The following is a 144,179-nucleotide window of genomic DNA, read 5'->3' on the forward strand; positions in this document are numbered from 1 at the left end:
CGACAGGGAGAAGGAAGAGAGAGCGGAGGTGGTACTGTGAATGAGAACAGAAGTAAGAGAGTACTCTAATTGCTCCGAGGGGAATTTATCTTAACACAAGTGGGTTCAACAACACACATGGCAAAACCAACAAGACGAGAAAATGGCAGCAGGGAGAGAGTAGAAAGGAGCCAGGAAGTGGATGGAGGCGGCGCAGGGCGGGACGAGATAAAGAGAGACAAAGTAAGAGAGACGGATAGTAAGAGGACTAGTGTGTCTCCATTTCCACGGAACCACAAACCCAGCTAGTTTCCACCAGTTACATTCATGTCAGTGTGTGTCCTGGATTCAGAATGCAACAACAGCCTTGAGGGGCCTTCATTCTCCTGGTACACACTCTACATCTCTGCCTGCCTGCCACTCCAGCAATCTCCACACACACACACACACACACACGCATGCACGCACACACAAACACACACATCCACCCACATGCGCAGACGCTGTGCATGCACATATCACACTCACGCATAATAATCTCATCACTCCCTCTAGCTTAGTCTCTTTTTGTCACCCACACACACTCACTCACACACTCACCTACCAGCCAGCCAGCCATACACATAACTACCCAGCATCCTCTCTTACACACACACACACACACACACACACACACACACACACACACACACACACACACACACACACACACAAACACACACAGACACTCACACACACTCACTCACACACCCACCTACCAGCCAGCCAGCCAAACACATAACTACCCACCATCAACACAGACACACACACACACACACACACACACACACACACACACACACACACACACACACACACACACACACACACACACACACACACACACACACACACACACACACACACACACACACATAGACACACACAAACACACATACACACACACAAATTTTCACTGTCACTCCCCTCCACTGTCTTCCAAAACCATTTCTCTCATTCTCTGCTCCTCAGGCTCCTCATCCATCCATCCATCCATCCATCCATCCATCCATCCATCCACCCCCTACTTGTCTCATTCTGTCCGAACGCAAACTCACACACACACACACACACACACACACACACACACACACACACACACACACACACACACACACACCCTTGTCCATTAGATTGTGCGCCGCAGTGCGTGTGTGCCCCCCCATCCCCTCAGATGGTAATAATAAAGCCAGTGATTGCCAGAGATGGAGATGAGGAATGGTGCCTATTGATGATCGTGCCTGTGACAGCCTGGCAGCAAGCTAGACGGAGGGCTCTCATTATTAGTGGTAACAATAACAGCAACACTCAGGCCCTAATTGAATGAAAAAGGCCGCTGGCAGCCAGTCTCCCACTCAGGAGCAGTGTGGGAGAGTTGGAAATAAAGAAAAAGGACGGACGGGGTGGCAGTGATGGCAAGGGAGCGAGGAATAAAGTGAAGAAAGAGAAACTGGAAAAAAGGAAAATAGAGCAGAGGGTGGGTGCATACAGTGAAGGATGGAGTGTAAATGCACAGGGTAAGAGGAGGAGAAAAAAACTGGGAGACATGAGGTGGAAAGTGTGAAAGGCAGTGGGCCAGAGAGTGCTCTGAGACGAGCGTGACGGGGCGCGAGAGAGGAGCATGGACAATTAGGACATTTTTATTGAGTGGAGAGATGAATAAATAATTGACAACGTTCTGTTTGAGTGGGGGAGAGAAGGGAAGAAATGAGGAGTGTAAAGCAGAGAATGGACTGGCAGGGAGGAGAGGGAAGCACAGAGCAGGGAACACAGGCCCAGGGAGGAGATAATGGAGAGGGTTTTAGTGTTTCTGGTTTATTCAGATCACACAATAACTCAAAATGATCACTTTGTTACGAAGATAGTGGGTTTTTATTTATTTAGGATTGAGATATTTGAGATTGTGTGATTCTTTTTCTTTTTGGTTAAGTCATATTTGGGATATTGATACTTAGACCAGGATGGGGATTCTACGAGGACGAGTTATGAATAAATATGTCCGCTTAAGTTTTGTCTCACAGTACTTTAGCTAAGAGGCTTATTTCAGATGGAGAAAATAAGACAGTTTACGGCAAAACATTTTTAGTTGGTTTTGTTCTTTATGTTTTGAACCTAAAAAAAAACTATAAACAACACATACAGTAAAATATCTCTCTGATATAAGTGATTAAGTTGAGCTCCCTTCATTCTAGAAAGAAGCATGTCACGATTTATCCTCTCTTGATGAGGTGCTACGCTCGATGTAGTGGTGACGACTCACATGGATATTTGGTTTACCACTGCAGAACCAGTAGTAATGTGGCACCATTGAAAGACAATCAGATTTGAGAGCTTTTGTCGATTCAAGCTCAAATACAACCTCAACTTGTCCTGAGGTCTGATTCCTTGAAACACATTATGAGGTCAGGTTCTTTTTAAAGCTAAATGATCCTGGTCCACATGAAAGACAACTTACTCAGCTGACGTCACAATGAATAAAGTGGTTTTACTCCTCTCTGGGGCCATACGCTAATGGATTTGTGGCGACCACTATAATATTTACTGTGACTGCCACATAATGGTCTCTTTCCCCCCCCTCAGGGTAAAAATCATATCAAATAGCAGAGCTGCCCACAGCACATTGATTCATTGGGCCCTCCAGACTCTGCTCTCTCACTCTATCTCTCCCTTGCACTGACACACACAAATACATAGACCAAGGATAGTTGAACTCTGGGAACAGAGATGACTTATGTGTGTATTTGAGTGGGGAAGTGAGCTTCAATCACAATTAGTCACAGGAGATAAATTCAAAATGCATATTAATAACAGATGTGAAGAGACAGTCCACTTATGATCAGATCTCCCAGGATGGATGTTAGATCCAGGTCTGAACAGGGCATGACAGGATTTTAAGTCAACACCATTTATGGAAAAAAAAATAAATATTTGCAGCGATGACTCTTTTTTTCGTAACTCTTTGCAAAACTTTCCTGATAAGTTGAGCAATAAATGTGAATGGTTCTTTCATTTTGGACTTTCTGCCTCTCCATTCCCAAGGTCAGCAGCCCGAAATCAGTTTGCTGTCGGTCAGTGGTGCAAAGTCACGTATCAAAGGCAAACTTCACAAACATTTACAGAGATTTACTTTGCACCTAAAAGCAAATCTATTGATCGCAGCAAATCCCTGGGCGTGAATTGATTTTGTTGCAAAATAACCCATTTTGAGCGCTGGTGTGTGACGGGGCCTTGGACTCTGTATCGCTCATCGAGCGTGTAACAGTTTTTGATAACAGCTGTTTCCTCTGCTGAGAGCAGTCCAAATAAAAACAGTTCACAGTGAGGTCTGAGGATTATCCAGACAAACAAGGACATAGTTCTCGGAAAGACTCATAGATGGTGATATTTTTTTCAAAGCTCCACGAACACAACTCCATTTACTTCCACTGTGTAGTGGGTGGAGGCTAAGATCTCAAAACCTTGGCACATGCAACCAAAGCTTTCGTGTTGACTAGATACAGCTTTTTAAGAGAAGGGGATATTGTTGAGGTTATTTTTAAAATAGAACATTTGTTGAGACAATGTTGATGCATCTTCCCACTAATTCCAAAGCGTTATGTCTATTGTAAATTGCCAGTAGAAGTGCAGTGCAGAGTTTAGTATGATTTTGACACACAATATGTTCAGTATCAGTAAGAACTAAATATACACGCGACCAGCACTCGGTAGTGGTTGGTGTGTGCTCATGGATTAACTACAGCAGCAGATTCTTTTTTTAAATGTTCTATATCGGACTGATGCAGACTTTTACGGTTTTGAAAGTACTAATCTCCATCCAACAACAACATTCATCGAGTCACTTCCTATTCAGCAATTTGTCTTTTAATTAAAAGCACAACATTGATTTTGTTGCTGCACTGCCTCATCTCCAGCTGAATTACAGAGATCTTTTGTTTAAAGTTGTGAACTTGGGTCTGAAGATTGTAGCGATTGCTAAACAGACCTCTGAAATAGCCGACATGCAATACATGACAAAATATCACCAGTAAATCATTCAAACATATTTATAAACCACACGTGTTTCACTTTATGAAAAACATTAGCTATAATTGGTTCAGTGTAGATAAACCAGGTAGGTTGAAAGTTTTTCTAGCTTCCCTCTGCACCACAGACTGTTTATAAAACGCTCTGCACTCAACATCCAGCACACAACTCTGAAATGTGAGAGTATATTGTTGAACCATTTGAGGAGGACTCACTAAGACAAAGAATAATTCTAAAGTAGCTCCGGAGCATCAATGCAGGACAAGAAAGCCGACTGCTTCACACACAGCACACAGTGTATCGGGAGAAGTGCAGCTTCATGTCATTTTAGTGGAGTCATAAATCTGTGTCACAGTGTGCTCATAGCTCTTTTTAGGAATTTGCGAGTCAACATTAGAGGGCAGCCAATCTGTGCCATGCCCCTCTTGACAGACTTAATTTAGCAGTGCGATGGCTCCACGTCCGAAGCTGCTAATCAAATTGTCATGGTGCACGGCAAACATGCTAACAAGGCGTCGAGACAGGTCCAGGGATCACGCTAACGACGTCATCCCTCATGTTAATATAGCGCCGTGCTTTTCGGCTGCTCTTTCTCTCTTTGCTGGTATTGAAAAGAGAGGAAAAAAAACGTAACTGAGAAAAAAATCAATTTTTGCATCTGCACCTTGTTTCTGCCTCGTTGTGGGAAAAGGAATACATTAATCAGGGTCAAATCCTGCTCCGGTTGACGTGTAATAAATAAATTAATACATAAACAAGAAAAGAGGGGAGTTAGGAAGGAAATTGAAATGTGGTTGTAAGAAAGAAAGAGGGGGGTGAGGAGCATAGGGCTCTGACAAAGCAATCTGGGGAGAGTTAGGAGAGAGCAGGCCAGAGGTAGGGGGTTGAATATTGATAAGGTAATGATAATGTCTGGAGCGGAAGAGTGGAATGAGAGAAAAAAAAAAACAAGGAGAGAGAGAGTCGGAAAAAGACAGGTGCATGGCGCTGCACCTGAGGTGGCTGGGTGACACAGGGAAGCTCTCCGGTGGCAACAGCAACAGCTGGCCTGAATTTTTTATGGCCAGCTGAGAGACACTATGATACGTCTCACCCATGTTCCTGTGAGAGCCTTTCATGAGCTCTCCCCCCGACCCCATTTGGGGGGGTGAGGGAGGGGAGAGGTGGGGATAAAAACTCCAAATTGTTTTGAGAAAGGGGGCCAAAGGAAAGTTAATGCTGAGGAACTCGCGAGTGTATTTATGGGCCTCTGAAAAATAGAAGCCTTGGTGTTGGGAGCCGTTCTGATGGATCTTGGGTAATGGAGTTTTGATGGATGACGGGTGTCTTGGCCCGGTCTGAGGTCTGAGTAGAGGGCGGACACAACTGACTCCACTGTATTGATATCTGACCACCAGATATTACAGCATCCTGGCTTCATGGTTCTCTATACGCACCGTGTTTAATCTGCTAAGTAAATTGTTTAGGTTTGTAATATCGAATATCCCATAACCCTTTATAAGTGCTGTGAAACGACTGCAAACCCCTGAGACAAGAAACCCACAGAGGAGATCCGCTGAAATCCACACTTCTTATGATCTCAGACATCCAGAAATTCCCTTCTGGCCCCCCACCCCCCTCCTTTAAAGGCTGCAATTACGCAAGGTAAAAATTATAATGTTTTTCGTCTTTAGCCTCCCTTTGGTAAACATTGCCATGAGGATCAATTAACCAGCGGCTAATGAGCAAAGTGGGGGTCTGCCTCTATATTGCACCATTGTTCATTGGCGATTTTTAATTAATGGGTTTTTGAAGTAAAAATCGCAAAAGTTTTTAATTGTTTTTCTTTTCGATTTGGGGATGGGGTGGATGGGGGGGGGGGGCAAGATCAGAGTGTTAATTATAAAGTAGGGGCTTTAAAGTGAGGAGGATTTAGACTTTTAATTAAAAAGAAATTTGATGCGACCAACAGACTGGAGTTCAATTGCCACACAATCCCCTGTTATTCTCCCCTCAACGCTCTTCCTCCTCTTCCTCCTCTTCCTGCATGTCTTCCCCTCTGTTCTGCAGCTTTCCATCTTCTGCCACTCATCTTGCTACCCCCCCCCCCCCACCCCCTGCATGGTGTTGATGTCTCCCTCCTTGCAGGGTGTTGCTATCAGAAGCCGGATTAGGGACTTTGAGAGCTCGGCTCTGTAATGGTGAAGATGAGGCCTTGGAGGGGAGGGGGGAAGGAGGGAGGAGGAGGAGGATGACGAGTGGGGAGGGCAAGGGGGAGACAGCTCAGTCACTCCATCGGAATTCCAAGATTGAATTAGTGAGCTTGGGACAAATCAGGGCCCTTTTGGACATGTTGGCAAAGTTTCTTCCTCCTACGTCCCCCATCTTCTCCCTCTGTTTGCTTCCTCCTCTTCCCTTTTTCTCTCCATCTCCCCTCCTCCTCTTCCTCCTCCTCCTCCTCGTTCGCTTTCCCTAAATAGCGCAAAAGATTGTTTTCATAGCAGTGATAAATTAGGCTGAAGTGATTAGCGTGGTGTGAAACGTGATTACATACTGTAGCTTTGCTGATTTGTTGAACAGATGCCCTCTACCAGCTAGACTTTGGGAGGTTACAGTGTTAAACTCAGTCTCGCCCACAGCTGGAGATCCCAGCAGACGTATGCAGGTTAATTGCTTTGATTGTGGATATGGCTCCGCCGCCCCGCTGGGAACGCATCCTGCAGTCTAGTTTTTTTTATTGCGGTAGCTGTTCTTGAACCATGCATGCTACTTAAACACACGTGAGCATTACATAAATAAAGGAGGACTAAAAAATCGTAGCGGCTGGTGAGCAGGAAGGACGTGGGATGTTGCGGTGTTGAATCATGTCAGTTTCAAATCCGACGATTGATGACAGAGTTGTTAAAATTAGACTATAAGGACGCGGTATTCTGCAATCATCAGGATTAATAGGCCGACGCCGCCTACTTCCGTCACCGGCGTGAGGATGTGAGACAAAGTGTGGTTATTTATTGAGGAGCCACATCAGCGGGGATGAAATAACATGAAGGAATAATAGCTGGAGGAAGGCTGACCTCCTGTTGTCTCGCCCTTTCCGCCCGTGTTGCTTTGATTACGCCAATCACTGTCGTTAGCATTCTCCGCAATTAATGTGATTTCTTATGCTTTGTCGCATGCATGCTAATGACTCGCACCCGGCTCCCGTCTTTACTTTCAGCAGCTCACACTCTCCGCGGCGCCCTCTCAATACTCATCTGGCACTGAATTAACCCGACTGCTCAAGCCGCTCCGCGTTAGTACACAGTGTGCAGACGGAAAATCCACTCCTGATTAAAGCAACAACCTGATCCAGCATCCATCTCCACCTCAATCAGCCGTTATCAACTTTTGGGTCTCTGTGCGATTCTCACCTATCGACAATCCTTCTTTTGCCTTAACTCTGCCTCCTCTATTTTTTTCAAAAAACGGAAAGGGCAGAAAAGAAGAGGAGGAGGAGGAGGAAGAGGTGGGATTATCAAACGTCAGTGTCTCCCCTCATCCCTCTATCTTTTTAACTTTGCTGCGTCTCATCATGTGTGCACCCTCCTTATCTGTTTATCCCACTCTCGCTAATCTTCATTCTTTTTTTTCTATTTTTTACCCGCTACCCTGCCATGCTCTCTGCATTAATGCCTTTTGTTGCTTTTATCTGACTCTTAACGTGTTCCACTCTCGTGCGTGCCACGGCTTTGCTCAAGGTTTCTCTTCATTTCTACATGGTGCATGTTCTTAACGGAACAAACAGAGTGCACAGGAACTGAGAGACACGTTTTGCTCGCAGCAAGGTTTTGGCATCAAGTATAACGTCCATGGGGACAAATTATCAGACAAACAGGATTTGGAATATTTATCTGAAGTAGAGAAACCTCTGTTGTGATTGTGAAGAGATTACTACTGTACATATTAATTCCACAAACAGCAAAAGTTGAATGTTTTACTGTAGCTTCAGCCTTCATGTGAATATGCTTTGTTTTTAGTACCATAGTTCTACAGGCTTAAGAACAATTTTTTGTTCTTAATTTTTTAGCTTTAAGTATTTCAACAGCTACTTGGATGGTTTGTAAGATGGAGAATTAGGGTTACTCAAAAAGGGAAAAAGATTCTTACAAATTAAATTACAACCTTATTCTCTTAATATAGTGAATTTTTTCTTACTAAATTGCGACTTCATTATTGCAAAACCTTGACTTTTTTCTAATTCATTTACAACTTTATTCTCAGAATAGTAAAGTTTTTTAATTAAATATCAGCTTTACAATCATGATATCTTGAGTTTTTATGTCATTAAATAACAACTTTATCTTGTAATATTATGACTCAATAAATGATGTGATATGACTTTTAGCAGTATTTCTTTCCTCTAAGCTACAATGTTATTCTCGTAATATTATGACTTTCTTCTAGAAATCTCAGAATGTTTTTTCTTTATAATATCCCTAATACACCATCATAGGTTTATCATGAAACAGATATTTTTGTCCCTCTTTTGGTTGAATTGCAACCACTCTGGTGACGTCCTCACCTTTCACCAGCAGCATCTACAGATCAACATTTCAATTTTGCCCAGAACTTGAATTCATGACCAAAGCTGGTGACATCTCCTCAAGCTTCAGTGTTTAGCGTTAATTTGCTCATATTTACTGCTAATTATCATGCTAGGGAGCTTAAAGCAGACATTGACTACACGTTGTTAGCATGCTGATGTTAGTGTTTGGTCCATAGCACCGTTGTGTCAATGTGAATTCCCACAGAGCTGCCAGTGTGGCGGGTGGGTCGGGTTTGTTCTACACACAGCAGCTCATAGCTCAGAGATGAATGAGGTTTCAGTGACTCTTTCAGTGCTCAGGTCCTGACTGAAAAGTAATTTTTCTTTGGTTCCTTTTTTGTCCACTTGTAAACTTGAAGTATTTCTAGCCGTAACTACTTTTTGTTTTTCAATCCTGAAGGCTCACTCCACACAGGATCACATTAATCATGATTAAGCCGCCCTGATAATGAGAAATAGTGGAATTAATATTAATTTGTCTCACTCTCTCTCTCTCCCCCCCGGGACTAAAAAATCTAAATACCATTCGAGTGTAGCATAGCGGCTTATGTATATGACCCATCATGTAGCTCAGTGAATATGGACTTTATAATTGTTGTCTTTATTATTAAGACCTGAAAGTTAACACTTGTAGCCAAGGTGTTTTTCTTAATTAAGAAAAAGATTTTTTTAGGGCAAGAAATTACTTTTATTGGCTCAACTTTGAGCAAATAAGAAAAGATATAAGGATTTGGAAAACTGCACCTAATTTTCCTGGTGGTTGCTCATGCATTGCATTTGTGGCTGCGCTTCTCCTGAGCTCATTCTGTGCTTTTAAGTACAATGTTCCACTGAGGGTTGGAAGTTGGAAACAACATTGTGTGTGTTCGACAAAATTTGTGTTTCCCCCCCAGACAGCTCTGAAATGGAGCAGGGCGGAAAATTACAACACGGAATCGCACATTATTTACTTCTAATCATATCGTGATTCGGATGTTCTACACGGAACCGTAGATGTGGTGGTGGAAAGATTTATTTTGGGATTTGTGAGGTGATGGGCTGAAGGGGACAGTTTTCACTCCCGGCCTTTAACTTTGCAGTTTATTAATTCCTCTCTGTGGTGCTGTAGCCTGCCAACACTGAACACTGCTGGGTGTGATAAGTGTTTTCTCTGCTCTGACGGGTAGAGAGGGAGTCGGAGTGCAGTCCAGTACAACTGGCAAAACTCATCAACACACAAAAGATGAAAAGGTTAAAAATGAAAAGCTGCCTTTTGATATATAGGACACAATTGCTCATGTCATAAACGTGAGCTTTTCAAGAGCATAGCTCTTGTGTTTTTATGGTGGATTGAAAGGAGTCTTGCATAGATGTGACCTTAAATTCAAGCGTTGTTGTGCTTCTTGATTCCTTCGAGTGATTCTCTGATCTCCTGATTGTCCTGAAATATCACACCACTGTCAGGGACATTTTGCAAGTCACATCTGCGCATATTAAAGATTTTTGCACATCATTTAATACCTTCTCGGCCAGGGTTATTGTTGGGGGATGTTAGGGTAAGTCATCAGATAAATAACTTGGTGTGAAATGACATGCAAAGCAAAACATTCCTATTAACAACAAGGAAAATGGCTCAAGGAAATTGACGTGTTATTCATAATCCATTTGGTGAGAGCAGCCTGTGCATAGCGGGTGTTAAAACATCTGTTTTCTCTCTGAGTCTCTACCCACTAAGGACAGTAAGCAGGTAAGGAAGAAGCTCAGGGTTAACAGGCTGGGTTGAATACAAAAGTCCCGAGAGCTTTATGAGAAGATGGCGTGAAAAAAGAAAATCCAACAGCGAGATGTGAAAATGGAAAGAGAAGGCGAGAGAGAGCGAGAGAGAGAGACGGGAGGGCAAGGCAGAAATGACCTCTGCAGTTTTGTTGATGACATGAAGCTGAATGAGGGGAGAGACCAGAGAGAAGAGGGAAGACAAACTGATGTAGACGAAGGATTAAGAAAGCATCTGGCGAGGATGATTCAGAGGAGAGAGAGAGAGAGAGAAGTGGGAGTTATAGGGTGGGCATGTCTGAGGGGGTGTACAGGGGGAAGTAGAAGAAGGGGAGGTGCGAGAGATTGATGAGAGAGAGTGAGAAACTAATTCTCACTTCACTCTGGGCTGGAAGATTAAGGAAGATTATAGAGATAGAGTGAGGGCGGGAGTGAGATGGGGTGATAACTTCTACCACATGCCACGGAAAGATCATTGAATGCCTAATACCCAAATAGAGAGACGGCGAGAGCAAGAGAGAGAGAGAGAGAGAGATACAGACAAAGGGAGATTATGAAACAGAACGAGATGTTAAAAAAAAATCTGCACAGAGTGACTGCGCAGGAAGAGGAAAGAGACAGAGAGCTGGAGTGACAAGAGGATGGATAGATAAGGACAGGAGCAAATCAGGCTCAGAGGGGTACTAATAGTAGTGATTTGTAAGCATATAAATGTCTTTTTTATTAGAGGCCATTTGTTCCAATGCACAGTAATCCATGCCAAGGGAGTACGGATACAAAATCCAGGTCATCTATACACCTCTCCACTGGGATTCATTCTGTTTTCCTGTGCAACTCTGACGGTATCACTTACATTCTGTTCACTCTCAAAAAGTGGAAACTTATTTTCCATTCCCTGACACTGACATCTATTTATTCTCCCTCTTTGACTGTTGATATCAAATTGAAACATACACCTATAGGCTACCCTACATTTCTTTTTTTGAGGGAGGAAGAGCTGATGGAAGGAATGCACAAGATGCACTTAGGCAAACCCGCGCACGTCCTGCCGACGTATGGGTGCCGGCACGCACACATCCCCCTGTCTTTGACGAATGCGTGCGCCCACACACTCGAACACACGCCCGCTGCCATAGAAGTTTCTTTTTTGAAACGAGGAGGGAGAGAAAGAGAGGGAGAGCGCTGCAGTGGCAGACTCAATCCGTCATGCAGGATTACAGTGGGAGCTTCTCCACGGCCAGAGATGTGGTTTTTATGGGCGAAACACAGAGCTTTTCTAAACGCAGCGGCCCCTGCTATCCCTGCTCCACATTAGAGACAAAGGCAGAGAGTGGAGGAAGGTGGAGGAGATTCTCCCCCTACGGTCTCTGCCGTCTGATGGCAACTATCTCCCACCTTGAAGCTGGGTAAATGCTTTTCCAGGGGATAGGTTTGATGCACCCAGCTATCAGCTTTCATAAGCTGGAGGTGGGATCATTACCGCACCTACGCCCAGAAACAAATGACCTTGGAAGGCCAGACAAGAAACTCACAGTTCCGTTTCTTTCTGATGCAAGGTTCGGTGGGAGGCGCTCGTGTGTTTGAAAAGATATTTCGGTTCATGTGTGTCTTTAACAGAATTTATAGTCCCAGTGCTGTAGCGATGCCAGAACATCCCAAACACTACAGGAATGCACCCTGCAGAGAAAAATGATCGCCCTTAAAAGAAATACTTTGATTCCCTGCATCGTCCTGCAACACACCACCGACAAACACGGCTTGGAAATCTTCCCTCAACATACACCCACTGCCTTGTCCTATATCTTTGAACTAGCACAGAAGAAGTTCCCAATATAAACAACGCTGCCAAAAATACTATTGGAAAGTAATAAAAAAGAAGGAACGATGATGCTGCTTGCTCCTGTAGCACCGGCCGAGTTTCAGCCAATCGCTGCTCAGCTGAGAAGGAGACAACAGCTGAACGACTGGATGTTGCGCAACATGTTGCTGCATAAAGCAATTTCAAAACCTCCTTTACCCAATCCTCACCCAAGGTGACCCCGCGCTCTAACCTGCCAGAGATAGTGACTTAAACACATCTGCTCTGTCTCCCTGAGCCGCCGTAAAAAAAACAAAGCAACAAACTGACCCAAATAGAGGGAGACAAAAGCGAAATTAATTTGAGATTGTGGCAAAATTACACTGTCAGTTATGATACAGAAGCAGGAGAGAACCTACGGAGCATTAAAGTCATACAAAGAGAGGAGAGGGGGGTGTGTATATACGCTAATGAAGCTGAGTCGAGGGGGATTAACAACTGTGACAGTACAGGCTTGCAGGCCCGCGTGGTCACACAACGTTCCACTCGCACACAGCGGCATGAACATGGCAGGATGATAAGGGAACAGGACACAACAACATCCTTGGGATAGATGGTTCTGACAATACTGTGATAAGGAGTCAGTAGATGATTGCAAGGAGAATATTGTGTGATATTTTGGATTTGCCGGAGCAGTGGGTCTGCTCAGAGCGGGTCAGGGGCCGGCTGGGGTCCTCAAGTGGGACCTAGGGGACTTAAGTGAAAATTAGTATTCATTGCATGAGTCATAATGATGAATGTTCAGTAAGTGTATCCAAACCTTTCTGGATGGTAAGTCCTCCGTACAATTCAATGTGTGTCTGGCACTTCTCGTCCTCAGAGACGCAGGTTTTCTCCTTTTTCTACATTCTGAATACTTTTGTGGTCCCAACTCCCAGGCTGGGGACCACTGCTGTGCGGTATATTCTGAATTGATGGGGTGGTTGGTGTAATGTCTTTTAGAAAGTTTGGTTGAAAAAGTTTCTCCAAACAGAAGCTATCTGACCCTATTGGGCCTCATTCACCAATCTTAGGAAGAAATATCTTCTTAAAACCCACTTACGCAGGTTACGAGGATTCTGATATCCACCAAAGTTTTTTAACTGGGATTTGTTCTTATTGAAGAACAGAGTCTAAGCCAATTGAAGAGCACTCTTCCGCACACACTTCAGTTAGTCAGTGTTCGTTTTACTTTTAATTCTATAATGCGAGAATAAAGTGCATGGAAATGTAGAAGAGGAGAACCCACACAGAATATTTTGTCTACACTGCAAACGAGAACACTTTATAAACAGATGAACCTGTTGAAGAGGAGAATACCCATCTTTAGGTTTCACACACTGGTGTTTACATATTAATGTGTCATCTGTTCCATAGTTTTACATCCACAACTTTTAGTTTAAATGTTCATTCCAAGTGTAGCCGGTTTATTCTTAGATCCGAGGTTTTTTCTGTTTTAAGACGAGAGATGGATCAGAAGATGCATCCATACCGCACCGGGAGCACCACATCCAGGGCTCAACTCAGTTTGATAGACACAGTAACCCAGTCTTTTCTGTGGGTGCTATATCTGTAAACATCAGCCTACTGGCATTGCCACTGCGGCAACAAGCTGCCAAGGCCTGGGCATGTGTGAAAGGAACGGGCTCATATAAAGTGCTTTCAGACTCCGTCCAGAGTGTATCTACCTGCTGTTAATGGCCACTGGGGTGTGATGAATTCAAGCAAGGGGGATAACAATGGCTGCTCTCTGTCAGTCTCTCCTTGAAAGCAGTCATGCAGCACAGATGCGGTCTTAGTGATCAGATCTATAGTGTCCTCTGTGCATCTTTGGTGCATTCCACAAGACTACAGTAGTGTAGGATAATGTGTCAAGTTTGTAGCCAATATACCAAAAAATACCCCAAATCTAATGACCTATAACCACATTTAGGTCATATATTGAAATCTCAAGCAATCACTGTCTTTTATCCCTTTTTTTGGGGGGGTGCAGTCTAGACGGAGATGCTGCATCTTCACCCGTACCTTGTCAATGCGAATATAGAACATCATGGCATTGGTTTGTTTGCTATTGCGCAAAATGAAACACTGTCAAATTCCTCAACTTGCATTGGTAAAGGGGTTATAAACTTTTTAAGTGGGTTTACTCATGTTTGAAAAAAACCTCTTATCTTTTTGTGAGAGAAGTAGTGAAAACAAACACCCTGAACACCTGCGGACAACATCAAGAGAAAGTTTTCAGTGCACAGCAGTGGGTTATTGATTCTGTCAGGCAGCCAATGAAGGTAAACCAGCTCCATCGTGCTGGTTTGCACTCATTGTCTGCCTCGATGGAAGCTAAACATTAAAAAGACCCTTAAATGTAAATTGAAAAAGAGAATCTGGTCAATTCAGGTGGAATATTGAATGTCATCATTCACCCTCCTCCTTGGCCAACAGCCTTGGTGCTGTTCTACGATGTGCCGTCTCTCTCTAAAGCGATGCATCACATATTATCGCAGACAACCTTGGGTGTGTAGTGTTTATTCATCTCTGAAATGATCCTGCGCCACCTTGCCGGGTCCTCGCCACCAGCCTCTTGTCCAGCCACAGTGCTTCTCGAAATGAAACAACCTTGAAAGTTAAACAACGGAGGTGGAGAGGAAAGGGTGTCTAAGCATAGACAAAAACTTTTTCAAGTGATGTGCAGTAAAGGACCTCTCTTTCCAATAAAGGAATACTTTTTTAACCCATGCTTTGTGGCTCTCTGAAACGGGGTGAGTGTACATGGAGTTTGTACCAATACGCTCCTTCAACGGGCAATTTTCTTGGAAACTTCCTCTAACTGCTCGAAAGAAAAATTCTGTCTTTTCTCATTATCTAACACACATCTGAACGGACACTTACACATGCTCCTCACGCACACGCACGCAGCATCGAGCAGACAAAGTCCATCGCAACTCCCGAGGACTCTTGCTGAAATGTCAGCCAGTGTGTTGAAAGGATCAGATAGTTTTTTGATGTTGCACATGCAGTCAGGCGGAAGGGGAAGAGAGACAGGAGGCTTGATGGGCATCAGGTGTAATTTCGGTAACCGCTTTGGCAGCTGATGACTCACTGTTTGGAAAAGGCAAACCGAGCCCCTCCAGACATCGGCTCGAACCGGATGAGGTGCTCGACGCACAAACATGACCTTTCTGCTTGAAGATCATTGAGGCTGATCAGCTCCTAAAACTTGTTCGAAGCAGCACAGGGCCCTAGAGGTAGAGAGACGTCAGATGCTGTTATCGTTCAGTGACAGTAATAATTGGTGGTGTCTAGGGCTGGGCGATTTTTCGATCCCGATTCGGGATCGCGATAAAATTTTGATCGATTTCGATTATCTCCTCGTGACATGTATTCGATCTCACGTGGCAAAAGTAAGCGCAACAACAGTGTCGGAGTCTGCCGGCTCCCGTCTGCAGTTAGGACACGACACGCCCCCTTCCCATCGTGAGAGCTGCTGCAGTTGCGAGAGAGAGAACAAGAGAGAACGAAGTTGGGAAAAGGAGAAAAAATGAGTGAAACTGAAGTCGGGGACAGCGAAAATAATGCCGAATGTGAGAGCGACATCACTACATCACCCGGAACCGAAGACATTTTCGAAAAAAAGCGTAACGCGACGTCAGTTGTGTGGACGTGGTTTGGATACGGCTAAAAGGACGAGGAGCAGACGAAGCCGGTCTGCAAAATATGCCGGCGGTCGGTACCAGCCAGGACGGGAAACACCACAAACCTTTTCAATCACCTGAGACGGCACCATCCCAGTGATCACACAGAGAGTTTGACTCTGCGGGCTCAAGTTTGCACGACACCAAACAAAGAGACAGGCAAGACCACTACGTCTCCCGTTAGCATTGCTAACGTTAGCGATGCTATGTTAGCAAAACAACAGTCCATCCAGTCGTGTTTTGCAGCCATTGCCCCATATGAAAACAATCGAAGCGGGGAAAAAATATAACGAGCGCTATTACTTATTGCTTAGCTACAGATATGATGCCCCTGAGCACAGTGGAGAGGGACGGCTTCAGGAAACTGATCAAAAACTACATATCGTGATAAGAATCGAGATCGATCAATATGGAAAAACATATCGTGATAACATTTTTTCCCATATCGCCCAGCCCTAGTGGTGTCCGTATGACGTAGCCAGACACCGGATCATCGGCCATGAATAGATTATTATCTCACATTTTGGTATTGAAGGACTATGCCAAAGTCACACAAATAATGGCAGACTCCATTTGAGATCAACCTTAGTATCTTCTCTGAAATAGAAATGACCCTGACTAGATTGATTTAATAATAGCATAATGAGGGGAAACTTCTTTCGCTTACACACATGTTTTTCCACGGCTGATGCAAATTGTTTCCCCCCCTCATTACTTTTTAATGACTTGTTATATTGACTTTAGTTATGGTCCAGTGATTTTTATGTATCAGCATCTGACATGGAGCTGGAGCAGGTTGGACCAATCCTGTTTTAGTCTGGGCTTGCCTGTGCTGTGACAGGGAGATACAACTATTTAATAATCCAGTTGGGTTTTTCAGCTCTAGCAGATGATCACCTCACTTCTGTGAAGTTGACGGCTGACAAAACTCCCTGAAGAATTTACAGTTCCCGTCTCCCACACATCATCCCAATTTAATGTTTTTCTTTTTATACTTTGCTGTTTTCACTTAAATTCCAACATTAACTTGGATTTATTATTTCTGTTGCAGGAAAACATGAGAAAAAGGATTTGACGTTGACGTTTAACATGACATGTCTTATACATTTACATTTACTCACTCATTAAAATGTTGCTCTCTCAGCACTAGAAATAAAGATTCTTACCCACCAAGAAATTATGTTATTTAGGTTTAATGTACGTAAGAGGGATATTCAAATAAATCACCAATGATTAATGTTACTGTTGTCCCTGTTATAATCTGGGAGTCAATTTGTCAGCCTCCTAAATGTATCTACGTGTCTAAATGTGTTTTCCTTTGCTTTTTTTCAAATTTTATTTTCGCATTTGTTTTGGATTAGAAGGGTCGTCAACACGCCCACTCGCTTGCGGTGAAACCTGCAGAGGATCTCTTGCTGTGTTCTCACATCGGCTCATTCGGACATTTTTTATTGGAACACTGGCAGGAGAAACTCAACAGAAAGTCTGGATTGTCTCACTTTGATATTTTCATTCTCAGATACTGCCCCTCCGGTGAATGTCCTGAGATTATCTGGAGTTCAGTGCATGAGGACACGAAAGCAGCTTTAGTGAGGACACTTATGGGCATAATGCATTTGTTGGCCCCTTACCCTAACCTTAACCATCACAACTTAATGCCTTACGGTCCCCTGCCCTTCACCCTAACCCTAACCGTCACTAACCTTCACTATTCCTTACCCTAACCATCCTTAACCTTTCCTAACCCCAACCTTGTGCTGCAATATACATTTTATTTTTACAGGATATGTAGATCCTACCATTAGGACAGTATGGAAGGGTGATTAAAGTAACCTTGTTTCCTGTGCTCCTCTTGACACACTAAGTGTCCCCTAATCCTAACCAAACCCAAACCTTATAACAACCATAACCCTAAAGCCAAGTTTTAACCATCAAACAACCTATTGAAAATGGGTCAGAAATGTCTTCACTTCCTCACAATGTCCTCGTTAAGATCTTGGCTCAAAATGTGCGCACAAGTACAAAGACACACACACATGACACAGATTTTGTCAAGTTTTGTAAGAACAATCCAATACCACTGTAAATATTTCAGTATTACCCTCACAGTAGTCCTGTGAGGCTTTACAGAAGATAACCTGCAGCTCCTCGTTGGATGTATCATAAAACACCAAACACACAGAGAGGGAAAGCCTTAAGGAAACTGCACACACAACTTGAGTTAGTTGAGATTTTGCCAACAAAATAACCAGGATAGATGACAGATGTGTGGTGGGCAATTTTCATTTCTAATATATTGGGAATTTTGAATAAAAGTCACAACATTGTTTGCTTTTATATTACTGTTTGGAGCAGATGCATGGAACAATAATGTAAATCCCGGCCTTCATACCAATAATGCATGAACTAATATCCATAATTTAAAGCTTTTGAATGATGAAAATAATTCAGCAGTAAATCACAGGCGTTCAGTGGGTCGACGCTGTCACAGTTGGTATATTCACACGCTCTCAACCAGCACGTCACTGTACGACCAGTTACATCAGAGCGGAGCTACTTGAACCTCTGCCAGGGCAGTAAGAAATGGACCACAAGTGTTGTCCCTGTCGTGACCTACTGGCACGTCTCCTGGAACTGTGATTCTCTGGACCATCTCCTGTCAAGATTTATTTGATCTTTATGGCAGCCCTCACAGTTTATATTCTGTAGCTTAAGATAAAGCAGCAGCTGAGCAGATTGCGTTCGCACTACGTACAGAAGTAGAGCTGCAAGTGGTTGCATCAGAATATATCCATGAATGAATTTACACATTTGTAAAATAAAATAGGTTACACCATATGCAAATTAGATTTATATCCAGTCTCTGCAAACTGAGCAAACACACTTATATTAACTTGGTTATATGATAGCAGTTTGAGTGAGGAGTAGAAGAGCTGAGGTCTGACCCAGGATTTATGTCATTGTTACATTGTATTCATCTGACCCGGTTAGTTTAGGTTTCACGTTGAAATGTAGCGTAGTAAAGAAATGTGTATGACATGCATGTCTTTAGGCTGGGTCTTTCTACGTTTCCCAATGATTGGTTTGTAGAGTTCGGAATGTTGTCATGTTAGTGGGTGGTCTTTTCATTTAAGTGGAGGAAATCAATGAACTGGTTCTTATCCTTAATTCCGTTTTCACTGATATCATTCAGGTTATTAATACCAGGAACATTAACTTCAGTTGCAATACTCTGCACTAGGGAAAATGCGTCAAATGATCATCCCTGTCGTAAAAAAATGATACAGTTGGAGGTGAAAAGTGCAAGTAAATCCTTAGAGCGGCCCCTGCTACTTTTTCTTCTTCTGTTGTATAATGCAGTCTCAACTTCCTGCAATTGGTTCAAAAGTCTGAACCATGGTTCAGTTTGATTCAGACTGAGACCGCGTCTTTTGGGTGATCTAAATTTTGGTCCTTTGGGCTGAGGCCCCTTTTACCCCTAACAATACACAACAACTAAAGCTAAATAAATCACAACAAACAATAACAATTCCCCAATGGCCCGAATAGCATTAGCTGGGTTACCAAAGCTGAATATTTCCCACTCATGCTGTACAGCACAAATACAGCTAACTCTGAAAAGTTTAAACTAGGAAGAGTATGACTTCAGCCTCAAGTCACATAGACTTCTCAGTGCAAACCCTAAGGGAGAAATACAAACTTTTTTTACCTTTTATCCAGGAGGGTTGTACTACTTCTGCAGTGATCTCATAGGTATAGAGTATTTCCAGTAGATTGCAGCAGCAGCAGCAGCAGTACGTACATGGCCCCTGCTGTTCTGTCCACGGCTGAGTGTGGACGGGCTTATGAAATGATTTATGAATATGTCGCCCTGTCCTGCATCTTATTGTAAAAAATGACGTTTAACAAGACTGTAGTTTAAATATCTGTCATATTTTTCTCTTTTCAGTATACTCTGTGTTTTTGAAATGCAGTGTTCTGACTCTTGCCACGAATGTAACCCCATTGATCTAGCTGAAAGCCAAGCAAATCCAAAGCCCCCTGTCGCCGCTCTGTTACACTGAATCTTTTAAGTCTTAATCTCACCAATAGGCTAAGAGCCACCCATAAGTGGACTAAATTTCACAGCCATGCAAAACTGTGAATTCATAACCCTGTGTTTGTGCTGTAAAGCTGACGCGGTTATGTTGTTTACCTGCCTCCACTCATCCTCTACACACCTCCAGCCTCCAGGGGGAATTATCTCATGTCCATAGGCTGGTGCGGTACACCCTCCCGAGGGAGGTTAGCACCTGCTGTCAGTATATCAGCAGGGCCGAGACAGAGACAAGGCTGGGGACACGGGCGAAGGAGCTATTCATACATTAGCAGACCAGGGCTCCTGCTGTTTTTCACCTCCTCACATACTGACAGGTCCGCTTTTATCTGCCACGGTTCAAGGCGAGTGCGGAGCTGCTTTTACGGCGCTTTGCACTTAAAAACTACCCAGTCGGTCCTGTGAGAAGTGGCCTGCTCCCCCTCCCCCCTCCACCTGCTGCCCCTCTACACCCCTGATCCCCTCCTCACACACAACCATTCCTGCAAACTTCTCCTGCCTCTCCTCCTTCATCGCTCTCTGTTCTTCAGCTTGCCTTTGTTACTCCATGCATAATTCTTTTGGTGTGGCTGCTTTTTCACTTGCCTCCTGGTGTTAGGGAGTGCTCCCTTTTTTTCACTTTGACTTTCTTAGTCCTCAGAGCTTTCTTTATTTTTCTCTGCAGCACAGATATAAGTGCTAGGAGGCTTGTGTGTGTGTGCACAAGGATGTTTGAATGTGTCTTCATGAATGTGCATTTGAGAGGATGGCTGAATGTGGCATTGTGTGTCCAGGAATGCGGTTTATTTTTTCTTGTTTTCTTTTTTTTTAACTGCATAAGTAAATAAATAATACTTCTTTTCTGGAGAGTGTTTTGTCAACAGGGCTTGAAGTCACACAGCATACATGAGTTTGTTCATTGCTTGCGATGAGGGTGTGTGTGGGCGCACTGCTGCTGCTGCTGTGGTGGCGCATTTCTCTGTGTGCGACAGGAGGGTTACTGGGAGAAAAAAGGCAAGATAGACAGCAAGCGAGGAGGTGAATCGTAATTAAAATGTTCTGTCTCGTTAAGTAGGGACAGCTCGCAATCGATGGTGAGGATTTGCCTCCAATCCTAACGATCCAGAAGATCATTTGGGTTTTAGGTGGGATGGGACCAGTAAGGGGAAATTCATTAAGATATTTATGGCCCCAATTAATCAGTGCACAGAGAAACTTGCTGTAAGTGCCCAGAACTTACAAAGGAATACAGTACAGTCGCAATCTCTTGGTTTTAACTGTGTGAGAATACACCTCAACTGTACATTTCATCAAACTAATTAGGAGGCAAGGGCTTCCTGGAGTCACTGTGTGCAGCACCCTGTCGTCTTTATTTACTCTACTCGAAATTGAGTCGCTGTTTATAAAGGCCATGGGTGAAATCCCCGTCCTGATCTGAGGTGGTTTCACATAGATGAAAACAACATTTTTGCCGTATAACATTTCACAAAACTCTAATGAGGAAATATGAGCTCCCTTGTGCTTCAAATCGGAGCACCCAATTATGTTCGCTTACTGCCGCACAGGCCCATGCACCCAGGGTAATGGCATTACAATCGCTCTCCACAGAGGTGCACAGCATAGTGTGAAAGGCTGCGACACAGATCAGCGTGTTACATAAATCCTTAACTCCGCACCGAGTGAAACTTCTGCCGTGGAAAACGGTGCAGAAGATAAAAGCATGAAGAGGGAAAAAGCAATTTTTTCACTCCTGCTTTGCGCTTAACAAAAACACCTCACATTGACAGAACCTCCCACACAAAAATGTAATAAATTTGTGCTCGGCTGACAGTGCGGTGTTGATATTCTGCCCTGCATCCCTGCTCCTGCCCCAGGCTTGTTAACAAGGTGCCCGTGGCAATGATTGCCTGGCCATCAAACTCCCAGCTGATAAGTTCCTGTGGGAGAGAGTAGGGGCTCTGTCATTGAATTCACCCCAATCGCTTCCTCATGCTGTACGTTGGAGATAAGACGCGGCCAAATCCAGCCTTACATCCTCCATAACGGCCTCTGTGGCGTTTAGTCACAACTTATTCTGTAAAAATCTGTCCGGCATTTTGCAGCTTGTCCCAGGTAACCACTGGGTTTGTAGCATTTTATCATTTGATGACTGGATTTATATGCACAATTATGGTGTGGTAGGTAGCCTGTCGTCAAGATGGTAGCCGGCAAGACACCTGTCACTTCCAATGTTGCAAGGCCGAGGACGGAGATTGGCTGATTGATTGAAGCATTGAAAGTGCACAGAGGGTGAGGGACACGGTGACAGGCTTGTGATTGACACAGATGAGCAAGCGAGAGAGGAAAAGAGGACAGGAGTCAGCAGAGTAAAAAAGGGCGGAATGTTAAAACAATAGCAAGTTGAAGAGAGGGGGATAGAGGGAGATTTAGGGGATAGATAGGTAGAAGAAGAGACAGGTGGTGAGTGGGAGAGGTGGGATAACAGTGAAGAGGGAGGGGAGGATAATCTTGTTTTTCTCCATTTTCAGTTCATCAGAAGGATTTGCGCAGAGAAAGTGAGACAGTGAGAGAGAGAGAGAGCAAGAGCGAGAGAGGAGGACAGAGAGAAAGACAAAGAGACAGAGAGAGAGAGAGAGAGAGAGAGCGAGAGTGCTCGAGAGAGACAGCTGAAGATGTTGGGGAGAAATTGGGTAAAGAAAAAAGGGTAAAAAACAGTATTCCAGGAGGAGCATCCCAAACTCCAGTCATGCCCCAGTGAGTGTGCTGACAGGGAGGGTCTGTCTGCACCACAGCGGAGCAAGTGTCACACACCCAAACAGCCCACAATGCACTGCACAGGACACAATGGAACTGCCACCGCTTAACCCACAAGACACACAAATACTGTAAAATACTGTAAAAGGGAGTTTTCTCTCTCCACAGATGCCAAGCACTCACTTGTTGTGGAAACTGTTGAGTGTATTCGTTTTCATAATTATTTATATTATTGTAATGTCTCTTAAAAATTACTATGTAAAGTGCCTTGAGATGCGTGTGGTGATTTGTCGCCATAAGATTAATACTGAATTGAAGTGAGGTATCTTGAAAGCCACTCCACCAGGAAAGCTCATAAAGTTCAGTTTATTTAATACCACTATACCTGTAGGAACAATCTTATGATGTCTTCTGTATCTCCTAAGGGAGATCTGTAAAGTACAATAAGTGGTTATGATGTCTTCACTATGCTCAATGCTTCAAATTTATACCAAAAAGCTTATTTTAAACACTTGAAATGTGGAGTTTTGAAGATGTGGGAATTAGTAGCCACAGGCGGTGTACTGTGTTATATTCACTGTGTCTGGAGCTTGAGCCATGCTCGGAACTCAAAGTCACAACACATTAGTCTTTCTGCTTCCGTTTTGGCTCCAGTCCTACAGTGTTTTTGGAACTGGATTTTTTCGGGAATCAAACCCAAATGCAGAGTTTGATAGTTTTGTTCACAGGAAAGTGTCACTTTAAAAGATACTCCACCAATTGTACTCATAAAGTTCAGCTCACTTAATATAAAAATACTATTCTCAGTTGTAAAATGTCTTCTGAATTTTTTTGCTAAAAGTAACAATACATTATTCTTGCTGCTTCTGCCTTGTCTCCAGTCCTACAGTGTTTAAAGGGTACTCCACCAATTATACTCTTAAAGTTCAGCTCACCTACCATTAGAATATGTTTTACCTGTAGACATTAATAGTGTCCTCCATATCTATTTAGGGAGCTCTATAAAATAAAATAATGACTTTATGCTTAAAATTTATACCAGCAAGCTTATTTTACCTGCAACACAGAGTTTTAAATATGTGGGAATTCACCGGTCAGAGGGGGATTTCTAATGAAAAAATTCACAATTTGCATTGTGGTAAATGCAGGATCCACTGTTTCTGGAGCGTCAGCCATGCTAGGGACGAAATGTTACCATACATTAGTCTTTTCTGCTTCTATTTTTTTTTTTTAAAAACATATATTTATTGGTTTTATACAGTTTTAAACATTTACATAAATTTACATAAATAAATTAACCTTCCCCAACCTGAACATATGGCAGTATAAAATGTCAGTAAATAATACAAATATCACAAAAATGGCTAAGTTATGATTAAAACATAAATCAAGGACAAAAAATTACAATGAAAATACTAATTATGTTTAAACTAAATTAAAACAGTATTAAATATATATATATATATATATAAGTTTCTGCTTCTATTTTAGCTCTAGTCCTCCAGTGTTTAAACAATGAATCAAACACTGACATTTTGTATATATTGAGGCAATCTGGCAAATAGTAAATTTATTAAAGACTCAGTTATAGTAGTTTATGTGTCCAGGAACATTGTATATCTTAACGATCTAGTTGTAATCAGAAAACACTATCAGCTGGATCTGTATCAATAAAGAGCAAGGACTCCAGGGAATAAGTCTAGTCAGTAAATGTGTTGAAGAGACATTAATGTGATGAAGAGGGAGAGGAGGAAAGAGAAGCTCTGTATGTTTCACCCAACAAAAAAGAAAAGTCTTAAGCCAACCCTTAAACAGAGGTCATATTATTGACTTGTCAGATGCAGGAGCTGCTGTTACTGGGATGCCACTTGAAGTGATAGTTCACTGAAAAATGAAAATTCCCTCATTATCTACTCACCACTATGCCAACGCAGGGGTGGGTGAAGTGTTTGAGTCCAGAAAACACTTCAGGAGTAAACAGTGTTGCAGCCAAAGTGACCTCTTCTTTCGAAGTAATAAAACAACAGTAAAAAACACAACATCCCACCATCATTTACACCATGTTTTAAGCCCAAAATTCCACTTCTGAAAGTGGGGATGCTAGTAGAAATAGCCACACGAATGTGCACCCCGCGCATGCCTTTGGGCGAGAGTGTGTGTGATGCCCCAGTGTGCCCGAGGGTACGTGTACATTGAGTACCTCCATTGAGAATATCAGAGGACTTTTCGACTAAAAACATGGTGTAAAAGACACTGTTTCGAGTTGAATATGAATCTCGGGGCTTACGGACACTGGGACACTGTCAACACTGTTTACCCCTGAGACTCCAGAAGTGTTTTCTGGACTCAAACACTTCACCCATTAAGAGTAAATGAGTGAATTTTTATTTTTCGGTGAACTATCCCTTTAAGTGCTCCTGATCTTGTCTCAAAACTAGCGCACTAATTGATTGCTGACATGTTGTTTGTAGGATTTCCTTTCGAGGCTTCAATGTTGAAAGGACGGAAATCAGACGTGTGCAATGTGAAGATCCTCTGAGATAGCTCAAGGTGTGCACAACAAAGTGCTTCTGCATCTCTCTTGGTGATCAAAGAACAATATGAATCCAGCTAATTAATCACACATCAAAGTGATGGGAAGCTAGTTTCACATTGTAGCTGATCCTTTTTCTCCACTGCAGTCAGAAATCCAGTTTACAGTTGTTCCAGTTAATAAATGCTCAGAGCTAGTTCTAATAATGTTATGCTATCTTTTTCCCTGTAGAATAGTGCGATGATAACTTTGTCCCCGTCTATCTAATAAATGTAAGAGAAAGCACTTGGGTCATTATGAAGGTATTAAAGGATGTGTGTCACACACCCAAACAGACCACAATGCACTGCACAGGACACGATGGAACTGCGGCTGCTTAACCCACAAGACACACAAATACTGTAAAATACTGTAAAAGGGAGTTTTTTTCTCTCCACAGATGCCAAGCACTCACTTGTTGTGGAAACTGTTGGTTGTATTCGTTTTCATAATTATTTATAATATTGTAATGTCTCGTAAACATAACTATGTAAAGTGCCTTGAGATAATGTATGTGGTGATTTGTCGCCATAAGATTAATACTGAATTGAACTGAGGTATCTTGAAAGCCACTCCACCAGGACATCTAATAAAGTTCAATTTATTTAATACCACTATACCTGTTGGAACAATCTTATGATGTCTTCTGTATCTCCTTAGGGAGATCTGTAAAGTACAATAAGTGGTTATGATCTCATCACGATGCTCAATGCTTCAAATTTATACCAAAAAGCTTATTTTAAACACTTGAAATGTGGAGTTTTGAAGATGTGGGAATTAAGTAGCCAGAGGCGGTGTAGAACGTAAAAACTCCTAAGTTGTACTGTGTTAAATTCACTGTGTCTGGAGCTTGAGCCATGCTCGGAACTAAAAGTCATAACACATTAGTCTTTCTGCTTCCGTTTTGGCTCCAGTCCTTCAGTGTTTTAGGAACTGGATTTTTTCGGAATCAAACCCAAATGTCGAGTTTGATGGTTTTGTTCACAGGAAAGTGTCACTTTAAAAGATACAATATGAATCCAGCTAATTAATCACACATCAAAGTGATGGGAAGCTAGTTTCACATTGTAGCTGATCCTTTTTCTCCACTGCAGTCAGAAATCCAGTCGACAGTTGTTCGAGCTAATAAATGCTCAGAGCGAGTTCTAATATTGTTATCCTATCTTTTTCCCTGTAGAATAGTACGATGATAACTTTGTCCCCGTCTATCTAATAAATGTAAGAGAAAGCACTTGGGTCATTATGAAGGTATTAAAGGATGTGTGTTCTGGGCCTAAAAAGCCCTCTGTGCTTGTGAAAATGTGATTGCCGCTCTGTTAAAGGTCCGTCCTGCCTGCTTGTCGGAGAGTTCTCCTACCTGTCTACGCTGCTCCACTTTTAATTAACGCAGTGCAATGATTAGAGTTTTAACTTAATTATCTTTATCTTTTCTCTCAGGGAGTTTAACCCTCTGTGGGGAACTAAATGAGACGCTTCGCAAGAGGAGTGGAGAAAAAAACGGCAGACAGAGGCTCAGCGAGATAGAGGAAGATATCAGGCGGTGTGGAAAAAACCCCCGGAAGGAGTGACTGACACCTGCCCTCCAGCTCCGTGTGAAGGGCACGGGATGGGCGAGTAGAGAGGAGCTGCATGAGACGAGGGAGAAAACAAGGGAGAGAATGAAGATACCTGGAAAACAAGGCCTGCCTCACAGCAAACCTCGCTTAAATTAGGACATCTCACCACCAAGACAAGATGGTTACAAGAAATCTGCTCCTGTTGGTTTGCCTGTGCCTGTGGGAGGGGCTTGCTGGGATTTCCTCTGCCAGTAAGATTGTACGGAGAAGAGGAGTTGGCGGATTGCACGCAGTGAAGCTGGGGGAGAGCAGAGCCGCCGACCAACGGGATGCAAGTGTGGATGCAAATGCGATGCCCGTGGTGACTCTTAGAAACCTGATCAATCACGAGCAGACGGGTGACGCTGGATCTTTTTCTCATTCCAAATTGTTGCAGAATCACGCTGCTCCATCTGTTGCCAACAAGGAGAAGCAGGCCCCCAAGCCCAAGCGTGAGGTTGACTCCGTCTATAATAAAGAAGTGACTCCGCACACATTAGCAACTGACAAGGAGTTAAACCAGGATGTGAAGAAAGTTAGGAATAACACCAAGAATGATGAGAAAACAGGGAGGTCAGAGAAAGCATTCACAATCCACCACAAACCAGATCTACACGCCAATAAAACAAGGTTTAAATCAGGCTCCAGATCCAGGGTCAGGCCTGATATGAGTGTCTATACCACCGGTGTGCCACGAAAAGGATTCAGCATAGATTCAAACCGAAAGCTGAATCTCACTGGTAGTTATGGCCTTCTGAAGCTGCTGTCTAAAGAAAACCTAGTCAGGATCGTCAATTCCCAAATGCAGAGCGTTCCCAGCTTGAGCTTTCCGAGCAAGGGCAGCCGGAGCAGGAAGAGAGATTTGATTGACGTTAATCACAGACAGTTAGAGGCTCAGAAAGTGGCGAGACAAGATGTGGTTGTCACTCAGTCTCACGCTGGATTTGATAATCAAACAGCATTTCCTTATGTAAGCCCAGTCACCACTCCAGATCTCAATCGAGACCCTGGTGCTGACATTCGTATTAATCCGCTAAGTGAAGTCAAGCCAGCTTTAAGTAAAGAGCAGGACAACTTGCGATTGCAGGATTCAGATAATGGCGATAGCAAGAGCAAACACCTTCTGCACATGCTGTCAACACCTCGCAGCGAGGTCAGCCTTAGCCCGGAGAAAGAACTAATGATCAGCCAAACGGAACCGCCTTTCACATCGACGAAATATCACCCAGTGTACGTTCCCTCTGAAACAAATGATTCCCCTCCTTCTGTGCTGACAATGCAGCACTCGGGATTAAGGCTGGGGAACAGAGCGGCAGATTCCCATAGAGACCCATTAACAGAGTCAGTTCACCCTGCTCAAACAGAACTCAGCACAGCCCAGTACCCGGCCGATGAAGACAACACGCTTGTCAACAGCAGTCATGTCCTGAGGCTCCACCCGGCTCCCGAATGGAGCTACAAGGCAAAAAACACTGGGACACAAGCTGCTGATCCCAAAAATGGCCAAGGCCTTGTTTTCGAAGAAGCAGAGTCCGAGGTGAAAGAGGAAGTGCACGAGCGCATGGAGGGAAAGGGGTCTCGCTCTCGCAGCAGGAGGAGCTGGATCTGGAACCAGTTCTTTGTGATCGAAGAATACGCCGGGCCTGAACCTGTGCTCATCGGACGGGTAAGGAAAAAAGGAACTTCATTCATCATTTACACGGTCTCTGACCTATTTTATGAATGTTTTATGCTTATTTAAGACACTGTTTCAAGTTTTGTACATGGCTTATTTAACCTCAGGTCTTCCACTCAGATCCACATCCTCTACGAGATGTGGTTAGCATAATTTAACCCCCCATTCACGCTCGTGAGTTATAAACGCGCAATTGGAATTGATTTACTTTTTCTCCAGTATGATGTGATGGTTTCCAGTTAGCCGTAAAATCATCAATTAATCAATGGTGTACTGAGGCGAAAAAAAGAGCCCAAGCTCGCGTCTGCCCAAGGGACTAGTCGTGATCACTACCAATCTGGCCTCACCAATGGGAATTGACATATCCAGGAGAATTAATAGCTTTACTTTTTCCTTCTCCCATTGATCCTCCCCCAAGGCAGAAAGCAAAAGCCGTCCGAGTGTTCCCTCATTTCACTGTAGGTCAGACCTGTCAGCTCTCTTCCCTCATGGTCAGAGGTCCCGCTAATGCTATTTCATTTGGACTGATTTACACTTGGTTTGACAGGATTTATCACCGCATTCTCCCCCAGCACAACGCGCTGGCTTGTCGTCCTATTGCTCAGCTCGGTCATTTATTAGAATCATTGACTGGGCACGTCTAACCCCCCGAGCTCAACTCCTCCCTCCTTTGAAAGAACGAGCAGCCGAGCGTGGAGGAGGTCACGTTGACTGGACAGAAGGTGTCTCCGGGCCGCGCACTGTAATGGCCGTGCTCTCACTCCTCAGCATGCGCCAACTGTCTCCGTAGCCAGCTGCGGTAGATGAGCTAATTCATAAGTCTGTGCGGCCAGTTTGCTGAGCAAATGAATGGTAATGATCCCAGTGTGACTGCTGCAGGCTGCTGGAAGCCAGTCGGTGTGTGCGAGTGCTCAGAGTTGGATTGGTGGTTATAGCCTCAGCTCAGTGGGAGGTGTCTCACACTCGACCGACAAAACGAGCAGAATTGCTCTGTTTTTTTAAAGATTATAATATCCAGGTGCAGACAGATGGGCCGAGCTCTGCCTCCTCCACGTACGGCCTCCTAGAGAGTCTGGATGATTAGACAATTTTCAATTTGGATGTTTTTTTTGCCTTTGCACCATAACCGATGATGATCTGAGGCAAATGCTACGGAACTCTGTTAGTGGCCACGGGGAAGATGCACAAGCTAATGGTCCAGCTTACAGATGGCACTGCGTGTAAAGCCATTAGTGCCAATCTGCTGTGTCAAGCAGGTGTTTATGCCAGCACATTGTATGGCACTCAAGGAGGGAACAATGCCAGGACACACACACATGCCCATATGATAGTGCTGACACCTGGAGTGTGCCAAGTAAGCTATCGTGACTCTGTGTGTGTGTGTGTGTGTGTGTGTGTGTGAGTGTGTGTTTGTGTGTGCTGGAATAGAGATGCAAATGATTAGTACCCTTCTGTATTAGATGGTGACGGCAACATGAATAATGCTCTTATAGATCTAAATACGCTTATGAATTTTTAATCTCCTGCTCTGCTCCAGTGTAGGCCAGCACTATAGGTAGAGGGAGATCAATGCGGACACGCTTCCCTGTTTTTTTCCACGTCCAGGGCTTGATTGCGCTTTAATAAAGAGAGCTGTGATGGAGAGCATAAAGAAAGTAACTGTACGGGCCAGAACAGCTTCACCTGCCAGATCCAACACAGTGGCTCTCCTTCAGTTGATTATACTGCGTTGACGCACACATTCAGACACACAAACCACATCCATCTGAAGGTGAGATTCTGAGTTTGACTGTGGGTGCTTTCAAAATACAACCAGAGCATTGATTCATGTAGTTTTTTTACGTACGCTCTCGGACAGTTTGGTCTGGATAAATCTCTGGTGAAGCTGCAAACAAGAGCCAAGACTCTAATCTGTGATGTCAAAGGGAGACAAAGGCCCTGCTGCTAAACTGCTACTGAATTATGGGCCAGCTTTGTGGATGCACAGTGGCAGCACCCAGTGTAATTTTCTAGGGATATTCTAAAGCACTCACTGGGATTTCAATCTGTCAGAGAAATTATCAAAATCAGCTAATTTCACAGGAAAATAGTGCAGTTCCTGATCCCAACCTTTTTGGAATGGACAGTTTGGCCTGTGTTGATGCTCCGGAGCCACTGCAGAATAATTTCTTGTTATTATTGAGTCCTCCTCAAACAGTTCTACAATGAGCTGTCACTTTTTATTGTTTGTGTGCTGGATGTTGTGTGCAGAGCTTTTTTTTAATACAGTGTATGCTGCAAAGTAAATAGTATTTGTATTGTATCTGCAGTGACGACTTTATGGTCAATGTTTTACATAGTTTTGCTTTATTGCTGCTCATGCGTGTGGCTTTTATATAAGTTGTAATGATAACGATGATAAATAACAACTTACTAGACGCTGTTATTTTTTATTGCATGTTGGCTTTGTCAGAGGTCTGTTAAACAATTAATCTACAGACAGGAGACACGCTGCTCCCCCCACTGACTGCTACAGAGTGCTGGTCGCCTCTTTATTCAATTTTTATTAATAGTGCTGGCATTGCATGTCCAAATGGCACCAAAATCAGCACTGCATATTCCCGGGCAATTTGCAATAGGCATGGGAAGTGTGAAGTCGAAGCGTTCCATGTGCAGACACACGCAGACACACGCTTGTGGCATTAGTAGGTGATATAGCATCAGCATCTGCTGGGTTATCAGTTTTTCTTCTGTGATCGGTGATTGAATCGCTTTATACTCTCAACGACTTTATTTACTGTGTTATCATGTTTTTGTAGAGTTGAAATGTAAAAAAGTGCAAGAGACGTTTTGAGTAGTGAAATTGTCTGACTCAGTTTTCTGTTTTCGATCAGCACTCTCTCTCCATGTCCCTGTTACAGTCACACACACACACACACACACACACACACACACACACACACACACACACACACACACACACACACACACACACACACACACACACACACACAGAGACAAGACACGCATACACACAAACTTGCAGATGATGCTGTGTTACTATATTTTATCACGCTGGAGTGTGTCTGCCCCATGATAATTGTGAATTTAATTGATGCTGTCACATGGTCTGTAACGGGGTTTCAAGTGATTGCAGAGGCAGTGTGAAAGAAACAGATTTTTCTTGAGGAGAAAAGGCGCCTCAGCAGAGCTGGGATTAAGAAAAAAAACCACCCCTTTCTGATTAGCTTTTCATTCCCCCTCTCTCTTCTCTTGAAATGCAAACTCGCTGAGAGGGAGACAATGTGACATGTATCGTAGTTTCCTCTCTGTGAGGAAACTCCAGCATCTCCAACCTGCACTGTGTCACCTTTATATCAATTTACATGTATCAGTTACTCAGCCAGTGAACGTGCATATGTTATTCACATGCAACAGGAAATGGACTTAGGCTATCATCATCATTAGCATATCATTATCATCAGCAGGAACATACATAATTCATAGCAAGTTAAAAAATGCCTGTTATACACAATAAACATTAGTGTCACGTTACACTCACACCACAGCACAATATGAATAATACAAGTCTAGATATTAATGTGAAACAGTAATTAGATACTAAATAATACTAATCAGTTCCCAGAGTAACATACACTTTCTTATTGCGATGCATCAACAGTCACTGCTGAAAACCACATTGCAAAATGATGTTAAAAGATTTCTCCAGCCTGAGGGCATTTAAAGATGTATAAATAACATGGTTATTGACCGTTCTGTTATTGATAAATCCCGTGTCTACGTGCGGCGCCTCTGGGTGCAGCGTGCGTGCGCATGTTATTACGAAAGTCGGCTGTGTGATGCAAGGACGAGAGAGAGGCTGTCACAGGAAGTTAAGAGCTGGTGTTTGAGAACGTGTACGTGTGCGTCTCACATTATGTTCTTCAAAGGCATTTCCTCATTAGCTACAGGCCAGTGTTAGAAAGTTGCTAAATTAATTTACACAAGTGCAGTTTTTTGAGGTACAGTGCTAGTATTTCTGTTTTCATGTTTCTGTTTACTTTTACTCCTCTGCATTTATTTCAAAGTCATATTTACTATAAGCTTTAGTATTATGTCAAAAATAATATACGATTTATTTAGTAGATTAAACTACAACATAAATCCACTAATATATGCATTTTACATCAAAAAGCAGCTTACAAATTAATTTTACACAAATGTTATTTCTACGATAGCCTAATACTCCTAAATGGGCCGATGAGGATGCTGAGTATGGTACTAATTTTTCACAGGCTACTTTACAGAGGCACTCCACAGGAATTTTACACATTAAGATCAAACAGTTGCAAAAACTTGACCTTTGCTATGGAGAATGAGTCAGAGAAAATAACTCAGCTGATGCTTGAGACCTAAAATTTCACCAGAACGTAATAAACTTGGTTTGTGTGTTTAACCAGACTCTGGAAAGTTGCATTATGGGACGTGTACTATCCTGTATCCAGTGTTTTTGACCATACTAGCGTTACTGAAAGGAAGGTAATTCAATTATCTGTGACATGGATCCTGATGAATCAAAAATAAATAATGTTTTTTAAATCTTGCTGTGGCTCAGGAGGTAGATTCGGCTGTCCACTAATCAGAGAGCTGTGCTGCCAGTGTAAGAATAGTTTGTGTGAGTGATTAACAAATGCACTATGTATAGCAAGAGCTGTACGAATCTGTGTGTGGATTAATGTGATCTGTAATGTAAAGCAATTTGATCGATGAGAGAAGCGCAATATAAATGCAGTCCATTTACCATTAGCATAACTATATGACTTTATAGAATGAAGTTGTTTGATTACCCCTTTAAAGTTATAGCGTAAACGTTTCAATAATATTATAGACTAATGTTTGATTATATTTATGGGAGACTTTTCTTCAGCAATGGGCAATTAAAGTATTTACTCAACATCATATGAAATTCATAAGCAACCTCCTAGAAAACCTCTGTGTCATGAGAAGTAAGGAGAGCTGCTTGACATCTTGACAATGTAGCTGTTCAAAGGGTTTTCCACCCCAGTGATATTATTAAATATGATTCATATTATATAATATGTCGTATTGAATATAATTATCAATAAAAAAATGTTTTCACCAGAGGTCCCATTTAATAAACCAGAGTTTTTATTCTACAATTGATGTACATGTTCAAAGGAATAGTTCTATTATAAAAAAAATTCTGAATGCAAAACTTGTAGTCCCACCTAATTATAATCATTATATAATATTTAAATTGATAATACACTATTTTACACTACTATTGCTCCTTCGGGTGTAATCATAGACAATGGTTCTCATAGATGGTTTCTGTCATTTCAGGTAGTTCTTATCACACCAATGTATATTCAAGTATTCATGATTCTGCCTAGTTTGGTTTGATAAGATTTGTCTCTATTCTTTGTACATGTGGGAGGAAGAGGAGATGCATCGTCCATCTTTATATACAGTCAATGGGTTTAATACATCAGCATATGCTTATTCTTATCCCCTGGAATGCGTGGAGACCGGCCTTTACCCAGGTTCTAGGAAAAACACAGACATGCAGATTCTATAGACATATTTGTGTAAAAAAACTGGTAAAATCCACATAATGTACGTACACAAAAACATCACAAAAGGAAAAATCTGGAAAGTCCTGCTAGCACTGGGATTACAGTGTCTTTTGTGAAACTGGAGGCAGGAGAGGGTAGAGAGGCGTAGAGCATAAAACATAAAAATAAGAAGAATGTGTGACTGTGCCAATGAGAGGGCACCACCAACTGTAAACACACACGCCTGAAAAGGAACGCATCAATAATAATGAATAAAAAGTTTTGTGTGTGCTTCCACTCGCAAGCTCCCTGTAGAAATCATTTAGCCTGTGGGTCCGAGCGCAGCGGGGGTGAGACAGCAATTAGAGAGTGACTGCAGTGATGTAGGGAGGGAGGAGAAGGGGGAGATAACAAGACGGGGCAGAATAAGCAGGACAAAGAAGGGATGATGTCGAAGAAGAAACTGGAGAGGGGTTAAAACAGAAAAGGGGACGTTCAGTACAGTGAGGGCAGCATTAATGGCAAGTGGATATGCAGAGTGGATGGGTTGTGAGAGTGGTTGAAAGGTTAATGGCTTACAACTGGCACAGAGGAAGAACGTGTAAGGCAGTTAAACTCAAAAAAAGACGAGGAGAAGGAGTGAGAGATCACACACATTTCTAACCCTGACCTCACTGCCCTTAGAGGCCTGGAGCGAAGTGGAGGACGGGCCGGAGAGAGAAGGAGAGGGTTATGGAAAGAGGCAGCAGGGAATCTAGAGTTTACATGGAGGGAGGTACAATAGAGAAGGGGAAAGAGAGAGGGAAAAGAAAGAGAATGGAGAGAAGCATTAAATACCACGTTACTTCAAGCCCCGGTGGAGGCCTGATTCAAATGTGTCTCTTTGCTGAGTGGGTGCAGGATCACAGAGAGCAAATAATAGACGGGATGACTGAGGGAACAAGGCTGGAGGGGGAAAAGACGAGCATGACAGGAGGAGAATCTGTGGAGTCTATAGAATTCAAAGGAAATGCAGGCATCCAGTCTCTCCTTCACTTCCAATCTCACTGCTCTCTTCATATCCCACGTTTCATCCTGGGATATGTCGAACAAATCAGCAAAGTGAGCGTCTGAATTTAAAGCACCATTCTCCTGTATGTGAGAGTGGCACTATTTTATCTCTAGGAGTATATGAACCTCTCACTGTACGTCTACATTATTTTAATCTTAATAGGAAACACATTCTGGAGGTAACCCTGAAACTGTGGGTTGGTCAGTGTGCAACCTTAACATCGAGGGTAATGCACTCAACACAGAATAAAGCACAAACTGGAGCTGGTTTAGTACCTGAGGTTAATAAGGGAGAGATACAGGGTGTTTTAGCCAGAGAGCATTGATATGACATGGGGAATATGGGAAGTGAGGAGGCTTTGCAGGAGTTGGGATTCATGATTATGCATAGCCCAGTGTGAGCTCTGTGACCGTGACCTTGAGCTTAAATTTATGCGTTGGCCCGGACCATGCGCTCCACTTCTCCCTTTGGCCCTGGAGGAGCACGTGAGTCAGGGAGTGGAGGGCAGGGGCGAGAGGAGAGGAGAGGAGAGGGCGGAGGAGGCCAAAGAAGAGACTGAGGCACATTACAGAGACAGGTGGAGAGAGCGAGGGGGGGAAAGGAAAGGAGGCGAGGGCTGTGAGGTTAACTCACCCTTGGGCAGTGGAACAGATAGAAGCAGCATCACTGTTGCCAAATGTGTCTGATTTCAACTTAAAGCTAGTTGTTGACTGTGGATGAGCTCTGTGCTATATCAATATCATGAAGCTGACTGCGGCAGCTGACTTAAATGTTACAGTGAATGCTTCATTTCACCAAAATCCCAAGAGTTAGATCCCAGATCAAGACATGATCAATATCAAAGCACAAAATAAAACATGTTAATATCTGCTTTAGTCAGTGTGCTGTACTCCCTTGTTAACATGCTGATGTCATCTGGGTTGTTGGGTAAGCTTCAGAGCTGTGAGCTTTCGTTTTCTTGGACCAGATTCCAGCACTAAAGGCAGCAACGTTGGTTAACCTAAATATAGTTTCTACTTAATGAGAACACAAAGTTTTACTCAAAAAAACAAACATATAAGGACACGTTGGCCCTCTTTGGCAGAGCTGTACCTCCGGGCAAATAGTAATAATAATACTAATGATAATAATAATGCAAAGTGATGCCCTGATCCCTCTGTCACGTGACATTCCAGCATCAACATATCTGTGTGACAGGGATGTGTTTAAACATGGGAACAATTAACAACAAATAGTGTAACCAGTGAGATGCCATGTGAATAAAACATCCCTGCTTTCAAACAACACTAAGCATGTCATGTCTGCATTTTATCATAACCATATTTGTTAAATGGAGCTGGCTGGCTGCATATAAGAGTCTAAACTTAGCTTCTTTCTGAAAATGAAGTCTTTAACAGAGAGAGAAGGAGCAGAAGGGAGGCAGCCTGACATACTGCTGGATTCAGACAACCAGCATGTGAAGACCTCTGATATAATTAATGTATTTTAATTGTTAGGCATGATAGCACATGCTTTGTTCAGCATGTTTAACCACACACATTGAGCAACGTATGTTCTAACATTTGCGAATCAGGCATTAAGTCCAATGAAACAACAAAATATTTAAATTAACCGTGCTCTCTAAAATGACACAGGCCCTGTTCAGATCTCATATTTACATCTGTCCCGATGAGACCTGATCACAAGTGATCAATGCTAAGTACATCTGTTCACACCTGAATGTGTCTCCTGTGACCCTTTTGTGATCAGCTCTGACTTCACCACTCTATATGCAAATAAGCACCAACATCATTTATGTTCACGAAAAGCAAATGATGTTGTTTCTCCCAGTCTGAGTATACAGATGTGTCCATTGTAAGTGGGTTCGTGTGGTGTGTGTGTGTGTGTGTATGTGTGCGTGTGTGTGTGTGTGTGTGTGTGTGTGTGTGTGTGTTTTGGCAAATGCAAGAGAGAGAGACTGGAGTTAGGAGGGGCTGAGTAAATCAATGTGTCGTTTGCAGCTCTACTATGGAAAGATATTTTATCCATTTAAAAAAAAAAAGAAGAATCCTTATGTGGTGATGTTTTGGCATGGCCACAAATCAACATATGTTCACCGAGAAGCGCAAAAATAAATTTGATTAATTGTTGTTTCCTGACCTTTGACCACCTTTGACAAAGTCATTTGTCTGTGGCTTCCTAAACTTTAGCAAATTGCTTTTGGAAAATGCATCTGTTTTGTGAAGTGACAAGACTATGGTGAATGTTTGATTCAGTTTAGGCACAAAACTTTTGAACGGTTGACGTTTCTTTCACACGTTCAGAATACAAACGGTGCCTCTCTGGCTCTTATCATTGAACTTGAACACGGAACAAAATGTCTCGGTGCACTTTCTAAAATTAAAACTGCTGTCATTTTATTTGAAGGACAATCTCTAGGTGACACTAAACAGCAGGTATTAGCATAAAAGGCAAAGTTTTAAATTTTGATGGTAAAAGTTAAGAGGTCAACAAAGACTTGACCCGCTGGCCAATGGCCAAAACATGTGGCCATTGGAAGCCAAGCTCTGGTATATTTAGCTCTTGAAACCTTGATTCATGGCAAGAACTGCATCATCAACCTTTGGGTTATTTTGGCTGCTGTTGTTTACTCTGGCTGTGCAGTGAAAATATAGATATACCACGAACACTTGGTGTGGGTAGAAGGAAGAAGAAATGGAAAAGAGCAGTGCTTAGCGAGGGCAGGTCAGAAGAAGTGAGCAGGGTCAGGATGAGACGAGCAAGAGGGCAGGGGAGAGCGGAGTGTGAAGCGTGTGGGGGGGTGGGTGGAGAAGAAGTAAGGGCCAGATGGGAGTGGAAGAGCAGCAGAGAAGGCAACAGAAAGGAAGGAGAGGAGGGAATCTTCTCTTCAGTTTGCTGACACAGGGAAACTCACAGGTTAATTTTTTAATGCATCTTAGGAGGCGTGCCAGTGCAAACACACACATATGGTGAGATGAGAGTACAGTATGTGCTCTACATCCCAAAAGTCTGTGTTACAATTTACACAGGTTTTGCAACACTGCATGGTATATACGTATTTCAGTAACAGAATATAAATACTCTACAGGATTTTTTTCCCTTGAGTAACCATTCTATACTTTTGGGAAAACAAGCCTTTGCCCAAAGCAACAGTAAAAAATAACAATAGTAAACAGTGCTTGAAATTCTATTCTTATTCCAGCACACACTCCTGCCTTTACACACCCAGACCTTTGGCTCCGATGGTAGGAACCATTCCTTTTGGCCGTGGCACGCGCTGGCATATATGTGGGCGATTTGCCCTTTAAATGTACAGCAGTGAGTTAGGCCTCCAGTGGCCTTTTCCAAGCTCGTCTCCTTCGGCTAAAATATGATGTGAAGTGTACACCACCAGAGTGGAGCACCGGAGCAATAAAACACAAACAAGCATGCGACCAGCCACGCACGCAGGCACACACACACAAGCTGGCTCTCATACATCAGCTGATTATGGTAATAAAAAGTGGGATTTGCATACTCTGAAGCTAAAAGCACAGTTTTGTCCTGAATAATGTATCGCGGAGGAAAGGAACAGTGGCAAGATGCACTGAACAGCTAATGGTGCTAAAGAAAAAGTCTAATAATGATGAATAATGAATGTTCTATTAGGACGCGCATGTGTGTGTGTGTGTGTGTGTGTGTGTGTGTGTGACACGGGGAAGGATTCCGCAATCTCTTTTCTGGTGTGTTGAAGTGCAGACCACACAGCGTGGCCTCCAGAGACAGACTGAATTAGATCAAACAGGAACAGGGCAACATGTCCACACCACAACCGAATTAAAGAGGCAATCGAAGCTAACCAAACTCCAATGCAGAATCAATGGCGGATCAATGCTAAACAATTAACCGCGGTTCCTCATGACATATTTAAGCCGTGTCTCGCTGTAAGACAAACAGGCGGGAGACCGTTTTCAATACCGTCTTGACATTTCACTGTGAGTGTGCCGAACAAAAGGGAATTTCCCCACTCACCCGCTGTGAGAATGGGTTTGATGGAAAGTTCATACAGAATTTAAAAACTAGTCACAGCAGAAAGGTCTGTCTTCTGAAGTCTCAAGTGCTCCTCAGAGGCTGGCTGCGTTCTGCCTCTGTTTCTGTTCCAGTGCCTCATTGATTAGAGCCGGCTAGTTGAATGACAGCGTGGAAATTGGCATGCATGTGGAATAATATGTGTGTCACACCTGAGTGGAACTCTCTGCATATTTTTGGTAACTCTGGCTGTTTAATGTGGTTTTAATTACTGCTTTTATCGTGGCAGGAGGTCGTTATTGGAGCTGCAGTGAAAGAATCTTAAGGGAAATGAAGAACTTGTTGCAAATTTGTGTTATGATTAATATTAACACCTTTATATGGACAAAAGTAATCACTGTAAGTCTGACACGGCAAGAAAGAGGATTATAGCTTAATGATCCAACCATACATTATTATGTCGTAAAATCACAAGTGTGTGTCCATCTTTAATGTTGGCAATAATACACGAGAAAACAGTTCACATATCCAATGACCACAGTCAGTTGAAGTACGACAAAACCTGGTGGAAGGCTGTGGTATTGGTCATTGAAAAAACCATTACATTCATTTATAAATGTCTTTGTTTATATTACAGCAGGTGTAATTGAACCTGCAAGAGCTGTTGAAAAATGTTTGTCTCCTGTAAATATATATATATTAGGGTTGGGCCATATTTTAAAATCTTCCATCAGCCAAACCACAGCGGATTGTCGATAAACGTACATACACAGGGGCACACGCCATTATCAGCAGATGCAAATTGTTCCACTGCAGCGATGCCACCGGAGAACGAAGAGCCAGCCTTATCTGTGTGCACGTACTGGTTTGTGTTTACATGAGTGTAGGTGCGTCTCCTGAGCTCCAGATGGGGATCTATTGCTCTCCAGATGGGCGGGAGAGTGAAGACATCAGATGATGACAGAGCTGATCACAGTCGGGGCCGGAGAGTTGTTGACTTTAATTATTAGTCAGTGTGTAGATGTTGGCCTCAGCTTTGTTGCTGTGCTCTATTAAACGCCCCAAACTCCCTGGCTAGCTCTTAACTGTTTTATTCTCTCTCCAGGTCAGGCACCGCCGGCACTGAGAGTTACACACAGACACACACAGACACACACAGACACACACAGACTCACGCATTGTTAGTCACGCCTTGGCTCCCTCTACATTCTGTGCAAAGGACTGTGCCAAGTGGAGGTTTAGCCAGGGCAGAAGGAGACCAAGAGTCATTACACCTCTGATTTTAAAGTTACTGTGGCCAACACACACACACACACACACACACACACACACACACACACACACACACACACACACACACACACCTGGAAGTGGTCATAGAATAAGATGTACAGTACATGCACACAAACACACAGGCGGCCAAGCACTCGTTCCCTCAAACAAAAGGAGATCTCAGTATTAGGTAAACTAGCCACAAGCAACAGTTTAATTTTAAACCTGCTCTCTGAACTCATACGGGAGCGCCCTTCCAAATTAATTTGACCTGTTTTCCCTGACCAGCCTGTTTCTTCCGACATCTCTCTGAGTTGGAGGTGCCTGCTCCAAATCGATTGGCTGACCCTCTGCCCTCCGCCCTGCATGACTCGGCTGATATGAAAGAGCTGGCTCGGTCCCAGCCTCAGGCGTTACCTCCACCCAGGCATGTTGTGGAATTTGACTGGCCTGTGGGGCTCGCGCTCGGTCTGTAGGCCTCCGGTGCTTTCGAAGCTGCCACACCGAAGATGAATAACTGCCCCTGCTCCGGGGGCTTCGGAGGGGGAGGGGGCTTCTCATACCTGCCAGGTGCCCTTGCAAACTCTCCCTGTTATGTTTGGGGAATTCCACCCCAGTGCCAAAAGCAGGGCTCGGTGGTGCCCCAAATTTTACTCTATATGCCTTTTGGCACTTCACGGGAGCTGCCAGTCGATTTTTTTCACAGTTTGTGATTTTTTCCTGGTGCATAACTTCCCTCCCCTTCAGTCTCACACAAGCACAGAGACCACACACACACACTACCACACACACATATACACACACGTGCATTTGTGGGGGAGAACATCCACATTCATTAGACTAATGCAAAGCTGTGGGGAAAAAAACACATTTTCCTGGTGTTTTTATGATTTATTGTGTAGCAGAAATGTGAAATTGTGCATATGGGGTATTAGTTATTTAAGTGATTTAGAGGTTGGCTGAGAGTCTTTTCCTCCTCGTTTGATGAATTATGGTTATTGCAAAAATGTGAAATTGAGTATATGAATATAAGCATATTACCTTATGATATAATAAGTAATTGAACAGATTTAGGAGTCTGGGGAGGATGGGAGTTGCATTCACAAGAGGCGCCAGGGATGGAAATGGCATCTTATCAGGCTGAAATCATTTCCAAGCAGAGGTGACACATCAGTACATTTTTGTGGCCAGTGGCTTCATATTGTTTGGCTCTTGATATATTTGATAGTATATCGGGGATATGAAAAGTAGGAGTTATGAGATGTCATATTATTCATGTTAAGCGGGTGTGATATATGACATATTGTTGCGTAATGATAATGTTTGGGTATTTTTGCACACTGACAGGTAGCTGAGAGGTATTCCAAAGCTGGGCCACCGCAGAAGCCATAAAATATCCATAGCTATTATATGTAGGGAAGTGCATTTTTCTTATTATACTTTCCTATAAATCTGGGAGGGACAGATAAGGGTGAGAGGTCAGCCTTAAATGGATTTGGTTTCCTCAGGCTGGGCTCTCCTGCTCCAGATGACTCTGAGCAGTGCTTTCAATCAGCGCTGCCACCGCTCACTGTGGTAATGATGGCCGGGGCTTCATTAAGAAGCTCGTTAAGTCCCCTCGTTAAGCTGCAGGCCCGTTAAGACTTTGATTGTTAATGGCACTTCATTAAGGAGAGCGAGGAGCCGGGCTCCCGTGGTGGTCCTGACCAGACGTGTTTTTGGCCAATTGGCCCCGGTGGGCCCGACAGATGATCACATGAAGCCCAAACTGAGTGTAGGTCACAATGTAAACACTTTTCAGTGAACTTGCATGAACCGGACTGCAACAATACACAGTTCGTTAGAGTAAGACAACATTGAAACCAAACAAAGGCGCAACGGGGAAAGCAAAGCAAATGGTTTGGACCTCAGAAACACTCTATCAAGAAATGATGCCAAACATATTGGATACGAATGCTGCCATCTTGTTCATTGGTAACAAAATAGGGATCAAGTTGTGGTATCAAGATCGTGCCCATACACTCACTCGACCAATCTTAAGTCAATCTGTTAATTTTGACGTTGAGGTGTTGGTAGCATCAACTAAATTAAAACCAAAGGGGAAAAACAGCACTTGACAAACATCACTGTGATAAGCGATAACTTCTTGACAGAAGCCATCTTTAGAAAAAACTATTTTACTTTCACTTTGACCTTTTAGTTTGGTCTAACATCTGCAAAGGAGGTGGGATCTATGACCTTCACTGAAGCCAACCAACAGGGGGCAATTAAGAAGCTTTAGCTGTGAGACAACAGCAAAGGCTTGACTCCCACCTACACATGTCAAATAATACATATAAACAATCAAATCAGTTTGTTGGAGACCAAACTGGATTGTGGAATCATGATACGAGTGGAGCTTGGCTGCTATTTTGGCAGCATGCATAGTCTGTAATGTCCCAGTGTGTTGTAGTTGTTTCTTAATGATATTGATCTGTTCATTCAATATGTAATTTTATTATAGCTCAATTTAAACAAACAAGACCAAAGTAAACCGATGATGATCGTCTACAAACACTTGGTCAGATTTTCTCGCAGTTCACCATGCTTGGCTGTGGCAAAGACTATGGATCCCTACTGTATCTGACGGCAGTTTGTAACATTAGGTGGCTTTTCCAGGGTTATTCTCCACTTGGCTACATCACCCTATTTTCAATTATGGGAAAGTCAATCCAGGAGTCAAGTAATTATTCATATCTGTCCTTCTTGACTTTGGTCTGAAATGTCTTTCAATGCCCTAAAAGTCTTAAATAACTTGTTGAAACCTTCAGAAACCCTGTGGAGACAGACTGAGTTTACGAGGCATCACAGTGGTTATTCAAAAGCTCTCTGCTGTATATCATGTGTTTCAAACTACACAGCCAGGTCTTAACGGTGCCATACATAAAAGGGCCTTGTCAAGGTTCTGCTTGATGTCTGGTGGGTTGTCTTGGCTCAAAAGCACAAAAGCACAACAAAAGCAGGAAAGATAAAAGTGATGCATGTTTGGCATATTTACTCAGTGTTCAGGAAATATGGAGTCAGTCAGGCAACCAGATCCAAAAGGGAAGTGTTCGGAAGCAGACAGGTAAAATGAGACAGGAACAAAATGTCAATGTCAGAGGACAGTTGACAGATGTTTGTGGTCAGATAATGTAGAGTTTTGCTGATTAGGTGGAATGAGGAGCAGGAGTACAGCTCGGGATAGTTTTCACAAGCCATTTTGACACGACACAGCAGAGCTGTTTTTAGACCCCATCTCAGGAGACCGTCCGCACAATTGGGTCATGTTCTTTCACATAGGAACGATGCAGTGGGAGATTCTCTGCCCAGAAATCTCCGGGCCGTTCAGGTGAGGGGTGATGCAGCAGACAGAGGCAGGACATAGCGTATAAAGTCTGTTGCATGTTAGAAACATCATCAGCCTATCCGCTCATTTGCATTAAATTCTCTGGAGGCTCTTCTGCTGTTTTCTCACATCGACTCATGGGACGTTTTCCTCGGGGATTGGCCACAGAAACTGAAACACAAACAGTTTAGGAATATATGTGTAAATTATACAAGCAGCGAAGAATTTCGCTGCTATAATTTCAGAGTCTTTATATCGAGCGTGCTGGATCATACACACTATCATGTCTTACTGGTGCACTTGGATAGAATGGAACTATATTCAATGTTATTTGCTCCAGTGTTTTTCCTACTACATCCAATCAAAGTGTCTGTGTGAGTAAAAGGCTTGTACACAGAGAGCGTTGGAGAATCACTATAAATGTGCTCAGGCTAGTTGTAGCACTCCTGATTAAAAGACAACAGTAAAGCCTTCAGTTCAGCTGCAGAGTTGTTTCCAGTTTCCTCAGTGCACAATGCTCTCACAGAAATCCCTCTATGTTGGAGAGAGCCCTTTCACATTCTCAAGTTGCATTGTCATTTAAATGAGGAAATCTTTTGAAGGTGAGCTGTTTAACTTTTGACTTTGCGCCGAACCCTTCACATACTTTTAACATTCAACTTCTCTGAACTTATGATTGCTTTCTTAGCCATAAACAACCTTGTCAACAGCCAGTTATCGTTTACCCCCTGGGAAGCTGGCGTATCCGTTCCATTTCCCCCCTTGAAAAATGGCCATCCTCAAAGTAAATGAACATTTCGATTCACAGTATCCATTCTCATTTCATTTAGCAAATGTGCTTAGCTGTTGGCACGCAACAATGCGCTCCTGAGTTAAAGCCGCATCCCCTCCTCAGCGGCTTCTCCACTCTCCTCTTTCTCCATCTAGAGTCACAATGTCACACTTTCTTGCAAGTGGGGGCTAATTTAACACACTCTTATTCTTGGTCACAGTTGCTATTCGATCCACGTAGGTGTGGGGGTAATGAGATTGAATCTTGTTGTGTGCTGGGCGCATCCCGCCGCTGTGCGTGTGTCTCTCATTGGGGACCGAGGGCAGTGTGGAGCCTGCTCTGGTATTACCTCTCCCTGCATGAGAGAACGCTGGCCTCTCTTCTGCCCAGGCGTCCCACCAGGCACTGATCCAATAAAGCACAACACAGGGCTGTGATCGATACGACATGTCCCTCCGCCACGCTCCCCTCCACTCTCCCTTATACGCACTTATTAGTTAGGGAATAATTGATTGGCCCCCTGTTCATTATTTCTTTGATTTGCTGCTTTCATTAAATAGCCAGGGAGCCGCATGTGCACAGACTAGTAAGCTCTCGCCGTCCACAGCTGCTGGGAAGTGAATAGAGGCTTTAAGATTGAGCGGGAGAGCATGTGTTAGGGATATCATCGAGATTAAGGAGATCCTGGTTCATAACATACTCATACTCTAGGCATAGAGAGAGGAGACATGGTACAATAAGATGAAAGTGTGTGTGTGTGTGTGTGTGTGTATGTGTGTGTGTGTGTGTGTGTGTGTGTGTGTGTGTGTGTGTGTGTGTGTGTGTGTGTGAGAAAGAGAGAGAGAAGTATTTTGAACATTTCTTTTGTCTGCCTCTGTTTAAATTCATTATATCCAGGAGGCATGCAGAGGATAATCTGCTTGTTTTGTCTCCACAGAGTCTCTGGAATGCAAACTTAATTTCTAACTGGTGTTTACTCTTGTCTTTCTTCCCTACCCTCTGTGTTCTTCTCTGTCCTCACCTTTCAATTTCCACACCATATTTCCTCCCATCTTGTCTCCCTTCCTCCCTCATGTCACTCCTCCTCCTCCCTCCCCTAGCTCCACACTGACATGGACAGGAATGATGGACGCACAAAGTACGTCCTGCGAGGCGAGGGGGCGGGCTCGGTCTTTGTGATAGATGAGAAGACGGGTAACATCCACGTCACCAAGCCGCTGGACCGTGAGGAGAAGGACGAGTACCGTCTCGTCGCCACGGCCACGGACAGGCAGACCGACCGTGCCCTGGAGCCCTCGTCACAGTTTATAATTCGGGTGCAGGACATCAATGACAACCCGCCTTTGTTTGATGACGGCCCCTACAGCGCCACCGTGCCGGAGATGGCAAATATAGGTACGGGACCCTGGGTGGGCAGTGGGAGGGGGGGTTTGGATCATATACAGTGGAAAGCAGCAGCAGATTATAAAGCTTGACAGTTTTATGTAATAAACAAAACTTAAAATTAACACATTGATCAAAATATTACAATAAACCAAAAAATGTTGAATAATTTAACAACTGATGAAAAATTGATAAATTATTGTAACATTAGATTTTTTTTAAGGTTATTAATTTGTATTTTCCTAATATGACTTTTCATTACATTGGAGTTGAGACCTTTGCCCACCCACCTCACCTGACAGCCAATCACATGTTCCCACACCGAGCTAATCATATAGGTGTGTGACCTTGGATTTATGAATTAGCACTAAAGTGAAGAGTCAGTGTTAGCATCAATCTTCAGTCACTTTAGTGTTAGCTCAGCAGTGCTGTGATTCTAAGGAGGTTCTCAGAGAAAACTGAAAAAAGATTTGAAAAAAACCAGGTGCTGTTTCCAAAATAACACCGTTGTTCATTAATTAATTCCTAATCGTTGTATTTTCAGATATGAAAACACTTACATGATTATAAGCAGTTTCGGTCCTTGCTGGAAATTTGGCAATCTGCAAAGCCATTTTCCAACATGTCCTGTAGAGGATCTCTGCAGTTTTCTTTTCACACATGCACAACACAGCGGGAGATTCTCTGCTTAGACGTGTTCACAATAACAACAAATCCTCCGAAGGATTCAGACGAGGGGTGGTTCAGCAGGCAATCACAGGATTTAACATATAAAGTCCGCTGCAGAGATCACATGACTTTGTTTACAGCACATCAGAGTCAGCTTTTATCATCACAAACTTTATGGACATCTTCGTGTGTGTCTTCTACGTGTGCGGCTCCCATTTTTAATTCGGAGATGCTTGTTTTCATATAGTTTATTTAAGATTTTGCATCCGTCGCATGTTCTCACATCGGCTCGTCTGGACTTTCTGTAGACTTTCTGCTCGGGGGCGAGGCGGAGAAAGTCCAAAGGAAGTCTGGAGGCTCTCATTTGGACATTTGAATTCACACATATACCTCCGTTGAAGAAACTGTGGAGGATCTCCGCAGTTCAGTGCCTTTCTGGAAGCAGCTATAGATTAAAATGCTGTATTTAGCATTGGGAGCAGAAAAAACACTTTACTATTATGTGTTCATTTTAGAAGGCTGTTTATATTGCACAAGTGTCACACTCATAATTCACTCAAATACTAGGAAAGCAAATATAGGACATAGAGTAAACATTATATATTAAGTAGTTGTAGACATGGCCAAAGTGTTTTATTTTTGGAGGCAACAGTTCCCAGCTCTCTGGCAGCTGGACCAGAAACTAGAGGCTGAGGGCAGATGTGATTTACACTAATGACTACCTCACTGTCATTTAAAGGGACATTATAATAATAAGTGTCTCGAGTACCAATGCCATTTTTGGAATTAAAACTACAGCAACAGGAACCACATTCAGATTCACTAGATCCATATTTTTATGTGGAGCCCATGATGTTTAAGAAAGTGCAAACAATTATCCTGGATCCATCCCATAATTCAGAACTGCACCAAAATTTAAGTACCTCTTTCCTGACCCATGCCACATCCCTCCAGCAGGTTTCATGGTAATCTGATCCAGGAGTGTTTGTGTAATCCTGCTAACTACACACAAACAAATACAAACAGAAACACAACCTCCATGAGGGAAATAATAGAAGGTAATTATCTTAAGTTTCAAGGTAAGAATTATGAACCCCCCAAAAAAACCTTTATAATTAAAATAATGTGGCTTTGTAATTTTAAGGTTTTTTATATATATATATATATATATATATATATATATATATATATATATATATATATATATATATATATTTATGATTATTTACTTCATGATGTGATTCAACCAAATCTTTCACCTTAAATGTATAATGCCCTTGTAACCACCAGAAGAGAAGGTAGAACTATTATCGTCTGAGTGTCCTGCTGGGATCTGTGTTGTTGAGTCATCCACAGAAAACTGGATTTATCCCACTGATATAAATGTATAAATTGTTATTGTAATACCAGACAGAAACATTTTTCATTATAGACAGATTATTAAGTTTAATCTTTAGAGCCAAAGACAACATGGATGTCTCCGTTCTTACCATTTGAACATGTGCAAAGCTGAATATGAGTTAACATTTTGTTTATGGGCCAAATTCAGCCTGTAGTCTTTGTCACGTGTCAGCTCTCATTTCTCAGACCTTTCATTCCTGTCCTGTCTATGCTGCGATCAAATAACAAGAGCAGAAATGATGAAGATTAATCTCAATATCCAAGATTAGAACTTGATCTCAGTTCTGAACATGATTTGATTAAGCCGGTTATCGAAGTCACATTCTGCAGACAAGCTCAGGCTCCAGCATTTTTACTGGTTTTTCATTCTAAGTTGCTGCTGTCAGGCGGGAAGAAGACAGATATCTCACATGTCCGCAGCTGCAGAGAGTGTTTTCTGATCTGCCATGTCACAGTACTGATTGTCTGAGTGTATTTCATGAAGCAGCTTTGAAATGGTGGTTTATATAACCTGCACCAAAAAGTCCCTTACACTGAGAAATGTGAAATATAGAAAAACAAAAAAATATCAGATATTGAAAGATAACTCATGGACTCCAATAATGCTGCAAATATAAAAGCTCTATTAGATTAAATGCAGTGTAAAGACTTATTATGAAAAGCACTTGAGATGGGACATGGATACATTCTGGAAATACAATCAGCATGTTATGGCAACAGATGTCAAAGCTGCAGCATTAGAGCCATTAGACAACACACCACCGCTATAACATTAGTGCCTGCTGGGATCACACTGACATTTTGTACAGTATCTAATTAGCCTTCATCATATATAGATGTTTTTTTGTATTAGGGAAAAAACCTGATGCACTTTAGCAGGTTCGGCTTGGAGAGTTTTCAAAGCACAAAATTGAGTGAGGGGCCGTTTATTCCTGCTTCACATGTAGTCTGAATCCTGCATCCAGCATCAAAACAACTTTACTGCGGCTGAAATGTTGAATTTTGATGGCGTGTTGTTGTTATTCGTGCCACGTATTTCTCTGCTGTGGTCACAGCAAATGCACCAATCTCCATGATTTCTCTTTTTTCATGTTCGAATGATTTTTTTATCACAGGATGCTTTCATGTGTCACTAAATATACCTTCTTTTCAGTCCAGTCCAACATGAAGAGACATTGGAAATTTTTATTTTTTTATGTACATTTATTTTATAAATGAACATAAAAATACAATTTTAAATGACCTGAGGCTTCTTTTCTTAATCAGTCTTTCACGATGAGTTAAGGCTCCCGAGATCAGATCAGAATATTTTCTCCCAAAAACAGTTTTAATTATTTCACATGACAGATTTCTGTTTCTCTCTCTGCTTTTTTAATGGTTATAAGCAGATGGCTGCAAGCGATGTCACATACAGAGTCTTTAGATGAGAGGATTATAACAACGAGGGGTCAAAAACAGAGCAGGTCATGTGATTAATTTAGTGACGCTCAAACAGATACATTTTTTTCCATAGATTCACTTTCTGATTACTTGACTTTGACTTGGCTGGCAAACTAATTCTGTGAATTGAAAATCTGCCTCTGTTTAGAATGTCAAACTTTCAATTAATTTATTGAAAACTTCCAAATGCCAGTATCAATAGTGATGCAGAATGTGAATGTATTTTTGGACTAATATGAATATACCCTCATTCATATATTGATTTTTATGCTCATCCATTGTAGCAGTGGATGTATCCTGGGAGAAATATGAATCATTACATACAGTAACTGTGATAGGTGAGGGCCTCCGGTCAAGACTCAATGCTGCTTTCCCCTATATTGTTTGGAGCCGGTCTCCAGTGCTCGTCTCTGATGGAAAAAAAGAAAAACCTTGTCCTCACACACAGAGTCAATGGAGATGTTGTCACTCTCTCTGATATCAATCTATTCTGGTCATGTACTTTAATGCACAGCTCAGGATTTAATAACATCTGAATGAGAACCTGGTGACAGACTGGATGGTTGTCTCATTACTGTCAAATCTGATCTAAACACACACACACACACACACACACACACACACACACACACACAGACACACACACACACACACAGACACACACACACACACACACACACATGATATAAAGCAGATTAACATTTTTTACACTGATATACAGTTTTACATTACATAATGGTATATTACAATAGTTTCTCACTTCTGATGTTGCTTATTTTCTATTACTATTTGTAGTTATTGAGAACTTAAACTTTTGAAGCTAGGTTTTCAGAGCAACTATTTGAGATTGTGCATATATTCCCTCATCGCTAAACTATGACAAGCACGTAAAGACTGCAATCAACTAAAACAAACACGCTTCAATTTGCACAACATGCAGTCTACTTACTAATTTTGTACTTGCTGTCACATTTTGGAACTCGCAGACCAAGGCCTTAAATCAGCCGAATCTGTTTTTGATCAGCAGTCGCCTGTCGCTGTGTCTCTTTACAGATGCGAATCATGAGACAGTATAAAGTTTGGAGTCCAGATTGTACTAGGGAGCTGCATGCAAAGTAGGATTTCCTCTCAACCTAAATGAGCCCAAATTCAGACTGGTTAGCTTGCAGTTAAATCCTGTAGTGTTGTCAACTCCATTCTAATGAGTAAAACCAATATTGTATTCAAATCAAGCAGCATCTTGTTCCCCAAGCAATTGACAAATTATTGCACTTAATACCCTGTAATTAAACACAAACAGAGACTTACCCGCTCTAAGTGGATTGAACAAACATTTTAGTTATGTATGTCCTTATGATATCTTAATAAGTAGTATATTTGGACATTTCTGTGTTTCTCTCCTGGCATTGCAAGTCAAAGCCACTTTGCAAGAGGCAGGTGCAAGTGGGAGGAAAGTGAAATATTCCCTGCTGCACTGTTCCATCAGAGCTTTGTGTCCAGGCTGCATACAGGGACCTGGGGATTGCTGGGTGCCCTTTTCAGATTGCAACACCTAGTAATAGTTTCTGCCGGGCCTTCGGTGCAGTTGGAAGCTAAAAGTGGCCCAAACCGAGGGCATATGTACGGCAATACTTTCTTTAAATGTAGGTCACATGCCTTGCCTCACCTTAACAGAGTCCAATTGAAACCAGAATATTCAAATACCTGAATTAAAGTCAGAAGTACATTATACGTTTTTTATAAAAGTACATGAGTTCTCAAATGCACTTGGTCTCCACTTTCTTGTTGGGAGCGAGCAGGTCGGGCACTGCTGTTCAATTTGAATCCTCCTCTTGGCATGAAATTGCGTCTCTGTTCATGGCGGCTCAAACCGCATTGAGGGAATTTCATGGCTGGAGCTGGTGGATGTGCACGCTCGTGCACTGCCCCGAAAACCCCCAAAATCGAAATGCAAATAAATGCAATTTAAATGCAATGCAGGCCGAATCTGTAATGGTTAGATTAATGGTGATTTTTCAATAGTACTGCTTGTAGGATGTATGAAGGCTTTCACTTTTCCTGATGAAATACCTGTAACAGCAGGAATGATGCACGACATACAATACCTTCCATCTCCAGTCTCTAGTTCAAGAGCAGCTTCTGCTAATGTCATTATAATATTATTATCATTATAGTTGTTATTATTACTATTTTTATTATTATCAGTGTTATTATTATTATTATTTTTTTTTTTTATTATTATTATTACTATTATTATTATTATTATTATTATTATCATCAGTATTATTATTATTAATACAGGGAGCTCTCAGGTTATGTAATCATGTAAATAGCACACACATACTATTGTTTTTATCTCAGTATTTGTTTGCATATAAATAGATTGTGTGCATATAAATATATATTAAAGAGATATTACTAGCTGACTAACTCTATATTTAATCAAGCATGTTCACCTTGTGTCTCTGTGGCTTTTCTCTGGGTACTCTGGTTTCCTCACACAGTCCAAACAGTTAATTGGAGGATCTGAGACTCTGTTCAGACCTGTAATTAGCATCTGTTCTGAGTGACCCGATCACAAGTGCTCAGTGCTCAGTTTAGGTCTGAATTCCAAATGCATCCAGAGATCTGATCCCTCAGACGTCTGATGGCCCTGATCTGCCACAGTATAAATGTATTTTCACACTTCTCAATGTCCATATGCTGATTTGCCACAATATCGACATTGATAACCACATACTGATTGATACTTTTATTAAATTGGTCAAATCTTTCCTCATTGGCAGATATTCAGTCATTCAGCACCTCCTTACTCTGCTCACTCCCTTCCCTCTCTCTATCTCTCTCTCTCCGACACTCACGTCGACACAGCGCAGACACACAAAGCAAATGACAGTCGTCGTTATTCGCATATACAGCGTAAATGAGGCTTCGATCACAAGTGGTCACAGGATGCCCATTCAGGACACATTTTAGTACCAGGGGTGAACAGATGAATATAAAGCTGACCACTTGGTATCAGATCCCTTAGGACAGATGTTGTAAATTACCTCGGGTGAACCAGACCTCCTACTCAATGTCAGCTGGGATTGGCCCCAGCTCACCCATGACCCTTAAAGGATAACCATTATAGATAATAGATGTAAGGATGTTTGGACTTCAACATATACAAATACCTATAAAAGACAGGGGTTGACCAGATATTTACCTCAATGCCCTGAGAGGTTAATGAGCCCCCAATTAAAATCCAGACTGGCCAGTTGTTGCAGTTTATGTGTATCACGAGAAGGAAAAACATTATCTGCCTATTAGCCGTGCTGTCGATTCATATTAGTGCAGTGTAGCCTGCGATGCTGCTTTGGGACTCTGGGCTTTTTGGCGGCCTGGGGGAGCTGATGTGATCGACCATAAGTGAAACCTGCCCTGGTTCTACACGTATACCTGCAAATAATCTCTTCCACCTGCTAATAATTCATTCACACTGCTCCAGGATCTTTTCTGCGTCGCACTACGAAACCTAAATGAGTTGGTCACACACCTACCTGCACTCGCACCCCAGTGTCAGGAAAAATATCGAACGATTTTGCGAGTTTGCGAAGCGATACTCCGTGAAATGCTTTTACTGTATTCGAGAAATTCTTCAAAATGAATAAATTCAGTCACCGTGACATTTATGGTAGAAAAGTAAAGTGGTTTTCTGGGGTAAACACCTTAAAATCCATCAAAGTGGATACATTGGGGGGGGAATTCTAAATCTGAGGGAAGAGTTTTGATCTTCATGTTAAATTACAGTCTTGTTTCCTATTAGTCCTGATGTACGGCGCTGTCCGTATATTAGATATTATGTTCCTGGTAAACAACACAATTTATCGTATGGTGAAATTAGAGGGAGTTTTGGGAGTAATTGCATACATTTATGACAAATTACCGTTTTTCCAACATAATAAGAACTTACAGATGGTTATAAAACACATTCATAAAAAACCATTTCCTTTTCATTTTTACTCGAAATGTGGTGACAAAGTGTGTGTCACAGTCGCACTAAGCTGATAATATTTCTCTGACTGCAGAACGATGGTGTACAGTTTGACAGGAGCACTCAGAGTGGGAGTGAAATAAGAGGTGAGGGCAGAGATCGGAGAAATTCTTTTTCGCGCTCATATTGCGGCGAGATGTTGGAGCGACTGAGATTGTAATTCAGAGCGTGACTGCAGCGTGCCTGTAGGAAACAGTTTGTATGTACAAAAGTGCTCTAATCTCCATTTAAACTCTGCTTCTCCACTCGAAAATGAGCTCGACTTTTAGGGAGCACTCTTGCCTTTTAAAAGTAAGGAGAACTGCTTTCAGTAAAACTTTTGAATTATGCTAGAAAAAGAGGGTATTATTTTTACATAATTCCCCCACTAAACTGGTTAGTTTAGAGAAGTTCAGCAAATTTGTTTGAAGGTCCTTGGGCTCTACCTTTTAAGTAATTTTTTACCCCAAACTTCCAAATTGAATTGTTAAATTTGGATTCAAAAGACGACGGCAGGGCAGGGCAAATGGAGAGAGGGGTGGAGGGTGAAGGAGACAAGCTCTGTTTAGTAATCCTATCAGCTCCCTGATGAGTGTCTTGCTCCTCAAAGCAGCTCAGTCTTCGGATTGAGCTGTTCAGTCAATCACGGATTCAATATTTACCTGACAATTCAATATTTACCAACGCACTTTACAGCATACGTAAGGAGATTGTTCTGCTGTGAGGATTCTATTAAAGGCTCGTAGCATTGGGCATTTTAAGGGAAATGTTGTGTCTCATCTGCGGCGATGAGACACTGATGCAAGGTGCACTGGAACTGAGCCAGTTCTGAAAGTGTTTTGAGTTGGTTTTAGTTCACTGTGTATAAATCTAATAACTTGGCAGATGTGTATCTGTATTTAAGGTTTAAAGTTTAATCTTCTCTCTCTCTCTCTCTCTCTCTCTCTCTCTCTCTCTCTCTCTCTCTCTCTCTCTCTCTCTCTCTCCCCCCTCTCTCTTTCTCTCTCTCTTTCTCTCTCTCTCTCTCTCTCTCTCTCTCTTTATGTATATATAGACAACTCTCTGTCTGTCTGTATTCTGATCTATATTCTTGTTAGCAAAGGGAAGTGCTGTGCCAAAATTGGTGTGATCTGGAAACGCAATATGTTCAATAAAAATAATACAATTTGAATAAACAGGCGACGTCTACGTCCTCTGATAAACTCCAGCAGCGTCTGATAATTTGGATAATTTGATTATTTCTATTGTAAAATATCAAACTGATTTATTGATATATCGGGTGTCCCTGGTGCTGATCTCCAGCAGAAAATTTCATTGAATCACTTCCTCATTAACTATTTATCTTCACAGCAAAAGAACAAGGTGTGGTTTGTTGCTGCAATGCTTTATATGGAGCTGCAAAAGAGAGCTCTTGCAGCTCCATATAAGCTCCATATCCATTTTTTTTTAACCCAGGTAGGACTAACACAAAGTATTTTAACTTCCTGATCGACCTGTTTATAAAAAGCTCTGCACACAACGTCCAGCACACAAACAATAAAAAGGGAAAAGAACCGTTTGAGGAGGACTCACTAATGACGAAAGCTCCAGAGTAGTAACACAAGTCAAGAAAACAATTCATTCCATATTGGCCCTGCACTTGTATGAGTCATATATATTTAAATGGTATGTATTTTATGAATTTGTGTAGCGTCTCCAGAGGACAGATGTCGTATGGTTCCGGATGGCTGCGTGACAGTGTGGGTATTTGATCCTCGTGGAGTGTGACTGCCTGTTTGGCTCAGCTTACAGGCTGAATACCAATAGATTTGCCTTCGCCTTGCACCGAGCCAAACAGTTTGATTCCTGAGACTGATTACGTTTTACCACTGTCAGAGGAAACATTTCAGCCTGTATCTACTTACAATATATACCCTTGAACTTATCCACAGTATCTACAGTGAAAAAAGCCTTAAACAGAAATAGATTTAACAGCAGACACTTTGCAGACTGTGAGTGAAACTGGTACGGTGAGCGAGTAAAAAGAAGTGCTTTAACTGTAATTTTTTTTATCTGGCTAGGAAATGTGGGAAATGCAGAAAGAAATCAAAACTGAAAATGAATTAAAAATAATGGCCAAACATCTGAAGATAGGTTTTAAACAAGCTGCCTACTTTCCACTCTATCGAATTTTAATTGGTCTCACTGTTTCTTACTATGTCTCAGTCCCACATATAACATCAAGTATGTACTGTGCAGTAATAACAGAAGTATACAGGTTTTTTTTCTCCCTGGTGAAAAGAATAAAAATAAAAAAACAGAGTTCTTCAACATGAAATTATGGATCACAAGGGCCAACAGTTGTCAATCACAGCAGATTACATTTCACAGAAAGATTCAAGATTCAATTTAAATTGGATTCTTTTTTGTGTGAAATCTGCCTTGACAATCATCCACAGTGATGGATTTTCTTATTTTATTTTCTGCAGCTGTGAGCAGCTCCTTCATTGTAGGATACTATCAGATGTCACAAATCAGATGTTTGTAATAATGTATAATAAGAAATTATAATATAACTCTGGTTAATCTTGATTTTGATTAGATTTTCAAAAATTTGATAATCATTTTCAGTTGGGTATTGTTACACTGTTCACAATATGTTACTTGTTCTGAACGGATGGTGTTAAAAAAACAAAACAAGATTCAAAACTGCTGCAATCAAACAGGATCTCTGTAGGTAGCACATCTTTGGTGCATTAATAGATATGTCTGTACAGTCTTTATATTCATTGGTTACATATTTATAATTACTAATGTGACTTTTTAAGTCTAATAATCTATAAAATCAATAGTGAATGGCGTCATGTGAAGGGCTGGGGCATTTCTGCTTGTTTATAAGGTTAGTGACAACAGCGTAAGACTGTTCTGATAAATTAATTTTTTACATAGGCACATTCGCTGTACTTAATACTATGATATTCATAACTTTCAGACACCATGCAATTTTTGGTAAATTAATCATAATGACATTTCTTCTCCATTAACATACATTTCATTAGCATTTGTTTTGTAATAGCATCAGTACTTTTATTTCACTCATGTAAGGCTCCCACAGTACAGGTGTGTGAGGTGTTAACATTACCAGAGTGATACATAGAGGGAGTCATGTCTGCACTGGTAACGTTAATGGGATTCTCTGAGTGTTGTCGAGGGAAGTCCCTTTAAACAACACCTCCTGAAGATGTACTTAGTTACTTTCTTTTATAATACTACTGAGAGGTAAAGCAGAAGAAAACTTGGAACCCAAATTGTAATTAACTGGAATTATCCTTCAGACACACATAAACAAACACACACACACACACACACACACACACACACAAACACATATGCACACTTTACTCTTTACTCCTCCCTCTCAAACTCTCTCTGGCACAGTGTAGACTTTAAACCTACCATCTGTCAATCCCCCCTGGATCTTACCCACCTGTAATGAATCTGAAACCACATGATCCCATGCCCCCTCCTCTATCATCACACATACACACAAACACACACAAAAAAACACACACACACACACACACACGCACACTTCCTTTCCCATAGTGGTCCTGTCATGGCTTTGATCAGAAATAAAGTAGCAGCTGCTTCCACAAATCCCCTACCACCGATGCTTTCTAGTCCCCGCTCTTGGAATAATCATTCCTCCCGTGCTCACGCATGAATATAGACACATCTGAATGCGCCACATATGAAATGTGTTTGCTGTGTTTTATGAAAATATATTTAGCAGTTTTTTTGGTCAGCAAATTCCAAAACTAGGCCCGCCAATTGACACTGTGTGAGCCGTGGAGAAAAAAGATTTAAAGCAGTGCAAGGTAAAGGGAGAGAGGAGCACTGACGGGACAGACGGTGGGATTGAGAGAGAGGGGGGGCAAAAGGGAATTGGAGACGGAGATGAAGTGAAATGAAACGAGACAGGGGGAATCGGGGGGTAAGGAGAGGAAGGTGAGCAGCAGGATGGAGGAGGAAGAGTGTGCGCGTCGGGCGGGGGGGCGACGAGGGACGATCGAGAATAAAGTATTTGTCACCGTGCCCTCGGAAAGAGATTGAAAAAGGTGTAAGAGAGGAGAGAGGAGAGAGGAGGTCGGCCTGATATAAAGCTTTCTTATGCTCTTAAAGTGCTGCTGTATTCTGTCTACTTAGCTTCAGCTCTACCTTGTTTTGACTTGTCCTTCCCTTTACCTTTCCCCCCCCTTTTCTCCCTCTTTTATAATTTGTTTTAATTTTCCTCCCTCTCTTTTCCGTTCTTTCCCTGTGTGTCCACACCGCAGGCACGTCCATAATCCAGGTGACAGCGACAGATGCCGATGACCCGACCTATGGGAACAGCGCCAGGCTGGTGTACACACTGGTACAGGGACAACAGTACTTCTCAGTCGATCCCCAGACAGGTGAGTGTGTTCATTAATCTGTGAGCGAGCGTGTGTTAGTGTGTGTGTGTGTGTGTGTGTTTGAGTGTGTGTTTCCTTCATGACACACATGGGCGGAGAAATGTAAAGGATCCGCAGATGTTGGAAGGCAAATACACACAGAAGAGCAAATATACTCAAGATGTTGAAGAGCAAACAAGTGAATTCATTTCTGACACACACATATGCACACACACCAAACTGAACGTGTGTGTGTGTGTGTGTGTGTGTGTGTGTGTGTGTGTGTGTGTGTGTGGACGAGCACAATCAGAGACACGTGCATATAGAAGTGTGATCGTGAAGCTCAGGTAGAGTTAAACATCCCAGAATATGAGCTGCGAGCACAAATAAATCCCTACTCGTTTTCATTATTATTTCATGCACGATCTCACGCAGGCAAACACGCATACACACTCACTTACGCACACACACACACACACAAACACACAAACACACACCAACACACACATTCAAACCAACAGTCCTCGCCTGTGCATCCCCAGTTCTCTTGTCACACTTAGTCATCTGTCTTTCTTACTTCCCTTTTCCCTCTTGTGACCCTCAAACACCCTCCTGTTAACACACACACACACACACACACACACACACACACACACACACACGTACAAATGCATGCACACAGGCTGACACACATCTCCCAGTGCTCCCCCCTCCCCAGTTCTCCTCCAGTATGAGCTGGCAGAAATGTATTCATGCTGCCAGGGCACGTGTGCGCAGAACAAAACCCGTGCAGCAGCCTAATTCTATTATTTCTGCATGAGGCAAAAACAAAAAGACGGGTTCAAAGGGAGATGTCAGCAAAGGTTTGTGAACTATTACACAGGACAGATTACAGAGGCCTCAAAGGACCTGTCTGCTGTGTGTGTTCTCACTGAGCTCCTGTGTCACGCATGTCACCTAAGGGCAGAAGGTTTTTTGTGGCGTGGAGGATGGGGAGGGATGAGGAGCTTTATATATTCAACCTTTTTTATAACGATTACTTTTTTAGCGTCATACCTCGGAGTGAAATAATAACTCAGTTGATTCAGAAACAGAATTCTAACTGTCTGGTGCTTTGAGTGTTGCTTTGACTGACAGTGCGCACTGAAAGAAACTTGTGGCTGCTGAAGTTTTTGCATAATAGAGTCTGTGTGATGGAGTCAATGAGAAAATTGAGAATGAAGTCGTAATATTATACGGATAAAGTCTGTTGTCTGCACTGAAAGAGGGAATGTGGAGTACCTTGTTAAATTATAGTAGTTTTCACACAATATAATATCTTTTGGCAGATCAGGTCCACATTATCATGAGTATCAGGAATATTCTGAAGAAGGAACCACACAGACCTGCAGGTTACCTCTGATGTGCAGGTGGAAATGTTTGATAGTGGTCTATGGTTTATCATTGGTTACATCTATGAAATTCAAAGAGGTCTCATAGTTTCACAATGAGATTGTATCAAGATTTTAGATCCTGAACGAAAGAAACTCCAGCAAGCATGGATTCTCCTCACTGCTTATTTCCTACAAAAAAGCTGTAAAATAATCATTTATATATTATTCTGGACTCAAGCAATAGTGCACTTTATTTCTTGTTATGGTGCTTCTTTATCTTTGTAATATTAGAAAAGTATTATCACAATAATACGCATTTCTTCTCAATTACAACACTATTCTTGTAATATTAGGACCTTTTTCTTGTTATATAACGACTAAATTCTCTTAATACTTTTCTAATGGCATTATGACTGTATTCTTTTAATTATCACATTTTTCTCCTAATATTACAGCTTTATTCCTGTAAAATTACAACTCTTTTCTCAATATATTACGACTATATTCCTTTAATATTACAACATTATTCTCGTAATAGTACGACTTTATCCTCATATTGCTATGAGTTTTTTTCTCAGTTATGACTGTAAATAAAATGTTCTGTAATATTATAACTTTATGCTCTTAATATTATGCCCTTGTTCTGTGCCTGCATGAGTATTTAATTTGCCAACACGGGTCACAGGTCACCAATCCGTGTGTTTTGCTTGTTGAATGTCAGTGTTAAGTAATTTAATTCTTTGACATGTGAGGACCTCTGCAACAAGCCAAGAGAGCTGTGGCTCTGTTTGAATGCTAATTGGGGAATATAAGCCTAATTCCACCCAGTGTGTATTAGCCGTGACACTGTGCTATTAGAGTTTAAGTATTCTGAACGTGTCCGCTCTCTTCTCTTCTCCCCTCCTCTCTCCTCTCTCCTGCTATCTCCCTTCTCCAATCACCTTGTTTTTCGCCGGCTCAATCTTCAAAGGCATAATTCAAAATGTACACTTAGAGGCGAGTAGATTCGCTCATATATTCAGTTATTTTGCTTATGCATTCTGCTCAGACAGCGAGACACATTCCTGCTCCTTTCGTTTGCATTCGAAACGGCCCATGTTGAATGTGATTCACCTTGAGCTGCCACGGCATCCAGGCCTGTGTTTTGGCTGACGCTGGGTGAGAGCAGCCAGCACTGGATGTGTAACATCCAATCATATGTAGCAGAATGAGACCATTTACCCAGAGGAGGTGATCGATGTTGAATGCGTGCTGTGCCGTTTAAAAGGTGCGAGACACAGATTGAGATTTTATGCTCTGTCAGCATGTCGCCGTGGTATGATTTATTCTTTCTGTGCAAGCTTCCTCATGCATCTGTGTTTGTATACGTGTGGTTTTGCGTGTATGTGTGTTTCTGCACAGCATTAATGGAACACTAAGTTATGTGCTGTGGATGTCAAACGGAAACTGAGTGTCTCTAAAGTGTCAGAAAAGCTGTCAGGTTGTTAGCAGAAGCATTCCCGTCTTCAGCATGATGCTGTCTGATATTTTCCAATAGGTTTTGAAAGGAAGACGAGAGATCTAAGAATAACCTGGTCCATCAATTTGAATAAAAACAACATGATTAGTAAATATGAAGCTTGATGACCTCTTACCTGTGATAATGATCAAGCAGCTGCTGACAACTCTGACGTGTTTATGGACCAACATGCAGCCTAATTAGACAAATAAAGTAAATAACTGAAACTGTAGCCCTGTGACTACCTTAAGATGAGTGCTGTACCTAATAGAAGTGGGCAATCCACTCTAATGAGACACATTTTATTAAAGGTTGTAACTAATGGATTTACCAATGGCTGCTAAATGATTTATTATGGCTTCATAAATCCGTAATTATAACCCAGTCGATTTCAGGATTTAGACCAAGACTGAGGCTGATTGCCAGTGCTCTTCGTGACTGAGTTACGTGGATACATTTTTAAATGACTTAAAAAATATATTGAGCATTTCTCCTCTGTAACTTATGTAGCAGCTGACATATTCTGTTGTATCTATAATATTAGCTGATATGTTGCTCCAGATAATGGCCCTAATTCATTAGGAAGAAAAACTACACTGTTTCCAAATTCTGAGATCCGTATGGATCCAGCTTAGCTCATTGTGTCTCTGTGGCTCTTTGATTATTCAATAATTCCTCTCTAATGAACTGTTTTAAATGACCTCCTAGAAAACAGCTGCAGAGCATCTGGACCAAATCATTCCATTGAATAATTTGATCTGTAAGTGCAGTGGTAAAAGCCTAATTGGAAGCAAGAAACCTACAGTCTGTTATTAATGATTTACTTTAGTTTTTAATGAAAGGTCCTCCTCTCATAATCGGTAGTCAAATCTGTAGCTATTAATGTTAAGAAGTCATTAATAAAAAGTCATACTGTCTATTGAAATCAAGTCCACCACTTCATATGATACCATGTTAATCCAGTTGCCACTGATTTACAAAGGTTTCACTTCATAATCAGCCCTCACGTCTACAATAACATGTCAAAGTCATTTTAAAATAATTATTACTTTGCAATAATCAATCAAGTCAAGAGGTTAGAAAGGTGTGAATAAATTAGCTGTTCATTGCATTAATAATATGTTAAAAAGCCGGATTGAGAGAAAAATTTACACAAATTCACAAACCATAGGTTTGAATGGACGTGTTTCTCTGTATGTTTTTCATTTGCAAGGCGACGTGTCCAGGCTGTACTCAGGCTCTCGCCCAATGTCAGCTGGGATTGGCTCCAGGTCCTCTGCAGCTCCCTTACAGGATAAGTGGTATAGATAAACGTCGAATGGATGACCCACTTATCAAAAGATCATTTATTAATCATCATTAAGGCCTTTAGTTGGAGCTTTTATACAGCAGGAGAGTGGTGGCTCAGAAGATCTGGGAAAGAGATATACTATCATGATATGAAAGTTATCGTGACACCAGTCCTGCAGCACTAGAATAGACGTGTTGCTTAAAAATGTTAAAAGTGAGTCGGACGAGATGCCAATGTGCTGGAAGCTTTTGTTCCAGAACAGAGCACAGCCAGAAAGTATGTTTTCTGAGATCCAGGAGCTTCAGTGCCTGGTAATTACTGAGTCATGAATTTTGATTAAAAAAACTTTTAGTCCTGCATAGATATTTTATGGTCATTTGCTGCAATCTCGCTTGGGTAAAAACTCGACTCTCCCTGCTTTAAATACTCCAGGGCCACTCTGATGACTCTTTGTATTCTGTGTTTTCCAGGTATTCTGCGTACAGCCGTGCCCGACATGGACAGGGAGACCCAGGACCAGTTCCTGGTGGTGCTTCAGGCCAAGGACATGGGGGGTCATCTGGGCGGACTATCCGGGACCACCACCGTCACCGTCCACCTCACTGATGTTAACGATAATCCTCCAAGGTTCACCCAGAGTGAGTCACTGCACCAAAAACCATGCAATCCCTGAGAGGCCACAGTGAAGGAATGAGTTGTCGACAGGGTGGCAGGCAGCACGACGTAATAGCAGGAAATGACAGTGGTTGAACACCCTGTACTTAGAGCATGCACACATATGTGCAGTAATTGTATGTGCTACCTCCCACAGAGCTGCCAGACACACGTGTATAAACACACTCACAGAGCAGCAGTCCAATGCTTTTGAAAACACTTCTTTATGGCCAGATTGTTGAGGTTCCATCTCATTACAACAATGCAGCATCAGCTCAGCTGTCAATCACCGAGAAGTAACAGAGATAAAGTTTTAATGACTTTGCTGTGTTTGACTTTATAGCACTCATTACACGGTAAACGCTGGGAGGAAACAAATGGGCATAAACATAGTGTTTGTTTTGCCCCAGAAGGCAGAGGAGTGCTCGGACCTCTTTGACCCACAGGTACTGTCAGGTAACCGTAGCAGCAGCAGCAGCTGCAGCAGTCGGGCGGAGGAGGCTCCTGCAGGGCTGCAAAGTGCCTCATCAAACATTCAGTCCTGGATTTCACTCGCCCGAGCGATGATCAGATGCTGTACAGCAGCTGTACGTTCAGATTACTTTGAGTAATCTACAGCACCTTCTAATCAGGCCGACCTCATCAACTGTTTGATAACACTCAATTGAATGAATCACTGTTTGTGATTATGAAGTGGGATTTTAGTGCGAGGCATGGATGGAAAAGGTCTACAGCCGGCGTATGTTATGCTTGTGATGTTTATAAATTAAATTGGGTCTTACTCCAGTGCCTTAGCCTATTATTCCATATAAAAAAAAATAAGACCAGAAAGTAGAAATTTGAATTAAATCTGCTGAGGAACTCCTTATCAAGTTACATCAGTGGATATTACCCTACAAATCATCTTGTAGTTATCCAGAAGGAGGTCAGTGAGCTGGTTAGTGCCTCTCTGGGCAGAACTGCTCTGGTTCTTCTGTGCAGGATTGCACTGATATCTTAGCAGCCAAGATTAATCCATTCCCTCTACCTGTGCACCTTGAGAATTGGTATGTGGGTCCTTTGTTACATTCAAAAGGACACGGCAGTTAGTTCTTCTGTGAATGATCAAGGGAACGAACTGGCCTCGATGGCCGGTGTTCCTGTCATCCATTATGTAATGTCATCCTTTGTCATTTCTCATCTCAGCATCCATCGACTCCTCTGTGTTAATTGCTGACCGTCTCCCAATTAAAGTGAAAAAAGCTTAAGTTAGGATCTGCAGATTTGTGTACAGTTATACTTTCTTTTAATTTTGAGAGAGGCTCAGAGGATAAAGATGTCTTCAGAAATCAAAGTGAAAAAGTCGCTTGTTGTTGATCCCAGGGTTCAAACCAATCAGTTTTTTCCGAAAAGTAAACTTGTAATTAAACGTGGTCTTTCAGTTCTCTATTAGATGAAATTGGGCAAACATACTGGGTTATTTTCACACCTTGATTTCCGAACCAAGGTTCTTGTCTTTGTTACATTGTTTACATTTGATTAGTCCTGTCATCATCACCTGTGTGGGCTTTGTCTACCTACCCTCGACATCAATTGGTTTGTAGCAAAGCTTGAGTCTGTTGTTTGCAATTCAGCTATTGTATTCGGACAAAGCCTGCACTTTTTGGTCTGACAAGATTTTGATCTGTTGGTCTTGAAGGTTTGTCCAAGGCACCTCTCACATCTGTTATTTAGCTTCAGAATAAACTGGAAAATCCTAAAGCCTCAGATCCTCGAGCAGGGAGTTCCAGAGCTGAGGGGCCTCGACTGCAAAAACCCGGTCAGCTTTGGTCTTGAGTCGGGACTCAGCAGCAGCCAACCTGCTGGAGGATCTGAGGCTCCGCTCCCCATCATAGGGAAGCAGTAATTCAGCAATATGTGAGGAGGCTGCACCATGAAGTGCTTTATGGGTGATCAATAAAATCTTCAGATCAATTCTAAAACTGACAGGTAACATGTGAAGAGAGCCGAAGTGATGCGAGGTTTCCTCATGGTTTTCTGATTTTCAGTTAGATTATTTATTGCAGCTGGTTGTGGAGTTAAGTGCACATCGTTTTATGACAGAAAAAAAACTAAAGTTAGACCAAGTCATGTCTTAAAATGCTGCAATACGTGACTGATGATATTTTTGACAGCTTGGCACTTTAGCCGTTTGAGCTAGAATTGATGTCAGCTTCACAGTCTGACAGAACAGACTGGTTCACAACTCCCACAGGTCCCCAATCAGAGCTTCCAGCAAAGTTAGCTTTAAATGATTGCTGCTAGGGGCTTGAGAACAGGTGAACCCAGACACAAACAGGCACGGAGACAGGAATGAGGGAACATATTTATTGCAAAGCACAGGGGAAGATGTGGAGCAGGCAAGCTGAGAACCAGGAACTCCAGCAGGTGGAGAATGAGGGGTAGCAGGTCGAGAATGAGATCCGAGGGTGGCTGATTGCTCCAGGTTTCAGGGTTGACCAGACGAGGGCCAGGAGACAGGGGTCAGAGTCAGAACAGACAGGAACCGCAAGGGAGACAGAGAACAGGATGAGCGCTGGGAAACCGGGGCAACAGGAGCTGAATGCTGAAGAGCAAAACCGGTAACAAATGTGGCTCATGGCAGGAACACTGAAGGGAAAGTGACTGAGTCCATGATCTGGCAGAGTGGAAGCGGCAGGGACGAGTATTTATAGAGGTCTTCATTATGTAACTGGCTGCAGCTGGTGGGGTTCTGCTCCGACTCCGACACACCTGTCACATACACACACACACACACACACACACACACACACACACACACACACACACACACACACACACACAGAGGGAGACAACAAGTAACAGGTACGAGGGACACCGAATTGGAGGTGGATGCTGACATTTAAAGTTTCTCTAAAGTTGTGAGAATGTGAATTCCACACAGCTCAGTCAGCCTATACACTGTATATAAAGATGGACGACATGTTTACCCACTATCCTGAAACCAAACCAAAATATCCTGGGTACAAATGCTGCCATCTTGTGCATTTGAAGCCAGAGTCTGTGCTGTAGCGATCTGGGGAGGGAGCTGCAATAGCAAAGTCCCGCTGATACATGTGCCTGGCCAATCACGTGTCGGTCTCATCTGTCAATCATAACCTTGTTTCACCTTGTTTCCTTAGCAAACTTGTCAGAAACATGAGCATTTAGACATACATATATGTATTTGGAGCATTTGGACATACATGTACAGTAGTGCATCTTTGAGAACATTTTTATATGATGTGTATTTTGACTCAGTTGATGTGTGACGTCTGTGCTCACAGTTTGGTTTTAATTAGTTATTTGATGCTGTAAAAAAAAACAGGCTGACACGCCTTGATTGACAGGTGAGACATGCTGTTGATTGGTTGAACGTGTGAATCAGCCTGACCTCGATACCACCGCTGCATCCCTAAATCACTCCTGCTCTGTGGGAAGAAGGGATGACACGTCAACCAGGCTTAATTTACAGTATACGCTTTCATCATGTTATAATAGCTTGTTGAAATCAATAACAGGAAACTCAAGCATTCACCCACCACAGCTTATTAAGACAGCGTTAACATAGAGTGTGTTATAAAAATAGACAAACTGTGAAAATCTTCTTTGAAAATCACACTTGGTTTGGACAAAAAAATTCTTAACTGCAGCAGATATTATTGTTCACATCTACATATATTGCAGTAAAAGAAAAGTGTGAAATAAATGTAGCACATTACATTTGCAGTGAAATAAATTAAACTCATCATCTGAGAGTTGCGGTAGCAGATGGACATGACGTACCACAGCAGAGTGGAGGTGGATTCATGACGACTCAGGAGTCCGGGCGGACACAAGATGTGTGTCTGTGGTCCAGTCCACCACCGGCTTTAATTCCAAAATCGAACTAATGATGTCCTGGGGTAGGACGTTCGTTGGTCGACTTGAACTCCCATCAAAGCTGCTGTTTTGGACGGGGGTGCGGTGGAGGACCAGGGGGCTTCTTGGGAGGAAATCCAGGCTCATTCTCAACTGTCTGGGTGATGAAGAGCCTCACGGTACCAGCAGCTGCCCAGAAAAGCTCACAGTCTACCGAAGCTCCCGGGCTGTTGCCTCTCCTGGTCATGATGATGAAGACTGATCGATGTTAGCCTACGCCCGCGGTGTGTGCGCGCGTGTGTGTGAACACCTCACACAATCCCACATTCGTTTGTATATATATCTGTGCGTTTCCCTGATCCTCTGCTTGTCTTTTTTTTTTTTTCCGTGTTCCCTCAAACGCTCACACTCATGCTCCCGTGCACTCACACAATCAAAGCCAGCCACCCTGCCGCTCTACTCAATTACACACCCAGGCTTTTATAAAGACACCCTCAAGTCCGGCCCCAGCGTCTCCCAAGGTCAACACTGCTTATTCCTCGTGGCATTTACCAGAGGGAGAGGATTACGCTGGAGTGTATGAACCAGGTATCAGCCGTACATTAACGAGTAGAAAGGACAGGTCCAGCTTCGGGAGGTTGAACTTTCCACGGCGCTCGAATTTTCTTGCTGTCTGACGCATGATTCTAGGAACTAAGTGGATGTGTTGTGCGTATGGTTTTGAAGATGTCAGGGGATTTCTGAAGCCCAGTGGAGACAGTATAACAGAGGGCGAAGTAGGCTACCGTTCAAATAGGAGTTGTTTTGTGGTTAAATGATGAGTGGAGAATGTGGGATAAACATCACGCTCCAGCCGCACTTTCCTTTGGGCCTCGTTATTGAATGGCGTACACACCTGCTCCAAATGCATTTGGACAGCACCGTGCTTTTTGATGTTTTTTCCTCCGCATTCTTTGGTGCAAGAAAAGCTTTAATTTTATTTTCATCCATATCAAATGGACTTTTTAAAGGTAGCGGCGCGTTTTGAACACTTAAGGTGACAAATATGTAGACACACAGTCGACAAAGTGATCATTTTTAGTATCTTGCTGCATATTTGAAGCCTGTATCCCAGAAATATCATTGGACTCTTGATATTTTATTTCCGCGTTTGCATTAATACTGGACTGCCGATTTCTCAGTGGGCTTATTTTTTTCATGAGAACATGTCAGATAGCGAGCAGATACATATTTCTTGCCAACTGATCCCTAAAATATGCAGAACACAAGGCAGGCAGATGTAAAAGAAAAGTGCTAAAGGGGACTTTCTATTACCATCTCATTCCACATCAACTCCTCGCCTGATTAAGCCGCTAATTATGGCTGTGCAGTGTGGAATACATGGTTGGCTAATTGTCTGAGAGTAAACAAGGGTGATAGGTACCGAATCACATCTCCAACTATCAGTTTCCTGTTACAAAGCTTCAGGGTAGACGCAGTAGATGAACTAATCCATAGGGAAATTAAGATGATGGCGACCGTCACAGCATCATATAGGTTTGTAATCGGGCCATACTGTTGTTGTAAAGACGGATTTGATATTCCATACCCTTCTAGTCATTTATTCAGACATGTTTTCCCATGTTTACTGAAGCTGAATAATTTACGGCTGCGTGCACTCCACAGCTGAATTCTCTCTGGGATAAAGTGAAATAGAGGCAAGAGCAACGGCAGGAAGTGTACCTAAAAATAAGATGACCATTTCATCCAATGCAATTTCTTTTGTATTCTATCTATTCTGAAAACTGGGTTATTTAGGAGGAAAACCTCTGTGGAATACTTTGACACTTGAAAATATTGATTATTCTTTATATAAGAAACTGGTGCAGTGCCACTTTTACAAACGACAGACAGACAGTCAGACATTTCTGGAGTTATTAGACAGATGAAATGCTCATAACATTCTCTGTTTTGTCTCTGTGAATTCTAATGATAAGAACGATGCTTCTTTTTCTCCGGAGCTACTTCAGAATTATTTCTTGTCATTGGTCAGTTCTACAATATACTTTCACTTTTGAAATGTTTGTGTACAGAGCTTTTTATAAACCCATCTATGGTCCAGGGTGAAGTTCACTTGAAAACGTTTCGTTCATCCCACCTGCTTTATCTTCAATGAAGCTGTTCAACATCCATGATCAACCAGATACTTCTTTTTTATAGTCAATGTTTTTCACAACATGAAACTGAATCTGCTTTAGAACTTCTAACATACGTGGTTTATTTAAGTTAAATTATTTACCTAGGAGCTGTTGTTTTTGTACATTGCATGTCTCTTATGTAATCCAAACAATCTTCTTCAGATATAGGTTCAAAATATTAAGCATTACAGCAACAAAACAAACATTGCGCTTTTTACCTTGAATACAACTTGCTGCCATGACGGAGATCAACTATATCGACATCTGTGAATGTTTTTGTCTGGTTGAATAAAAATGTGATTTCAACCTGCAGTCACTGACCATTGCTGTAGTTTGTCTGAGGAGTGATGTATTTTATTAATATTGAACATATCACGTGTCCAAATCGCACCAATCTCAACGAGGTACTTTCCTTTGCGAGATGTGTGTTCCACACACAGACAGACAGATGGTTGTAGAGTAATTTGGTAAATAAAAGGGTATAATATTTACAGGTTTTTTAACCTTTTTTCTTTATTGGTATTGAAATATCATTAAAAGCCACAATCATGGCATCCACTTGTACACAGGACATTCTCTATTCACGTCTTATTTACCCGAGCAAATTAAAACAACGGTATTGCCTTGTATCCAGAGGCTCGTAACTTGTGCTATCTGGAAACTTTTTTGTTTGTCTGCCTTTTGAATTGCTACAACTCAGCTCGGTGACATGTTCGCAGATGGAGACGCAGGTGCCACTTCCTGTTTTTATGTGGATTCCAAACAACCTTGGCTTGCCAATGGTGCCACATAAAAAAGTTGAGGGAGGCATCGCTCCCCCAGTGGTTTGATGGATGTAAAGATAGATGGGCTGACAGAGGACTACATAGGTAGCTCTGATAAGACCAGTGTAATGTTATGCACCAGGGAGATGAGACACAGAGAGAGTGGAGGAGAGATAGAGGGAGTATTTGGGAGAGGGCTTCATCATAAATATTACTAATTCATTTCCCCGGAGATCAACTGTAACGTAGAAAGTGTAAATGGGAGGAGATGGAGACAGAGAAATAGGAGGTGTGCACAGGGGAATGAGAATCTTCATGCGTGTGCTGTTCTGTGCTTAAGTGTAGACTTTTGTGTCCCAGAAAAAGAAAAAGATGGCGTTGCAAGGAAAGTTGTGGTAAAGTTGTCAGGGGAGTAAGACAAAGGGGAATAAGCAAAGAGGGAGTGGGTGAGAAGAGGAAATGAAGAAAGTGCGGGGGAAACCCCAGAGAGACGGAGGGGACAAGGAGACAAATGCACAAGAAATGGGGAGCGGAGGAGCAAATGAAACTGAGGCGGGATAATCGAGGTATTATGTCCTTTGGTGAGGAAAAGAAAAGAGGAGTGCACTCAACAAAGAGGGATGAGTGGGTGAGCTGAAGGAGTACTCACAGATTGGAATAACCTTGTGTGTGTGTGTGTGTGTTTTCATTTGTGGGGTGAGCTTCTTCTTCATCTGTTGGGATTTACCTGCATGTTTTGTGTCTTTTTCTGCACACTTGCACGATCAGTAGACGTGGAGCCGACACACAAACATGGACACACACTCCTGACTCCCACTCGCTCAGTGTGTACTCCTCACACACCCGGTACCCTCGTGTCCCTTATCGCACTCTCTCCCATCTGTTCCTGTTTTAAAACGGCCTCGGCGGACGATCATTTTTAGTCAGTGTGGCAGAAAGTGTCTGCGCTGAGAAATCCCACTTGTGAAAACCATCCACTTTCACAGTCCAACTCCAAAATACTGGAACCATTGTTAATGAACGTTTGTGTTTGCTGCCAAGAAATAATTTCCATTCCTGGGGTTAATCAGTTGCTTCACACTGTTCTTTAATAATGAATAATTTGTTATGCAATGTTAATGCGGAAAATGATGCTAATAGAGGAGTAAGTTGCCTGCTTTGTGTTCTCACAGTTCTTTTTATATAATAATGGCACACTTACACACCACAGAGAGTTTATATGTGGAACAAAATAGCCATCATCGCCGGAACAGCCACCAGCCCTGGGATCAGCCGACATCATTTTTCTGTCACTTCCTCTTTAGCAGCCGCATCGCATCCAATAAAATCCAATGCATATTGAAAATGGCTTGTGTCCTCTTCAATAGGGCATCGATAATGAATTTAGTTAAATGGCATGACTAATGTCCATTTGCAGACTAGTAATGAGCTCATCAGCGTTGAGGGACACGTGCATGGGGCCAACCCGGGCCAGTGCGGCCGCCCACGTCCCGGCGTCCTGTCCAACGCTCGCCACCCACGTGCCGAGGTCTCCCATTGTTTGGACTGGCACGATATCGGGACGTGAAGCCGGCGCTCTTTAGAATGCATGAAAGCGAGTCCCGGGGGCAAGTTCACTAAAGCGTGAAGGAGGGAGGAGGGAGACAACGGGATGGAGGGGACAGAGATGGGGGGGAAACAGAAAGAAAGGAGAGGAGTAAGGCTAATGGCTTTCTGGTGACAGTGATAATCAGGCTCGCTGAAAATCACTTCATCTCACACGGAGCTGGAGGGATGCTGGGAAATGGAACGGAGCAGGTTTTTCAGTGCTGTGTTTCATTGCCCTGATGCAGACAGATGCATGTCTGTTTATGTATGCAGGCGTAATGCACGCAACATGAAAGAGGACGAGTTAAGGGCTGGTATCTGGCTCATTATTGACAGCTCTGGCAGATTCTGTAGGTTTAAAAACATCCCTGGAGAATTTGCTTGCACATCATGTACAATACATACGAAAAATCTGTATCTGCAGCTAGCGCAGGAGCAGGAGATAGCGCTGAGGCATGAAAAGTATTTCCTGAAATGGCTCCCTCGTAACACAACGCACAATTAGGCCTGCTACATCACTGCCTTTGCCCTGGAGTCAAAAGTGGCACAGTGCAGAGCTCGGCTTGGTTCCTATCCTGCGTGGGTATGAATGCTGCTGCAGCCCACTAACTGTATTATTGTGTGTGTGTGTGTGTGTTGGTGTGTATTATGTCCAGCGGGTGCACCAGTGTTGGAGTAGCAGGGTCAGTCAGCCTCGTGGGCAGTGGCGCTTTGTCCTTCTCGCTGGCTCCCCCCTTGTTCCCGTGCACATACACATGCACAAACAAATGAGGCTTTACTCCGAGGTTAGCGCTACATCAAATTGGCTGCTCCTGGAGGAGTCCGCGGCCAGCGCTTCCCCTGATGAGCTTTTCTTCCACAATCCTGTGCAGCCAAAAGATCCTCTGAGGAGAGATTCATTGTGCAGTAATCACCCTATACAACACCGGGGTTTCAATATACCTATACGTGTGGGCAATCCAGCCGTACGGAAGCCCAAGAGGGTCTTAAACTTTCACACTCTGAGAATTTCCACTCTCCAAACTTGGAAATTTAAAACTTCATTAAATCGCCCAAACGGGCCCATTATCTCTCCCTGTTTCTTTTTCCTTTCCTGGTGTAAGCTCGGGCCTCGGTGGAAATTAGGTGAATCCATCACGCTCTCTCGGGCGTTGCCTGGGCCCCTTGCTTTTAGGGAACATACAGGAGAGGCAGGGAGAGCGGCTGCAAGAGTCCGTCTTGACAATTTTTGATTCTCTCACGTTACTTTTTCATCTCACCTGGCAGTCTGCCCCCTCACGCAGAATAATAGGCGCTAAAGCCTTTCTCCTCTTTGCCAAGCCATCAGTGAGCCACGGAGCACCGAGGAAGAAGAAGAAGTGATTTCCATGTTAATGGGAACCTTCCCAGGAGTGTCGAAACCTTTCTCTCCTTTCCTTCCCTCACTCCTTCCTCGCTTCCTCTCTGCTTTGTGCTCACCTACCTTCAGCGGCTGTCGTGCCCGAGCACTCAATCCCTCTCACCGTTGTCTTGCAGCGTTCCCTTTCACCTCTCAGCCTCTGTTTACTTCTCCTTTCTTCTCCCTCTCCTCTCTCTCTCGCTCTCTTACTCTCTGTCGAGCTTGATGAATGGAGTCGCTGGACTGTGAGCTGCACATCCTCGGCGGGGGGGGGGGGGGGGGGGGGGGGGGGTGGTGGGCCACCGCTGGCTGTCTAACATCGCTGTGTGTCTTCTTTCAGTTAGCCTGCCTCTCGTGTTGGTACCCACGAGTGCAAATCTCCAGCCCGTCAAAATGGATGCTTGGAAAGAAGTTAGACAGAAACACAAACACTTTGTGAGAGTCTTTTAAAAATCCCTTATACCCTGCCACTGAGGAGCTACACTGATGTGCACTTGGATGAGCATGAACATCGCCACCTAAACCCCTTTGAGGATCCCTGTGCAGTCGACTGAACAGGCTCCTGAGGTCTTCTCTGTCTCCTCCTGCCTCCGCCGCACTCTTGACCCTCTCCTCCTTTTCCTCTCAGACACAACTGGAAACGGGCCAGCATGTCATCTCACTCCAGATATTCTAAGTAGGTCCATCTACTATACAGTCTCTGTCAGAGAGGCGGCGGTGGGTATACTCCTCTGCTGAAGGGGTGCGAAATGAATTGCCTCAGCCCTGTACTCTCATTCCTTATACATAAAGGCTGGAAAGGCCAAACTGAGTGCTCCTCCGAAAATGTTCATAGCTCTTATAAATCATAAACACACCTTTCTATATTGGATAAACACATGATCATTTTTGCGAGCTGAGCGGGGGTGAGGTACATTTTTAGGGGGATGCAAATGTGCAGAGGGACCTAACAGGAATCTGAGGGTTACAGATAAGCAGGAGCTGCTCGGTGTAAGATGTGGAATATTTTCATGATTTGCACTGAGAACCAGAAAAGGAAAGAAGGGATAGGAGAGTAGAGATTGGATGGAGATATAGGGCCCATGCTCAAATTTTATAAACAAGCTGTTATCACATCTCCCAATGATTCATTATCGTACAGAGAGTAAAATGTCCTCTTGTTTCGAGTAATTATGTCCATCCATAATTCTTCTGTAAGTAGCGATTCTTTTTCCCCCTCCGACAACACTGTCGAAGCTGTGCACCTGCACTGTCATTGTTTTTCCAGCACTGTACAAAGTCTCCCGTGGGGTTTAGTACATTGTAACTGCTGCACTTGCAATTATGGGTTCAACTCTCACCAGGCTCATTTTGTCACAGCGCATGAATGCAAAGTACACTGATTTGCATAAAACACTCTAAAACTAGTTTACAGAAGTCATTTGTTACAGTTAAACTGCTTAAATATATTCACAATGCAAATGATATATTTATCAACATCTGCCACCTTTATGAGATGGTATTTTAAGATTTGTAAAGTCACAAGAGTTGGAATACAGTGTTGTGCAATAACCAGTTAGCTGCAGTCTGAAGACCCATCACAGCTACTGCAATGTACTGTAGTTACTGTTTCGCTTCTCTATTTTCATCTTCTCTTCTCCTCTCTATTCTTCTCTTCTTAAATATCACAAATAATTGTTAAAGACAAAGTTGGTAAAAAGCTTTTTATCTTATTTGTTTAAATCCTCTTCTTCACGTCCTGTTGTACGGTGGCGAGATGTCTCACACAAATGCAAACCCCACAAGACAACTGCAAAAGCCACAACCCTAATGCAAAAGCCACAACACAGATGCAAATGGCGTGTTCCATTTGTTCCATTTCCATTTGCATTTGCTGAAGCAGAGATTAAAGCCAGAAGTTAGCGAGCGAGTCATGGAAAAGTTGCCTGGTATCAGATGTCAATCAGTTCGCGTTCAGTGTTTTGGGGGCTGTTGAAAGGGGGGGGGTGCCTTGGTTGCACTTATTCAAAGAGTAGCCTGCTCATGCTAACTTTTCATGCTAAGATAATGTTTGCAATCACTGTAAATCATCGTGTACAAACAAGCCTGAGAAAAAAAATCTAATTTAGTTCTTGTTGGATTCTTTTTTCGGTTCTTCTCGTTCCAGTTTCTTCTTTCGGAACTCGCGGTGTTGTCTCAAATTGATGGGATTTTTTTTTTCTTTCATTCTCTCTCTCAACAAGAAGCGTTTTCTCATCTCAGTGAATCCATGTCCTGAAGTCTGCCGCCTGCCTTCAGGCTGGAACAACACCTTGTGTTAATTAAACCCAACCTCCGGATTCCCCCCCGCTCCGCACCAGCACATTTCGTGGGTAATATTGAGCATTTGATTCCCTAAAAGACTTTGACTAATTTCCTCTGGCTCTAATGCTCTGTTGTAGTTGCAAAAGAGAAATAATGATTGTGGTGATAACCTAAACAATTAGGTAATAGGCAATAATTTCCAATAATTGTTATTCCCTAATTAAGTTTTACGTCTCCAGAGCGCAAATCAGAGATGGAGGAAATGAAATGAAGGGAGAAAGTAATTAAAATGGAGGTGGCTTATACCAGCGCGCTTTCTATCTTTTTATTTTCCCTTTCCCTCTGTTTCTCTTGCTCTGTATTAATATTTCATCTAAAGTTCAATGCTTTCTGCTTCACTAGACAGTAAAATCACTGCTGGAGACATTGCTCTCATTCACATATCTCTCTCTCTCTCTTCTTCCATCCCCTCTCTTTTCTGTTGTCACACTCTGCCCTTCTTCGTTCTCCCATTTCCTTTCCTTCCCTTGACCTCTCCTAGTGCATTTCTGTCTCGCAATTCTCGCAGGTGCACGAATATCCACATGCGAGTCCAGCTGGTTTTTAGCCAGCCGTAAACTCTCCTTTCCCTTCTCTTAGTCCTACCAGTCGACCATCCAGCCAACCAGCCTGTGTCGTGGTATTTTAAGCTGCTTTCTGACATGCACTGGACTCCAGATAATCTCCAGACACTCTGAAGGGCTGGATGTGAGAACGCAAATGTCACAGTGAGAGCCTTCAGAGCTTTTCTGACAAGCCCTTTAATATAAACTACAGAGAATGTCTGAAGGAGCTGTTGTGTGAACACAGCAGGAGATCCTCCGCAGGATTCACCACTAGCGAGTGGGTGATTCTAACACGCGGCTGATGTAAAAAACTAAAAAGAATACCAATATCTCTGGATGAAAGAGCAGAGTCATACATGTAGAAAACACAAGACATAACTGACGAGATATTTTTTGGTGATAAGAGCTGACGCTGGTGTCAATGTGCTGAAACAAGGACACGTGATCTCCGCCGCTGCAGGATTCATCCGTTACATCCTTCCTCCTCCTGCTGCACCAGCGCTTACTGGAGAGATCCAGACCCAATTGTGCAGACATTCTCTGGAGTTCATGTCAGAAAATGGCATTTATAACCTTACAGCTGAATTTCATTTAAAAGGGATATAATTTGAGACTTTGTCGCTGCAGAAAGCTCCATGACATTTGTTACTCATAGATACATCAGCTTTACCTTATCCTGCCCTGGTTCAGGATTGACACGTGGTCGAGGAGTCAACATTGTTTAGCACTGTTTCCACTTAGGCACCTGGGTGCGCCCACGCCAGTATGCAAGCACAGGCATTCATACACTAATGGACTAATGGATGCACACACACACATGCACTCAATCACACCCCACCTTTTCCTCCTACTTCATATGGCATTAGAGCGGAGCTCAGTAATGGCTAATGGCCGACCTCTCTCTGCACATGGCAAGTTAAGCAGTAACATGCACTGTTTTATGCTGCATGGCCCGGAGCCGGAGAAGGAAAATTTCGACACTGTTTAATTGTTAACCCCATTAGTGCTGAGACACAAGGTGTCACTCTCGCTTCCACTCTAGCCGCCTGGAGTTTAATTGAACCCTGTTGAGTCTTGGGAAGAATAAAGATTTTTTTGCCTACAACAGCAGCTTTGCATTCCTCTCCCGGTCGCTGCCTCAGCTATCACTCCCCCTCTCTGTCTCTGACACTCGTGATCACGCTCTCCACGCCTTGATCCTCCCTTCCCGTCTCTCCGGCCCTCTCCGTTAAGCCCTCTCGAGAGCGAGTGCCTGTGTGATGGACTTCCCTAAACGGATGCAGATTTTATTCAGGCTATTTTCAAAACCAGTGCGTGCGCTTTAGCCAGCTAGACATTTTTTTAATGACTCCCCTAACTCTATGCCTTCCAACACCACCAGCATCACAAGGAACTCACCGCCTCTGCTTCATCAGATAGGATGTGTCACATGCTCCTTTTCCCCCCCACTCAATCCTCTCCTCCTCTCCTCTCTGAGTGATTTTACAACACAGGCCCCCGGTCCACACTTAAAGTGATTCTCTGCTGGTTCTTCACCCTCTGCACTTCTGTCTTTGCACCTTTCAGCTCACATCTGAAAAACTCTTTTCAAACTAAAATGTTGTAGTGAGTTTTAATCCCCATCCACACTCACACATCTCATAACACATATCAAGTAACTGCTCATGAACCTGCCGGTGTAAACAGGAATGCTAGAAGAATAACTTGTTTGTAGGCATGAAAGCCAATGAACTTCAAGTTAAATGCTGAATTTAACAGCCTAACAGCTGTTTGAAAAGATAACAGGGTCAGCAACGCTTGTAATTGATTATCCATTTTGCGTTCTACACTCGTAGCCAAATCTAATGGCATTTGTTTTTTACTTAACGTCTTTGTTTCAGCAAACCTAGACAAAAACACTCAAGCTTTCAGATTAAAACAGGAAGGCATTTCCAAACTTCTCTGTTTTAGCGGCTCTAAAACTCCAGGTTGTGTGGACAAGAGGAGTATCCATAGCAACGTTGAAAGTAGTATTAGTGGTATGGACGTAGTATGTTCACAGTCACCGCCTCCTAGATCTGTCCGAGTCCTCCTCCCTCCCTCCATCCAGCAGTCTGTCATCAAAATGCTTTTTCTACACTTTTAAACCTGCGTTAAAGTACACCCTTCCTAATTAACTCCCAGCAACCGTCCTTTCACTTCATTTCCAACTAATCCCCCCTGCCAACATGGCCCCATTCATCTGATCACAATAGTCCCTGACGAATTGCCACTGAACTTATTTGTCATGGGGAATCAGAACAGGCTGATATGGATGAAGTGAAAAAGACATGAAGAGGGTCTTTCTTGTCTTTGAAGTATCGCCCAAACACAGCTCAGGAGGGCTTTCTATCTTCTCTCCCTGGCACAATTATGGCCAGCCCAGTGGGGAGCACCTATATTAGTGAGACATGAAGCATTGAACCAGTGTGCACATGCTGTTTCCTCGCAGCCTGCTCTAATGGCTTTACCTGTGAGAACAAAGGCAGAGGACAGATCCTAGCTGCTCTATTTTTGTCCGATGTGTGATTTTGATCAGGGACCCGTGCTGCTTTTCAAGCTTCTCTATGTGCTGAACGAGCCGGGAATCTCTGCCTGACACTCTCCTTTTCACCTCTGCCTCTTCCCCCCCCATCACCTCCCCTCCTCCGTGCTGGACCCTCCTCTTTTTGTTTCCCCCACCAGTCCATCACAGGTTGAAACGATGTATGACTTGTGTTGCCAGCTGCTCTCCTGAGTGAGCGGAAAAGCTGATAATGACATAGGTCTTGTCTACTCTGCCACCATCACACCCCCTTTGTCACAGTCCTCGTGAGTGCTTCCTGTGTGTGACAAGAGTGTATTAGAGAGAGAGGCTGGAGCATTTCACTCTACCTCTATGTGTGTGTGTGTGCGTGTGTGTGTGTGTGTGTGTGTGTGAGCCCATGTCAGGGAGCTGTTGCGGCAGTGTAGTTGTGCGTTGTCCTGCGTCACCGCACAATAGCTCGGATCGATAGAAACCACAGTCTCTGACTTGTAAATAACTTTCCTAATTTGCTGTCTAATTAGCAACAGGCCTGTTTATGTTCGAGTTGCCTTCGTCTCAGCCTTCTGCTGCGATGTCAGTCCCAGATGGTCGGCATGGTAGTCACATAAACTGGCATTTAGCATTGATTAATTGGCACACAGTGTCCTTTTCAGTGGGCAGACCCCTGCGGTACCACGTGGGCGTTGGCATACTCTGTCGGCAGCAGAATATATCCACTTCGAGAGTTGTTATATGACACACAACATAGCTTTATCACGTTATATGGGCCCAATAATGTATTCTTAAAGCAGGTGTTACAACACCTTCTTAACCATGGGTGTTATTAGGCTGCTATAACATCCTGCACTTTTCTATGTATGCGTTCTACCTGATCCGCAGGGATTTTCCTCCAGGTAGAAGAGCATCAGTGAGGTCAGACACTGATGTTTTTTTTGATAACACCCGGCTCCCAGTCTGTGCTCTTATTCATCCCCAAGGTGTTGGAAGGGGTTGAGGTCATGACTCTGTGCAGATCCGTCGAGTTCTTCTTCACCAAAGTGGGAAATCCATTACTCTACACTCTCGGGACCTGTTAAAACAGGAAATGGCCCTCACCTAACCAATAACTTGGAAGCACAATATAGTCCACGTTGGTATTACACAAAGACTTTCCTTCATTGGAACAAAGGAGCAAAATCAGCCAAAAGTATGTGGACATTACTAACAAAATGTCTATTTGTTAAAAAAAAATATTCTTAGCTGTTTTTACACAACGTACTTAAAACGGAGTAATTTAAAAATCTTTCAATGATGTGTGGCTTTGCTCAAAGCTATAGAGCTAACTGTATAGGCATGACTTAAATGTGCACATTACTCAATCAGTAGTTGTGTGCGTGTGAATATTGCAAACATAATTGGCCCCTTTATAGCCCCTGATTAATAACATTCCTACATCTGCCAACGACAGATAATAATTTGTTCCCTTCTAATACCTTCAAAGCAACTTTAGAAAGATAATCATGACACAACCCTGTCTCTTAGGAAATATGTACGTATTTGTTCTGCTAGTTATGTTAAAGTTGAGGCATACTGTATGTGTTTGCTCCATTTATATTCCACAAAGTTGTGCAGGACTGTGATGCCAGAGACCAGGGTTCACACTCTTGAGTCTTGAGAGTGGTTTGATTTAGGAAACATCAGCACCGTGGTCAAGGATAGGGAGAGATTATATTCATGGTAAAATGTTAATGTCTGATCATTGTAGACTCTTAAATATTTAACCAAGTCCATGATCTTACTCTAACCTTGACCATGAGATGTGGATGCCTAAAACTCATCATAAATATTTTATCATGGTTATATTTGCCACAAGGAGATATTGTATTGCAGGAGTGGATATTGTAGGACAATTTGTAGGACAGGCATTTCCCAACACAACAAGTCACATCTTGCCCAAGGAGATTTGGAGAAGACAGGGATCAAACCACTGATTCTCTAGAGCCTCAGCCAAACATTTTTGACTACACATGTACGATACATTTATAAACTGTTTAATAACTTAGAGCTACTGATCTATTACATAATATATCCAAGATATACTAATGGCAACATGTATACATGCAGTACGCAACGCACCTTTAAAAAAAATCCTTGTACAAGTTGACAGTACTGTCTTCAATCTGAACCATTGACATTCTGGTTTGTGAATGCCCCCCTTATACCCCCCACCCCCACACAGCCGCCCAATATGTGTCATACGTCACTTGGGCTTAACCAGCCTTAATCCTCAACCACTAAACCCTGTGTTTAAGTTGTAGCAATTTTCTATGCGTAGCATTTTGGGATGGTTTTGGGACAATTATGATAAAATGTAACCTGAGCACCACTGTGTTTCTCTCGTATTTGCCGTTGCATCTATTATGAAAATGTAATTTCTATGAGTCAGACTTGCATGAAGAGTTGCCTTCAAGCTTGAAATCATTTGCTCGTCATTGGGTTCATTAGGATGAAGAATACCGTTCGGTGTTTGTTATAACTCACAGAAACGTATTTACGTTTTTAATGTAAAAATGTGTGCAAATTCAACGTTGTGTGATTAGGAGGGGGTCATGAGTAATGAGCAATAACAACATTCATTCTGGTCGGAAGAGAGTGATGAACAAAGAGAAATGCATTCCTCTTTATGAATAACAGCGCTCTGAGAGTTCATTTGATATCACACTATTCGTAAGCACGTTTTAGAGGTGGCACTGATACTGTTTTACCTTAAGGTGACCTTCAATCACTTTTTTAATTTAGTATATAAGGTGAAACCAGTCATTATATTACACATTATGCAGTAGGAAACCTGCCTTGATGGAGCACCTTGAGTAAACTGCCGGAGGAGGCAGTTGTTCACCAGGAGGTAAATGAAGTAAAGTAAGAAAAAAAGGAAGTGGGTAAAGAGCAGCACGGAGAGCAGCATATGCTACTGGAGCTAATTCATGGCCCTTTAGAGTCATGAGGCCAGCAGTGAGCTGAGTGCTGTGATTGTTACTGCTTGTAATGGTGTGGTGCAAGCTAGCAGCTCACAACTTATTTAACGATGGAAAACTTATTTCATTTTAATATCACTGGTGACATTGTGTCATTTAAACCCTATAATGTAATCTATATTAATGAGGTACTGCACTTTTAAAAGTTTGTACATTTTATGACTATTCTTTCCTGAAATACAGTAATACTGCTTTTAATATCACATTCATACCAAATTCAAATTTACATGTAAGGGTTGAACATGGCTCATAACCCCACCTAGTGTTTCAAACCATCTTGGACCTTTCAGGGGTCAATGCTTTCGTATAGAGTCGACCATAAGGGATGTCTTCATGTCATGATACACACATTTTATCAGTTAACTGCCTTAATCAAAGGTGGGCCGCAAAAACCAAAGGCTAGTGAGTGGGAATCTGAAAAGATGCGTTTGTCTTCATGTCTTCTTGTCATATACGGCCGCTTCGGAGAATGTCCGGAGACTATCAGGAGTTCAGTGCATGTCTGATGCATATCAGAAGAAATCTCAGCCACTACTCCAGCAGCCAGAGAATGAGAGCACTAACACACAAATAATCAGATGGTTAGATTTGTGGAGTATTTTACAGGAGATAATTCCACAGCACAGCAATTGGCAAACACTAAATTGTGTAAATGAAGAGATCATAGCTGGTAAAATCATTGAACTGTAAAAGTCTGTTTGTTGAAAAATATGTAGACGTATCTGATTCACTGGGGTTTCATGTTGATCAAGAAAGAATTTTGTTCTAATCTCTTCAAATCCATCTTGGCTGTTCTGTTTTTAGAGTTGTCCTTGCAATTATTACCACAGCAATAACATGTTGTCTCATCAGTGGATAACTTCTGTTTGCCAGCTTAGAGAGAAATTATAAATGAGTTATTTTTTACTAATGTGGGGAACATTATATTTCCCTCTTTTTTTCATGTTCTCTTTGAAACACCATGAAATAGCTCATCCCCCACATGGATATCTTCATTATGAGGAGGATGCCTTCAATAGTTAGCGCCTGCAGAAAAGTGTTCTCGTCCTATATTGACAATGTCAATAGCTGGAAGAAAACAGAATAGTTGTATAACATGGTTTGTACTATGTTTACCCCTTTATGCATCAAGCATAAAATCCAGTTCTATGGCAGAAGCCAGGTTGAGAAGCTTTGTCAGCATCTGACTTAGATCTGGACAACCCTGTTCGAATCCCTTCTCTAATAATACATAACCCATCATTCCCTGACCTCATATAGAAGTATAATCAGGGGTCTAGCCCCTCTACCACTGAGAAAACCGAAGCATCTGTGTTATTTCTGTCAACTTTCAGGGAGTTCAACAGCCTGTGGGTGTTTACTCTTTAGATTTAAACTCGTATATATAAAGCAGTTCAGTGTTTCTCAAACAGGGTGGAATATTTTGAAGTCTGTTTTTGGTGTCTGGAGGGGTGGAGGGTTATTATTAGGGGACTTGAGCTCATGAAATCAGTATTTCCAAAATCCTAACCACTGGTTTTAAAAGAGACGGATTATGCTTTCTCTATATTTTCTGTTATTTCTGTTATCTTCGAGTGTTATATAGGTTTTTTGTGAAGGTAAAAGGTTACAAAGGTAAAAAGTCTTCTACGCTGTACAACCCAAAATACATCCACACGCCGCTTCTCAGATGCTTTGCTGTCATGATTCCCTGCAGCTTCTCTTGCTCGCATTCTCCCCTTTCGAAGATAAACAACATAAAATATCTAACTTCACTGGTCAGTTGGTGAAGCTGATGAATTTCAAATAAAAGTGCAGGTTCTAATGCCTAGCAGCTAGTCGAGCACCAGGCCAGATAAAGCGGGAGCGGCAGATAAGGTCTCCTTCACAGACTGGAAGCAATTGACCAATGACATTGCAGGGGACCTGCTCAATCAGAACAGACTGGGCTGCAGCAATGGACAGTTTGAGAAAAGGGATGTGTTTTCTGAAAATTAGAAAATGTAAACCTTTTCAAATAGTAACACAAATTAAATAACCCTTGAGCCAAATAGTAACATAAACATGTCTCCTGCTTAAACTTAACTGAAACCTGAGGCCATATGTTGTCTTGCCAATCGTAGCGCCAGAATAAACTGATCAGTTGGAAATGTTTTAAAGCGGTGACAACAAAACCGTTTTGTTGTATTTAGGTTAGAAGACTTGCTGGAAGAGAGGAGCCCCTGTGTCTTTTCATAAAAGTTAGTATTTACTCCTGGGGAAGCCTCTCGCTACAGATATCAGATACAGATATCAGCAGACTAAAAAAGACCACAATCAAACAACATGACTGATAACTTTGGTTGCCTGTGCGACTTTGATGTGTGAACTGTTATAACGGATCCGCAAAGAGAAATAACCTCACATTTAGTCTCGCTGTGATGTTGTCAGATTTACAAAATTCATCGGGCTGTGTGCTCGCTCAGATACTGTCTGGTTGAAGTGCTGGCTATCTTTTATTCTGTCAGCCCCAATGTGCTTGTTCGATGTTGTTCTCCCTCACATTTACCGGTCTATCTGATTCCTGTAGCTTTAGCCTAGCAGATAACAGCTCTGTTTGAATGAGGCTGTCTGTTGTGAGTGCATGTGTGTGTGTGTGTGTGTGTTTGTGTGTGTGTGTGTGTGTGTGTGTGTGTGTGTGTGTGGGTGTGTGTGTGTGTGTGTGTGTGTGTGTGTGAGCAGTGATATCTTACCTTTTCCCTCACTCAATTTCTATCTTTCCTATCATACTTAGTCTTGTCAGTGCTGCCGGTGGCCGCTCTCTGCGGTGTGTGTGTGTTCGGAAAAAATAAATATGTGGAGTTTGCTGTTGCACCATGTTGCGTGTGGTACTTTTCATCATCAGGTGCATCAGGTGAATCCTAGGAGAAATGCTCAATATGTGCCTTAAGTACAAACTGCAAAACGATTTATAATGTGCCTCTTTAATGGCGGTGGGAATAAAAGTAAAAGCAACATGTTCAACCATGATGGCAGCACACATGAAAGGGTGTGTTATCTGGAGTTATACTATAGGGATGGGCGCCTGCAGGGACTTAAAAAAATAAAGTTGATGTTTGTGATGAGTAGTTAGCTCACATCATCAAGTTCAAATATTTGAAGGAAGAAGAAAGAGCTTCTCATACTCTAATCTTTGCTTTCAGTAGAGTTACTTGTAACGACAGGTTTTTCTGGCCCTATCTTACCTGTCTTTTAATAGCTGTGCACTCACACACAGGCTTTCTCCTCTTTTATCTCTCTCTCTGTCCTTCATCCTCTCAGTTCTGTTAAATTAAAGGCTCCTTATCTGAATGAATTATTGTAAATATTGGCTTTGCCCCATGGGGAACAGCTATTTAAAAACTGTTCAAAAGGCAAAATTAAACGTTTAACTTCACAATGAATGAGTCATGGAGGCTTCTTCCCTAACGTGTGCTGTCGTTTGTCTCTCCCAGGTATGTGGTCCTTCTCCGTTTCTGAGCTCGCCATCCCTGGCGCTGAGATAGGCCGTATATCAGCCAGTGATGCCGACCTCGGCGAGAATGCCAAGCTGGAGTATACCATCCTGGAGGGGGAGACCGGGGACACGTTCAACATCACCGGAGTGAACCAAGAGGCTGTCATCATGCTCAACAAGGTAAAGGAAGGGATGACAGAGGCGGAGGGATTGACAGAGTGGAAAGGAGGGGCGGGAAGAGGAGGAGGACGATGAGGACAGGGTCATCTGGATGTCATGAGAGATAATGGCAGAGAAGGAGAGGAAGACAGACAGGGGGAGGGAGGGAGGGGTGATGGAGCATAAACAGAAAGGTGTGGGTGGGTGAAGGGGAGAAGGGCAGGGCAGAGAGGATGGAGAGAACACATGATGAGGGGGGAGGAGATGACAGGTAATGTGGGCAGATGTTTTTGAAAGGGGTTCTGTTCCGATGAGTCGAAGCAGATCTAATGTTGCTTCAGCCCATTAAACTAGAATTACCTGGAAACGTATGAGACTTTACATGACTCATCTCTCCGCAGCCTTTCCTCTGAGATTTTTAATACACATGATCTGTACTAATCTTATCGTTCCTCCTTGTCTGACTCAAATCAGATGAGACTGTTTTTATCGGTTTCTGACAAGTGAATTTCCTGCTTGATTCACCCGCTGTAAACCAGCCTCCTTCTTTCTTTTTTATCATCTTTTTCCATCTGTTTACAGCCAACAGAACGAAACAGCCATTCACAACTCAAGTCAAAGCATGACACACGCACGTGCACATGTTTGCGGCAACTGAGTTGAGTCTAATTTGCAGCAAAAAGCAAGAAATGTGACCACCGTTGAGCTGTTTTGGCTGCTGCCTTTCTGTAAGGATTTCCTATGCAGTGCACTTGCATGCACTGAAAGATCAATGAGGCTCTGCCATTCCATTCAGAGTTCAGCTGGTTAATAGTTCCCTTCAGTGTAATACTACATGAATTCAATTTGAAACGGCAATTCCCTAAGTGGCCTGTCACCCGGAATAACCACGTTCTTGTGTGTTGCAACGTGGGGGCGACGAGCGCTGACACCTGCTCATTACTGCCGTGACTTGTTGAAGTACATACATGTCTGTCTCAGGCCTCACATGCACTCACATGTAATGTAGGCTTAATGAGGAGAAGGGCCATGTATGGGAGGCATGTAAATGGACTGTAAATGTATATGCACAGTGGAGCATTGGCTTTAGTTTAACCCGCAGTCAAAGCTCAAGTATATTACATTTCAAAAGGTATACGAGAAACAGACAACAGCAAAACGCGGAATGTGGACCAGGAAAATCTTTATTATTTGATTTAACGGTGAGTTATAAGTTGTCCAACATCTGACAAAGTGATTCATAATCTCTGCACATATTTTATCCTTACAATTATGAGATGGACTCAGTCATCAATTAGCCTTGATAACATTACAATTGTACAGTAGCATTTATTGCCCAAATTTCTTAAATGAGCCATATTGTGCTTTGCCAGTTCTTCCTTCCTCTGGTGTGTCTCACCCTAATGCAGATATTTTACAAAGGAAACTTAAATCTCCGGGTTTGAGCCTCTCCTCCACATGAAAACCATGTTTTAATTCGTTGAAACAGAGATTTTTACAGTTGCCTTCCAAGAAGAAGTATATGTGAACTCCAGCGTTTGGGAAGTGGTCATGTTACAACTTATTTAATGCTGCCCACTTTCGCTTTGTTTAATTAGTATGCACCAGAAACAACAACAGCAATGGCAGCTATATACTAATTACAAGTTAGCAACTAAATATAGCATCACTGGACCACATTACCATAGTTTACAGGCGTCTTCCTCGTCCAATATGCATTGGACTATAGAGTTCTTCTCTGTTATTTGCTCCTTCATTGATGTAGGTTTTATAAAAGCTACTGGCCAATCAGAATAGACATGGCAATCAGACAGTGGGTGGAAACAGGAGCTGCAGCATTGGAAAGGTTGAGGAAAGTGATTCACTTTCTAAGAAAACCTTTTAAGTAATAACACAAATCAAAATGATGAACCCCGATTAGCAGAAAATGTCTCTTTTGAAATAACTTAAAATTGGAATGAATCATGTCGAAAAAACTTTGTGAAAACTCAGCGAGAGTATTTCAGGAGTTTCTGAAATGTTGCCATTTTCGAGAATCATTTTTTTCATAGAATCGGGACAATTTGCACAAAAATCTGTCAAAACATATTCCTATTTGTATTCATAAGAGTATTATGGGTGTTCTCGTCAGTGTAGTCATACATAGTGGTGGGTGCATGCAGTGTGTGTGTATGTGTGAATACATCACTGTGTCAGTTCTCATCCTCGGGTTGGTAGGATTCGTTAAAAACAATCCGCACCTGGAGGTGGTGTGTCTGTGTGTGTGTGTGTGTGTGTGTTGAGCAGGATTTCCAAGCCTGGTATGAGTTTCTTTGAAGAGCAGCAGAGAGGCAGGGATACAGTAAGAGATGCAAGAGGAAGGAAATTCAAGGTGAGGAAGACGGGAAAGAGTCGGGATGAAGGAGAAGAGAGAAGATGGGAGAGTGTTAAAATGAGGTCCTGAGAGGCAGCGACAGCAGACAGTGCAGCATAACGAGGGAGTTACAGTGTGAAGGAACCAGAGAGAGACATTAAGACGGAGGAGGGGAGTTGCAGAGGCAGCAAGTGCCGCAAAACCAGTGACAGCCAAAAAGAAAAAATTAGCACAGGAGGAGACTGAGCTGCACCGGGAGGTAGAAATATTTACCCAGAGAGACATGCGGGTACAATGAAATGTGATATAATAAAGAAAAAGAAACTTGGAGATGGTGAGGGCGGCAACAAGTGGAGTGAAGAAGAGGGAGCAGTGAAGGCAGTGAGAAAGCGGAGCTGCCGCTGAGTGTAAAGAGAGAATCGATCCGTTCAACACGTGCTGGGCGAATCCGGACGGAAAGCTACATGTAAACAATGTAATGTAAACACCCCCGCTCTGTGGTTTGAGCCACACAATACAAAAATTGCAATTAGTATTTCAGCGTGGCTCACTTCATGCTGTTTAGGTTTGCATTAATCCCTCAACAAAAGCCCCAAGACACACATAGAGATAGATTAAACTATAGTTTGCTGCTATATGTGAAATATCAAATATGACTGGAGACAGGATACATGTGGGTTCATTCTGAATGCTTCTCAGGAAAGTGTAAAATGTATTGAATATTCTCAATCACTGTCAAAGGTAATAGCTGAGATTGTTTACTTTACATTAGGTTTCTTTACTTATTTCCCACTATCCAGTTGAATACAAGTGATGCAAACCTGCTTGTTTGGAATGGGATGTTCTCTTTGCCTGTGGTGCTAAGGAGCCTCTTCAGATTCACACTGGACATTGTGTGCAGAGCTGTTTTCATCCTGGTTTATCAGTTGTGAAGATTTCGTAGTCAATGTTTTTTTATAGAATGATACTGAAACAGCTTTATTATTGTTATTGTGTATGGTTTAAATATACCTGTAGGTTTTAAAGATTTATTAAACTCTCCTTATCTTTTCATACTTAGCATGCCGTGTACTACAGAGGTCTGTTGACTCATCAACACAATCTTCAGACCCAAGTTGACAACCTTTCAACATAAAAGCTCTTTAATTCCACTCAGAATAAAGCATGACAGCCACAAAACAAACTTTGGGATTTTACTTTGAAGAACAGTAAGCGATTCTGTGAATGTAGTTGACATGATGGAGGGCAGCTCCCTTTGCTGGACAGTCCATCTGTGCCTGTGTGTAAATCTGATATGGTGAAATAAAAAATATAATGATCTGGTCATGAGTTTGACCAACCATTTGACCTAATTGCCAACCACTGCTGTAGTTGGTCAGAGGACGTAGAAAAAGACATGTTCAAGGTACACCGCCCCTCCCCTGCTGATTGCTACAGAGTGCTGGACGCCTATGTATTTGAGTTTCATTAATCTTAAATGTATCACATGTCCAAATCTCAAAAAAATTCTTCACTGCACTTTCTCGGGTGTGTGTAGCAGATACGATTTGCGAGAAATGAGATGCACATACAGACAAACACATGTTGTTGGAATTAGTTGGTAGGTGATGCAATTTGTCTTTTTGTCATTGGCTTAAAACGGAACTAATATTCTTTATTGTGCTTACTTTATAAATCTAAGTCAATACAGTTTCCTGAGTTCATACTTAGTAAATAGTTATCCGCTTAAGTCAGACTTACCTGTTTCAGGTATACTTCTAAAGTTCATATCACTTGCAACTTTAAGTTAAAAATCTTGACAAAATTAAGTTATTATTATTAGTAGATATAACGTATGAGTTAAGTTTACTTTTAAGTCAATCTGTTTTCTCTGTTTTTTAAGTAAGTTCAACTGGGATTTTCAAACACAAAAATTCAGTGGTCGAAATGGATGTAGCCTTTCAGGGAAACTATGATTCGTTAGAGAGGTGCAACAACACTCATAGAAAGCATCAAATACACAAAGCTATCTCCTGCTTATAATTCACCAAAAATTCATTAACCCTAACCCGTGCATTTAATTTAATTTTATATTGTTTGGGCTGTTGCCATGTGTGCATATGTTCGGGTTGCGACCTTATTGACTCACATGCCCTGGTGTCCATTTTCCAGAGTCAGACTGCTTTCTATAGCTGTGAAGATTTTTAACAGGGGAGCATGATGATCTGTGCGGCCCCAGAGAGGGAGAAGGATTTCCAAGTGGAACAATTTGTGTTGCCACAGAGCTGGCCTTGACCCTGCTGGTCATCTCGATGCTGTGGGCTGAATCTCTTTAACCGCTGATCTGAGATGCTCTGTCTCTCTCCTCCCTCCCTCTCTCACTCACAGACACACACACACACACACACACACACACACACACACACACACACACACACACACACACACACACACACACACACACACACACAGAATGGAGACACACACCTACGAAGGTAAGCAGCAATAAACCACATAGAGAGATATACAGAGCCAGACATCAATATTACACACTTGACCTTGCAGCTCCCTGTGTTTAAACTGTGTGGAAAGAGGGGAAACAGCTGCGGCGGTGCTCGACGTCTTCACCTCAGACGACGTGTCAGCTGGGAGGCGGGTGGGAGACTTCATGAGCTTGGGGGAAGAGGAGGGGGGAGTTAATAGCAGATTATGGGTATATAGAGCCAAGAGAGGGAGCTGGAGGGAAGGAGTTTGAAGATGAAGTTAAAGGAGACTGAGAGAGAATGCGTGATGACAAAATGGAGCCAGGAGGAGGAGGAAGGCGCACATGAGGGAACGAGACAGATGAAGACGAGGAAGAGTGAGGATGATGATGTGCTGATGGGTGGGAGGGAGGAAGAGCATGAAGCCCCCGAAAGGCGAGAGGTTAGGCGGGGACATGCTGGGAGAAAGCTGGGTCATTAAAAGCCTGCAAGACTGTGTGAAGCTGCCTGCTGCTTATCACTGCTTATTTACAGTCAGTCCCACAGAGACCCCCAGCAATAAAGAGATTTCCCTCCTTCCCACGTTCTCCCATCCACTATCACCCCCCCTCCCTAATTCCCTCCGTCCCTCACCCCTTCACATCATCTGCTGCTGTCTCTCTGCATTTCATTACTCTCTCCCTCTCTCTCTCTGATCTCCCCACCCATGTCCAAATATGCAGGGTGAGACACACAAACACAAGCACGAGTACACAAACACACACGCGCGTGCAAGCTCCCTATCTCACATTGGCTCCCCGGCCTCGTCCTCGCTCTGTTTTGTGTCTTGAGGCCATGTCAGACAGTGTGTGTTGTCTGCGGCTCTGACTCAGCTTAGGTCTGCCTCATTCACATTCACACACGGAAAGACACATGAGAAGACACACACATGTATACACACAAAATCAGCCCCATGTTGACACACAAATGGACTATTCATCCATTCATTTGAAATGAATGTCTTCTTTCTCGTTTGTTCTCTCTTTAATTCTATTCCTTTTGTTCCCTGGCCATTTAGACCTGCACCACTCCACTTATTTTCTTATAACATGTGGCCGTTAATGATTGTACATATTGCTGCTAATAGATTTTTGATACAGCATGTGAACAAGGCCACAGTGTAAGTAGCAGGTAATTGAGTAAATGGCATAACACTCTCCTTCTTGACATTGCTCTGCAGCAGTGCCCCCTAATGGCCACGGGGTAACACCGTAAGCCAGTTGGAGCGTTCACTGGTGGCTGCTAGTTAAGGTTTCATTGATATCAATCAACCAATCAAAACCTAATCAGCCACTACAATGAGGAGCAATTAGAAGACAGAGAAGATGTAGTCCTCAGCTGGTGGACATAGATACTTTACATGTTAATCACACACGTGATGATTGAATATGTGTTTTGATTGTTTGAGCTTTTATAACAAATGGGGCAGCAAAAAGAAAGTTTAAAAGCAAACCAGGACAAAGCTTCGATTTCACACCACCTCATTACACGTGTAAGATGTATTTAATAGCATGTCTATAACAAAGTGGGATCACGAGACGCAGCGTCATGTCACAACACCAGTAATGCGTATCCGGCGATATCCCGATTCAGGACGTTCCCTTTTGAGGTACTTTTTTTGGGGGGGTGCTGTGAGCTGTGTAAGCCTGCTATTTGTACAGCTTTCACTCCTCTTACCTGGGGGACAAGCGAGCTCGCACGTGTGTCAGTTTGCCGTTATTATTTCCATATGCTCTCCCTTAAAAACGGCATGGCTAATCCTCGGTCACACGCCAGCAGCGCGCCCAGGATTATCTGTGTTTGTTTTCACGCGGAGGAGAGATTGTACTAATCTCCTCTGAGAGAAAAAGAGAGAGATGGAGAGAGAAAAAGAGGAAGAGAGAGAGAGAGAGAGACCAATGTCTTGCAAAATACATCGAGGGAAAAGGAAGACACAGGACAGGCAGGAGACAAGAGACAAGTGACAGAGGGAAGGGGAAGCGGCAGAGGAGGAACAAAGTCAAAAGGGAGATTTAGACGAGTCTTTGTTCTCCCATCTCTGTGGTCGTGCTTGTTGGCAGAAATGTCCAAAGCTGAGTTTGTCATCAGACAAATGTGATGTGTGATCTTGATTTAGAAAGCACAAAATCAAGAAAGATCTCAAGCTGCCAAGGACAGCGGGAGGCTGAGCACAGACACGAGCGTGTACGCCACAGACCACAAGGATGTGTGCTTGATTTCAGACACATTTGCAAAATATTTATTTTCCATCAATTACAGAAGACTCAGTGAGAAGCACCGTCTCTGTGCTTTGAAGCCTCACCCGGCAGTAATGTATACACACTGCAAAGCGTGCACATGCCCCCTCTTCCTCGGTCGAGCATGTACGCCTATGGGCTGGCCTCTTTGAACAGATATGTATTATGTATCGCCAGTCTAGCATGCAGGTTAGTTAATTCATCTCTGCTAACTGTGAAGCAAATTTAAAAGGGAAATTCTATAGAGTAATTTGAATTTCAAAACGGACTGTTGGAGCAGGTACAACATGTGGGTGTGTGCCAGTGTATAGGAGGAGGGCAACGTTAAATAGAGATAAAGGGAGTTTGTATGTATGTATGTACGTTCAGGGACTGCAGCCAATGGTTATTCCCAATTCATCTGTTAATCACGATTAGAAGATGAATGGTTTATGTCAGTAAAAGGTCAGAAATGGGTAGAACAGAATAATCAAATCCTCACATTTGAAAAGCGAGAACCATTTAAGTTTTGGCATTTCTGCTAAATAAATTACTTAAATGTTTAATCAATGCTCAAAAGTTGCTGTTGATGAATTTTTTCCTCAGCCAGTCAAGCAAATAATCAACTGTAATTTAGGCACCTGCATACACAGCTTTTCAGAATTTGGCAGAAAGAATGTGCTGAAGAAAAGGTGGATGACATTGTAAGAAGAGAGTACGGATAAAGAGCGGCTTAACACTACATTTACTTCACAAAGGAGGAATGAAGTTCTGCAAAGCTCCAACTGATCTGATCTGGCAGCTGCTCTTTAATCAGGAAGAAGTAGAAAAAAAAAGATTGATACCAAAAGTCTGACCATCATAGAAGAATTATATTAAATCCGATACTTTAGTCAGTCACGTGAGTGCACTGTGTATGCAGTGCATGAATTCCAACAGGGTTGTGGTGTCCTTAAATAATCAGATGACAATAGCAACTATCGACCAATTGTTGCGCAGCATAAATATGCGCCAGCTGCTTTTGCTCCATTGTCTTGAAAATAAACATTCTCCTTCCTCAGCCTCCAGTTTTTACCCATATTTGTTGGCAGTAGATTGATGCCACGTTGGGACATTTTCCCACTGGGTAACAAACTCTTGACAACGACATTGTCAGCGATCACAACAGACATTTAACAAGAAAAGACGTGTGTTGGCTCAGTACTGTGTCTACCGAGTGTGGTCCTCAACGGTAGATTTCACTGTGGCGGCTGTGACTGAGGGGTAGAGTGGTCGTCCTCCAACCTGAAGGTAGTTCGATCCCCAGTCTGACCCATCTGCATCCCCAAGTGTCCTTGGGCAAGACGCTGAGCCCTGAATGGCCCCCCATAGAATAACAAAGTGCTGCAAATAGATGCACTGTATGAATGTGTGTGTGAACGGGTGAACGTAAAACTGCACTGTAAAGCGCTTTGAGTGGTCATCAGGACTGAAAAATCGCTATATAAATACAAAACCATTTACCATTTACTGTGTGCACTTGAGGTTGTGTGCAGGGTTTAATTACCTGGACTCATTATAACAAAATATATTAGAAGGTTTAAGAAATGTTGTCCTGTTGCCTCATTACAAAGTGTACAGCTCTCTCTCTGTCTCCTCATCATTGTCATTGGTCAACTCTCCTCTCATCATCCATTAATCTGTGGTGTGACTCTGTGTTGTGACTCTGCTGTAGAGCCTGACTACCCGACTTGAATCTAACAGTGAGTCGTCTGCCTGGGTCTAGACAGAAAAATGAAAACACCTGTCGGGCTCTGGTCAGCTGTGGTCCGGTCTACTTAGGTCAGACAGAAAAATGCGGTCTGAGATTTGCTGCTGCTGAAAAATTATACCGGTGTGCACGTTATATAATCACGTTCTGCCTGAGCACTGTGGCTGCAGCCAGTGTTACGCGTGTTCAGGGATGTTATAATAATGACAGTGAAGTGTCCATAGTTTGACACTCACTAACGTTTTGACCAATTTGACTGCACCATCCAGGTACTTATACCGCACTGCAGTTTAACGTGTTTTTCCGTGTGAACGCACTCGAAATAACAAGTATGTGTATTGAAGCACCTGATACCGGATACACCTGTCTCCAGGTAATTTAATGTTATTCAGAAAAAAAATTCTATCAAACATATAGGGAGACAAACAGACCAACAGGTAGTGACACCACAGTCTTCTTCAGTGTCTGAAAAGAGAAGCAATATAATCAGTTTAAACGATACCACGACTACGACGTCAGAAACATGTGGTGTTATGTTGCTCTGGGCGAGTGCATGTGCAAGGTCAGCATGAGAAAGCAGAGCACGTGCGAGCAGCGTTCACATCCTCACACCCACAGGAGCGTGTGAGAGAGAAAAAACACCAAAGCAGAAAAACCCACCGGACCGCCGAGTGATAAGTGCTTCCTGTAAGGGCGGATGAGGGAGAAGGATGAGTGTGTGTGCTGTTGTTTGTCAGCACGCAAACTTAAAAAAAAAGGACCAAAAAAAAGATGGGTGGAGTAGGGGGGGACGGGTGATGGAGTGTAGGAGGTAGGGAAGGAAGGCGAGCGGAGTGATGGAGTGCTGGGTGGAGGTTGGGTTGGGGGGGGGGGGTGATGAGTGTGTGCTCATAGTGTAAGTGACACCTCTCCTCCTCAGACAGATTGTCCCTCTCTCTATCTGTAATAGGGACCGCGTCAGAGAACGTTTTTCCCTGTCTACCCGGCAAAGCCCCCCCCCCCGTCTGCGCTTGAACACGTAGTCGCCCAATCTCTGTATCTCCATCCCACTCCACAGTGCCTCCTGTGTATTTACTTTTCCCGCCGAGACATTCCCCCCAAATTGGTCACATTTCCGTGTCCTTCGTTCGCTCCTTTTTCTCTGCATAATTTTCTAATCAATCTTCCCCTCTTTCTAAAACCACAGATTTTCTGTGAAGCAGTTAACTTTGGTTGAGAGCTCAGGGAGAAGGAAGAGAAGAGATGGGAAAAATAGAAAAAAGGAGAGAAACGGAGGGGGGCGGGGGGCATGAGTGAGAGGATATCAATATTCCCACTGCTGCTAGGATCCTCAAAATGAGTTTTTTCTCTCCGTTTGTATCCAACAGCGTGTATTCTGCATAGCCAGGGAGCTTATTTATCCTCTGTCCAACATGGGTTTCTGTGCCAATCACACCGAGATGATTCATACGCACACTTACTTTGAGGACTCACACGGACTGACAGAGGATCTGAGGACCCAGCGGCTCAAAAGAACCACTTACCACACCCACACACACACACACACACACACACACACACACACACACACACACACACACACACACACACACACACACACACACCTCAAACATGTATTCTGAACCAGACCCACACATGTTGCTTTCTCCAGATCTAATCATCAGCAGGTGCATGTCTGGGTGTTTGTGTGTGTGTGTGTGTGTGTGTGTGTGTGTGTGTGTGTGTGTGTCTGTGTGTGTGTGTGTGTGTGTGTGTGTGTGTGTGTGTGTGTGTCTGTGTGTGTGTGTGTGAGACAGTGGATGTAGAGTGTGTGATTACCCGCGTGCGCGCCTCTGCCCTCACTAACAATCATTTCGGCAAACATGATCAGAGGCTTTCTCATTGCTTCAGAGCTGGCTCGCTGGTGTGGCGTAATCACATGGACCCCTTCAGACAAATAGGCTTCATAACTTCTCTGTGACAAACAATCTCTGGGGCCTGAGCCCCTATCCCAAATGAAATCTCTTCTACCTGTGTAGATGCGAGGATACAAAGGGAATTTTCTATTACGCTCCTCATGGCTAGGTGAGAGTCTCCGTGGTGATTGTGGAGTTGCCATGGTGATGGAGGTGGTGTAAAACACGGAGCGTGGTTTTGTTTTATAATTTCAAAAGGTATTGTTTGTTGTGGAAATGATTTGTCAGCAGAGTGCCCAACTCAGGGCAAACTCAGGATCCGTACTGGGGATTCACAATAAAACCTTTGTCCAAGTTTCACTCCCACAAGGTCTGAGATGACCCTCAGCATGTTGGTAGCTTTACACGCTACCTGCCTGGTTCCCACCAACACAGGTCCAAGTGTCTCGTCAACACTGCAGCACCGAACAATGCCGAAGCTTGATAAAATGTTCAGTGCGACGACACCTGAAGCAACACCTGCTCACATCCATCTGTGCTGCGTGCAGAAAAGCAGCGCTAATCTCATCCAACTCCCACGAATGCATCATCATCATCCAGCGTCCTGGCAGCAGAAACTCTACAGCCACACATCCTCCATTCTGAGAATCTCATAAGCATCCCTGAATCAATGTCAAACCAAGGCTTGACACGTAGTTTGTTCAGCGTCGGAGCTCTCGAGAAATCCTTTCAACTCTTTGAGCATCAGGAATCTCATCGTCAATGCTGTAACATCAACACCTCATGAATGTCTTTTCTCTTCTTCACACAAAAGCGCACCATCCACACGTCCGTGCACAACAACTTTCAAAGTATCACTTCAAATATCCCAACTTCACCACATTTATGGTAACCATGGTATTATTTACTCCGATTCCTCTGCTGATTTCAGATGTGACTCCAGCCTCTGAGAGCTCTTATCTTTTGGAATAATTCATTATTTGTCATCCCGCTGCTTTTGATATGTAATTTAGCAGTCATCTGTGGAAATTGCACTGTGAGAATTGGACTTAATGAAAGGATCTGATATTCATAACTGTGACATTTGAATAATCTCTTGCTAATAAAATGTGTCATCATTACTCATTTCACAGTAGGTGTATATTTAAGCCTTGACTGATTATAAACTTCCACATTACTATAATTATTTTTCAAATATCCTCCCCCTCCCCAGGCTGTTGACTACGAGAGCCGGAGCTCCTACTCCTTCTCTGTGGAGGTGCTCAACCCCATAGTGGACCCTCGCTTCCTGCGCCGAGGCCCCTTCAAGGACCGGGCCTCCATCAGGGTCGCAGTCCTGGACGCGGACGAGCCGCCCAAGTTCTCCCGGTCCAGATATCACATGGATGTCTCTGAGAACTGTCCGCCAGCCTGCACTGTGGGCCGGGTCAGCGCTGTAGACCCTGACACTGGACTCACCAATAATATCAGGTGAAGACTCTTTCTTCATATCAAATACTGATTAAACATTCTGTTGCAACCGAGATGCAGAGAAAAAGTGTTAATTTGTTTTATTCTTCAAATTGTAACACAAGTTATACAGTATATATGCATATATATATATATATATATATATATATATATATATATATATATATATATATATATATAGATGTTTCAGGTGCAATAACTACATTTTATACCATGGTTATTTATGTTTACTGTTACTGATAAATATTTAGATACTATTGCTCAGTGTGTGGACAATGACATGGGAAAACACATCATCTAATATTAAATTCCTATGATGCAAAGTTCGCTGGACTCAAAGTCCGTACAGACAGGAGTAACTGGTGCGCAAGTTAGACTAGTTAATATTTAGGAGACTGGTTTATGTTCCTTTTTTTCTGTCCATCAGTTCAATCTTTGTGCAAAGCTTACCAGCTGTTGATTGTAGCTTAATAGTTAGCATACAGATTAAAGACTGTGTATAAAGATGGATGATATGCCAGCTCCCCAAAAGTGAAACCAAAAATTATCTTTAGCTCCCTGGTAGCTGGCTGCACTATAGGTCATACACCCAACCTCCTCCATGTTAGTGAATGGGAGATGGACCAAATACAGTATCTGTCAGTTTAGATAGTTCTCATCACACCGATATATATGTCAATTTTCCTTATTTTATATCATTTAAATTAGGTGAAACATCATGATTTAAAGACTGACTCGCTGTTGGATATTTTGGCTTCATTTCTGCATAGTGGGAGGAAGTGGAGGAGCGTCATCCATCTTTATATAAAGTCTATGGCACAGACCAATGACTGTATATAAAGATGGACAATGCATATACGCCTCCTCCCACTGTACAACAATGAGGCCACAATATTGCCGGTGAAATCCTTCTGAGCCAGGACCTGTGGGATAGTGTTTAGAGGGTGGGGCTACAGGATTGAGGTCGCACCAAGCCAACTGCCCGACCAATCACAACCTGTTGTTCATGTTGTCTTAATAGGCAAATGAGTCCAAATGATTTGCACGATCTCATACATTATCTGAAGTCAAATTTCTTTTTTTCCATTTTGTTGATATAGAAGAGTCAAATGTTTTCACAGAAAGAATTTGGATAGTGTCTTTTCTCACACCATAAATAATAAAATACTTTCTGAGGAGTTAAAAAAATCTATTTTCACCATGTTTTTAGGAATAAAATGTTTTATAAATCAGGCTGTAATTTATATATGAACAGAAGTGCAAGTGAAAAGGAGATTTATGGCTTAGAATATATGAAAGAAAACTTTTTTCTCGAAAATTGCCTTTATTTTTGTGCATTGTAATTGTAATCTACAAACAGACATAATTGTGTAAACTAAAGACATAAATGTGTATTTAGGACATTTTCTTTTCATTAGTCTGCCTGAAGAAAATGCATTCATGGCTGTTTTTGGAGTCTTGCTTTTGTGTTCATTGTTTATTAAGTATGCTGTTTTTATCAATCAATACTTAATAAGAGTTTTTACTGCAAAATGGAAATCAAACATTTAATGATCCTGAGCTATAGTTCTGATTTCATCTCGTTTTAGAACGTAGATTACACATCCTAGGTCCTTACATGTGTCAGCCTGGGATATGTTGCTTTTAGATGGAAATGCAAACCCAGCTCTTCAACTAAAACAAACACGACACAGCAGTGAGGGCCAACCGAATAAATACAAACTAACCAACTGCCCACTCAGAGTTCCCCTGAGTCTGCTCTCAACAACACAAGCTTGTATGTTCCAGGATTTCACTAGTGCCTGTGGAAGCTTTTGTCTCACATAGTTCAACAAAGGTGGCAAAAATCTGTGTGTTACAATCACAGAAACCATGCCCCAATAAGCGCCGGCAAGAGTGTGGAGAGGAATGATAGTTGGTATATTCCTGGAGATATTTAGATAATCAGTGGCACTTCAAAAGAGCTCATATCAGCAGCGATAATCTCCCTATATTAATTCTTTGGCCATTTAAATGCAGAATTCCTTATCTCTCCCTCGCACATTTGCAATGTGAGCTTCTTTCACTCCGCACCCCACTGCTACCTCTGCCGGCTTCTTCCCTTCACTCTTTCTTTTTACACATCTTTCCTCATCTTCCTCAGTTCACTATGTTCCCCTTCCCTCTCTCTACATATTTACCTTTCTCCTTGTTCCACCCTGTTTTCTCTCCTCCAGGTTCTCCATCGATCCACAGTCGGACCCCGAGGCTCTGTTTCGCATCACCCCCGACACCGGCCTCATCACCACGGCTACGGAGCTGGACCGAGAACGCGAGCACTGGCACAACATCACCGTCATCGCCACGCAGAGAGGTCAGAGGTCACACTTTGTGCACCATATTAACACTGAGGCATCTTCACACATGTTCTTTTATTTAGAGCTCAACCTCCTCAATGAGACATTCACCACCTCTGACACCTGAACCCCCTGAGTTTAAACTGTGTATTGTCTGGTGTCTGAAAAGCCCAGGATCCAGTGTGTGATGCGCTTCACTAAGCGGCTTAGCTCTCAAGTCATCAAGCCGGCAGGGGAATGTTGTCTGGCGCCATAAATAGTTTGTTACAGCTCTTCCTGAGAATCAATTGATCTATATTGTGTGATTTATCTGATGCTGCGAAAGATTTGTTCTCATAAGGATTTGAGTGGAAACGAGGAATTAAAGCAGCAAATCAAGGACAGGCTTTTCTCTACTGGCGCACTGTAATTGCAAAGGAGAGTAGTAAAGACCATCAAGCAACGATACACAGTCATGGGTCCATTCAGAAGCTGTTATGGAGCTTTTCATCACAATCAGCGTAGATTGTTTTGTTAAGTTCTGTTCAGACTTTTGTGACCCTCTCACGTAAAACCCTGTAAGTCATGTGAATGATGTGGCTCTATAAGTGGACACCGGCAGTCGGGAGAAGGTGGCGACTCTGGCGAGTATTTTTCACAGTGTCAGGATGAGAAATAAAACATTATTTATAGCATAATAATAACAGGCGTGCTACTTTATGATGTTATTAATGTCTGCAAATCCCGTGAAAAACTAAAACAGTGATAGGACCAATTACAGTGATAAGGACTCACTTGTATTTGTCTAGCCTTGGTTTTTATCTCTGCCATGTAAGGTGACTTTGAGTGCTCTGAAAGATGCCTATAAATAAGATGTATTATTATTTTATTGTACATACTGTATATAACTTAACTGCATGGGGACATATACATTGCTGAGCACTGTTTATTCCACCTGCTGATATTTTAATCTGTTCAGCATTTATTATTTATTTGGCCAATGGTAGCTGTTTACATACCAGTGTGCACACAGCAGCAACTTTTTTTTTCGATCAATAATTTTTACTTGAGAATTGACAGAACATAAATAACGAAGAATACCAACAACAGTGCAGCCCATAAAGCAGGATTTTTTTTTTTAAAGGAAGACATTTTTCAAAGATTGTTGAAAGTAGCAATAATAACTGATGATAAGAGGCAAATATTATAATGCAAACTAGAAATAACAGTGGCCTGGAAAAGGAAAAAAACTAGATTCTGACAGTCCAGCTATCTCCATTAATTTGCTGGCCTCCCACATTAATTAACATTGTTTTTGAACTTGGACCTGCAGTATAAATTCCAAAGCCCATTGGTTCCTCAATATTTAGAAAGGCGAAATAAAATCTTTAAACTGCTGGGTACAGGTTATTTTTATTATGGGCCTGGATTAATATTCCTGTGGTGCTCTTGTGACTTGTTTACAGCAGTGGGACAGTTTATGTGAGACTGACTTTGACAGTGCAGCACTGTGGGTCACTGTTGTAGTGTCGGACAACAATGGAGGTCACTTGAGAAGATATTCTTTGGTCTGTCGATCATGAACTATTAAATATCACCTGATCACCTATTTTTAAACTGCCCTTCAGATCGGATCGGAATTGGTTGACAAGGAAGGTCTTGGATGTCTATTCAGACACCCAAACAATTTGTGTTTAACCTTACCTGACAGACACTTCTTATGGCTCTGCAAATTATGGCTCTCTGAGGTGAGTGTGGAAGTTGTGCGATGTTTTTTTAGCATCTGACTTTGACAAACAAAGGTCACAGCGCTTGCATCTTATTTCCCAGCGTTAAACTGAAATCAGAATCTTAACTTAACTCTTTTATTCACTTGAACTAAGCTCAACTCGTCTCAAAGGTGATATGTATCTCTGACGGTGCTGACCAAGCCTCTTGCTAAGTTTGAATATCTGTTTCGTCAGGTGACCAACTACTAATTGGATGTTCTTCTCAGCCCTTAAAAAAGTGAAAGTATTGTTGAAGCAGGCTGTGCAGTGGAGGAGTTGTCTTCTGTCCCAAGGCTCGCTCTGGACAGACTTAATCTGTACGTGAAATCTACTCGGGGCTCCTCATGGCAGCCGTGTTTGTGGAGGCAGCGCAGTGAGCGCCTGTCTCCAATAATGAGCTCCATCTAATAAACAGACTGTTGGAGGCTGTGTGGACACAAAGCACAGTAGGAGATCTGCCATGGCCACGGGCAGGTCAGCTCAACCAGTGGCATTACAGCGAGAGCTCATTTTCAGCTTTTCGGGGACGGGAATCAGCCGCTGTCATCCATGACAGTGTTACCGTTCTGGTTTCCTGAGCGTGGTGTGTGCACATGTGTGTGTGTGTGTGTGTGTGTGTGTGCTGCAGAAAGTGTCACCCAGGCCGTGTTCCAGGGTTGCCTGCTCAGATAAGTGAGTGAGGATGTGTGCTGGTGAGCCCGGATTGTGTCCTTCGCAGGAGTAACCCGGAAAACGTAATCGTGAATGTTCAGCTCAGACTATGTCTCCATGCGTTTCAAGACTGCCTGTGAGAACTTCATGTTCAAGTGTGTGTATATCACAGTGAATGGGGTGAGGGGTGGGGGTTGGGGGGGTGGACTCTGCCAATCCATTTAAACTGCACCCTTGTGAAATTGCATGCAGACTGACTGCACTCTGTATCCCTCCTCTGCTAACTCTCTTTCTCAGAAACACTCACACACACACACACACACACACTTGACTCTTGGCTAAGAAGGTCCGTGTTTGATGTGGAAAAATGTGCCTGCTATAGAGGTGTCAGTTGTTCTCCAGCTGGGAGCCTTTGAGATGCAACACAGGCCGAATTAATCCAAACGAATGCCTGTATATTCAGCCAGTTGTGTGCTCGCTAATATGATCTGAGTGCCGTTGAAGCTTTCGAACAAAGGCTGAAATGCTTCATCTCACCTAAGAGGACGATTTAATGGAATTAATAGAGGGTAAAAACTTGCACACCGGTGGGTTATGGTGGGTGATTTTTATTCATATAGTTTTTTATGTAATTTTCCATGTAGCTGTGCAGTGTGCATCTTTAATCACTATTGTTTTAACATATTTCTCTCTGATGGGCCTTTTCAGACAATCCCAGCCAGGTGTCCAGGGTTATGGTCGCAGTAGAGACATTAGACTTGAATGACAACGCGCCGGAGCTGGACAGACAATACACCACAGCCATGTGTGACTCCTCCTCCATTGGGCAGGTCAGTATCATAACCTGTAACGTTTATGTTTGATGTTGACATGTTTACATGGACAGTAATCTTCTAACTAATTACCTTATTCTGAATAAGACGTGATTTCTATTATGATCTTGAAATTAGTTGCAGATAGTAATTGTCCATCCATATTCCTGTTCACATGTTACAGAGAACTGTCTGATTATAACTCATGTCAATGTTCCAACCTCATACTGGTTTACAATCAAACCCAGGGCAGAAGTCATCTAGCCTCTCATCCAGCCACTCGTTACTCATATGCACTTAACTCTGGTAGTAGGAAGCGAAACATACAAACATTACAACTTAAACATAGCACTGTGGCCAGGCTTTAAAGCTGTGAACAGTCAGACTCCTGCCTACATGTGGGATCTGCTTACCCCATATGAGCCTGATCGTTGCCTGGGATCTTACTGCAGGACCCTATACTTACTGTTAAAATCAAATAGTATATATATAAAAGTATTATTAAAGGTGACCAGGCTCTTGCTGTGTGGCTGTGCCGTGGATCTCCCTGCCTGGAGATCTAAAGAAGGCAAACTGAGAACCTTAAATCTCTTCTTTAGACACACTTTTATTGTATGGCTTATTCTTGCTATGGTTGTAACAATTTTTGTATTTTATCTTTCCTACATGAATTATCTGGTTAATTATAAAAGCACACTGTACCTTTGTTTTGAAAGTTGCTATTTTAATAGATGTTTTATTATTATTATTAGAAGATCGAAACTGACTTATGTCGACAAAATTATCTGAAAACTAGAATAGGTCATTATAATGCGATTATTATTATAATGCGATTAACATCTATACATGTCAACATAATGACTTAACTTGATTATTCCATATTCTTAGTATGATCTTATTCTGGGTAAGATAATAAGAAAACACTATTTGCACGCCAGTGTCTTTTTCAGACTATTGTCTTTATCGGGTTAATATCAGAACTTTGGTGAATTTGATTTTTAAACCCCCATGTGTAAGAAACAAATTTGGCATGAATCCAGGACACAACATTTCTGTTTTGTCTTGGGGTGATAAGGATTGAGTGTTCAAGGTATTTTCAGTCCATGCAGAGAGTGTTTATTCTCTTGTGATTGGACAAGCAGATGTGCTGTCACATCTCAATAAAGGCGCCTACAAAAAAACTCTGACCCCCATTTTACTGCTGCAGCTGCATCAACCAGTAAAACAAAGACTTAAAAGAGGAACAATGGAGGACAGACAAAGAAATCCAGGCTCTCATTAATATTTGGGCCGACGCAGCACAGGCAGCTGGAGTCAGTCATTAGAAACAAAAAGGTGCACCGAATGATTTTACTGCCTCTGGCAGGAATTGTGGCATCAACATGCCGCCAAAGAGTGGTGAGGAAACTGAAAGAAGCTGAATAAAGATGAGAGGAAATCATATGCAGTGCAGCAAACGGACAAATTATCAGGGGGTTTGATGTTTCGGACACCGTCTTGGGCCAGTGACCGACTTGAGCCGGCCCCAGTAGCTCCAGCGATTCAGTAACGTGAAAGAAAATCAATAATCCACAAGACATCTTTTATTATTGTCAGTCCAGCAAATGTTTTCTCCACACACCAAACAAACAGCACATCCTGTGTTCTGTGACTCAGTCTATGCTGTTACATCCATGTTTATGAAATACAATGGAATGGCAATGAAAACATTAGTACCACAGCCTCACAAGGCTCTTACAACTTTAGTTTATTGGAAGCCTTGAGTTATGGGTTGTTAAATTCCTCAACTGGAAAAGTGCTGAATGTTTTTTTCTCTTTTTTCTTTGACCATTCATCTCCCCATGATGCATACAGGGTGGTGGGGGTGGCACTGGACAGGGGCGACAAGCATGCATTGCCCCTTTTGACCATTGGATAAGGCATAAGTTTGCGTTGAAGTATGTTTTTAACCTGACAAGAAACATCTTTGGACTGTAATGTCAGTACAGACCATAAATGGAGAGATGGATGATGTGTCTCTAGTACTTTCTCCAGCGTATCTAGTAATGAAGCTAAAATGTCCCAGATCCAAATGCTGCTATCTTGAGCAAAAGACCTAAGTCCTTTGTTGATTGGAGTTGTGGTACTGAGGTCCCACCATTATTAATGCTTGACAAATCACAATTCCCCCCATTTTTATTGCATCAAATAACTGATTAAAAACAAACTTACCAGAGAAAATTGGCACTTGAACAGAAACCATCGCTGAGAAAAATGTATTAAACGTGTACGTTGACTTATTCATTTGGCCCATGTTCCTTTCACTGACTTACGTGCTTGTACAAATCATATAATTACACCAAGGCTAATCAGTAAACACATCTTTGTTTAGACCTACAAGGAATTATATGAGAGGTTCTTACTATGAGTCTTGAAAAGTCCAATTCATTTGTTTCAACTGGTGACGTCTCCCATAGAGAAGCCCTGCATGCTTCAGAGTTGCCTCCATTCAAATAAGGAAGCCTGGTATTCAAAGCCGTGCCCATTCAAGTATGTGGAGAATATGGAGTGCAGTGGTACAAAGCTCCATCTCTTCACACACGGCAGCATGCGGCTCCAGCTCGCCCAGTCACAATGGAGGCAGGTGAATCCTCGAGGTCCTGTTATCACCACGCAGCAGCTATTCACATTGTAATTAAACTCGAGCCTCCTCTCAGACGACCTCCCTCCTTCCAGCCGTCCTTCGTGCTTTATTTGTGTTCATCGTGGTGTTCTTACTCGATCTGATCTCCATTATAGAAATCCTTCACTCCATCTCTCCCTGGAAACCATCCTTTGCTTTCTCTCTATCAGTTTTTTCCCCCCTCTCCATCGTCAGTACTTCCACACTGGCTCCAGCGCTATAATTTGGTGTCTTGGCCCATCTGTTGTTTTTTGCGGGTGTTCTCATTGCTCCGCTTGTGTCTTTGTTGTTTCGCCACTAAATCTGTGATTCTATGGCAACGTCGTTGATTTGTTTTTCCTCCTTGTGATGTTTGTGTTTGTGTGTATACTGCGAGTGTACGCAAGAGCGGGAGACAGTGCAAGAAAGAGCGATTATAATATCTCTTCAGCATGTTGGGGCTGGGTACGCGTGTCTCCCTGTGACAAGTCGTTAGGAGAAATATGCATTGAATGCTCGCACGTGGCAACTGATAGCATAATGTGACTGTACATAACAAATCGGCTCAAAGCCCGAGAGACACTGACTAACTGAGGGAGAAGGCAGCACCCTTCATCCTCACTTTCAGTCTGCTAACCGGCACTCGAAAGCGTTTCCAAAAAGGACGGCTTGTGTAATGACGACTGGAGTTTTTTCATTAAAAACAAATTACATATCAGCTTAAGCAGGGGGAGATTTTCTCTCCGATTAATTTAACCAGGATTGCTACGCCAGACTTGTGCAGATGCTATTACTAAATTGAAAGCCACACTGTGTTTGTTAAAGGCGGCTCCCGTCAGACTCTCATTTATGTGCTGCACAGTTCACTTGTGCCCTTCTACTAATAGTTTGGCTCATTTTGAGTCCCGCTAATGGCGTGAAGCTAAAAGCACTCTCCGTGTAAGTGTTCTTATTTTTCTCTTGTCTCCGTGCTTCCCACACCTCCCCCCCGCACATGTATATCCGTCCTCCCCTTGCCTAATCTCCCCTTCTCTCTCTATCTTCTCGTTTCAGGTGGTGCAGGTGTTGCGGGCGATTGATAGAGATGAGGGGGGGAATGACAGCACCGTGTATTTCAGCATCCCTCCGGAGTCCAGCACCGCTCTCAACTTCAGTGTCAGGGACAGTGGTGGTAGGCACTCAATCTCTCCCTCCCCCTGTATTTCTCTTAATTCCCTTTTTTTCCCCTTCTTTCTTTTTTTGTTCCCTTGGCAGGCGCACACTGTTTTTTCCCTACTTTTTTAAGGCTCTTAATCCCGCAATTTCTTTCCGCCTTTCTCTTTCCATCTTCGTCTTTTCTACCATTCTGTCTTTCCTTTACCCTCCTTGGAAACCCTCTCCCTCTCTGTCCACCTCCCACCTCCCTCTTTTCTGTCTCTGCCTCTCTCTTCCACCATCCATCTCCCAACTCTGGTGGCTCCATTGTTTTGCTTTGTTATTCTCCTCTCTTTTGTTCGTCCCTCTTGTTTGCCTTCCCATATCCTTTACATCCATCTTCTCCTCCCAGCTACCACATATACTTACTGTTTGCACTGAAAAGCTTTTGAAGGAATCACCGCTGCCTCTTTAAATCTCTTCAACCAAATTTAATTCAGCTACTAAGTATTAGTTCATGTGCTGCCTGTTTGTGGGCGACTTCCCGTGGCCCCTTTTCCTGCACAAATACACACATGTATTGTACACAGAGTGTAAGGAAAGCATGAATGTAAACAGTACCAACATGTGAACATCCCCCTTTCACACAAGCTGAAGTTTTTGATATACAGATTAGTATAATTCTAAACAGCAAATCCTTTGTGTGATTTTAGTTTGAGTGATAATAAACAACAACTCTAACACATATACTGAGCTAAAATCAGATCACAAATATATTGTATTTCACGTCATATTCAACTTTCTTTGCACACAAAAACAACATATTTGGACTAAAAGTATATTTTGCAGTTTTACATCCCCTGTGGAGTTTTCTTGTCAACTAGCACAGTAATGTTTGCACTAAATTTGTTTGTGTGTGGGCATGTGTGTGGGCGTATGTGTGTGTGTGTGTGTGTGTGTGTGTGTGTGTTTGTGTGTGTGTGTGTGTGTGTGTGTGTGTGTGTGTGTGTGTGTGTGTGTGTGTGTGTGTGTGTGTGTGTAAGTGTAAGTGTAAGTGTAAGTGTGTGTGTGTGTGTGTGTGCGTGCGTGTGTGTGTGTGTGTGTGTGTGTGTGTACGCTTGAAGACGATACATATTCTGAATAAAACATTAAACTTTTACAACAGAGTTTGTTGAGACCTCTAACCTGAATGTAAAGTAGGTCCCTGTTTAAATCAGCTACAAATGTTTATTTGTCTTGTTTGCTGTTTGTTGCTTCATTTTATGGCAAATTACAGCCTACAACAACTGTCACTTTACGGAGGAGGGTGACACCGGGGGTGCTTTGCAGCTCTATAAAACATGTACATGTCAGGTTGTAATGCAAAACCAAACATTGATTTTGCATTACAAAAATTATAAATAAAAGGGCACTTAACTAAAGGATATTTTTGTAGTTATACACACTTTGATCATGTATCTTGTCTAAACCCACCAACGGGTTGTGTAAGTTGCCGACAAAAGCTTCTGAACATCACAGTCGTCAATCATTATGTGTCAACTCTTCAAAGACGCGATTAGACAGGTTTGCTACACTGCCCCGACAATTCCAGCCAATTTAAAGGAAAGGAAGGGATGAAGGTTGTAAAGGTTCAGTAGGGGTGAGCTGCCTGCTGATTTTTTAGACTCCACATGTCTGTAATTGGGGGAATCAAGCAGTTACCATGCCCGTGGGAGTCAGGGTCACAAACATCGGGGCACCTTACATTTACTGAAGAGTTTTTCTGTGTCATTCTGAGCAGGATGATAGAGAAGAGCAGTCGGACTCACCGTGTCTTTTGAAAAAACTGAGCTGTATTGATATGTTTATTAGACCCTGTGGATCAAACTCTAAATACAATCAGATGTACATACAGTATTCCTTCTTCATTCAGTAGATATGGTGAACATAGCAGTTGCTTATCTTCACATCCGGCAGACACGGGGCAGCATTCACTTGAAAAAGTTTGGTTTCTGGACGCTTTATTTAGCTCAATATTAACTCTCAGTTTAAGATTTATTTTAGTTTCGACCGACTCTCGAGGGAAATATCTGCTAAACACTCTACTTTGTTTGCCAGCTAATTGCCAATTTTGTCTGCTTGCCATTTGGTGCTGTGCCTACTCTGCACAACTCACAGTAGGTTTAAAGCATTCGTTAAAAGCAGTGATAGTGAACACAAAGAGTAAAAGAGAGTGGGAATAAAAGATGTGAATAAAAGGGCTCGTAATGCGAAACCAATGATTTTAAAGACAATCAATACTCCATAGAGCTGAGGGGAATATTGATTCATCCATCTCTGAAAAAGCTGTCTTATACTAAATGATGAAAATGCTTCTCTGGTCACCAGGAGCTGTCCGCTGTAAATATTTTTCTAGCTGTCACATTCAACAGCAGCATCCACCCTCTGTTGTGGGCAGCTGATGATCTGAGTGCTCTTTTGGCTATAGCAGGCCTCCCACTGGTGACCAGCCCATTAATCGTTCCTAAACTTGACAAAAGCCAGAGGAGTGAACTTGCTCTGCTGGATCGGGGATCAGGGGGATAGAGTCAGTGACAGGACGAATCAAAGGCCTGTTTGATGTGTCATCCGACACCAGAGCTCAGACAGGGAACACGTTCTGATCTCATGCGGACAAGTTGTCTGACAAAAGCTCACTCAGAACAATTTGATCTGTATTTAAATTGCAGGAGCTTTGCTTTGATGATTGAGCCACATTCTTACAAATGGGCTGATTGAATTATCCACATTATTTTATGTTTACGCCTCAATCCATGATACCATGACAGGACACGGGACAACAGTAAGAGGAGTCAGACCAACAGAGGCCATTAGTGGGTTTCTTTCTCCTGCTCTCACTGAATCCATCAATGTCGAAAAATTGCGGCATCTTTAAAAAAAGATAACTTTAAAGATGTGTGGGCCTAATATGTTCAGTTGTAGAAAAGAATACAAACATGGTGGTGTGGATGCTTCCGCTGCACACCCCCTCTTCTTCTGTATATGCTTAATTAGCACTGTCACTCAGGACAGGAGTCAGGTGTGAGCAGACATTTTTATGTGTGAAGTTTATCAGACTTTATGTTTTCAGGTTTTCTTGCCAACCAGGAGTAATAAATCATTCAGTCTGGCTGCAGGAGAGAGGAGGAGGATTCTATTTGGCCTAATTGAGACTCTCTTCTGTAGTTTCATCCAATTTGTTCAAATTATTGTCACTGTTATTCCGGACGGAGACACTGTAGCTCCAGTGGTGATATAAGTTCACAAATGAAAGAACACAAGGGATGTGTGTTCTTCGTGGTCGAGGGAAGTGCAGTGTTGATATTTGGGTAATTTGGACACGAAATATGTTTAATATTAATATGATTTTAATAAACAGGCAACCAGCGCTCTGTAGCATTCAGTGTGGTGTGTGTGTGTGTATGTGTGGGGGGGGGGTTGTGTGCTTTGAATCTTCCTCCATGTCCTTGGATAAACTACAGCAACGAGCAGCCTTACGCAAATAACTTCTGACCCTCCTGATCATTTTGATAATTAGCTTTTTATTTCACCATATCAGGTGACACTCTCCATCAAGACATAACTTCCTCTTTAAAGAAGTTCTCTTTCATCTTCGTTTTTTTATTGCAGTAAAGCTTTATATTGAGCTGCATAACAAAGCTTTTACTTTTAAAAGTTGTAAATTTGGATCTGAAGATTGTGTTGATTGCTTAACCGACCTTTGAAATAGTCCACATGAAATGTATGGAAAATAAGAGCAGTTAAGTCAATCATTCAAATTCATATTTGAACCACACTCATAAACAGGAATAAAGAAAACTCATTTTTCATTTTAAAACATTTATTGCAGATAAATCAGGTTGGATGAACACAAAGTTTTCTAACTTCACTCAGCACCATAGACTGTTTATAGAAAGCTCTGCACACAATCATCCAGCACATGAACAGTAAAAAGTGACAGTGTATTGTATATTCTGAAGTAGCTGCAGAGCATCAACACACACCAGGCAAACCTGGCCCGCCTCCTTCGTTTGTAGTGTAAACCAATCACCCACTGATTGGAATCACACATTTTACCAAACATGAGCACGGTAATTTCGGGGCATTATTTCCAAATTGTATCATCCTGCGTCCATTCAGCACAGAAAATAAGTGAAATTGCAGCATGCAGGTAACAACAGATTAGTCATCTTCCTCCCTCTCTTCCTTCCTTCAGGCACCACAGCCAGCCTGGTGCTGCTCTCCCAGCTTCAGCCGCTGTCCCGCTCCCAGTCCTCCACCCTGACGCTCTTCGTGCCCCTGGTGCTGAGGGACGGCACGTCGGGTCTCACCAGCACCAGCACCGTCACTGTGTCTGTCTGTCCCTGCCTGAGAGGAGGCGCTCGGGCCGGGGAGAAGGAGAAGAACCAACAGGTGGAGGGCGAGTGGGACTCTGAGAGAGAGGCGGTGTGTCTCCCCCAGCAGTCCTCGCTGCCTTCCCCTGGCCTCAGTACCGCCGCCCTGCTGGCCATCCTGGCTTGTGTTGCCACACTACTGGGTAAATACTTTGATACAGTGATGAAATCGGCGATTAGCATAACACATTAACAACAGTGAAAAAATAATAAAAGTGTTGTCCCTGGGAAGACCCTTACATCATGTTTTTACTACGACACTTATCATTGTGTAAAGTATCCAGTAAAGTCATTCCATTAAGATTTACTGCCTGTAAAGGGGTTTAATGCTACTCTATAAATAAAAAAGATCAGTAAATAGTGTTTAGGGCAGTTTATCCTCCACTACACCCCTGGAGGCCTAATCTGCATAGGAAAATAATGGAAAGCAGCAGCGTAAATATTTCTCTTAGTCACAGCTGCTCAGTAGCGAGGTTTACTTTTCCTCCCAATTTTGGTCCGGTTATCTCCTCTGGCAAGGTCAGCATTAATCACTACTGAAACAACAATTGTGAGTGATTATCTGGGCCGTCTGGTTTTTTGATAGCGGCATAATAAAATGTCACAGCCACCTCTGCAGAAACTCTCAAACGCTCAATTGGATAGTGTCGAGGTGCTGAGACGGATTTGGCTCGTGGCCAGCATCATTGTCATTTCCATTCAGTCTGTTGGATCACTACTCATGCCTTATAGATGGGGAGCATTATCATTCTGCAGGACACCAGCTCAATCAAGAAGGGAAAGCAACACGCCGTGAAGGTGATCACGCTGAGTAGCTTTTGGTGGAGTGTCGAATTTAGTCCTCTAAGTGAAAAGGGCATAAACTATTCCAGGGAAACACATAAAACTTTTTAACAGTCGCCTCAATTTGTAGCTTCAAAAGTAGGCTCGATTTTTCTTCTTGTTTTTCTTATCTACATGAGGCCAGAATTCTTTGGGCCTTTTGCAAAAAGCCAAATGTTCCTACAGGAGCTCTGACATTAGCTCCATCAGGAGGCCATCTGGTTATTAAAAAGCCGTTTGGCAAATACATAAGGTTGGATTTGGATCATTTGCATGTCACGCCTTGTGAGGGAAGACTTAAATACACATAATGACATGTAGGTGAACCCTCAAACTGTTTAGAAAGATTAGAGATTTCCCACAGATTTTTAGGGATCATTGGATTAGTTCCATAGGAAATCAAATAATGCAACCTCCGACAAAAGAGTGTCGATTGATTTACAGCAATAGCTTAACCGCCTAGTGTAAATCTATAGAGACAGACACATGCACATACACATGCATGGTATATGCACATGTTGAGAAAGTAGATTCCAATTGGAGCCAGTATATGTGGATGTTTGTTTAAACTCCGCCTCCAAACAATGATTATCAGGACATAGCTTAACATGCGTAAGAAGGCGTCAGTGGTGGAGGAAGAACACAAATATATATTGAAGTAAAAGCTCAAATAAAGAGACAGAAATATACTAAAGTAAAAGTACTACATGTAGAGTTTATATAAATACAGGTATGTACAGATATTTACTTAAAAATACTTGAAAGTAAATCTACTTAAGGAAAGTACAGATACAGGAAAAATATACTAAAGGGTGGTAAATACGTGAATGTAGTAATTTCCATCCCACCATTAGGCACAGCAGGTCTGTGAGGTTTGCTTTTCTCCACACGCTGAAACACTTTGCATTGAGCTCAAATTTGCGCTTTACTTCGGAATCTTTGTTGTTTGGAGGCTAGTGTTTTAAAACACAACACAAGAGAAAAGGCTTCAGAAAGGAATAATACAGAGTGTTTATTTGCTCTGACATCCGTTGGAAACACGAGCGCGGCTGTTTAACAAGCTTAGATCTGCATTCATAACCTAGAGTGGCTTCCAAAGTCAGAAGGAAACTTGGCATGGTCGATTTTCCTTGGATCTGTTCTTATTTATCGACTCTGACTGAGCTCAGGGTCCGTTTTTGATCAAGTGATTTAAAAAAACTATATATGTACATAACATTAGCTCAGGTTACTGACAGGTCTGTCAGGTTGGAATCTACATGAATGAATATTAACTGTTTAAATTTGCTTTCAGACACTGAATTGAGCTGTATGTGAAAATGCAAACGTCTGAGTGAGAAGCTCCGGACATTCCCCACAGTTTTTTCTGCCCCCATAGTAAAATCTCAGGAGATTGTCCGAAATAGCTCATGTGAGAACACAACAGGAGATCCTCCGGGGATGTACTGTGAGGGAGTGGCCATGATGTTTGTAACACAAGATCTGCACAAAACTGAAAATACCCCAAAAGAATACAAATATCTCAGGATGAAAAAGCAGTGCCAGACTCATAGAGGACGAAGATGTAACAAAAGTTTTTTATGATAAGGGGCCGAGGCCGATGTCGATGACCTGCATTGTCATCCTGCGCTACCCCTTGTCTGAAATCTAACCCGGAGAATCTCCTGCTGCTTATTCATGTCTGGAAATGGCCTGGGAATGAAATATTTCCCCCATTTTATCAATCCGCTGAATCTTTGTCGAGTTTATTCATTTGAAATACTGCAAAGCAAACCAGATGCATCTTTTCGGGTAGATTTTTTTTTCCCATTTCGTCTTGTCAGACATCTGTTGAAGAGCTGCCACAGCCGGGCTCTTTGTCCACAGCCCTGGGTCAAATGCAGCTCTCTGCTCTGGGAATACGGGATCACGGGAGAATAAAACGTCCATTTGCCTGGCTGGAGCTCAAAGTACAATTACCGAGTGGAGGCATGCAGCCTGCTGATATGACACACCAGCCCTCTGACCCACGGCCTCTTCTCTATTCGTTTTGTCTCTGTGTGTCTCACCTCTGTGTCTCTCTGATTCCCTTTCCCCTCCCTTTCTCTCCCTCTCATTTTCCTCCTACCCCTTTATTTCCCCTGTGACTCGTGCTCCCCCCATCACCTTCTTGTTCATCATTCTTTTTTATTCTTCCAATTTCTCTCCCACCCCCCCACCCCCCCCCCTTCTGCAGCGGTGAGCGCCCTGTCATTGTCCCTGCGCCGTCAGAAGCGTGACTCCCTGTCACCGCTGGAGGAGGACGACGTTCGAGAGAACATCATAACATACGACGACGAGGGCGGGGGGGAGGCTGACACGGCCGCTTTTGACATTGCGGCGCTCCAGAGTGCACCGCACAGCTCGCGCACGCACGGCTATCGCACTCTAGACAGCAGGAACGTGTGAGTAGGGGGGGAGCATGTGGGGAGTTTGTTTATACGTGCTGATACATATATATCTAACAGTTACATAACATCACAGTCTGCCTCTTATCATAGTAAGAACAAAATTAACCCCTTCAAAGTAAAAGCTTTCATCCCTGTCCAGCAATTAATTGATCCATTTAAGTAAGCGATCGGGCCTAAACTCCGAGGTCATAATCAGTTTCCGATGAAAACGCTGAGACAGAAGGCTATCAGGCCTGGCAGTCCAGGGAGACCACTTTGTTGTGCTCTTTCTGTTAAAGCTTGTTTATGTTCTGCCACATCAGAGAAGCGTTTGCACCCACTTAGATGTTTCTGTGAAACATTGTTATTGCCTTTGGACTAATAATTAGCTCCAATGAATTCATGCAAGCCGTATAGAGCGGCCATAAACAAGTACAAAGCCAGCCTTCAGTTTATCGAAAATTGCTTCTCGCGGTTTATGGAGGTGGTCACAGCAACATGAGAAACCGTCCGAATCTAATGCAATCCAATGAAATATCCCTGCAATGAATAATGCTACCTCGGTGAACCTTTGAATATTTCATTTCTGGTGACACTGAGTCACAGAGGAGACAGTAGTTAAACTTCAGGGTCACTTTGAAGCTGTACTTTGTGGTGCTGGTGTGATCTTAGGGAGACACATAAAGTTGTGTTTGCTGGTCATGAGGAGGAGCAGCAGTGGTTTACAATCCTCTGTCTGAGAAAGTCACCCTGAGGTTGCTGTCAGGATTGCTTTGTTTGGACTTGGAGACTACAAAGTTTCCACAGTACAGCTGAATTACAACAGTTTGTAATTCTATCCGCATACTACAGAGCTAAAAGCCTTGAAATCTCAGCCTTCACTGCATCGGTTTTTAATTTTGATTATGCTTCTGCCCTGTTGTTTTTAGATGGTTTTCCAGCTGTCCATCTGTGCCACTTATTAATGAGATGTCTCAGTAAGGCCTTGAGGGACATTTAACAGACTGTTGCTTTTGTTAATGCACAAATTTAGCAAAGCAAATCCTTTCAGATTGCGCACAAATGTTCACCTGGACGCAAGGACGAAAAAATTAAAATCTGTAACAATTCTTCATGTCTAAAAACGACTACACTGCTGTTGACCCAAGAGACAATTGATGGGGAAGACAACAACTCACATAATTCCATTTGCTTCATGATGTCATCAAACTAGTGCCCCTAGTGCCCAATGTTACAGATTTTAATAGAATCCATGAGATTGAAAGCAAACGTTCACCGGGACTCTAGGTTTAATTATGATAATATAAACTTAAAAATCTGGACACACATGGATCTAAAGTGCAATTTGCCGGTTGATGGAGGCATACAATCACAAGGTGATGATTGTAATGTTTTATATTATTACATAACATTACATATTGTTTAGCTGACGCTTTAAAACAAAGCAATTTACTATAATATTGTGTCTACAAATGTCTCGAAACCTGATAGTTGGTAAAGTGAAAACTAAATCTGGATGAGCCCTTGTAGGTTAGCCTGTCCATCGAAGTCAAAATTACAGGAGTACAGTACAATTTGGATTTAATACTTGACAGAGCATCAACGCTTCTAAACTTGGTCTCAGAAATCCCTTGTTCACAGTTTCCATTCTGATCAACACCTGAGGCATTTATTTCCTCTCTTATATCAGATACAGTAAAACAATGTTACAAAAATAAACCGCTTACTGAAGTTAAATGGAGAATGTTGTCTTGTCTCTTTCAGACGTTACACACATCGTAGCCAAGACAAAGCTCGCACCTACAGCTGGGCTCAGAACCCGGGTGTGGATCACAACTACACAGGACCAGTAGGACCCCTCTACGGTCGCCTCTGCTACAGCAGCCACACCTTACCTGTTCTCCGGCGCACGCCAGGCGGCACCTTTGAACCAGGCATGGCAGAGATGGGATACCGCTTCCCCGGTGGCCATCCAGACCACTCCCTGGTCATCCAGAACCAGGGGGCCATGGTGGGGGCGATGGAGTCTGGGGCAGTTTACATTACCCCCACGGACGGAAGCCGAATGGGGAGTTGCGCGGGAAGCCGTGAAGGGACCGCACCCCAGAGTGCAGTGAGCACGTCCGACGGAGGAACGCCGAGGACCAGTGACAGCCATGACAGAGGAGGAGGGACCAGGACTGCAAGCAACTGCACAGAGGGGAGCAACGATGAGAAAATGAACCACAGTCAAGACGGAGACTGGGTAAGGATTATGCTGACCAGCTGGAGGGAGAGTTTTGGAATTGCACACAGCAAAAACATTTTTTTAGTTTGGTTCCATTCTCCTCAGAAGTTGCGTAGTAGCACCATCCTAATTTTCTGCCAGGTTTTTTGTGGTTAAACTAAATTAAGCTGTTCCCAAATATGTTACATTAATGACAAGCATCCAATGGCATGTTGGTATTGCTAGCAATATTAATAACAACAAGAAGTTTAATATATAGTATTTAAAATCTAAGACAGCAAAGGATACAATAAAAATCTATACAAAATTCAGGATTACTTGTAAATTGACCATAAATTTTATCCATTGATGTTTCAGGAGAGAGTTTTAAGCCTGCAACCAGGTCAACCAGCTTCGATGGGAATCAGAACCATTAAAAATTGGATTCAGAGCGAAAAGATGTTAAAAAAAGGCAAAAGTAGAAGGCTATGTACACAATTATTTCCGAGTAAAGGAACCACACACCCTATAAACCAGTGTGACTGATCCCTTAATGACTTCCAGTGTTTCTACTTGATTTAACCTTGTTGTAGTGATTTTCTCTTTTTGTGGCTGCTCTGTGGTAAACCTAATGTAGCACTGAACCATCCGATAGTAGCAGGCGTGATTTTCGCGGTTGTGGTAAACATTTCCATGGTAACAGTGGAGACGTTGCTATTACACCTGAGGATTGTGGGTAGAGAAGTACTTCTAGTTGACATTTGAATAACACGTCTTTTCTTAAAACGCATTTGATATCATACAGACAAGTCTACCTTGGATGGTTAAAAATATTATGACTCATAATGAAAATCTCTATTGAGAAAAATAACTGGATTTGTACTTCTGGAACCAATTTGATGAGCTCTATTTCACTCTGGAGAAAAATACAGGTTGACTTTTTGAGTTTGTGCATTAATTAAAAGGGTGTCATTCTGCGCTGTCAGTTTCAGGAGCTTTAAGAAAGATAATGGGAAATTTAATCTAGTCATTATTCACATTGCTTTGTACTCTTAGAGTGTAGTTAGCTTGGAGGGAAAACGTAAGTTAATGATGTCCATCCTTCACTCTACCCTCTGCAAATAATGCATACTACACATTAGGTGTGACACTGGCATTGAAATGATTCTGTACTCTAATACATGGATCGATGGACAGTTGGCTAAATATTTCCGGATGGAGAAAAAGTGATAGATGTTCCACTTAGTAATGAATTACAATTGAATAAATTACATTACTATTAAGAGATGATTGCACTGGAAAAGCATTAAAGTTAAATGAATGAGTTAATTATTCAATAAAATAAGCAACCCAGTAAGTAAGATAGTAATTAAGCAAATACAAAAAATTATAATATTACTTTTGCATTCAACCTGGTGCTCTATATTATTGCAGTGATTACAACAGCATTACATTTTTAATCAGGCAGCAGAAATGTCCAGGATGCTGATTCAGACTTATCAGCACATTTATTTCCTGCTGTTAACGATCTTTTCTGTGTTTTCTTTTATTTATTAGACCATAGCAATGCTATCTGGCCCTTTCTTTATTTAATTTTCAAATATTTTATCTCTCAATCACTTCCCCCTCCATCTCCCTCTCACAGTGCAGTGTTAGCTCATTCTAGAGCTCAATTAATATCTATTGCTTCTTCCAACTCTTCTTCTTTTCCTATCTGTTCTGCTCATTGTCTGCGTCTCCCTCATTCCTCTCATTTCCTATCACCACCATCTCCTGCTTTTTGTCCATTCTGCCACAATTACATTCCCTTCATCTTTCTGTTTTGTTATGCCTTTTATAAAATTATCCCTATTGCCTGGGCAAATTTGTCTCATTTTCATTTTGATTCACTGTAACCAAACCTAATGGCACCTAACCCACTCATGGCCCCAAACTGAAACCACTCATGCCCGCCTACGTTCCCTCCAGGTGCAGTCGGAGTCGTTTCCCAGGGAGCACAATCTTGTCATGACCCGATCTGGCTCCGTGGCTGGCCAGGGTCACGGGGTCGGAGGCTGGATGGGCGACTCGGCCACACTCCCCCTGGCAGGACGCAGGGCTTCCCGTGCCGGCTTGTCCCCAAACCGCACAAGCTCCGCCCAGTCTGACTCCAGCGGAGGAGGAGGAGGTGGTGGAGGAAGAGGAGGAGGAAGCGGAGATGGACAACAGCAACCTTCCAATGGACGCAACTATGCCACTGTGCTGCACAGGGAGATGTCGGGACAGAGGGACTACCCTGGCACCTTGGGGAGGGGAGGACTGGAGATGGGAAGCAACTTTGTGGTGGCAAGGCCAGACAGGGAGGGTGGAGGGATATCACTGGCCGGGAATCCACCTGTCTACCAGGAAACACCTGGCTTCATAAGGGACTGGCGTGATCGGATGGGTCTGGGAGGGTACGTTTTGGGCAGAAGGGATATGACCCCACAGCTTTTGCCCTTTCCAGGGCATCCTCGAGGAGCGTATAGTGGTGTGATGGGCTTTGGGGCCGGTTGGGTTCCAGGGACGGAGGCAGCACGAGATGCTCCAGGTCCCGGGGGTCCCTCCTTGGCCCTGAGGGTGGGTGAGTTCCTACGACTGCGCCTTGCCCAGGTCACCTTTGACCCCTCGCAGCCACCGTATGACTCGGTGCAGGTGTACGGCCTGGAGGGGACAGGGTCCAGGGCTGGATCCCTCAGCTCACTGGAGAGCGAGGGAGAGAAGGATGCAGAAAAGGAGGATTGGGGAGCGGGGCTGGATGAGTGGGGTCCTCAGTTCGAGAATTTAGCCCAGCTTTTCAAAGTAAGAGAAAAAGAGAAGGAAGAGAAGGAGAAAGTCGACGAGTGTGTCAAGAAGGAGAGTGAAATGAACGAGGAGCCTGAGAAGAAAGAGAAAAAAGATAGAGGAGAGCGGGCTAGAGAGGAGGGGAAAGACTGAGGGGATGATAAAAATGAAACAAATAGGGCAAAGGGGGTAAGAGAGGAAGGGAGGGAATAGGAGGATGATGAAAAGGCAACCGGCGCTAGAATAATGTGAAGAGAAGTTAAAGGGGAGAGAGATGAAGAGGCGAAGGAATAAAAAGAGACGGAGAAAAATGAGCCTAGGGAGGATGGAGAGTGCGAGGGCAGGGAGGGAGTGATTGATGTAATTTAAAGCAATAAGTGTTGAAACGTTGATATGGTTGAGCACAGATCCTGAGACAATGCAGAGGCTGCTGGTGCTCGGGGCAGCGACAATTTGTTAAACGCTTCGGACAAAGAAAAACAACCCAAACACCCAGGACTCAATTCAATTCCACTCTCACGTGTGGAATGAGAAACAGGAACAGGAACCAAGGAGGAGATCGTTTCTCGTCGAACGCATGTGTGTGTGTGTGTTGGTGTGCATGTGTGTCTGTGAGTAAGGAAAAAAATCTGTGGCGGGATATAGACGGGTGAGCAAAAGTGGATAAATGCACTTGTATGCATGAGTGTATGTCTGTAAATTGAAGATGTTTAACAAAGAAAGAGGAAGAGTGGAAGGGACAACTCCTCTCGTCCAGAGACTATTTAACTACTGAGACTTACAAAACCTATAAGCTGCAACAGACGTTTTTTGGGACAACGTGCAAAGAGTAAACATTTAAAGAGGAAGTTTAGTTACTAGGACAACACACAGTGGATAAACTATATATATATATTTGAAGATAGAAATGAATGGAATAAGAGAGCAGGATGTATAGAGATGGCAACGGATGGGGGAAGTGAGAGGATTGTACAGAAACAGTTACTTTTTATTCCATCTGCGGTGGCAGAAAAATTGAATTATTCAGCTCACTATTTCATTCCAAATGGAAATGATGAATCATTTAAATCCAGCAAAAGATTCTCCCTCCTCTCAGCCCACGAGGAGAACAGACATTGTGAAAAATCGGAATGATTTAGGGATGTGAACCCCCCCCACCACACCGCACCATACTCCTCTCGCACAGTTTACTTTCCGTGTGTACACAAAGACTCGCATACAAACACAGACACATTTATAAATATAAGGCTTTGATTGTACGACGGTAAATAATAAAAGCATCCACATATATGGAGTAATGAGGACTCCATTATTCTTTATGGAAGGAGTAGACCCCCCCGCCCACACACCCCCACATCGTAGTCCTCAAAAGTATGCATGAGTTATGAAAACACCAAAAAAAAAAAAAACAGGCAGTCTCGCCTCATGTTTTGAACGCTCCTTCTGCCTCAAATGAAAACTTTCCACACGTTTGTAATGAAATAAGAAGGGGGGGGGGCGACGCGGCAGTGACATCCCATGATAGTCTTCTTTTTTCTGGCTAAAGGTCAGGATGCAAATGAGCTGGAGTTTTCAGCTAGAAAGCACTTTTTATACTGTGTGATGTTCAGTAATAGATCATGAATCATGTCAAAGATTACAGTTGTTTTATAAGATGTCAGTTCAACGAGAAAAAAAAACAGACGATGTTTGACTGTGTGTAAAAAAAATGTTTCAATTGTAAATACCACTGAATATTATTGCTAAAAGAGAATATATAAAATAAGGAAAAAAAGGAAACAAACAGAACTTACATGTGGGAAAGCAGCACTGTCGGGATTCTCTGTGTATGTTCGCTAGAATAGAAATTGATCCACGGAGCTGGACGCTGCAGCTTCCTGGACTGAAAACAAGAGCTTGTGCTTTTTCCTAACATCTGTGTACTAAGTGAACAGGTTCAGGTTTGTTTTGTGGTAGCTCCCTTCTGAGATGGACAAGCCAGCGATTCAATTATACATGTGGCCTCTGGCGAAAGTTTGTTGTGCGAAAATATTAGTTACAGGAAGCCTGTGAGCTGGTCCGTCCCAGTGAGAAACCAATTTGATGAAAATCCAGCGGAGTGAGGAGAAACTCCCCTACAAGGCATGCTGCAAACAAAAAAAGGAATCAGAATTTCTCCCAAAGAAAATCTGGATTATTATTTTGCTGAATTCAAATGAGAAATTGCAATGAGATTTCAGGACCTTGCTGCTTGTGGTGTTGCACTGCCTGAGAGATAAGGAACAAAGTTTTATCAATATTTACTTTGCTCTTTAGAAACACAATTACTGTGCGATTAAAAGTGAGATTTTTAATATGTTTTGGCAAGGGAAATGTAATCTCTCATACATTCCAGGCAGTGCACAACTCAAAGGCAATGTTAGAATTGCATTTTGCTCTGCCTTGACCGCTGGGCATACAGGAATCTAACGTACGTTGTGGAATAACAACCAGACAACTTGAGAAAGGAATTTTACCACAGAGCCTAAACCTGAATGTGGACAACTTTGATGTGCCATCGCAGAAACTGTCACTGTTTATCACTGGTTCACTGTAAAGTCACAAACATGATGTCTGGCCCGCTTTGCTTATCGTCATCCTGTCAATGCTCGGGAGGACCAATCAGGAGGTCGGGTCAGAAGTCCAACCCATACACGCACCTCTGTACCCTTTTCAGCACCTGGGCCACACACGTGTCCATCCACAGTGCCACGGTGCAGGCAGGGGGGTGGTTTCAGGACCAATGTATAAATACTGCACAATAAGTGGAGGAGAGTGGGGGTTGCAGAACCTGGGGGAGGGGGGGTTGTTTTTTGGCTGATCATTAATAACTCAACACCCTGAAGCTACCAAAGCCTTCCTTCACCTTTATGAGCGTCAGGACACAAGTGTTTTCAGACATGAACTCCGGAGAGAGTCCGGACCAGTTGTGTTTCTTCTCACACATGAACAACGCAGCAGGAGATTCTTTGATCACAGCAGAAAGTCACGTTTAAATTCTGCTGTGGAGATCACGTTTTTTTTGTTTACGGCAAATTGACACTGGCGTCAGCCCTTGTCACAAAAAGCTCTCACGACATCTTGGTTGGTTTAATCTACGGATTTCATTTCATCCACTGGCACCTTCTTTTCTTCGTCAGATGTTTGTATTCTGTCAGGTTGGTTTTTTTATTTTGTTTTTGTGTCTGTTGTGTTAGAAGCGTCACAAACACACACTCTCTCATGGTGAATGGTGTTTTTACGAGGGATCCGGCTGGAGAAACTGGATAAAGCACAGAGCTGCTCTGTCAGACATTTACATTCCATCATACAGCCCCTTCGGAGAATGTCAGGAGATTTCCCTGAGTTCACTGCATGTCTGAAAGCAGCTAAGCAGGCTTTTAGATGCCTCATATTTTTACTCTGTGCCAACGTTGAAGTCTTGTTTTTCATAGTGTTTTTCTATCATGTTTTTATTATTATTTCAGTTGTAATAACGTTGTACTCAGGGGGCTACTGTCCTCGCTGAGATCTGGGAAATGGGAAACGTCAAGATGTCCAGTGGAACAAGACACACAAGTGTATAGAGTTTTAAACAAACCTGCAGGTCAGCCTGACTTATTAGGAAGGAAAAAACACAACGGAGAAGAAATCCTGTCCATTACAAAAAGCTATCACAGTTTAGAGAACACCTGTCGAGTTAGAAAACAAAGACAGCTTGCTATCAGATTTATGATGCAGGCCACAACGTAGCATAAACGTTTGTAAATGAAAGTGTATTTCTTCTCATCTGTACTTTATCTAAAAATAAAACATTTAAAAACAACAAGATGGAGCCTTAAGGCCCTTTTCCACTAAGGTACAAGTACCTATCAGGTATTAGTTCACGTTCTCTTTTAATTACTAACTTTTCCTCACAACCCATCCGATCCGGTCACTGGTGTTTCTTGAACACCAGAGTCATGATTAAACAGACTTATTAAAACTGATGTCCTGAATCTAAATTCCTCTGGTAAACCTACAATGACTGCCAAGCAACTTGGAACCATTTGTTATGAGAATAAGAAGTGAAATAATCTGCTGCTTTGCCAAATCATTATGCTGACAGTGTTTCCCCTGAATTTAAATGTGTCTCCGTCTCTAAACACAGAAATAACTTTCCTTATTTTCATAACAACTTTGCTAATTTTATCGGGCAGCCGTCGCAGAAGCAATTACCGCGGTTTATCAATAAGTGACCTTTTTTTCTTGCCTCACTAATTTTGCTGTTTATTCCACTGTCTTGATTGGCTGCAGGTGTCTCATCTCTGCTGATTGGTTTTAATCCAGAGTCCTGCCCTCAGCTGATTGGTCAAAAAAATCTAAGTGAGGATTCTCCTGATTTGTCTCATTTCAGAGAGGCCGGGCTGATTATCCCACCTCCTGAGCCCCGGCAGAGTGGCTCAATCAAAACTGTGATTAGTTGAATCATTTGTTTTAAGTAGAATCGAGTCTCGGTGAGTCTCTGCAGCAGCTTCCCGGCTCTGATCCGGTTCCCGAGCTGCAGCTCAGACGCATCAGCTCATGGTGCCATTCATCAAGAGACCTTTCTAACGAGAAAGATCGAGTCCCGCTCACAGGACGAGAGCATCACCTTCATCTAAATATACCGACATGTAGCTTGCAGGGTGCTGGGTGAGGGTCAGGAGTTAGTAGACCACCCCACCCCCCCTCCCACTGGTTCTGCGCCTAGCCAGCGACTTCATTGCTCCTGCACGATGTTGATACAAATTCCACAATTGCGTGCTGAACAAAGTGTATTTATTTCTGTTGTACTTTTTCTTTTTGTAAAATTTGAATAAAAAAGGAACTATTTCAAAGAGATGAGTCAGGCCTGCTTCTGTGCTCCTTTCTGCAGTCTCCTGAATTTCTGGATAATCAGACTTCTGCTTCTGTGTGCCTGATGTTTATGTGTGTGTGTGTGTGTGTGTGTGTGTGTGAGTATGTGTGTCTGTCTGTGTGCTAGAAAAAGAGACAGAGCTATTAAGAGATGTGCTGTGCAGTGCATATAATTGTGTGTGCACCTTGTGTGTTGGTGGGTTTGCCTTGTCAAATTGGCCCCTGGAAATTTCTAAACCACATTGTGTGTCTGTGTGTGTGTGTGTCTGAATGCAGGTTGAAGGAACACCTTGTCCTGTGTGCTCCAGCTGATGGGGGGGGGGAATCTGAGGTCAGCGATAGAGGACGGACTGAGCAAGTTCTGCAGAGCAATTGCACTTTCAGACAGGGGGGGGGAGAGGGGGCGGGAGTTTTTTGTTTGTTCGCCAGCAAAAATAAAAAAACAGGAAACATAGATTTTGAACTCCAGAGCAGCAGCAAATAGAGCAGACCTGACAGCTGCGACCGGATAAATACAAGGCCCCCCCCCCCTTCCACCCGTCGCTGCAGCTCTCCTGCGTTCTGCGGTTCTGAGTGATGGATTGGGGGGGGGGGGGGGGGGGAGATGTGCGTCGTTACTGTGTGACTGAATGGCTGTGGAAAAAGATTTATTACAATAATCAAATATGAAGGAGGGGATTATTTCTACATGATGGTTTAGAGAATGATCGTGTTAGCTGGGTCCCTGCTTGATTACAATGATAATACCCGCCTCAAGTTAAAGGAGGATAGAGAGAAACAGTGGGAGATGATGGGAGGGATGGAGGGATGGAGGGAACCGTATTAGCAGTTAATATGAGTCTGTTGCATGACATTAAACTGCATTTGTGATCGTGTTGGAGCCAATTCTGCAGAGGAGGAAGCCGCCGCTGTAGCTGCCAGTGTCGTTGCGTCCCTGTAATCACCAGACTCATGGGTGGAGTCGCCCCACTGTGGAAACACAACATGCATCTGAAGGGGTCAGCCCTATGTTCCCACAGACCTATGTTCCCAGATTTATTTGAAAAATTAGTTCCGATGTTCCCACAGCCCTATGTTCCCACATTTCTAGATTTTTCTGAAAATTAGGGTTAGGGTAAGGGTTAGCGGTGTTGAGCTCAAGAGAGTTTGGAAGGGTTAGGGTTAGCGGTGTTGAGCTCAAGAGAGGGTTAGAGTTAGCGGTGTTGAGCTCAAGAGAGTTTGGAAGGGTTAGGGTTAGCGGTGTTGAGCTCAAGAGAGGGTTAGAGTTAGCGGTGTTGAGCTCAAGAGAGTTTGGAAGGGTTAGGGTTAGCGGTGTTGAGCTCAAGAGAGGGTTAGAGTTAGCGGTGTTGAGCTCAAGAGAGTTTGGAAGGGTTAGGGTTAGGGTTGTTGAGCTCAAGAGAGTTTGGAAGGGTTAGGGTTAGCGGTGTTGAGCTCAAGAGAGGGTTAGGGTTAGGGTTGTTGAGCTCAAGAGAGTTTGAAAGGGTTAGGGTTAGCGGTGTTTAGCTCAAGAGAATTTGGAAGCTAGCTAGCTCCTTCAAATCGCCAGCTATGGAATGGTGAACTCTTAACTACCAGGCAGGGGTAGAAATGTGGGAACTGTAGAAACATAGGGCCTAATTTTGTCATGAATATTAGAAATGTGGGAACATAAGGCTTTGGGAACATTGGGCTGTGGGAACATAGGGCTGTGGGAACATAGGCACTCTCCCAAACACAACATGCATCTGAAGAGGGTGTGAAACCAGTTGGAGGCAAAAACAGAGATGTGACTTAATTTAACCCCTCCCCACTCTGCAGCACACGACCGATAAAGCGAACGCCACGCGCTTATCGGGGTTCCAACTGCGCTTTGTGCATTTCTCCCGTCCGCCCCCGAGCATCAACACTGCAATGCAGCACTCGACGTGAGATGTGCTGTCATGGCACTGTCAATAATTACAGCATGCATAATTGATTGTGGCTTAATGGCAGCGCTGGAGATCCGAATGGGCACAGTAACAGCTGCACACCTGGGAACGGACTCGCCAACACGCCGCACTGGAACGCTGTACACGCACATTCAGGGTGCAGCTGCAGGACACACAAATGAGTGAGTGAGTGCGTGTGTGTGCGTGTTTGTGTGTGTGTGTTCAAGTACATGAAGATTCCTCATTCTGTTTGAACCCTGCTGATATAGAAACCCTGTGGCTATTCAGCTCAATGTGTGTGTTTGCAAATGAGTGAGTGAGTGATTGGGTGTGCGTGTGTGTGTGTGTGTGCGCGTCTTTGCATTCAAAGTACGTACAGGCTTTAAAGGCAGCTTCTAAACACAAGTAACAGGGACTGTGGTGAGTTTCAACAGCTGTGAGACTCAAGGCCGGAGTCACTTTGTGGATGTGACTCGTTCTGTAGTTAAAACTCCAACAACCTTCTCAGTGGCTCTCACCTGCAGCTGTCCCTGGGTTTATTTATTTCGGCCCCCCCCCCACACTCCACCTCTTCACCTCCTCTTGCCTCTCCTCTTCCACTTCTTCTTCTTCTTCTCTCGACTCTCTCGCTCCCGCCTTTCGCCCGGGACTCTCTCGGAGACCGCTGGCTCACTCCAAGTGGAAAATTAAATCTTCATTAACAATCTTAATTAGAGTTCGATCTCCCCCCTTGGCGTTGAGACAGGGAATCCATAGTGCAGCGGGGGGGGATCCTGTAGCAGGAGTTGGGTTTCGGAAGGTAGCAGCGGCGGCATAGGTGGTAGTGGTGGTGGTGGGGTGAGGGATTAGAGGGGGTAATTAGTGAATGGGAACTTCAGGGCAAATTACACAAGAGGTATTTACACTTCAGAGGCAGACACTGGAATGATGGAACAACATGTGTGTCAGGGACCGAGCAGGAAGACTAGAGAGCCACAGGGTTTCTTGGAAAAAAATTCATTAAATTTCATTAACAAATTGCCAAAAAGATACATTATACAAAAAGTCTATTACTTAAACTAGCCTCCTGTAACTGCTGGAGACCACTTAACAGCATCATTAATTATCACAGAAAGAGAATATTTTAATAAATAAAAGTATGTTGTATGAAATCAAAATGTGTCCAGTTATTTAAAAAATGAAGAGGGGTGCGTTTGCAAAAAGAAACAACTCAGCAAATTAGGAATTAAGAGGGGTTTACCACCATGTTACAGAGTTTCAGCTTGTGTGGTTGCTGGTGCGGCCATCACAATGTGGATTGCACGTTGGCGAATGTGAGGCTGTCGTTTCTGAGTTGTTGGCAGACTGGGCCTGAGAGGGGGGGGGGGGGGGGGGGTTTGAGTCATTATTAGTCAAAAAATCTCCTCCGGAATTCTTCTTGTCTCACTTCCTGGTGACACTTGTGGAGACATAATCCCGTATCATGCTTCCATAAGCATAGAGCCTTTGCCTAATACCAGACAGTAATCATTCAAACACACTGTTCAGCATGCAGCCAGGAGCTCCTGCTCTCATCCACATTCACATTCTACTCAACACTATTTACTGTAACTGCTGTGTGCAGGGGTTGATTGGAAAATAGAACAATCACTATATGTTCCAGCACAATTAGAATACACTTTGTGTTCCTCAAACTAAAAGCAGTAGAGTCACTTTTCCTTGCAGAGCTTCCTTTCCTTTCCTTCATTGGTTGATGGTCTTTTCACCAGGAGCTGATCAAGGGGTGGGGCCAGGGAGCACCCGCCCCAGCTGAATTCGGATCGGCCCCTGAAGTGCCCCTATCCTTTCAGTAGTCTTTTGTTTTTATTTTCTCATCAATCAACAGACAATCAATAGACACAATGAAGGGAAAGGAGAGAAAAACAGTCTTAAAAAAGTATATCATAATAGATTATAGAAGCTCCGACTTAATCACTCCCCCATATGATTACACAGGAACGATGGGAGTGATGAGCAAATACTTGTCACCCCCCGTTGGAGCCTACAGGTGGATGCTGGGGTGGTGGAGGGGCTGAAGCAACAGGTGGCAATACTGCAGCAGCAGTGCGAGCAAGAGGGGTTGATGGGACATGTCTCTCTGGTTAAATAGACCACCTGCTAAAGTGGGTGTGTACTATAAATGGTTGTAGAGTGTGAGGTATGTCTGTCCTGTTCTGTACCAAAGTGGTTATGCACCTCTTTCCTGAAGTGCTGTCGTTTTTTGCATTCCCTACACATGTGGATAATTGACCCTGAAGACACAATACAGTGATCACATCTGGCAGAAGAATTCAGTGAAGTGGGGTTGGGTGCATTCTGTTTATAAATGCATATTCTGTTCAACAATTTTATTACAAGACAACGAAGCAAAGCCTTTCTGTCCCATCCTTCATTGTTAAGGTTATGTTCTAAATCTGGTTGTCCATTTTTTATATCAACAATAATTAGATAGATAAATAAGGATTTTTATTTCCCAAGACGACTTTTAAAACCTAAGGCGCTAACAGTGATGTGACTTAAATGTGCACTTGATCAGGAGTAGTGTATGAAGTTTGGACATCAAACCGTCCCCTCTGTGTAAACCGGTTCCCCTTTATAGCCCCCGATTTAGAAAAATTCTAGATCCACCACTGCATTGCGCACTCTGGTCTGCTGAAGTGAAATGTCCCATTAGAACCATCAAAATCTCTCGACTGTCCTCTTTGTGCAAGGAGGAGGAAGGAGACCAGCTGAGTTTAACTGGGCCAGGACCTGATCCTGTGACAGGAGGCCCACTAAGAGATGAACATTGTATTGTCTTTATCCCTGCAGAACAGATTACTTGTTTAGCTGTCCAACTGCTGACAACACACAGATACATGCGGCCGTGGAATATTTTGTAAACGGTGAGGCCAGGAGATAGTGTCCGGACATTTTGTTTTATTTATTTGCTGCGCACGGTTTCCTGGGAGCTGAGCTGGTCGACCGCTGCAAGCAGGGCGATCATATCTGTGGTAGTGTTGCTGTGGCGTCTGAAGGCTCGAGAGAGAGAAGTCCAGGGGTGTGTTTGTGTGTGTGTGTTTGTGTGTGTGTTTGTGTGTGTGTGTGTGTGTGTGTGTGTGTGTGTGTGTGTGCTGGAAAGTGAAAGACTCTATTTACAAAGCTGATCATTAGAGACAAAAAGAAAAAGAGGACATGATAGCCAATTAAAGACCCACAAACACTGAGACGGAGCGAGAGAGTTAAGTACGTTCATTAGCACTTTGAGTCAGATTGGTTAATTGTTCAATGGAGTGAGTGGAATAATAAGTTGAGGCGGATGCTACGCCTTTGCTGCAATGTTCACGGGGATTTATTCTCATCAGCTGTTGCCTCTTATTGTCCTGCACAGATCATGGAGAAATGTTAACAGCTGAGGGAAGCAGAAAAAAAGCAGAGCCAGGATATGGTCGACTGCCGACATGTGTGTGTGTGTGTGTGTGTGTGAGGTCATTAACAATTCCCCTGTCATCCGCTTCTCATCAGACAGAAGTCTTCTGTTCTAATTATTGCACTAGACTTTTGCCAACTAAACGTATCTGTCCATCTGAGTGCACACAGCCCTGGCTCAGCTTGAAATGTACTGTGTTTAATAGTGAAGGATGAGGAGGGAACTGCTGCTTGCTCACTGAAGCGACTAATTTACAATTTTTGTTTTAAAGATGATCCATATGTGGACATTATGGCTATAGTGGACATTATTATATGCCTACAAATTCCACTAATGTCTGTCTGTGTGTCTGTGGAAGGCATATCTCGAGAGCCATTCATCTTATCAGCTTCACACTTGGCCTGTGTGTTGTTAACGGCCAAGGGAAGTGCACCGTGCGATGTGGACACGTGAAATGTTCAATATTAAAACAATTTAAGCAAACAGGCAACCAATGCTAAGTAGCAGTCAACAGGCAGTCTGTGGAGCCGGAGGAACATGTCTTCTTCTACGTCCTTCTATAATTTGCTTCTCTGCTCGGTACACATGCGTGAACAGTAACTACATCTTCACTGCAGATAGTTCTCTAACTTCACTCTGCACACAATGTCCAGCGCACAACAACGAGAAGTGACAGTTGGGCGAATTCGGGTAATCTGGGACATTGAGTAATTTGGGACACCGGATCTGAGCTCCATTCGGTCTATTTCCTGTTCCAATCAAATCTAGTTGACAGGACTTTTACTATAAGTTGGCATGGATATCATGTGACTAAAATCACATGACTTCATGGGGGTGATGTCACAGAAAGCCCCCCCCCCCTTTGAATTAAACGACAAGGAGAATGACATCATATTCTGACAAGATGAATGTTAACGATATACATCTGTCATAAATGAAACAAGGTTCCTAATTGTTATGAAATTATGTTTTTGAGGTTTTCAAGCAACAAAATATAAGTTGTTCAAAATGTGTTTTAGTTTTTTTCCCCAAAAGGTTTGTTTAGTTGTCCCACCTTCTCAAACATGATTGACAAAGGGGGACATCATGGTCTGGGTAATTTGGGACAGTCATTTACATTCTCTAAATGGGATAAATATGCATTTAGATACTTCCTGTGGTAAAACAAATAAAAGTAAACCAAAGAGAAGGCAATGGTCTCTCACCTGCGAGGACTGTTTGTCGCCCCAGAATTTTTTTATAGTTTCTTTATTAAGGCTTGGGTTCTTTAAGAAAAAAAATTAACTTTTAGATATAAGTATGAATTAGGAAACTTTTAGAAAAAATTTACATTTTATTATCCAGCTTTCTGTACTTTATTCATTATGCAATTATTCAAAATTAGTCAAATTGAGCTTGACCTGCATAAAGCAAGGTGATTTAGGCTTTTTTTTTAAGCATAATCCAAGTGTCTCAGATTATCAACTTCAGGCAGAATTTCTCTTTTTGCACAAAAGACACTAATGTCTCCTCTGAGTAGGATATTTCCACCTTTTCTTCTGGTGTAGGTAGAAAACATTTAAAAGTTGTCAGAAAAATATGATATGTTGATCTCATATGTAAAACAGTATCAGAGTTAGTCACAGAAGTCAAAATTGCAATAAATGTCCCAGATTACCCAAATTGACACTATATTGTAGAACTGTTTGAGGAGGACTCACTAATGACAAAGAATAACTCTGAAGTTTCTCCAGAGCATTTACACAGGTCAAGAGACTGATGTGAGAGCTGCACATTTAGCTTTCTAGTCCATTTCATTCAATTTCTGTCTTGATATTTTACATCTATATTCTTATCTACATTTCATATTCTGCTTTTCCACTCTTCTTTTATCTCGACTCATTTCTGCTCTGAGGCTTTAAAGGTGGAGAAGAGGAAATAGGGCCTCCTGCTGTCGCGCCCTCTCTGGTGGTGATGTAATCTGCTGCCTATTACTTCACTCGTATTACTATTAATGCTCTATTATTGGGACTCTGCTCGTTCTGGGGGCTGTGCTTCTTTCTGTTTCTGCTGACGTCTTGGTTTTGCCTCCTGTGGGGCATTATGGTCGATACAACTCTGTACATCACCTCCTGTTTTATTAGCTTCCATCAATCACATGGCAATAAAAACATGGGTCTTTTTAAATATTTCAGATATGTTTGGGATCCGGACATCACAGTGATATTTCATGAATTGCACAGGAGCAGTTTTCTTCAATTTATTTCACCCAACAATATGTGACATAAAGTTTCAACGGGAGTAATTATTGAATGTTGAGGAAAAATGAATGGTTGAGTGAAGGTGTTTAGGTGAAGACTTGTCTCATAGGCTGATCTGGGAGGATGGAAACTGTGAGGGGGTTCGGTCTCAGGCATCAATGCAGTCAAGCTTATTATGGAGATATGCAGCAACTGAATAAAAGGTCATGAGGGAGGGAGGGAGGATGGATAGATTTTTCCTTTGTGTCTTTCTCTTCTTCTTTTCTCCTTTCCTCTGGAAGAAAAAGGGTGAAGTTAAGAATCTGAGACAAACAGAGTGGGACAGGTTGACCGTGTATATGTTTGACAGGAGATCAGGGGTGTGGTTGATGCGTGGCCCTGCTCCCCGAGCCGAATTTAACCAGTTAACTTCATTTAATGCGGATAAGATCATTTTATTCCATTCCAACTGATTGCATAGCATATGTTGAACAATTTTTCACATGTAATACAATTAATCGTAATCAAAATGATGACCCACACAGAAACAGAGCATGCACCATCCACACAGAAAGGATTCAAACCCTCTTGTTCTGCCGCTGCACAGCCGTCCAGCTGCACACTGTGTAGAGTAATGTGTTACCATATATTGTTCCTCTGTACAGTTTTATTTAGCCCTGCAGTGTAATTATTAAAGTGAAATATTTACTCTTTAGCCTCCATGACTTCTCCGCCTGCAGCGTCCATCAGATATAGATATTTGAGATGTGAGTTATTTCTCCGTAATTTCTCCAAAGATTGGCTGCACAGCGTGAGAGCTGCGGCAAACAGATTGCAGAGTTTAAACAGGCCTGCGCTTTGACTCTTTTATTTCTTAGAATTTAATCTGTTTAATTTAGTTTTTATTCTCCTTTCAACTTTTTAAATTTCTTTATAAATATGTATTTTTCCTCGGCTTGTATTGCTTGCACATTTTCTCATGATGCCTGTTACATCAGATTTACAGCCCTTTGATTCACCTCAAACCAAGCGGAGCCTTATCACCTGAGGATATATCACTACTCCATTATTCACTAATACATTCAAGATTTGAACTGTAATCAATAACAATAAATTATTCATGACATAGTTTAACAAATAGAGGCATAGACAAGTTTGAGATACGAAAGGTTTTTAAATACAAATCTTCATTTAGTCTACAAGAGTATACAGTATATGCAGAAGAGCTGTCACTTTTTGTTCCAAATGCAAACATTTATTTGAATCTGGGGTGAAACGTTCATATTTAAACTGAAATGAACAGTTGGAATTAAAATAAAACATAGATAAGTACATTCGACCATCTGAAGAAGTTAATGATCCTGCAGAGGGCGCTCTATCAGCTGGACCTACAAAAATGTAGGATGCTAGCAAGCAACGTGGATATATTTAATCATATTGTAAGTCTTGTAAAATTCATTTGAACATGATTTTTGGAAAAAGTTACCTCCCCAATATACAAATTGCTGGTGTAAATCTTGCTTTTTGCCGATCGCTTCTTCCTGCCGTGACAAAGACGTTAGATCCAGGATGTGTGAGACCACCATGACATGACTGGGGCCATGAAACACTTTTCAACCTGTGATTTATTGAAGTTTCCCTGTGCGCTTGTATGGTTTAGTTAAAAGACTTGGTTGACATTATTACATGTCAAATCTTGTATAAAGCAAAAACTCAGTTATTATTGAGGACTAATACTGTTTTACAATCAAAGGTGTTTGAAAACAGGTCTAACAATGAATACATTTAAAAGTACAGTATTTTTTGAAAATAAATAATAATAAATATGACATGGAGGATTTTGAAGGGGAAGAAGTCCATTAAGATTCTTTGTTTGCTTTAATTTTGCTTGTCTGCTCCCACTGAGTCATGGAAGTTTATGTTTGATGATTGTGTTTGAGCTGTTTATGATAAAAGCTGGAATATTCCACAAGATGTTTTGAAGCAAAATGAAAAAGGGGTAAGACTCGATTAGTATTCACCTCTTCCTATTCCTTTTCAGGCATGATTTATTTATTTTTGACTTTTGTTTTTAAGTTTCTCTTTTTTGCTGGTGTTTGTTCTTACCTACTTGTATAGATATTTTTATTTTAAACATGTTCAAAATCACACCTGCTGTTATAGGCATCCTGCTGTTTCTGGATCAACAGCACTGACAATAATGGACTGACTCAGGTCTGTTGTGTTCTTTTTACTCACTCCAAACACAACCTGTCCAGCAGCATCGACACACACAGGCCCACCCGGCCACATGTGTGTCTGCTGCCACCTGCTGGAGTAACAAACCTGCTCTATCTCTCCCTGCTTGCTCTCATTCTCAGGCTGTGCAGTTTATTCCTCCATCCTCACAGGGAACAACCTTCACAGATCATTTGTTCATTACAGAGCTAACGCACTTGTGCAGACTATCATCCAAATTCACACCGTTGATTTGATTAAAATTCTCCATTCTGTCTGACCTGCGTGTCTTTGGGATGTCAGTGAAAAGAGGTTTTAATCCCACAGGGAAAAAAGCCTGGGCTGAGGAATCAAACCTTCTTGTCTGAAGATTAACACACCAGGGGTGCAGGCTCCAGAACAACTCGTCTAACTGATGCACAGAATTTCAATGTCGGTCGTGAGCTTGTTATAATGACGCATTCGCAGTAATCAAATAAGATGTGAAGGGAGGGATTAAACCTGCATGGTGCTTTCAGGAGTGATTGTGTTAACGGCACCTTCACTTGATTATTACAGAGATAACATGGCTGAGCACTGGAAAACAAACCGTCGGCATTTTTGTGGCAGTAAAATTACATTTCTGAACTTATCGTGCAGCAAAGTGTCGACTCGCTGAACAACAAGGTTCATAAAACTTGCACCGAGTTACTTCAGAAGATGTCGGGAAGTGGAAGAGCTGTAATCCTGCTTTGACGATGTTAAAGTAAAGGTATTATATTATGTGTTTGACATCTCCAATATGATGGTTTGACCGGCTTTGTGTCAAACCTCTCATGAGCAGGTCTGTCTGCGGACGTTCATGAATAAAATAATGTCATATTTATCCAAAATACAAAACTACATTCATGACTTAATAATGTGTTTAATTTGTGACTGTCAGTGGGTGCGTTTTTTTAATGTTGCAATTATTGTGATTTTCTCTGGGGGAAAAAAATTGCTATTTGTGGATCAGATCATTTGAGGAAAGTACAGTGGCCCTGAAGGGTACATGCTGAATCACAAAACACAACAATATAGGAAAACACAAGCCACTGACAATCATTGATTAAATGATTAAATGTAAAATAATAAGTTTTTTAGCTGTTACAGGCACTCAAATGTATCTCCAGGGATAAACTGTACTATCAAGAACAGATCATTACTTATATAGTATAGTATAAATATATATAAGTGAGGAGTAATCAGTACTTTGTGTTTTTCTCATTCCAATGTTTTGCCTGTCTGTCTGTATGTGGAAAGCATATCTTGAGAACCATTCATCTAATCAGCTTCACACTTGGCATGTGTACAACAGCAAGTTCATGACAAAGGGAAGGAGAACTGATTCTCCACTGAACTCTGGAAGAACAGACAAACAGCTCTTTATGCAGCAGAGGTGGTGCAGGTTCATGGTTCTGTGACCTGAGTCCAGCAGACAGAAAGAAGAGTTGTAAGCAGCATCAACACACAGGTTCAAAAACAGGAAGTGCACTTGTGATAATTAGATGTGTAATTTGGGAGTGATAGCAGATTGCAGCCCTGAGATGTCTCTGCCTCCCATTTGGATCACAGACCTTCAAAGCTTTCAACACTGGGCTGTTTTCTTCACACGCCGACTAAATGTGGCTTCAGAGACGAGCTGGTGAAACAAGGCCTCGGGCAGTTATAACCTTAAACTACACTGAGTTGTTGCAGACCTAAATCTGATTTCCCAAATATAATCAGTGAGTGTGACATTACAACAACAACAAAGCTGCAGGTCATAGTATGTGGTTATACTCTATGTGCTCGGGTTTTTCACAAACTGGCTGGAAACAGTTCAGGGTCTCGTCGAATGCCTCCCGGTCAGAGATCATTCTCATTAATCCCATGTCCCTCAATCTGCAAAACTCCAAACTTCTGCTTGCCTCTAACTTTTAAGCTCTAGCTCTAGCCCCCATATCAAACCATTAGATTGAAGATTTGGTGCCAAATATCATAAACTGGGGTGTGCTGAGGTTACCTGCCACCAAGTGAGGGCTCCCTGAGGCATTGAAGATCATGATTCTGAAAAGTTATTTATTTCACCGTTGTCATATGTTTGAGCTTATATCCCCCCTGCTTGAAGATTGAATGAAAAAATAACATTTTAGTAAAATGCTGCAGAGCTCTCTGCTGGGTGTGTGTTGTGTAACTGTCCGTGTTGGTAGACAGATTTGGAAATGCGTACAGGAAACATGTCTGCAGAATCTGAGTGAGTGCGTAATTAGTAAACCTGTAAAAAACCTGTAAATACTTAATGAGTGTTTTGAGATTTTGTAGATGAGGACAGATCTGCTAATGCGTGAAGAAAACATTACGTACATGGATAAATCTGCACCTGCGTGAGCTGATCTGCCAAAGCCCAAATGATGCAGAGATCACATGTAACGTTGTTTCTAAGTGCGAGGCCTGTCTGAGGTGGAAATGATGACTTCTGGCTCTTGGAGCAAAACACGAAACAGTCATTTATATATAGAGATTTATCTACATTTCTCCAGATCCGTGCCTGCATTTATAGATTTGTCTACACATTGAAAAATCTCAAGACATATTTAGACATTTTTCAATACTTATGCAAATCTGATTATTCACACAGAGACTCAAATCACACAATTTCAGATTCCTGTTTGCATTTCCAAATCTCAGTATTCATTTGCAGTTTCTTTGACAAATTTACAAATCGGATTACACACACACAGATTGAGATGCAGTTACCCATATCTTCACACACACACACAAAGACACACACACACACACACAAACAAAACAACGGGCGAACCCACTCGCAGAGGAATTAATGACCTTCACTGCAACTAGCCACCAGGTGGCGATCAACACTCTATGGCTTCACTTCAATGGAGTCGTCTTCATCTGAAATATTTTTCATTTTGCTTCATCAAATATTTGCATTGGACATGAAAACCCACAATTTCTTATCATATTTATAAAAGATGAGTTAGATACATTGAGATACGTTTGGAAGGATAGGTTCATGTAAAATCACTCAGTCAGTGATTAGCCCAGTCAAGCGTAGCAGCAGGTAATAATTCATTCTCTCATTAATTTTCTTTGGCCATCTGTTCCTTGTCTGGGGCAGGGAGCTGCAGTTATCCCAGCGTGCAGTAAAAGTGAGTCATGCTCAGGACCCACAATCTGGAACAAACTGGGAATTAGGGCAGTTTTGTGTGTTTGAACTCCTCTAACGAAACCGTGATTGAATCAGGCAACACATTGCGCTTTTTGGTCAAAGCTCAATGATGCATATTTCATCCACTTTGATTGTCTGCAGATCTGGATTTGCTTCATGAGCTTAAATATTAAGCAGCGCTGCAGTGAAAACTTAATTTGATGTGTTCATGCCAAACAAAACATTTGACTCTATTCCACTAGCAGCAGCCGGTCTCTGGACGCCATGAGACGTTGCAGCTGTTATCATCACAGCGTGTCGATTTTAAAGCAGTTTTAATTATGTAATTCATCTGCTGTATTTGAGCAATTTTACTAAATCAGTTTGCTTTTTTCTCAGCGTTACTGTTCCTGTACAGTTTATAAACTATGTGATCGGTTGCTCTCCTTTCTCATGGTGATAGAAAGAAGAGCCTGACGCAAATCATCTAAGATTTATTAGGCACCGTTTTAGTAGATAGTTATAATCAGTTAGTGATTGCCAGTAAAAAATTAATTTACTGTACATTTAAATGTAGCTTTTTAAGGATTTATCTCCAAAACCTGTAAAACTATAAAGTTATAAAGACATCATAATGTGACATCTCAATCAAGAATTCTATTTCAATAATTTGTCTTTAAAAGAAAACTGGATAATTTCACATTGATATGAAAACAACACTACTATACTGCATGTAAACAGCATAAAACATGTATTTCATGGTTTTGTGTCCATTCACTAATTTGTAATTAAAACATTCAGTCACACGTTTCTTTTCCTTGGAAATGAACCACAGGTGGTAAAAAGAAGGATGTTAGATTCGATAATTGAAAACAGGTCAACAGAAAAACTGGCGTTAAACTGAACTAGAGCATGAAGTTGAAAAATGCATGGAAATAAAGATTTAAACAGGAAATTACTTTATGTACAGTCCTCAGTGTTCATGCAAGTCGTCACAGACACTCATAAAATACCCCTAAACACTGACATCTGAGAAAAAAGACTGAGGAAAGATAAACAGGACATTTTTATAGAAGCCAGAGAAACAGCCATCCATTGGACAATGTATGTCTTCTGATTTGACAGTTATTAGATTGCCTTCTGACTGGCCAGTTGGAGACAGCTGTTTAATGGACTTAAATCATGCTCATAACCTTCAATGTCATTAAAAAAAAGAATTCCTTTTGTGCGGGTTCAAAATGTATTTTATCACAGGCTCACAACAGCTGCTATATAAGGCTGAGTGGATATTTCTTTATATATTATCCACTAGTTCCTTTATTTAATCCCACACAACAAGATTTTTTTGTAATGGACGCTATTGGACATGACATAAATCTCAAGATGGGAATATAAACTGCAGGGCTTTGTTGCGGGGAAAATGATCAGAGGTTCTACTGTTTTTTTTTACGGAGCAAATTTGTGCCGGAGACCCCCGCCAGGTTCTGCCCTTCAGGCAAGTCTATTTCTTGCAGAGAGCTGAGTGCATGGTGGGGTTGTTCATGATGCTACTGGCTGGTCACGTTGAGAAGGAGAAAGAGCTATAAGAGTATAACAAAGCTGTCATGTAACAACAGGGCCTATTTCTCAGTGTTTTATGTCAGTTTAGTTTGTGAGCAGTGTAAAGAATCTTCCCTGGAGTTCAATAATCTGACACTTGCGTGAGGAAAGGTCAATCTCGGAACAATCACTAACTTCCTGTCCAACAAAGCATCCCATTCATACTAATACTGCTCGCACTACCTCCTCCCACGCATCTCTCACAAAGCCCTCCATAACATTGAGTGTATATATAGATGGATGACATGTTTTGCCACTTTTTCCCACTGTCCATAAACGAAGCAGAAATCTCCTGGACGTGAACACTGCCATCTTGCACATAAGGAGACCGATTCTGCACCAGTCCAACAGTTGGAAATCATTAGTGTGATTAAAGCTATACTAAAATGACAGAAACCATCTTTGGGGGAATGTATTTGATATGTGCTGGGTCCGTGTTTCATCCACTAACATGGAGGAGGTGGGATTAATGACCTATTCAGCAGCAAGCAAACAAGTGGAGATCGAGACTCTTTGGCTTCAATATTTTTGGGGTCGCTTTGTCGTCTAGTTTGATGTACAGTCACTACACGCCTTTGCACAGTCTCTCCCACAGCTGATTGGATGCCAGCCCTCTTATCCCAACCATTCAGAACCAAGCTCCGGACCTGGCTGGTTTACAGGGATTCCTCCATTGCTGCTCCCTTCCTATGGAACTCCCACAACACAAAGGAGTGCCAACATGTCAGCTTTTAAGATCAGCTGTTATTGTCTGGTCTAAAATTCCCTGTTATTTGTTGTACATTTAGTGTCTTTTGTATTGCTGTCTTTATTTCCTCTGTGAAAAAACATCTTTGAGTGCTCCATGAAATAAAATTATTTATTGATATTATTATGTTTAGTCATGACTCTGACTTCTTCAAAATAAATAAATTCTGGGTGAGAACTGGTTTTGACATGAGTTCATATGCACTTAAAGTGGAATTTCCTCCGGGCTGTTTTATACTTAATACAGGATTAGTCATTTATCCGGATCAAGAAATGCAGCACAGCCTTTTCTGAACCAAACACAGAAATGTTAGCAGAAGAACTCACAGTTTAGGAGACAACATATTATCATCATTGTTTCTAACAGCAACACTGTTCTGTGACAGAGCCCATTTCCAAATAGCTGTACCTCTTGATATTTTGCAGTCCAAGCACAGATTGAACAGAAAGTCACTTATCGATCAGGGACTCCAGATCAAATTACTTTTCAATAACCAGAAGGCAACAAAACAAACAGAGCAGGAATTGCTCTCCTTGGCTGAGTACAAGTGACAAATGTCCTTTCACTGTTTCCAGTCTATGATTTCAGCGAAAGGAAAGAAAAGAGGAAAAAAAGAGGGCATGAGAAGAAAATTACTTATTGACAACACAAGACAAAATCTACCATCTTTTTAATAACACTTGTTTTTCAACTCTCAGGTTGACCTCTCTCAAGGACAAAGCTCCTGTCGACTTATCAATGCTGCACCTTCAATCACCTTCTGAAAAAGGAGAAATGTTATAGTGTCCTGATTTGAATTAGTTAAATCATTGGAACTAATATAAGGTGTAAGTTAACATATTACATGATCCTTTACATACAAATCTGTGTGTGATAATATGTGTCTGTGTAATCCTTCACTTAATTGTAGTCATCAGTAGAAAGGGTAGTGTATCATGGTATTATAGAAGTCTATTAGAAAAGTGTAAGCCAACTCAGGCAGTTCAAACCACTGTCCTATAATGTAGAAGATATTTGATATGTGCTAAATCTGTATTAGAAGAAGAGGAGCCAATAAAAGTCTGAAGTACTACAGGACAAAATATCATTCAAATGGTATGTAGATCACAATTTAAATGGTTTATCCCCTGAGAGGACTACATATGACGATTGTAGAAAGGTGACATTTTAGCCTGAAACAGTACTTTAGTGTCCATAATGGAAAGGAATGAGTCTCCAGTGGATGAGCACCTTATGACAACTGTGCATTAAACTTAGGTTTAATTATTTTGAAGAAGAAATGTTTTATGTAAAGGTCAAAGGGAATGTCATTAAAAGATATTTGTTTTTTAAGAGGATCTCAAATCTTTAGGATCCTATCGGGGGCCATGGAAAACAAGCAAGACAGAAATAACTTAATTGTAACAACAACCACCTGCAGGCTCGTAATGTATAGTCGTTCATTTTCATGCCAAACTGCTCATTAAGTTGAAGGTTTTTCTTTTTTACAAAATAAAGAAAATGTATAAAAATAACATCGGAGACACTCCAAACACTAGGACTGATTCTTATGGGACCATGTAATTTCTCAGCAAAAGTCAAGTAAAAACAAACAGTTCTGAGACATCCTCTCATACCCTAGTTATAGGGCTCCATGAATCATCCTCTGGGAGCCACAAACCTTTGGAGCAAAATTCATAGAGAATGTGTACGTATGTGTGTAAGGATGTATAGATGGATTCATGGATGTATGGATGTATGGATTTATGGATGGATAGATCGGTGGATGGATGGATGGATCTACCAAAGTCAAGAGAAGATTTTGACCTGGTCACACTACTAAATGAAATATTCTGATGACCATGAATATCCTGTAGAAAAGGCAGGAGGGGTTGCCTGGATTTAAGTGCTTAGCGTGGATGTTGTGGTTCAGCTTATCTCGTAGTATTACCAACGCATAGTATTACTCTTACACGTGACAAAATTATTTTTTTTAAAGAATAAAACATGATAAACAACGACATACTAATTAGGGAATCACAGCTAAAGTGCTCGTTTTTGTGGACCATCTGGAACACAAGGATCACTGAGTGTTTCCTTTCAACCACTTTTAGAGGAAACGGCTCTAAGTATCTGCTTTTAAAGGATTCATTGTGGCCCTAATTATGTAGCGATTCCTCTTCTTTTATTCATCTGTGCCATTTCTTTATTTAAACTCTCTTAGTGCCCATCTATAATTTCCTTCTTCCCCGCCCTTAACTTTATTGACAGCTCTGTTTGCCTTTTGTTCACGGCAGCTATTAAAGAAGCAGCTGTGGTCTGCCTTTTCCATCGGTGCATCAGCAGGGGACTGATGACAGTGATTGCAGAGAAAGGATTTGAGACGGCGACGTTATAAAACCTACTGAGACTATAAGTCTGTGAACTTTATTAAATTGTTATCCTGAGACCAAATGCTGTATTGTGTTTCAATCTTAATCTTACATTTATTTGTGCTGAAGTCTTTCACAGGAGCTTCACTTGACCCATTGTGGCGGCTGCTCCATGGGGAATTTAACCTAATCCCGAAAATGTAGAATGCAATTATTGTGGCTTTGAGTTGGGGAAAAAACAGAAGAATACAAACGGCTAATAGAATTAGATTTCAAGATTTCAACACAAAGTCTGTTTAACATACAGAGGAGAACTTTATAGCCCTGTTCTATGTGGCCAGTATAAGCAATTTAATTTTCTGTGTGTGTGTGGGATGTATTCTTTTTGTTATAATACATGTGATCAATCTTTTATATATTAAGAAAACCGAACATTGTCTTTTAAACATTATTACATTGTGATACAGTCAATTAAAACGTACATGATGATTACTCAGTAACAGTAACAATTTAGTATAATATTGTAATATAACAGTAATATCCCTCCTCCTCAATGACTACTTTAATACTGTATGTACAAATTAAATGTTTTATTCAAGACTTTTGCTTGTAATTAAGTGTTTTTACTTTGTATTTCTGCACCTTAAAAACCAGACGAGGACGTCAGTCTTCTTAATTTCTTGGAATATAACTCATTGAAACGGTCATGAGGCCATATTCAGTTATTAGTTTTCATGTGGTCGTAGAACAGAAACCAAACATTTATCTACATGAACGTAATTGATGCATCAGCTGCATGTTTGCATCATGTATTGACTGAATGAACCCCATCGACTAACATGTTGTGACATTCACACGTTCTCCTCCTTTCTCACAGAACAAAAGAGGTCAGGAGTACAAAATGCTGCTTAGCAAGAAGAGATGCTACAACATCCTGGACATAATCTGTAAAGGAAGCTTCAGCAAAGTCGACAAATGACTGAATTTGTCCACAGAGAAGGATTTTGAAGTCAGCATTTCAAAACTGACAAAAATAAATCACGAAAAAGGTTTTTGTTACATGATGTCTCTGCTGGAAGTGCTGACTGTTCTGGACCCAGGCAAAAACCAATGTGATGCAATTCTATGAAAAGCTCCAGCAGAGAGGACACACCTGTCTAGTGTTTGAAAAGCTGAACAGGAATCTGGACGACCTTCTCAGAGACAGAGAGAACGTGCCACTGTCAGTCAGTGAGATGTGGCCAGGTAAACTCTGGTTCTGTTGCCAAGAGACAGAAAGCCGGCTGTACGATCATCTTTGTTTCAAATCCAGATTTACCCAGAGATCCAGGAGCCCAATGAGACGACAGATCAACCTGCTGACACTTCTCCTGCAGATGGACCCTGAGCTGAGGATCACTTCTGCTGAGGCTCTGCAGCTCCGTTTGTGTCCACAAGACAAATGGAGGAGGAGCTGGACACCAGTAAGTAGTAAGTGACTGTAAGTAAGTGTGTTGTTACCAGCAGAGTTTAATAGATGGATGATTGGATGAATTGACAGGTTTATTTACAGATTTATTGAGTTATACATCTGGTCATTTTTGACTCAGTGCTAACGGCGCATTTATAAAGATGATCATCTGCAAGATGGGCAACTCGAAGGGCGATATCCTGTTGATAAAGATGGTTGACTCTCAGGAGGAAGTGTCTGATGATGAGGAAGTTCATGCCCTGATTCAGGTCCACAACTTCTCCTTACTCCTATGAAGGCAGCACAAATCTGCCTGAAGGAGCAGCAGCGGCTAGAACTGAGGTTGCTGGAGTTGTCAATCACGATGCCGTAAAATCGTGATCAGACTGAGGAGATGATGCCGCCTGATCGGTCACCTGACATCAGAGAGAGGAAGAGCCTGCTCAAAAGGATTGGCTCCTTCCGCAGAAGAAACTCTACAACCTTGATGAGACAGAACAAGTCTCAGACAATTAGTCTTAACTGAAAGAACTGATGTAAATAAACAAACAGACATTTGAACGGCTTCCTGTGTGTGTTTTGGAGATGAACTATGATTCTTTATCTGCCAATGTGGTCTTAAACCATACATTCATTTACACTTATTGAACTCGTGTTCAATTAATCATATTTGTTTATACTCTGCTCTACCTTTGTCCCAGTGGGGTGATTTAGGATTTTTAAATTTCGACATCTGCTATTTATTCCAATATTTGTTTTACAAACCTTACCTAAAAATGTTTTCACACGAGAAGGAAGAATGGAGCTATTATAGTCAGAGGACACATGATACAGGTTTAAGTGTTCTTTAAATTGATAATCTACAGGTGACTTTGCAATATGGGACACTTGTATTAGGCTTTTAAAAAAGACAAAATTACCTTGAATCATGCATGTCAAGCTTAATATGACCAATTAGCATTATGAAGAAATGAATAAGAAAATGAATAAGAAAATGTATATTATACACAGAAATGGCATTAATTCATATTAACATGTAAAAGTAATATTTTTCATAAAGAATCATATAAGTTTAAAACCTTCTAAAGGTGTTTAAACAATAAAAATTCAATCAACAGCAAGCAAAAACAAAAAACAGTCCTAGTAGGTGAGAGAGAATCATCATCGATCAGCCCATTGTCTTCTCCACATGATGGTGAAACCAATGGCTGCAGACCACAGGACACTGAGCCTCCACCGGGCAGCACGTCACGCCATTTCACTGGTTCCCTCCTCATCGTTGCTTTTCACCGGCCTGTTTCTGATTCCGCTTCTGGGTCCACACATCAACTGAACCTAAAGATTTGGTTATAATTGGTTATTTGATGCGATAAAAACGGGGGTGAAACGTCATGATTGACATGTGAGACTGACTGATGATTGGTCGGCCACGAGTGTCGTCTGGCCAATGATCTGGACCTCAAAATGCACAAGATGGCCGAGTTCCTATCTGTAATATTT

General features: G+C 42.4%; 1 protein-coding gene across 1 annotated transcript; it reads left to right on the plus strand.

Annotated features, from left to right (window-relative positions):
- The first annotated feature begins 27,018 nt into the window (after positions 1-27,018).
- On the plus strand, positions 27,019-118,870 carry LOC133017555 (uncharacterized). The gene is made up of 14 exons (XM_061083663.1): positions 27,019-28,545; positions 45,680-45,974; positions 57,801-57,920; positions 62,532-62,699; positions 84,400-84,581; positions 96,489-96,745; positions 98,962-99,098; positions 102,189-102,310; positions 105,987-106,104; positions 110,302-110,471; positions 110,529-110,622; positions 113,517-113,724; positions 115,474-115,954; positions 117,884-118,870. Exons 1-14 carry the CDS (start codon positions 27,019-27,021, stop codon positions 118,868-118,870), a joined length of 4,866 nt encoding a protein of 1,621 aa, XP_060939646.1.
- Positions 118,871-144,179: the final 25,309 nt, after the last annotated feature.

This window comes from Limanda limanda, chromosome 13 (genome assembly GCF_963576545.1).
Source record: "Limanda limanda chromosome 13, fLimLim1.1, whole genome shotgun sequence".
Taxonomy (NCBI): domain Eukaryota; kingdom Metazoa; phylum Chordata; class Actinopteri; order Pleuronectiformes; family Pleuronectidae; genus Limanda; species Limanda limanda.

Bases quoted from the DNA above. Each gene is read 5' to 3' on its own strand.
- LOC133017555 (XM_061083663.1), top strand. From the start codon at position 27,019: ATGGTTACAAGAAATCTGCTCCTGTTGGTTTGCCTGTGCCTGTGGGAG. The intron at 57,921-62,531 runs GTGAGTGTGTTC...TGTGTTTTCCAG, and splicing joins CTCAGTCGATCCCCAGACAG to GTATTCTGCGTACAGCCGTG. The intron at 84,582-96,488 runs GTAAAGGAAGGG...CCCCCTCCCCAG, and splicing joins CTGTCATCATGCTCAACAAG to GCTGTTGACTACGAGAGCCG.